This window comes from Conger conger, chromosome 13, assembly GCF_963514075.1.
Source record: "Conger conger chromosome 13, fConCon1.1, whole genome shotgun sequence".
In the NCBI taxonomy this organism is placed as follows: domain Eukaryota; kingdom Metazoa; phylum Chordata; class Actinopteri; order Anguilliformes; family Congridae; genus Conger; species Conger conger.
The window spans coordinates 22943855-23083903 of NC_083772.1; the positions used below are offsets into that span (position 1 = coordinate 22943855).

The 140049-nt window shown below is 41.0% G+C and overlaps 16 protein-coding genes and 1 pseudogene across 16 annotated transcripts; 16 read left to right on the plus strand and 1 right to left on the minus strand.

Moving 5' to 3' along the window:
- The first annotated feature begins 13675 nt into the window (after positions 1–13675).
- On the plus strand, positions 13676–26115 carry LOC133107440 (olfactory receptor 52D1-like). Its single transcript, XM_061216427.1, has 2 exons — positions 13676–14605; positions 25828–26115. The coding sequence occupies exons 1-2, from the start codon at positions 13676–13678 to the stop codon at positions 26113–26115; spliced, it is 1218 nt and encodes a 405-aa protein (XP_061072411.1).
- Positions 26116–37897: 11782 nt separating this feature from the next.
- On the plus strand, positions 37898–38836 carry LOC133107250 (olfactory receptor 8I2-like). The gene has a single exon (XM_061216210.1). The coding sequence runs from the start codon at positions 37898–37900 to the stop codon at positions 38834–38836; it is 939 nt and encodes a 312-aa protein (XP_061072194.1).
- Positions 38837–42225: 3389 nt separating this feature from the next.
- LOC133108740 (olfactory receptor 8I2-like) lies at positions 42226–43164 on the plus strand. The gene has a single exon (XM_061218447.1). It carries the CDS (start codon positions 42226–42228, stop codon positions 43162–43164), a length of 939 nt encoding a protein of 312 aa, XP_061074431.1.
- Positions 43165–46556: 3392 nt separating this feature from the next.
- On the plus strand, positions 46557–47495 carry LOC133107269 (putative gustatory receptor clone PTE03). Its single transcript, XM_061216238.1, has one exon. It carries the CDS (start codon positions 46557–46559, stop codon positions 47493–47495), a length of 939 nt encoding a protein of 312 aa, XP_061072222.1.
- Positions 47496–51853: 4358 nt separating this feature from the next.
- LOC133108647 (putative gustatory receptor clone PTE03) lies at positions 51854–52783 on the plus strand. The gene has a single exon (XM_061218273.1). It carries the CDS (start codon positions 51854–51856, stop codon positions 52781–52783), a length of 930 nt encoding a protein of 309 aa, XP_061074257.1.
- Positions 52784–63220: 10437 nt separating this feature from the next.
- On the plus strand, positions 63221–64147 carry LOC133107208 (olfactory receptor 8I2-like). Its single transcript, XM_061216154.1, has one exon. The coding sequence runs from the start codon at positions 63221–63223 to the stop codon at positions 64145–64147; it is 927 nt and encodes a 308-aa protein (XP_061072138.1).
- A 3575-nt stretch (positions 64148–67722) lies between these two features.
- LOC133107441 (olfactory receptor 8I2-like) lies at positions 67723–68652 on the plus strand. Its single transcript, XM_061216428.1, has one exon. It carries the CDS (start codon positions 67723–67725, stop codon positions 68650–68652), a length of 930 nt encoding a protein of 309 aa, XP_061072412.1.
- A 4778-nt stretch (positions 68653–73430) lies between these two features.
- LOC133108707 (olfactory receptor 4B13-like) lies at positions 73431–74360 on the minus strand. The gene has a single exon (XM_061218391.1). It carries the CDS (start codon positions 74358–74360, stop codon positions 73431–73433), a length of 930 nt encoding a protein of 309 aa, XP_061074375.1.
- A 9474-nt stretch (positions 74361–83834) lies between these two features.
- On the plus strand, positions 83835–84770 carry LOC133108699 (olfactory receptor 8I2-like). Its single transcript, XM_061218375.1, has one exon. It carries the CDS (start codon positions 83841–83843, stop codon positions 84768–84770), a length of 930 nt encoding a protein of 309 aa, XP_061074359.1. The 5' UTR covers positions 83835–83840.
- A 5748-nt stretch (positions 84771–90518) lies between these two features.
- Positions 90519–91448, plus strand: LOC133107442 (olfactory receptor 4S1-like). Its single transcript, XM_061216430.1, has one exon. It carries the CDS (start codon positions 90519–90521, stop codon positions 91446–91448), a length of 930 nt encoding a protein of 309 aa, XP_061072414.1.
- Positions 91449–94054: 2606 nt separating this feature from the next.
- Positions 94055–94990, plus strand: LOC133107443 (olfactory receptor 4S1-like). The gene has a single exon (XM_061216431.1). It carries the CDS (start codon positions 94055–94057, stop codon positions 94988–94990), a length of 936 nt encoding a protein of 311 aa, XP_061072415.1.
- Positions 94991–101889: 6899 nt separating this feature from the next.
- Positions 101890–102819, plus strand: LOC133107204 (olfactory receptor 8I2-like). The gene has a single exon (XM_061216145.1). The coding sequence runs from the start codon at positions 101890–101892 to the stop codon at positions 102817–102819; it is 930 nt and encodes a 309-aa protein (XP_061072129.1).
- An 8030-nt stretch (positions 102820–110849) lies between these two features.
- Positions 110850–111779, plus strand: LOC133107444 (olfactory receptor 4S1-like). Its single transcript, XM_061216432.1, has one exon. The coding sequence runs from the start codon at positions 110850–110852 to the stop codon at positions 111777–111779; it is 930 nt and encodes a 309-aa protein (XP_061072416.1).
- A 4182-nt stretch (positions 111780–115961) lies between these two features.
- On the plus strand, positions 115962–116894 carry LOC133108700 (olfactory receptor 2C1-like). The gene has a single exon (XM_061218376.1). The coding sequence runs from the start codon at positions 115965–115967 to the stop codon at positions 116892–116894; it is 930 nt and encodes a 309-aa protein (XP_061074360.1). The 5' UTR covers positions 115962–115964.
- Positions 116895–119886: 2992 nt separating this feature from the next.
- Positions 119887–121615, plus strand: LOC133107445 (olfactory receptor 4S1-like). Its single transcript, XM_061216433.1, has 2 exons — positions 119887–119892; positions 120662–121615. The coding sequence occupies exons 1-2, from the start codon at positions 119887–119889 to the stop codon at positions 121613–121615; spliced, it is 960 nt and encodes a 319-aa protein (XP_061072417.1).
- A 10018-nt stretch (positions 121616–131633) lies between these two features.
- On the plus strand, positions 131634–132512 carry LOC133107446 (olfactory receptor 10A6-like). The gene has a single exon (XM_061216434.1). The coding sequence runs from the start codon at positions 131634–131636 to the stop codon at positions 132510–132512; it is 879 nt and encodes a 292-aa protein (XP_061072418.1).
- Positions 132513–136762: 4250 nt separating this feature from the next.
- Positions 136763–137858, plus strand: LOC133107447 (olfactory receptor 1-like; annotated as a pseudogene).
- The last annotated feature ends 2191 nt before the right edge of the window (positions 137859–140049 follow it).

A 140049-nucleotide genomic window follows, 5' to 3' on the forward strand; every position in this document is an offset into this window, starting at 1 on the left:
ATATTATGGTGCCCTGAAATGGAGGGACAATTTATAAAAGGTTCTGTCATTTCTACATGGGGAAAACAAAATGTATGAAAATACTCTTTTATAAAGGCTGAGAATCTGCACATTAACCACTTGTAAAATACAGAGCCAAATCAAGAAAACATTTATTTGTCCCATGACTTATGGATACATAATCTTGATGGTATAGAAGTGTGAACCAAGTGGACATTTTTTTTACTTATTTATAATTTTTCCCTTTTTCTCAGAATTTGGTAGCCAATTATAGCCTATCTAATCCAATTTGTGCTAGCTGGGGATACACCACCTTATGGCCCCATCCCTCGGCGGCCCAGTAGGATCTTGCGACCCTGAGAGCAACACGCCTTCTCCAAGCCATCTCGTCTCAATTAGACCGTTACGCCAAGGCGCCCGGGGCACTTTGGGGCACTGTATGTGGCGATCCCTACTAACCCTGCCAAGTCCCTCCCCTGGAGCAGCGAGCCAATTATGCCGCTCCACGAGAGCCAGCCAAACTTGAATTATGATTACCTGTTTAATGCTTGGGGTTAAATGTTTTACTCTTCACACTGCTGCAAATAATTCAGAGCAGCCCCACTGGATGCACACAAGTGCTAGGATTTCTGAAAATATGTCAACACAGCCAACACAGTAAAATGTTTGGGGTGTGCTAGTATCTAATTGATCCCCTTCACAATCCAGCTCACCAAGAGGAGGTCATTACCTCTGACAGAATGTTTGATAGGGAAACTGAACAGGTGTTGTCCTGATGCATGTCAAAATTACCACTAATGATTCTAAGCTCATTTTCCTTTGGTGAGTAACAGACTTAATTAAGGTATTTATAGGTGTTTCCTGAGTGGTATAAAGTGTCACTTTCCCTGGAGAAACATCTTTGAAACATAAACCTAATTGTTCAAATTCCCAGTTATCCCAGTTTTCTTTATTCCATGTGCTGGCTGTAGATATAAAAAGTCAGATCCGATTTCAGATCGGTTGGCACATAAAAAAAATATGAGACTCAAACAAAACAAAAACAAAACAAAAAATGTGGGAATATGAGAATTAAGTATTTCTACAATTATATTACAACCAAGATCACAAAGAACACAACCCATGTCCCAACATTTTCCGGATTAGAAGATGAAACAAACAGAAGCATATCCTTTTTGTATTGTGTTCATTAATGTGACACTCATTTTCACCATCCTCCAAGATAAATCCCTACATGAGCCCATGTACATTTTGTACACTTGTTCACAGGACAATACATTCTTCACAGCTCATGTTCATTAACTGCTGTTGTTTTCCTTGGTTGAACGGTTCGATGTCTATTTCTCAGTATGCAAGCAGTTTCTTGTGAATGTATTGTGTTTCCATGGATTCCACCTATTTTGTGTGAGGGCATTTTGGGGTTTTTTAGTCAAAGATTAACGTTCAAAAGGAACAGCAAGCTCAATTCCTTTGTTTTTGGCTCTACACTGAAGACAATTGAGTTTGAGGTCAAAAGATGTACATGAGGTATATCAGACAAAAGTATTGGAACATGACTGACAGGTGTTTCTTGTTACCCAGACTAGATGTGTCCTGTTAGATTGTTTGGTTAAACAATAATTAATTCACAATATCTACTCTTGGTTTTAGCCTTGAAGACTGCATTTGTGTTAGAAGAGTCCTCATGCCATACATACAAAGAACACCTCAAACTCAGAAGGTGGGTAGAAACTACATTTTGAATAAATGTGGTAGTGTGTGAGATCCCAGGATGGCAGGAGAGAAGAGTGTCCCCATTGTAAAACCTGCGATCCTGCTGCCGGTGGTACGTACAGACGATTGTCTGGGCAGTTACTGGGGCCTGCCTCGCCGTTCTGGGAATTCCGGACGATGTCTTTGATTTCGAGCTGTACCGCATTGACGAAGCAGTTAGAAGGTAGAATGGTGTCCAGTCTCTCGTCCTTGCAGGAGGATTTGGATCGCCTGGATAGTACGTCAGGGTTTGACGTTCTTGGATCCCGGACGGTAGGCGAGTGTGAAATTGAACCGGGAGAAGAATAATGCCCACCGGGCTTGGCAAGAGTTGGGCCTCTTGGCAGTTTGTAGATACTCCAAGTTCTTATGGTCGGTCCACACCAGAAAGGGGACTTGAGCTCCCTCCAGCCAGTGCCTCCACTCTCCTAAGGCTGCCAGAAGTTTGACTGCCAGAAGTTTGACATGCCAGAAGTTCCCAGTTGCCAAAGTCGTAGTTCTCTTCTGTGGGTGACAGTCGGCGTGAGAAAAAGGCACAGGGATGAATTTTATTGTCCTTGCTGGACCGTTGTGATAGGGCCCCTACCCCGATGTTCGAGGCATCCACTTCGACTATGAACTGTCTGGTAGGGTACAGGTGGATCAGGATAGAGGCTGTGGTGGAATGATCCTTGAGATCTAGGAATGCCTGATTGGCCTTATCTTTCCATTTGTATCGTTTCTTGTTGGAGGTGAGTGCAGTGCGGGAGGCAGCAGTGGTACTGTAATTTCCGAAAGAATCGGCGGTAGAAGTTGGCAAACCCCAAGAATTGTTGCAGGTCCTTACGACTGGTGGGTTGTGGCCACTCGACCACAGCAGTAACCTTCTTGGGGTCCATACGGATGTCGCCAGAGTCTGAAAGTCGAAACACTGCATCCCTCCTGACTCATGCGCAGAATCTCACACAGAGCTGGGTGGGGAAAGATCGGCACTCTCCAGGTTCTCGGGAGTCAAGGTTCATACACCAGGGTGGGGGGTGCCATGGGAGCAGTCGGAGCGATGGGTGGTGGAGCGCCGGAGTTGCGGTTCATGGATTGGAGGGTCATGGGTTTCGCGGATTGGAGGGTCATGGTCAGGTTAGACAGACAGTTGGTGATGGATTGCAGCTGTTGGGAGAATGTGTCCAACCGCTGCTGTTGGCATCCCAATGCAGCTCCGTGGTTCCCCGACACGAAGTGCAGCAGGGACTGGTCTGCTGGGTCCATGGTGGTCAGAACATACTATTTTGTACAGCACTGAGGACCCAGACGCAGACCAAGGGATAATGCAAAAACGTTGTTCAATAGTCCAAGTTCAAGCCAAGAGATCCAAAGACAATGCCAAAAACAGAAAGCAAAAGAATGGTCAAAAAAACAAACAAAAGGTCAAAATCCAGGTGATCAGAAGTAGAAGGTACAAAAGGGCTAAGGCAAAAATCTAAGGCGAAAAACAAAGCAAATAATCAAAACCAAGAAAACAGATGGGCAAACAAAAAATCAAAGGGGTGTCGGTAGGAATCTCAATAACAGGCATACAAGGAACTTGGCACTGGTAAAGATCAACGTTCTGACAAAGAACAAAACGGAGACTGAGGTTTAAATACATGAGGGAAGGTGACAATCTAGACGGGGTTCGGGAGAAGGGTGGGCGGAACAAATAGACAACAGGTGGGAAATAAAACATGGACTGGATGCACGATAACACACATTTAAAACATACGGCTCCGGATTAGGGAGTAGACATTTGCATAGATTGAAGACGTAGTGATCGCAAGAGACATGTGTTGAAACTAAGCCAGCAAGGAGGGATTGCATAGTTATAGAACAGTGCAAAAAGAGATTGCGTGAGTGAGTAAGGTGCATTTGGGTGTCATCTCCTTTCTCCCGTTGTCAACCCCGTCAAATATTTACCTGTTCGCCAGGAAGTGATTGACATCCATCAGCACCACTGATAGAGTTAGGGAGGGTGCGCGGTCTAACAGGTGCTTAGAGCATTTAATATAGGACAGGTACACCCGCCTCTTTCTTGTCTCTTTCTTTGCATCCTCGCGGCTGGCTGCAGGAGATTGTTCGGCGTGTGTGATCCTCTAAAGGATTTAAAGCGGTATGCTAAATTAATTCACGTACTTCTATATTTTAAATTATACGCTGTTTTAATCTAAACACTTTTTGTCCCAGTGTGTGTTTATTGTTGGGCCGAAGTTAAGATTCTACTATCGGCAATAATCAAGTTCCGCTGCTGAATCAGGAAAGGTAGGTTTTACAATAGATTCTCTATTGTCTTTTGTAAACGTAGTTTTGTTAATCTTTTACTATGGTTTTCTCCAGTGCCTGAGTGTTATTTCTACATACTGACTGTATGATTAATTTATTGATCTACATTCGTAATGTCCTTCTTGGTATACGGACGGTACCATTCATTTAATGACGACGTACTCTTAAATTGTTTGGCATTTATTGTTATTTTGCTCCGTAGGCCATTCCGCTTGGAGTGGCTTTTTAGTTAAAGTATTATTAATCAACCTTTTCCTCATTGGCTCTTACATTACCCGGCCCCCAATTCGTTAGGCAGGAGGACTAAGCAATTGTCAAACTTAAACATTAAGAGCCAAACTACTTTTAATGTCCATGAACTATCAAAACTTATATTTGTTTCTTGTGATTCCTTGCTTTCATTTTTCTTCTGAAATCTTCTCACTCAATCTTCCCTCCTGGCATTGCTTCTTGCAACAAGCACAGTTTGTTTACAGGCCTTTCCAGAATTCTGGTCTTAGTTTTTATCTTCGCTCTTCGTACTGTTCCACTGGAATCTGGCAACATTTCAACTACTCTCCCCATGTGCCAGGAATTGCACGGGGAAGTACTGTCCACTAGTAGGACAACTTCTCCAGCTATGAAGTTTCTTCTTGGCCTTGACCATTTCTGGCGTTCCTGGAGGAGTGGAAGATACTCATTACATTACATTACGTGGCATTTAGCAGACGCTCTTATCCAGAGCGACGTACAACAAAGTGCAAATCAATCACAAGAACAAGTGCAAAAGTAGACCTGAGAGGACAGTACAGTTCCGAGTCCTAGTGTAAACATACAGAAAGTCAGAACCCTTGAAGAGTACAATCAACTTTCAAACTAGCATACCACAGTTGGCAGCTAGAATACAACAACAGCCAATAAAAACAACAGTACCTATACAAGTAACGATATCTATACATAAGTGCCATTACGGTCTAAGGCTAATCACAGTGATTGTGAGTTGGGGAGGGAAAGGTGTAGCCTGAAGAGATGGGTCTTCAGTCTGCGCTTGAAGGAGGTCAGAGACTCTGCCATTCTGACATTCACCGGGAGGTCATTCCACCACCGTGGGACCAGGGCAGACAGCAGTCGTGAGCGTGAAGTGCAGGTGTGGCGAGGGGGAGGCGCCAGACGGCACAAAGTGGCAGAACGGAGGGGTCTTGTTGGTGTATAGGTCTTGATAAGGGATTGAATATACACAGGGGCTGATCCTTTAACTGCCTGGTATGCGAGCACCAAAGTTTTCAATTTGATGCGAGCCATAACAGGCAGCCAGTGGAGGTTGCTGAGCAGGGGGGTGACATGTGAATGTCTGGGAACATTGGATACCAGACGGGCTGCAGCATTCTGGATGAGTTGTAGGGGTCTGATGGCAGATGCTGGAAGGCCAGCCAGCAGAGAATTGCAATAGTCCAAGCGGGACAGGACCATTGCGTGGAGTGGAGTAGGTGGTGAGAAAGGGTCGGATTCTCCGGATGTTGTACAGGAAGAACCTGCATGCCCGGGTCACCGTAGCGATGTTCTTAGAGAAGGATAGCCTGTTGTCCATCACCACTCCAAGATTTCTTGCACTAGGGGATGAGGTCACTGTGGTATCCCCTAGTGAGATGGAGAAATCAGAGAAGGGAGAGTTTAAAGCAGAGATGAAGATCACCTCGGTCTTATCTGGGTTGAACTTTAGATGGTGGTTGCCCATCCAGCTCTGGATGTCTCTCAGGCAGGCGGAGATACGGGTAGAGACCTGTGTGTCTGATGGGGGGAAGGAGAGAAAGAGTTAGGTGTCACCGGCATAACAATGATAGGAGATGTCATGAGCAGAGATAACGGGGCCAAGGGATCTCGTGTAGATGGAGAAGAGGAGGGGTCCGAGGACTGAGCTCTGGGGGACTCCTGTAACAAGGGGGCGAGGGGTTGACACACCTCCAGCCCAGGACACCTGGGAGGACCGGCCAGAGAGATGAGATTGGATCCACTCTAAGGCTGTGCCACAGATCCCTGTAGATGCCAGGGAGGCTAAGAGGATGGAGTGGTTGACCGCGTTGAACGCCGCAGAGAGGTCAAGAAGGATCAGGACAGAGGAGAGAGAGGTTGCTCATGCAGCCTGAAGGGACTCGTTGACAGAGAGGAGTGCAGTCTCCGAGTGGCCAGGTCTGAAGCCGGACTGGTGGGGGTCCAGCAGGTTATTCTGAGAGAAGAAGGAAGACAGTTGGTTGGAGGTGGCTCGTTCAATGGATTTGGATAGAAAAGGAAGGAGAGATACCGGACGGTAGTTTTGAATGCAGGAGGGGTCAAGAGTGGGTTTCTTTAGGAGCGGGGTGATGTAGGCCCTCTTGAATGATGAGGGAAAGCAGCCAGAGGACAGAGAGGAGTTAACAAGGGAGGTGACAAACGGGAGGATGTCAGGCGTGATTGCCTGAAAGAGGTTTGAGGGGATGGGGTCCAGGGCACAAGTAGGAGGGCGGTGGGAGAGCAGGAGGTGAGACACATCAGCATCTGTAAGGGGACAGAAAGAGGAGAAACGGGGCAGACACAGAAAGGGAGGCAGGCATAGAAGTGGTGGTGGTCGCGAAGGTGCTGCGGGTATCTGCAACCTTCTCCTCAAAAAATACCGCAAAGTCATCAGCAGTGAGCAAGGACTGAGATGGTGGGGGAGGTGTGCTGATGAGAGAGGAGAAAATGGAGAACAGTTGACGAGGGTTAGAAGTGGAGTTCTGGATTTTTGTTTGGTAGTAATTTCTTTTGGCAGTGGTGATAGCGGAGGAGAATTCTGCCAGGAGAGACTGGTAGGAAGACAGGTCCGACGGGTCTTTTGATTTCCTCCACTTCCTCTCAGCTGCACGTAGGCTTGGCCTGGAGGAACGTAGAAGGTCAGAAACCCATGGGCTGGGAGGGGAGGATCGAGCAGGCCGGGAGACAAGAGGACAGAGAGAGTCAAGGGCTGAGGAGAGAGAGGAAAGCAGCACGGAAGATGCGGAATCAGTGGGTAGTTTGGAGAAGGATACAAGTGGAGGGAGGGAAGCGGTGACTCTGGGGGCAAGGGAGGAGGGTGATAGAGAGCGGAGGTTACATCGAACAGAAGCAGTGGGGGTGAGAGAAGGGGAGGGAGGTAGAGCAGCTAGGGGGATGGAGAAGGAAATTAAGTGGTGATCGGACTTGTGTAAAGGGGTAACATTGGGGTTAGAAGAGGAGCAGTTCCTCAGAAAGATCAGGTCAAGAAGGTTTCCAGCCTTGTGAGTTGGGGGAGAGTGCTGCAGAGAGAGGTCAAAGGAGTGAAGTAGTGGTAAGAAGGCAGCAGACTGGGAGGCTTCCAGGTGGATGTTGAAATCTCCCAGGAGGATAAGTGGGGTGCCATCCTCAGGGAATGAGCTGAGTAGAGTGTCAAGCTCATCAAGGAAACTTCCCAGGGCACCTGGAGGATGATAAACAACGACAATATAAAGTTTAACAGGGTGAGTAATTGAGACAGCGTGGCATTCAAATGTGGATAGGGATAGGTCAGTGAGGGAAAACGCAGAGAAGAGAGAGCAGACCGTAATGGGGTGCTGACATACCATACCATTCCAAAATGGGAGGAGCGTCGCTCTGAGCACGCCTATATAAACTGCTAATTACTAATGCAAACAAGCGATCTAAAAACTATCCTAATAATCGCAGCGTCTGATTCTGATCACCTAATCAGAATAACAGAACCGAGCGAAACTGCCGGCGGCTGGTGAAAAACACACAAGATTTGCTAACTAATGACAGAAAATGCAACACACCTGGTCTAACTAACGCAGTAATTTGACAACAAATCTACAACTGCTGATATACTAACAAGGTTTCCTTATAACCTACTGCTCACACGCAAAAAACACAGAAAAAAGATTTAAGTTCCCTGGAGGTCTTCGAGTACACACGGCTAGTGGAAAAAATGCACTTTTCTGCCGAATTGCAAACAATTCCACTGTTCTATAGCGTCGCTCTGAGCACGCCTGTATAAACTGCTAATTACTAATGCAAACGAGCGACCTAAAAATTATCCTAACAATTGCAGCGTCCAAAGTATCTAACTGATTCTGATCACCTAATCAGAATAACAGAACCGAGCGAAACTGCCGGCGGCTGGTGAAAAACACACGAGATTTGCTAACTAATGACAGAAAATGCAACACTAACTAACTAACGCAGTAATTTGACAACAAATCTACAACTGCTGATAGACTAACAAGGTTTCCTTATACCCTACTGCTCACACGCAAAAAACACAGAAACAATACTCACGCGTCCATCTGGTCCAGAATAAGTCCGCAAGATATTGGACTTGCTTCCATCGCTTTCTTGTGTACGTGTCGTCTTTGCTGAATATGCCCGGGGGCATGCTGGGTTGAGACCTCAGCAGCAATAAATGATTAGGTGTTAGAGGCTCGAGGTCGTTCGGGTCATCCGAGACACTTGTGAGTGGCCTGTTGTCGACCTCACACATTATTGTCTGAATGCAATCATCATTCACGGCTTGCTCTTTCAATAGAGAATTCAGGATTCTTCTCACTGTTCTAATTTGTCTTTCCCAAACCCCGCCCTGGTGGGAAGCAGCTGGGCTGTAAAATATCCTCTTGATTCCTTTTGGTTGCAAGGCTCTTTCAATCTTGTCATTATTCAGGTGTTGAATTGCTTCTCTCAACTCCCTTTCAGTGCCCACAAAGTTTGTGCCGTTGTCAGAGCGCATGATGGTGACTTGACCTCTTCTGCATACAAAACGGCGAATTGCGTTGATGCAGGAGTCTGTGTCGAGGATGTCTGCAACTTTGATGTGCACGGCTCTGAGGGTGAGTCAGGTGAACAACACTCTGTTCCTTTTGACTGTGCTCCGGCCCCACTTTACGTCAAATGGCCCGAAATAGTCAACACCAGTATTCGTAAAAGGAGGTTTGTCGGGCAAGAGGTGATCTTCGGGTAGGTTCACCATCTCTTGCTCTCCAGCCTTTCCATTAATCCTATTAATCTCTGTTCTGTTTTGACCCTTTGCATGAATTATTGACTACTCTCTGGATTATCCTGGTTGTACCCGTTTGCCCGTTTTCTGAACCATTGGCTGGACTTTCGTTTTTGAACTACATTATCTCTGACATATCAGTTTGCTGGAAATCGACCCTTGCCTGTTTGATCTGCTGCAAAGTTAATAAAGACTCTGACCTTAACTTCTTGAGCATCGCTCTTGAGTTCAGTGTTCTGGTGCCTGACAGGGTTACTTCTGCTGTTACTACTACTAATACTACTAGTAGTGCTACTACTACTGCACTGAGTAGAACCCTCCCAAACCTGGAAAATGGAGAGCTGTTTACTCAGTTTATGCAGTTGATCAAGCTAACTCAATCATACACTGTGATGCAGGCATATCCACTGGACAAAACACTGATATTCCACTGGTATTCACTGAAAGCAACTGAGAACATCAGTTGTGCAGCAAGTCTACATGTTGTCTTATCCTTCATTTTGGCTAATGAATTTCAACTTTCACATTCGTTTTCACTACCACATAAAAGGTTTAGATAAACTGGACTTGTCTGAGGTAAATCGAACCTGTATCTTCATATGCCCCATAGCCGCCATTGAGAAGCTAGTGACATAGATTGGCCGTCTTAAAAAAAACACTACAAAGAAGTAGATGTCACATATCAGTACCAATGGAAATGGTAGAAAATAATTTTTTAAATAACACACTTCACTCTACTCAGGTTGAAACAGATCAGGATGATAACTTCATGTGTGTGGGCTTTATTTTGTTGAGATGATGATGTCTGCCCTGATTTTCATATTTCCATGATATAATTGCTACAGTAACATGCTGTGGTTCATCTAAACCTTGTACAACCTGACTGCCTCCAACAGGAAGCCCTGTAGATTAGCTACCCTCTCTCACCAACCAACCAACCATGTGTTTAGTGTGCTTGGATCTAATGGTAACGAAAAGAGTTTGATTGGATATGACTGAATCAAGGTGGTTAATTTTGTGAGTATAATCCAGCCAGGTTTGCTTTATATTGTCAAGTTGATAAATTCTGTGCCCTAATTTTCCATGGTGCAATTGTTAACATGCTGTGCCTCTCATAACTATGTTACAAACTGACTGCCTGCTATCGGAAAAGGCAATAGGAACCTAAGTACCATCTCACCAACCATGACCAAACCACACCCACAGCAGCAAAAATAAAAAGCTAAACAGAACTCACCTGCACTGCTAGTTACGTTTCTATCCGTATGTTTCGGAAATAAGGACACACTCATGACCCCAGCTCACAGGCCACACCCACCCCTCCGCAGACAGAAAAGAGCATCATGCCCTGGAACGTCCCAGACCACATCTTCGAAGACGTCCAGGGAGAGGAGCATGGGCTCTGCAAATGTGCGCTAAGACATAGATTGCCAGTACATCATAGATATGACTGGGCATGGTTATTTAGTAATAAATTCAGCATAGTATGCCTTATAATATACTGTATAATTCAGGTGTTTAGATTTGAAAACAATAGACGAATTATGAGACAGACAATGCAGTCTGTATTGTCCAATTATTTGGACAGTGGTACAATTTATCTTCTTTTGGCTCTGTAGGAGGAAGGCAATGTGTGACTCTGCCATTTGTGAAGTGGGGGTTCTGGTATGTGTCAAAAGGGACAAAGGACAATGCTGTTTGTAGTACCTTTTGACGAGTTCCAGACAAGGGACGCCAAGAAGATAAGGGATAGATATATGGTGGGTGGATGAGCGGTTCCCGGGCAATTAGGCCATGAGGGCCATTAAAACTCCCGGGAAAAGAATGTGCCTAAAATCTTATGACCCCACACCTGGTCACTTCCAGGGGTAAAGACTCTGGGCAGTACCACAGTGCCCTCCTTTGGGCACTGCTGTCATTACCCCAGGGACTACTCTCTTGGAGGAAAACCAAAAAACTGTTGTTGAGATGGTCAATAGACCCGGTAAAATATTGTAAACATTGCCCATGTGATCCTGGTTGTATTGCATTATGCCCATTGTTGTAATAACAGGAATTACATGTAACATGGATACACAGGAGGGAGGTTTCATGATAACTGCACCATAACAACACATTAGGATAATCTGTTTGGTATGGATGTGATCCAGTAAAATCAAGGAATCAGATGAGATACATTTCATACCAAATGGATTTTAATAAACCATAGTTTCAATAACTCAAGGGAAAACCTACACGTCCTCTCTTGGTAATCATCTCATTTTCCCTACGCAACAACCCCCATCGGTGGGGGTCTAAATTCCAGATTTGACAACCCACCAGGCTAATTTATGGCACTGCCGCCTGGATCAAACACATGATTTGGCATAAAAGCCAGGGAGACAAGCCTATCAAGGAAGATCGCACTCGACTTCCCACACTGTGCATACTTTGTATATGTGTGTAGCGAAAGCAGGCTGGGTAAGACTATTTCACTCTATTCTTTTTATTTTCAGTTTGTCTATTCGTAATTGACTGTGTGATTCTACGCTAACTGCCTACCCGTCTGCAAATAAATTATTTTGTTTGTAACTTGCGTGATCTCCATGACTCTAATTCATCTTGTACCTTTTCAGCCTAAATTACAACTGAATATTGAGGGGGACAATGGGGACCAAAGACTGACCGATCGGCAGTCCCTTGGTACAGGTGATAGTTCTAAGCTGTGAGGCCAGCAAGTTTCTGCCAACGTAAAGGGTCGGCTAGGCACGGCTCTTGTGGTTTGACGCAAAGGGAACCCCTGGCCGTTACGGCGCTGGTTCCTGTCAAATTAGCTCTAAGGAGCCCAGTTAATGCTACGCCGACCTGGGCTCGCAACTATCATGGCAGTTTTGCATGTATTGTGTTGACTGGACCCTCAGCCTCTGAGTTCTACACCGAACTGAGAGCTTGGTACCCGTGTGATAGTTCTAAGCTGTGAGGCCAGCAAGTTTCTGCCAACTTAAAGAGTCGGTTAGGCACGGCTCTTGTGATTTGACGCGAAGGGAACCCCTGGGCGTTACGGCGCTGGTTCCTATCAAATTAGCTCTAAGGAGCCCAGTTAATGCTAAGCCGACCTGGGCTCGCAACTATCATGGCAGTTTTGCATGTATTGTGTTGACTGGACCCTCAGCCTCTGAGTTCTATACCGAACTGAGATATTCAGCAATAATGTTAATCGCGAGAACATATATTGAGTAATAGTGGTGCAGGTACTAGTCGAGTGTAATCACTCCCGAGGTTCGCGTAAATTTCAAACCCAAATTTCAAAATTATATATCTTAAATGGAGTCAGATAAACGAGTGGAACGAGAGTAACCACTAAGCTTTCAATACGGCCCCGTTTACGAATGGAGAATATTAGGAATTTTACTGATCTGTTTCAGGCCAGCTGTAAGCAGGATATGGGGCAGGTCAATCCATATCCGACCCGTGGCAACAGACCCAGTATACTCCTAAACATAATTGTGCTCTGTCCGTGTGCGGAGGATGATAATTAAAATCTCTCATTCACTTCCAAACAGCCAGGAAAGAACACGTCGTCCCTGAACCTCCAGCTATTCCCTCATTGGTCTAGCTGTGCAGGTTCTACAGCTCTGTACTCCAGCAAATTGCATTTTAAATGAAAAAATAATTATATGAGGTTGAAGTGCAGAGACTCACAATTTCAGGGTATTTGCATCCATATCAGGTGATCTGTGTAGGAGTGACATCCCTTTTTACACAGTCCTTCCATTTTAGGGGAGGAAAGGTAATTTGACAGTTGACTGCTCAGCTGTACAGTCATGTGCAAAGATTAGGGCACCCCTGGTCAAAAACTAGCTGTGCCAATATTCACTATATAGCACAGGTTCTTGTTCCAAAATGATTCATTGTTCTCCCTGTTTGATAGGGTAGTGCACACTGGGGTGTGCACTGTAATACCTGAAGCAGATCCATTCAAACAACGCCACCTGACATATTATCTGAAATATGTATATATTGTCCTGACTGGGTTTAAGGGAGTAAAAGGTTTCACATTTTTTACTAAAAATCATTTTCACTCTTTACACTGTTGCAAAGAACCTTCGGGAATGGAGACCCCATTCTGACTTGACTGGTCAAAGAACAGTGCTTTTATACACTTCAGTCCAATAGCCCGAACATAGCCTGCCCTGGCCAGGTTAGCCATACGACGTAGCGATCTACCCCAAATAAAAGTGAGTGATACAGAAAACCCAGGCTTAAGTAAGTTGCCTCACTCAGCCCATAACTTCGTTTTGTAGTCTACCCCCCAGATCTCTGGTGGACTGTAGGTCATACTGCATTAGCAACATTAAGGCAAGAGTCAGAAGAGAATAACTGTTCCCAAAATAACTCTGGCAGTTATTTTAAGTGCAAGTTCACTCAATACTATAAGAAGATCTGCTTAGTTCTCGTAGAGTCAAAAGCCACATTATGGACGGCATTAACAGGCAAATTATAAATACTAACATTGAATTAAACACTTAGGGAATGCTGAGAAGCTAAAAGTTAGAAATAAGAAATTACAGTATGCTATGTGTGGAAGTGTGATGAATTATCAGCTTCAAAATTAAAATAATGGAAACATGGGACATTTATTTCCAATAATCACCAACAATGGCACTGAAGAATACAACACATTTCTCACTGTTCACTCTTTCTGGATTACAGGAAGAAACAAAGGAAAGTAGATATGTTCTTTTCTCTGTGACTTTGATTTGTTATTTTCTTATTGTGCTCATCAATGTGACACTAATTTTCACCATCCTTCAAGAGAAATCCTTACACGAGCCCATGTATATTTTCCTGTGCAATCTGTGTATTAATGGACTGTATGGAACAATAGGGTTCTACCCTAAATTCTTGTATGACCTACTAGCTGAAGACCATGTGATCTCATACAATGGATGCTATCTACAAGCATTTGTCATTTACTCCAATGTCCTGTGTGATTATTCGATTTTGACAGTTATGGCCTATGACAGATATGTTGCAATATGCAGACCACTGGAGTATCATTCTGTTATGACAAATCAAGCTGTTGTTAAATTCATTGTGTTTCCCTGGGTTCCTCCTCTGCTCTGTGAGAGTGTTTCAATTTTCTTGAATCACAGACTAACATTATGTGGAGCAAGCATAGAAAAAGTCTATTGTGCAAACTGGTCAATTGCTAAGCTTTCCTGTTCATCAAATGTAGCAAATAATGTAGTTGGTTACACTGTACTGCTTGTGTACTTTGTTCATGTGGTTTTCATTCTCTACTCTTATGTTAACCTTATCAAAACATGTCTAAAGTCCAGAGAAGACAGGCACAAATTCCTGCAGACGTGTTTGCCACATTTCTTTGCATTGACTAACATGTCAATTGCTTTACTCTTTGACTTACTGTACAGTCGTTATGGATCAAGCAGCATTCCACAAGGTCTACAGAATTTCCTTGCAGTGGAATTTCTGGTAATCCCCCCACTTCTCAATCCGGTAATTTATGGAATACAACTGACTAAACTTCGGTATTCACTGTTGAGAATGCATAGAAAAGTGAAAGAGGTACATTTTAAATAATGACTTAAAGTTATATACATGTTAGATATCTCCCTTTTTTATTATGCCAAATTGAAATGTATGTGATTTTCTTATTTCTATATTACAGAAAGCATTTTCGCAAGTCAAGTTCGCACATTTTTCCCATGCTTGACTGTGTGAAATTAGTGTGAAATTTGTAAGGTGGCCATTGGTATGCACTTTGTTGTATCGACTATTATTTTAAAGACACAAAACAGATCAATATATAAAATAAAATAAAAAACACTGGGAAGGAGAAAAACAAAAATCTAATATATTGTATTAATTATTTGTAAGCACATCATTGCAGTGCATTATTTAGTTTACAATGCTGTGGCCCTTGGCACCCTATTCCTCCTTGAGTTCCACATCTCAAGCTGCATAAAGATTGGACATTGGACAACACCGCAGTATTGCTAGCCATCTATTTGCTTCAGTTTACTCGCCTGCCTGCAGTTGTGGTTACCATACAGAAAGAGAAATATATTACATTAATGGCAGACGCTCTTATCCAGAGCAATGTACAGTTGATTAGGCTAAGCAGGTGGCAATCCTCCCCTGCTCAAGGGCCCAACGGCTATATGGGGGATCAAACCACCGACTTTGCGGGTCCCAGTCATGTACCTTAACCACTACGCTACAGGCCGCCTTGCAATGAAACACAGGTACAGTTTTAAAAATGTACTGGCTCACTCTAAAACAGTTAATTCTTCTGAGAAGATGAATGCACTGCAACCTTTTTCTAACTATGTATCCAGTGTTCTCAGAGAAACACAAATTACAGTCAAGAATTGTGCCCAGAAAGCTGAAAGCTTAAAAAAATGTGAATTGGTCTGTTAATAAATTAGTGTTTCAAAATATATGCTATTTAGATTTAGGAACCACCATTCTACATGCATTGCACAATTTTTCTTGGTGGAAAACTGGATAGAAGAAGTGTGGTCTTTCCTTCTAGAAAAAAAGCCTTTGCAGTAAATCATGAATATATTATCTTATAATATATGTTTTATTTGTCACCTAATGTAATGAAATGCATAAAATCATATCTCTCAGACGAAATGTGTCTCTATTGCCAACATAACATCATAAACCATTGCTAATTATATTGGTGTATATTGGGTCCTTTGGATATTTTATTATTCAGTTTGAATCGACCTGAAAGTAGCCCACCTGCTATAGATGCATGCTACACAGTCATATACATGCAAAAAATAAGAAACAAGCTGCACATGGTTACCGTTTCTAAATGTCTCATAAACCATTGTCTTTAATTGAATGTCAGCAAAACTGCTTTAATGTTTATTTTTCTCTCAGGAAAGGTTAACACCAGATGTTACTTACAAGGCTTGAAATAGTAGATAAAATATTTAGTATTTAAGTAGAATAATTTACTCAGTTTCACTTACAAACTCAGGTTTACGAAACAAGTTAACCATCTATGAATTTGTATAAATAATGCAAGGAAAAACAGTAGATCATAAAAGTTTTTAAATCTTTCTCAATGTATCACATTACTTGTCACTTTTCCAGTAAAGCTAAAATATTTGATCATATTATCAGACATTTGGGTATGCAGGGGAAGTAACAGAGATAGTGGCATGCTTTCAAGCAGATGGTTGAAGGGTATCATGGTAAGTGGCTAATTCACACAAATCTTATAAATATGCTGTGGTTCCTAAAGATGATTTTTTTTTTTTATATTCATGGATATAACAAGTCATTTTAAAAACCCTCCATAGGACTGAAAAACTTGTGTCATGTATAAATGTAACATTTAGGGGTAAATATTTACTTCATCATGGCTCTGCTATAGACTCATTCCATGGCAGCTTACCATCTCTTTAATCTCTTTATTTTTTGTGTGGTGGTAGGCAATGATGGGGAATAGAAATCTTGAAAATACACTGCTTTGTTTTTGTGCTAAATTATCCAATTTCTAATTTTCACAATATGCCATTTTCAAAGGGTCATACATTAAGCACATTTTCACTGTCCATTTTCTGTCCATTTTTTATGAGACCAAAAAAAAACAAAAAAAAAACACAATACATCAGGTAATTAACAAGGAAGATGCAATTCGGTTCATTTCAGCCACCAAAATGGGGTGTTAGAAATGTGCCACCATCCTCGCCTTTGGATATGTTGAAGATTGACTCGAGATCATGAAATAAATTGTTAGGTATAGGTATAAGACCTCAGTGGCTGAGACAAGCAAGGGACAAGTAATTTTAATGAGGCTTCAAAGTTATACATTAATGCCATGATTTTTTACGCATATTAATTACTGTCTTACCATGTGGGTACACTAAAACCAATTGAGAAACTTCATAAGCAGACAATGACAACAGACATTTTTTTAAATGTGATTGCATTTGCCAATATTATAATTGTATTTATACAATTTCCTGGCCTGGCCCCTCCTTCACTCATTAGGTTAATTAAGAAAAAATCGAAATATATCCACAGTGTATGTCATCCAAAGTTTTGGGAAAAAAAAAAAGCCATCATTCTGATTTTGTGTACCTCAGCTCTAGACTACCTGGTGCAGCAACGCTGATCGATATGTTGCGTGCGGCTTCTCAAGTAGAAGAAAAGATACGTAATGTTGCTTTGTTTTAAATTTAAAAAAATAACTGGACTTTTTGGAGTGCACAGCACATTAGTTCATAAAGTGCAATGGGATTAATGTATTGTGTGGATGGCTATTTTGATGAAAAATAGGTCACATCAACCTTTAAGCAGAGTAAAATGGGAGTAAGCAGTGGAATGTCCAGGTCGGGAAAGACTGAAGCCTGGGCAGATAGTGCTGTTGTTGTAAACTTTGTCTCTAGTTCCACGTACTATGGAACAGGTTTAAGAAAATGGTTTGACATTAAACTGGAAGCAAAGCTCAGGATGAAAAGCATCTGAACATGGTCTGGAATTAGACTGGAATGGCTTGTGGATCTTATGACTTCTGGCTCCAGTGTGTTGCACAAATTCAGTAGGAGGTGTCTGGGCAGCCGGAACCATTTTTAAACAGCTTATGGTCGGAAACGACTTGTGAGCCACACCAAGGAAATTGGCTTGGTCTAAGAAACAAAGGTCAAAGCTATGACTTGTGCGCCCTATTCATAGCAAACTTTCTTCACATGATTTATGGAATTTATATTCGACTCTACTTAAGTATTAATTAATCAGGATTACCGGAATGGAACATCATCAAACATAATTTAATGTTGAATCCTGTTGCCCTTTCCACTTTGCACCCCTAGAGAGCAATTTCCACCTATTTTGTACTAGTCCTATGAAAGTGTCAATATCTAAAAAGTTATTTTCTGCACACACATGGTTGAAGACTTAATTTAAAGAGGCTTGTCCATTCAGAAATTTGAGATGGAACAAATGTATGTCAGTGCATGTGCATGCAGTGTACACAAAAATACACTAAGAGAGAAATTTAGAAATTTTCTAAGAAATTACAAAATGCATCATGTTTTTATAGTTTAGTGCTGAATATCTCTATTTCTAAGTCAAGGATCAATCCAGAACTACTTTATATTTGTGCAGAAACTTGATGTCAACTTGTGTACAATACTTGGTAAAGATATCAACAAGTATTCAAATTCCACATGAGTTTTCTCAAAATGAAACAAACAAATTACAATATACACTTCAACGTTAGTCAGAAAAGATTAATAGCCAGGTGAGATATTTGGTTCCATGAAATACTTGTAATCTAATCATTTGCTAAACAAATTTACATTCCTACCAAACCGGAAATATGTCGGCCAGACGTGCAATAAAAGTGAGCTCAGAAAAAAAAAGCATTTATTCATGCATACAATTGTATATTGTTGTTCTTATATTGGATTTTTTGATGTAGAAAAATGGTATCGAGGATTGTTAGAATATGCCTTTTATTGTTTGAGTCTGTGGTGAGATGAGGGTCATAAACTGTGAGCTTGGCAAGGGGGAGGCTTGTAAAATATGTCACAATATTGTCTCGGTAGGCTACTACCTGTTAGACTTGCAGGATATAACCTATATAAGTTTTTAGGAAAGAGCTTCATTGAGTCCCATTAAATCTGTACACTTCGCCTGCACGATAGTGGTAGTATATTTTTTATATATTGCATTGCGATTGCCATTCATTGAGACAAAAAAGCTAATTGTTTGTGGATTCTAAATTTAATTTTTCTCATGTAGTCTGCTGCAGAGTAATTCTAGCCAAAACAAAAAGGTCCCCAATAAATTGTCATGGAAATAAGAAATGTACATGTGTGTGCATTTCATGATATTTATTACCATCATAGCCATCTGACCCATGTCTGTGCCCCAGTCTGCTCCCCAGAGCTCTTCCCATCTGTCGATTGCACTGTCCCAATAGTGAGGCATCTGCCAAAGCCACACATGAGGCAGCTGTCTGTCCCCAAGTTATATTGTGTAAAAGTGCCATAATAATACAAATCCACAAGAGTAGGCTATGTTTAAGGAGAGTGGTAATGATTTGATATATACGCCATTGAGAAGAGATGACTATGTGTGGCCTGTGTGGGTGGAAAATTCTGTCTGCAGCATTTCTTAATCTATTGTGTCTGTGGTAATAGTAATATGGTAATCTTAGAATTGTGGCCAGGCTAATTATTACTTTAAAAGTGTTGCTTTTAATTATCTAGGGCAGATGAGAGATCACTGTTGTTTGCATACTGCCAAGTGAGACAGATTTTTTGTTCCAGTATCCAGTACAGGATACTGCTGCACATCGGACCTGACTAGACGTTCTGGTGGTGTGGTGTGCTCCCTTTGAATTTGAAAGAAAATATTCAGCAGAAAGATATCACAGAACCTGAGGTTTTTATCATGAGGAAAAAAAACATATGCAACAAGCATGAATATGCAATAATTGACCCTTCAAATTACATAATTGTATTCAGTGTATGCGTTAATACTAACTTCACAATCTTGTATTTGTATTTGTTTATACTTCCTAGCAAACTAACTTGGCCATTTTGTTCTTGTGGCTTACCAGTAATTTGCATCTTGCAGTGAACCCTCTGCATTTGACAGTTTTCCAACTGAAATTATTCTTCAGTCATCCACTACAGCGGTCTTTTCTGGTCTATCATCGAAAGAAGAACCAGTCCCTGCAAAGATCATAGAGGGTGATGGGCCAGACTACTCTGTCGCTCGTGTGCAGTTGGAGAAAGACACAAGCTTACCTCCTGAGTGTGAGTGTGTGGTATGGGGAGAAGTCGACCGTCCTGAGCCAGGAATCTCTGCAGTACTGGAGCCTATGAGCATAAGAGAGGGTGTCTCCTCTGGAAGTGTCGTCACAACCATGGATCACCGTGTACCTGTCCGATTGTGCAATCTCCCTCTGACCTGGCTGTTTAGGTTCAATAACCCAGACGGTCAGTTAGCTTGCTGGCTGGAAGTGCTAAGCCAAAATGACTGAAATAAAGCACAGAGCTGGACACTCAAATGGTGATGCAATGTCATGCCAAGGTACAGATGCCATGGCTGTTCACACTGCCAACGGCTCCATCAACATTAGGCTAGGTTAGAGGGTGAAGTGGATGATGTGGTGCCCCAAAGACCAGGTCAGAGGCGACTTATGCAGAGCAACCACAAGCAGACAACAGTCACAAACTGGCTTTAGCCCTGGACTCACAAACTGGCCTTAGCCCTGGAGTCACAAACTGGCTTTCGCCCTGGACTCACAAACTGGCCTTAGCCTATGCCCTCAGGCTCAGCTGAGGCCGATCACAGGCCACGCCCTGCAGCCTGATTATCTAAAAAAAAAAAAGAAGGGGATGGGAGAGAATAGCACCTGAGACCCACACGACCGTGACACGTCTTATCGAAGCTGCACCAATGGAAGGAGTCAGGAGAACTTCCTATGCAAGATCAAGTGTCTCTGGAAAGCCCTAAACTTAAGAAGTATTGGCTTCGCTGGCCTCAGATTGAGCTGCACCATGGTGTTCTAGTCTATCGTTGGGAGAAGGCAGCTGGAGAAAAACCATGCTATTTCTAGTACCAACTTCATCAGTAACACTCTTCAACAAGTAGGCTTTGATGTATCATTGACTGCAAGGTGACACTGCAAGATGCAAACCACTAGTAAGCTGAAAAAAACAGGATTACAGCTTGCTAATAAATACCTAAAAGAGCCTGCAGAGTTCTGGAAAAAAAAGATATTGTGGAAGGATGAGACTAAGATATGATCACCTGCACACCATTTGTGCCAAACATGGACTAGGTCCAAAAAGTGCTGTGATTTCCACATGGTAAAACCAAAATGTATGAATATACCCTTAAATAAAAGCAGGCTTTTTTTTTGTTATCCATTTATTATTTAATTCCTGTTCCCAGGAAAGTCCCATTGAGATAAATATTTATTTTGCAAGGTGACCAAACTTACAGATCATTCAATTCAATTAAATTCAATTTTATTTGTATAGCGCTTTTTACAAAGGGCCTTTGTAGAGCTTTACAGAGAGACCGGGCTCCAAGAGTACGCCTAGGGCAACAGTGGCAAGGAAAAACTCCCTGGAAACAGGAAGAAACCTTGAGCAGAACCTGACTCAGTAGGGGAACCCATCTGCCGCTGGTTGACACCAGTTTGTAGAAACAATGGTTTTAAACAGAAAACCAGATTAAATAAAAGTACATAAATGTCCAATAACTTGAAGCACAGATGAGGTTGAGGGATGGCAGGAGCACCAATTGGTGGCACTGTCAGGCAAGGAGACAGGCTTGGTGCTACAGCTGAATCAGCAGTGGCAGGAGGGAGTTGTACGGCTGGTCTTGGGCTGGAGCTCCGGGCCTGGAGGGGGTGCGCAGGAAAAGTTGGGCTAGCACTCGGGGCAGGTGCCCAGAGCGGGGAGAAGAGGAAAGTAACATTGTTAGGGGGTTCAGATAGTAATTGTTCAATCACAGCAGGAGGGAGAGGTACCTGCATGCGATAAGGAGAACCCCAGCAGAATAAGGCTATGGCAGCGTAGCTAAGGGAAACAGAGGCAGTGGCCAACACAGCCATGAGGGCAGGCTTGAGACGGTCACCACCAGACCATGACTGGTTATGCTTAACACAGCACTACCAACTATGATCCACTGACAGCACTGACCGCCAAGTCCACAAGAAACTCTATAGCTTATGCCAGCCACCCACTCCTGCCCCTCAACTATAGGACAGACTAAAGAGATACGTTTTTAGCCTGGCTCTGCCACCTATGGAACTTTTAGTTATTCTAGGAATAACAAGGAGGCCTGCACCCTGCGAACGGAGTATTCTTGAGGGAGTATAAGCATGAAGTAAATTGTTTAAATACAGAGGGGCAAGTGCATGTAAGGCTTTAAAAGTCAGAAGTAGTATTTTGTCATCTATTTAACAGGCAGCCAGTGAAGTGAAGCTGACACTGGGCTGATGTGCTCAAATCTCCTTGTTCTAGTAAGAATACGAGCTGCTGCATTTTGAATTAGCTGGAGCCCTTTCAGAGAGGAATTTGCACATCCAGACAAAAGAGCATTGCAGTACTCTAATCTTGAGGTAACAAAAGCATGCACTAGCTTTTCTGCATTATTTAGGGACAGTATCTTCCGAATTTTGGAGATATTCCTCAAGTGATAAAAAGCAACCAGAGAGATGTTTTTAATATGTGCATCAAACGCAAGATCTGGATCAAAAGTAACACCAAGGTCTTTGATGACAGCACTTGAAGTGATGCAAATTCCATCAATGTTTGGCATATCATCAGATAATTTACATCTCAAGATCCTGACATATGATTGTTAGAACCATGTACATACATCTTTTTTTGCAACATGTTCCATGATCAGGGTGCATTCTAGTTAAACGCCATCTTTTCAAACTCGGAGAGGGGACGAGGTACTTTGAAACGCATCATTGAATTGGAACGCAGATTGTAATTGCTATTAGTTGTTGAGGAAGATAATCCACTCTGAGTTCGGACCGCTACGATAAGGCACTCTTTATTACATGCAGCATGGAGAGAAATCACAATACATCAGCACAGTTTATCTGACACAAAGTAGTAAGCTGATATATGGACTCTGCGTTTTACTTCACTATCTACGTTCCAGCCATGTGTATATTCGTCAATAAACTCTTCAGCAAGAACTATTTATCATATAGCACCGTAGAATAACTTTATCTAACTGCTGAGAAACATATACAAGCAGGCAGGTGATTACTTATAAGTCATCCCTTAAGTGTGCATGGTCTTCCACATAGTACAGGTTACATGGGCAGAGAGATAGAAGATGGAAGTTTACCTAAAATAGCCTTGTATATAAATAATTACCAATGACACAATCTATGATTTTTAGATAAGTTAATGAAGCACCCTTGGATAAAAGAGGCAGTGATGTGTAAGTGGCCTAGCATTTGTGATAAAGCATAGTGCACCATGCTACACTTGTAAGTCTAAAGCTTGTAAGACAGAGGATGTGCCATGCATATATGTGATGTATGACAGTAATCAATCATAGGTAAGAATGCAGCAAGGACAATTCTACATTTGGCTTCTTCATATTAGAAGCAAATATGACAATTTTGATTCAAAATCTAAACTTTTGGAGTAGTATGTAGTAGTATGACAAAAAATATGTCTGTCCCACAATTTATGTAGCATTCATACATGCACACATGCAAATATACATACTTAGAGGCTGATCCAGGTTTCTCTCCAGTTGGTAGGAAATCTCAGACCTGCTGTAATTAATGGCAAAGGATGAACTTAAATGCATTAAGGGGAAGGCTGCGCCATCATAAGGCCCTCTGTCCTGCAGTATGTAGTGTCTGCCACAGGGTGGCAGTAAGCCTCCACAGAAGCAAGTTCTGCCCCAAGAAAAAAACGAAAAAAGTATAATAAAAGTAATGAAATTACCCTTCAATGAACACACCAATACAGTATGCATACCCCCCCCCCCCCCCCCCCTTTACAATAAATAACGTGAAAAGTATTCCTCAGTCATACTGGGACCTCTGGTTTCCCCTTCACTGGGATAATAAAAATGTGTTCAGTTAGTGTTATTCACTTATACATAAGTAAAGCATACCATTGAATTTACTTACTTCGTTTAGATGTTGTGTATACTGAGATTTTGGAAAGAGCCCAGGTTGTATCTAAGAAATGTTCACGAATAACGCTCTTGGGAGAATTTATTTAATGCAGCCACCCTGTGAGTACCAATTACGTGCAATGTGTGTTTCGGTTGCTGGGGTTTTTTTCATGCACAGCGAAGGCTAATCTAGTTTTTCAACGCAGTTTACTTGGAAAATGAATCATGGAAAATTGTACAGTCACATTTTAACCCTCTAATGAAAACTTGAGGAATTGCAAGATTATGACATTGACAACACCAGGCTGACGCACAGGTGGGTTGGTGAAGGAACATTCCCGGATAATCATCTATATTTGTCATCTGCATGATTATTTATTATTTGTATAATTATACAGTACTGTGCAAGTTTTACGCAGATGTGAAAAAATGCTGCAAAATAAGAATGCTTTCAAAAATATAAATAGTTTTATCAATTAATAAAATGCATGTACAGAAGAAGTGAATGAACAGAAGAAAAATCAAAATCAAGTCAATATTTGGTGTGACCACCCTTTGCCTTCAAAACAGCATCAATTTTTTTAGGTATACTTGTACACAGTTTTTAAAGGAACTTGGCAGGTAGGTTGTTCCAAACATCTTGAAGAACTAGCCACAGTTCTTCTGTGGATTTAGGCAGCCTCAAATGCTTCTGTCTCTTCATGTAATCCCAGACTCGATGATGTTGAGATCAGGGCTCTGTGGGGGCTATACCATCACTTTCAGGACTCCTTGTTCTTCTTTACGCTGAAGATAGTTCTTAATGACATTGGCTGTATGTTTGGGGTCGTTGTCCTGCTGCAGGATAAATTTGGGGCTAATCAGATGATGATGGCATGATGGATAAGTATCTCCCTGTACGTCTCAGCATTGAGGAGACCATTAATTCTGATAAAATCCCCAACTCCATTTGCAGAAATGCAGCCCCAAACTTGCGAGGAACCTCCACCATGACTTCACTGTCATTCTTGCACTGCTCTCCAGTCCTTTGGCGAACAAACTGCCTTCTGCTACAGCCAAATATTTTCTGCACCCCAGTTCCTGTGTTTTCACGCATAGTTGAGTCACTTGGCCTTGTTTACACATCGGAGGTATGGCTTTTTGGCCGCAATACTTCCATGAAGACCACTTCTCCACACAGTAATGTAATGTAATGTAATGTAGATGGTTGTATCTGGGTCCCACTGGTTTCTGCCAATTCTGAGCTGATGGCACTGCTGGACATCTTCTGATTTCGAAGGGAAGTAAGCATGATGTTTCTTTCTGCACTAAGTTTCCTTGGCCGACCACTGCATCTACGGTCCTCAAGGTTGCCTGTTTCTTTGTGCTTCTTCAACAGAGCTTGGACAGCACATCTGGAAACCCCTGTCTGCCTGGAAATGTCTGCCTGGGAGAGACCTTGCTGATGCAGTATAACTATATTGTGTCTTGTTGCTGTGTTCAGTCTTGCCATGGTGTATGACTTCTGACATTAAACTGTCTTCGGCAACCTCAACTTGGAAGCAGAGTTTGGCTGTTCCTCACCCAGTTTTAACCCTCCTTCACAGCTGTTTCTGTTTCACTTAATGATTGTGTTTCAACCTACATATTAAATTGATGATCATTAGCTCCTGTTTGGTATAATTGGTTAATCACACACCTGACTATATGCCTACAAAATCCCTGACTTTGTGCAAGTGTACCTCCTCCCCGTGTCTCAGTTGAGTTGGCAAGATGGCGCCCGTGTTGGCTAGCCGTCCGCCTCATCTGCTAAACCTCTTGTTTGTGATTGCTCTGTTCTTATGTGTTTTCTGCCGGGAAACCTCTACTCTCTTGGTTTACGATCGCCAAGCTCTTCTAAACTTAAGGGCGTTTGGCGAAACGCTGTCAACACACTGTTTGGGTGAACAACCGACGAGTCTCCCCCCTGTTCTAGACATTCCTGCTCACCTATACCGTCCCCCCTGTGCCTTTTCGCGCAAAAAACGCTACAGAAGACGGGGAAAGCGAGGCGGAGTACTCGTAAAAATAAAGGCTTACCTGCTTGCTTCCTCGTCCGTGATCAACGATTGTCTCCTCTATGATGGATGCTACCTCCCCGCTGTCCGACGCTCACTACTCAGCAGAGCCCGCTGGCTTCGCTCCGCTGTTCCCGAGCCACTGCCGCCTGTCGCCACCTCCTCGCCCGACTCGATGCTATCACCTGGCCGGCCCACTACTGCCTCTTCACCGGATCCTCTGCCGCCTGTCGCCACCTCCTCGCCCGGCCCGATGCTATCACCTGGCCGGCCCACTACTGCCTCTTCACCGGATCCTCTGCCGCCTGTCGCCACCTCCTCGCCCGGCCCGATGCTATCACCTGGCCGGCCCACTACTGCCTCTTCACCGGATCCACTGTGCCACCACTGTAGACTACGGGCTCGCAGACTCAGTGGCGGTGTGAATCTTGATTTTCTTCGGCCACTGAGACGTGCTTCGCCCTCGGCTAGCGCAGTGCTCAGCCTCCACCTAGCCTTGCTAAATGCTAGGTCGCTAGCAAACAAAACATTTCTTCTGAACGACTTCTTCATCTCTCGTGGCTTGGACTTCATGTTTATAACCGAGACTTGGCTTCAGATGGGTGAGTTCTTGCCGTTCTCCGAACTTCTTCCTCCCGACTGTAACTTTTTTAGCTCCCCTCGCTCCTCTGGCAGAGGTGGAGGGTTAGCCTCGGTGTTCAAATCCACCTTTCACTGTCGCCTGTCACAGCCGACACCAAGCTACGCGAGCTTTGAACTGCAGTCCTTCGAACTGAATCTGTCGTCTGTTGTCTTCTGCGCCGTGATATACCGCCCGCCCAAATACAACAAGGATTTCATAAATGACTTTATGGACTTCCTCTCTGGATTAATGGTGCGATATGATTATATCCTTATATGCGGTGACTTTAATATCCACGTATGCTGCCAATCACACCCACTGTCTCGAGATTTCCTAAACCTCATTGAATCACTCAATTTCACCCAATCCGTTATGGCCCCGACGCACGAAAAAGGACACACTCTCGACCTCGTATTATCTTTTGGATTATCCGTCAATATAATCTGATATATAACTGATATATGTGCTGCTGGTATTTCTGATCATTCACCTATTGTGTTTTCAACTACAACTCCCTGCCCTGCTGTTTCCTCTCATGTACCCATGCAACGGTCACGCGTGATTACCCCCGACACTGCTGTCCAGTTCTCTGATGCTTTTGCCAGTTTCCCAATCTGTGCGATGGATGCAAACTGTATCACCAATGTAGACGATTTTCTCTCCAAGTTTAATGAGTCATGCACTGAAATTTTAAATACTATTGCACCTCTTAAGTCTACACGCAAGAAAAACCTCCCGACACCCTCCCTCTTCCTCCCCATCCTCCTCCCCCTCCTCCCACCCACACTTCCTCAGCCCGCCGTAACCTCCGCTCCCTCTCACCCTCTTCCTTTGCCAGCACCGTCACCGCCTCACTCCCCCCTCTCGAATCCTTCTCCAAACTCCCCGCTGACTCTGCATCTGCCACCCTCCTTTCATCTCTCTCCTCCGCCTTTGACTCTCTCTGTCCCCCTGTCTCAAAGCCACCTCGCACATCCCCTCCAAGTCCTTGGATATCTGACACCCTCCGTACCTCCAGGGCCAGCCTCCGCGCAGCGGAGAGGAAGTGGGGGAAATCCAGAGACGCTTCAGACCTCATGACTTACCAGTCTCTCCTGGCGGCATTCTCTACCGATGTCACTGCCGCCAAAGCAAAATACTATCAAACACAAATTCAGAACTCCGCTTCTAACCCCCGGAAACTTTTCTCCATTTTCTCCTCTCTCCTCAAAGCACCGCCTCCTCCTCCTCAGTCCTCCTTCGCTGCTGATGACTTTGCTGATTTCTTCGATGAGAAGGTCACAGTCATCCGCAGATCCTTTACAACCACCGCCCCCCTCACTGTGCCCTTCCCCCCCTCTAGGCCCATCCCTTCCTTTTCCACTTTCTCCCCCCTTACAGACTCTGATGTTTCTCAACTCCTGCTCTGCCACCGCCCTACAAACTGTGCCCGTGACCCTATCCCCTCTTCTCTTCTCCAAACTATCACACCTGACATTCTCCCATTTGTCACCTCCCTTGTCAACTCCTCCCTGTCTTCCGGCTGTTTTCCGGCATCCTCCAAGAGGGCCCACATCACTCCGCTGCTAAAAAAGCCTACCCTGGATCCCTCCATCATCCAGAACTACCGCCCGGTATCTCTTCTTCCTTTCCTTTCTAAAACTATAGAACGAGCCGCTTCTACTCAACTTTCTTCCTTCTTTTCTAACAACAACCTGCTAGACCCCCATCAGTCTGGCTTCAGATCGGGCCACTCGACAGAGACTGCGCTCCTCTCCGTCAGTGAGTCACTCCATGCCGCACGAGCAGCCTCCCTCTCCTCTGTTCTCATTCTTCTAGATCTCTCTGCTGCCTTCGACACTGTGGATCACTCCATCCTCCTGTCTGCCCTGTCAGCAACGGGCATCTGTGGCACAGCCCTGGACTGGATTGAGTCCTACCTCTCTGGTCGCTCCTTCCAGGTTGCCTGGGCTGGTTCGGTATCGACACCTCGGCCCCTCGCCACAGGAGTTCCCCAGGGCTCAGTCCTTGGCCCACTTCTTTTTTCTCTTTACACTCGCTGCCTTGGCCCTGTGATCACTGCACATGGGCTATCCTACCACTGCTACGCGGACGATACCCAACTCTTCATCTCGTTCCCGCGTCTGATACGCAGGTTTCAGCCCGTATCTCTGCTTGCCTGAGGGACATCCAGAGCTGGATGGACAACCACCATCTAAAGCTCAACCCAGGTAAAACTGAAATGATATTCATCCCTGCTAATACCTCTCCCCATCTGGATCTCTCCATTTCCCTCGGGGATACCACACTCACACCGTCACCCAGTGCAAGGAACCTCGGCGTGGTGATGGACAGCAGACTGTCCCTTTCCGAGAACATTGCGGCGGTGACCCGGTCTTGCAGGTTCTTCCTATACAACATTCGGAGAATCCGCCCCTTTCTCACCCCCTACTCGACCCAGCTCCTGGTCCAAGCGATGGTTCTGTCCCGCCTGGACTACTGCAATTCCCTCTTGGCTGGCCGCCCAGCGTCCGCCATCAGACCCCTCCAACTCATCCAGAATGCAGCAGCTCATCTGGTCTTCAACCTTCCCAAATACTCACACGTCACCCCCCTGCTTACTTCCCTCCACTGGCTGCCTGTCATGGCTCGCATCAAATTCAAAACATTGGTGCTAGCCTTCCAAGCAGTTAAAGGGTCTTCCCCAGCTTATCTGCAAAAAATCATCAGACCCTACACCCCTGCCAGACCTCTTCGTTCAGCCTCCACAGGCCGCTTGGCACCTCCCCCTCTCAGAACCTCCACCTCACGCTCACGACTAGAACTGTCTGTTCTGGCTCCACGGTGGTGGAACGAACTCCCCGTTGAGGTCAGAACTATAGAATCTCTTCCCACCTTCAAGCGCAAGCTGAAGACACACCTCTTCAAGCAGCACCTCTCCCCATCCCTCCCTACCTCCCTGTGAACCTTAATTGTTGTCTCTGTGACTTGCTTTGTGTATCGGTATTTTTAGTTGGCTAGGTAAGCAGTGTTTGGATAGTTTTGCTCTGTTTGTTTGTTTGTTCAAAAAAAAAAAAAAATGGCCCTTGTCCTTATCTTTGTTGTACAGGTAGCAGTTGAAATTGTACTTCCCTCTAGGGTCTTTCAGCGAACTTATCCCTGGTTATGAGTATGCACTTCGTTGTACGTCGCTCTGGATAAGAGCGTCTGCCAAATGCCAATAATGTAATGTAATGTAATTCCACGCACGCTCTTAGATGCGCATGCAGACGTGCTGAGAGAAAGTGGAGGAAGGATAGGCTGCACGTCTCCCTTCAAATTCTGCGCAACGCTCTGTCCACTGTCGAGGACCCGGCCCTAGGCCCCCTGATGAGAGATTGACGGGGGATGGGTTAGAAAGGAATGCATTGTTAACCCCTCGCACACGCCATCGAGGTGGTAGTAAGAACGCCCGTAAGAAGAAAAATATGTGGTTCACAGATAATGAGCAGCCATACTTGTCAGTAGAGGAGTCTGAAGTCGGGGGACTTAGATTTAGGGTTTTAAGGAGCAAGGTTAAAGTTCTGACTGAGAATACCCCAACCCTACAGGGGAGGGGCACAATGCCTGGCTAAAGAAAAACAAAAATAAGGAAAACGGAAGGGATGTCAATACCGAAAGAAGATTAAGAGGCTTCAAGGGCCTTCCTGATTATAACACAAATAATTTATCGGATAGATTCAAAGGACTGACTATAGAGGAGTTAAATGATGATTTACACTCAGCTATTGGCTGGATGTCCTTTGTAGATCCCTTAAGGCGCCACAAAAAGGGGCACCTGAAGAGGGTGTTGAGATGGTGGCAGGCTTTAACTTCTGGCTTGTATGAAGTCAAAGTTTGGAGAGAGTCCAAGGAGAGATTATGACAGGGAGACAAATACCAGTGATGAATAGGTTCATTAAAAAAATGACATAAGAGCTAGTGTTTTTCCACTCGTATATTAAGATGGTGGAAATTCCCAAACTGGAGGGGCACATGACATAAAATATTGGGGAAATTTCTTTTGAGGTATGAGAAAATGACAATTGGAAAAACAGAAATAATTAATATGATCATTAAAAAACAAGTTACATAAGAGATAAATGTCTTCCCGCTTGAAATATTGGGGACATCTCTTATCAAAAAGGTAAACTTTTGTATGCAAAAAAGATATATAAGGAATAAGCTTTTAGACCTTAGGGTGGGATCTTAGAATTTTGCTGTTGAAGATATCTACAGGCTGTTGAAGAGAGAGCAACGCAGGACAGCTGTAGTCAAGCTGGAGTGGCGCGCTCCCTCTGCGCGCCACTCCAGGATCTGGATATGGAGAACAGAGTGATGTACGCGGTGCGGACTCAGCCCAAGAGTTGTGGCAGCAGGACTGATGTCGAAGAGGTGTTCACGCGCATCCCTCATCATACAGAAAAGCTGGTGAAAGAGTTAAAGGGCTTTTACGACATGCTTGGAGCCGTGAACTGCACCTGGAGGCCAACAGACGGGACGCGGGGTTCCTCCACGCTACAGAACACCTTCCTGCTGGACCCACGCAAGAACCTGAAGCCTCCCCCCCTAACCTCAGTGTCAGTGAGGAGAGGCATATGCTGCGGCTGCACTGCAAAACCCCCCCGACGTGTTCGAAGACATACCAGTGCACATCCCATACAACAGGCAGGAGAAGAACGAAGTGCAAAGTCACATCTTTCAAAAGTCTGGGTCCTGATCCTGCCCCAGATTCCCAAACCAATGCAGCTGTTCAAAGAGCTCATCAACAGCAAGGAGGAGGGATCAAATCCCACAGAAAACGAGCTGGCTATATTTAAGGCATGGGTGGTAATTATAATCTATATTACTTGTAGAAGTAGGAAAAGTAATACATAGAAGTAATACATTATAAGTTTCCTTTTATTTTCATGTTTTTTATTTCTCATTAAGATACTATATACGATATAAATAAGTAGTAGACTTTAGGGGTGTTCGTACCCATTGTATTAATGGAAGTTCAGTAGCTTTTATCTCCGTGAAGGGGGAGCCATAAGATAAGGTAAAGGCCAAAGAGGAGGATGGATATTGGAGGGGTGTACCTTGATTTTTAAACATCATGGTGGAAAGGTAATTTAGAAAGAGCTAGAGGGGTATATGTAACTTGCATGTGATTAGCAAACTGCAAAAGATGATATGTACACTGTAATCTGTATAACTCTATTCTTTTGATTGATTATAATAAAGTATATCTTACTATAATCATATGTGATAAAGAGTCTTTAGAGGAATACATTGAATACAGGACATCGATTACCAGATTTGCATCACACCCTTCACTTCGAGACTGGGCTGGAAGTTCAGTAGAACTTACCAGGGCTCCAGGACGTTCGGAGTACTTGAGTTCGTCCCCGAGACACCTCATTGTGAGGTACTGCTCGTGGGAACGTGAGGTCTGAGCTCGGCAAGGGGTCCGTGGCTCACGACAATTTTGGCGCCCAACGTGGGGCACGAGTAGTTGAGAACTGCTCACGGCCTATTGAGGCACTGCCCGAGTAGATTCCTGCTCGAGGGGCTCGAGTCGATTACTGGCACTGACGAGAAAGGTGATAGGCACCTAAGTAGTGAAACCGTAATACTCGAACTCGAAAGGAATCGAGAAAATATAGAATAAGCTACAATATTAGAAGACTGTATAGGACAGTAAATTCTAATAAAGTAGGGACTAGACAAGTCGTGTCTCCGACAGAGGGAGAGGCGTTGGTTCAAAAAATACATGAAGAGAATGGACATTTCTCTTTTAATGTAATTAAGAAACAGAATAGGTTACATATACCCAAGATTCGTGCACTGGGTACACCCTTATCCATCCTCTGCGGCAAGGTATGGGAAGACAGGTTCTAGCCAGGCTAGAAAGATTGGCAGGCTCTCCTCGATGGAAGGAACAGTTTCCTGGTTACACGATGCATCCCTGAACCTGAAGGGGGTGAAGTTTCGAAGATGTAAGAGACATTGCCCATTTCACGCTGCGAGGAGGCATGCATGAATGACTGGAATGCGTCTGCTTCAACATGAAGACAACGGACTTTGGATACGAGGCTCCTATAGAGGAGTGGCTTTTGGGACTATTGGTTGCATCAGTGTTTTGTTACCACCTACCAAACAGCTGTCAAAAGTGCAAAAACAACTTACATCTCCAACTTAGTCACAACTAATTGCAATAAACCCCAGGTTCTGTTTAAAGTCCTTAACTCCCTTATCAACCCCTGTGATACCCCCTCTGTTGTGCCTTCACCTGCCCTATGTGAAAGCTTTCTCAACTTCTTTATTAGTAAAGTCTCTGCCCTCAGACCCCCCTCTCTCTCGCCCCCCCACCCCCTCCTCTCCCCCCTCACCCCCTGCCTGCTGTCTTTGATCAGTTTGTGCCGGTCTCCCTCTCCTCTCTCTCTGATGTCATTAAACACCTGCGACCCACTACCTGCCCCTCTGATGCTCTACCCTCACGCCTTCTCAAGGAAGTCCCTGACTCTGTTCTCCCTGTCATACTACTGCTGCTAAATGCCTGTCTCAACATTGGCTGTGTCCCAGCTACCTTCAAGCATGCTGTGGTCCAGCCCCGAATAAAAAAAGCCTAGTCTCGACCCCTCTGTCCTTGCAAATTTCAGACCCATCTCCCAACTACCATTTCTCTCAAAAGTCCTGGAGCGCATAGTTCACTCACAACTACAGTCTTTTCTTGAACAACAAAACCTACATGATAAATTCCAGTCTGGCTTTAAACCACGACATAGCACTGAAACAGCCCTTCTCCGTGTCTTCAATGACCTTATCCTGGCCGCCGATGCAGGCAACCCCTCTATCTTGCTGCTCCTTGACCTTACAGCAGCATTCGACACCGTAGACCACACGATTCTCCTAGCTCGGCTTGAGCATTATGTAGGCATCAGGGGTGTCGCCCTTGACTGGTTTCGGTCATACCTAAATGGCCGGTCTTTCTCCATTGAGATTGGTGACCTCTCCTCCTCTGTGGCCCCCCTCACCTGTGGGGTGCCCCAAGGATCAATTTTGGGCCCCGCTCTCTTCTTACTGTACATGTTGCCTCTAGGTCAGATCCTAGCAAAATACAACATCTCTTTTCATTGCTTCGCTGATGATGTGCAGGTCTACCTCCCACTAAAGAAACTCCAAGGGAAAACCTCAATACAGCTCTTACTAGACTGTCTGGCCGACATAAAGGGCTGGATGTCCAATAATTTCCTGACCCTAAATGAGGAAAAAACAGAGGTTATTGTTTTTAACAGTGTCCTCCCGGCCCCCCTCGTCGATGCTCTTGGCCCCCTGGGTTCTAATCTCTCGACCTCGGTCAGAAACCTTGGAGTCATTTTTGACAGTGCTTTTAAATTAGAAAAGCAGGTTAGCACTGTCGTAAAAAAACGTTTTTATCACCTCAGACTCCTGGCCAAGACTAAAGCCTACCTCTCCCAGAAAGACCTGGAGAGGGTGATACACGCTTTCATCACCACCCGCCTTGATTATTGTAATGCACTTTATGCAGGGATTGACCAGTCCCAGCTCCGCCGCTTACAACTGGTGCAAAATGCAGCTGCGCGCCTCCTTACGAGGACAAAGAAACATGACCACATCAGCCCAGTTCTGTCTGCATTACACTGGCTGCCCGTGCGTTTCCGCATTGATTTTAAATTAGCCTTGACCACTTTTAAAGCGCTGCATGGAACGGCCCCTCTCTATCTCTCTGAGATCCTGCACCGCCACACCCCCTCCAGATCCCTTAGATCATCAGACCAGCTACTGTTGGTGGTGCCCAGAACCAGGCTGAAAACTAGGGGAGACAGAGCTTTCGCGGCTGCTGCGCCAAAGTTGTGGAATAGCCTCCCCCTCCACGTACGGGCCGCTCAGACCCTAGAGGTTTTTAAATCCCTTTTGAAAACCCACCTGTTCTCCCTGGCCTTCCCCCCCACGTAGCCATCCTTCTTTATTACTTTGTCCTCGTTCGGTCCCTGGCTTCTGTTGTTTTATTGTTTATTGTTTTTAATTGCTTTTAGCCCTTTTATTTTCTCTCCTTTTTTAATTATTATCATATATTGTTTTATATTGTATTCTATTTGGCACTTTTATCTGCATCTATGCTCCTTATTTTTATTTTTTTTCCTCAATCTGTAAAGCACTTTGGTTTCAGCTGTTGCTGCATGTAAATGTGCTATACAAATAAAGCTGACTTGACTTGACTTGACTAGAAGAATTGATGCTGGTTTGAAGGCAAATTATACAAATATGTGCACACCTCACGAACTGACTAGCTATCTGTAGTCATTACAGAGGTTGCAGGAATAGCTACTCTCGGGTATATCTGTTTACAGCCTAGGGACCCAAGCAGACCAACATAGCAACGGCTGTGCTCGACATGAATGAACTACCATGTGGAGGCGAGGGATTTACCATCGTAGGTCTACGGGTGCTATACGCCGTGATACAGTAAGCGGAAATAATCATCTTCCCTAGACCAGTTTGAGGGGGTAAACCAAGCATTCCCTGTATAACATTAAGTGTCAGTAACGAAAACCAAACAGATCAAATTTGACAATTTATTTTACCAGGCATGTTACATACATAATTACACACAGTTCCAAATACAATATAAAAACATTAGAAGGAAACCTTAAAAGTCATACCTGGTAATAAAAGCTACATACGGGGGTCTGGCTACAGACACCCTGTACATAGAAATTACGTGCATGATGTGCACGGGAGAGACTGATTGCATCCTCCCAGATTGCTTAGTTTACTGTCCTTAAATCCAAAATCTTAGCCTTTGATGTTAACCCTAAAAATGGGTCACCCATCTGGAATTTGGAGCCACGCCTCCCCAGGAAACGAAGGGGGGTTGAGGCACATGGCTTTCACTGGGGCAGAGCTCCACACAGTTTCTCCCTGGTTCCTGGTTGGTTATGATGTCCAGGGTTTGCTGTTGCAGAAATAAAGCCATTGCACCAGTCGCACTGAAACAATCAGAATAATACCAAACATGAATATTATCTAAACTGACTTTGTAATGAAACATCCAGTGCTGTACACATCATTTAGTGACTGAGCAAGAGGGAGATCTGAGAGGGAGGGAGTAAGAAAGGGGGGTCGAAGGGAATAATGGGCCCAACAGGCCGTGCCCTCTGAAACCTTCCCGTGCCCTAAAGGATGTTGCCCCGTCGTAACGAGTTTTATGGCTGGAGGCCTGAGTCTTCCCCCACAGGCTCCTGCCCGTATGGGTGCGGAGATGGTGGGGGTTAATGGTGCATGCTCCTGGGGTAAAATTACTTTACAGGCACATATTGCCACAATACCAGAGGAAGCCAGCAAGCTGACCAGCGCCCTGAGTGACAATGCCAGATGTTAATCATTTCCGCCTTACAGAAGCATCCTTGGAAGAAAATACTATGGATTTAAGGGACCAGTGCCTGCATATATTCAATCACTTATCAGAACGTATACACCAGCAAGACCCCTCCCTTCCACTACTTTGGGATGCCTGGCTCCTCCCCCTTGCCGCACCTGCACTTCTCAGCCATGACTGCTGTCTGTTCTGGCCCCACAGAGGTGGGATGTGGATGTCAGAACAGCAGAGTCTCTGACCACTTTCAAGCGCAGACTGAAAACTCATCTCATCAGGCTGTACCTTTTCCTCCCTACCACCATGATTAGCCTTGTGCATGCCAAAGATTATAATGGCACTCATATATAGTTTGTATCATTGTATCTATATGTTCACACTAGGACTCGGAACCATACTGTCCTCTACGGTCCTCATCACACTTGTCCCTGTGTTCAATCTGCATGTCGATCTGGATAAGAGTGTCTACTAAATGTCAGTAATGTAATGGATTAGCCTACTGAACAGTCACAGAAAATATTGTCTGATGTGGCGGAAGAGTCAGCATGCAAAGTTTTTATGTTAATTTTTTATGTAAAAAAAAAAGTCAAACATAGAATGGTTGCGATTTTGCTAGAAGGAAGACACACTTTGCACTTTGTTCCCATGGACTGTGAGGAAGATGGCGAGGGAGGCCAAAAGTAACCCAAGGATTGAAAAATTGAGATTGGCTGTGTCTTGGGGTCACTGAGGCTTCAGTTTTGGTCATAAACTCCATCAACATGTTTGGCAGTAAGATAGGAATGTATACAAGGAGAAGCACCTGAAACTTACTGTCAAATATGAAGGTAGGTCATTCATGTTTTGGAGATGTTTTGAACTATTTTAAAACTGGCATAGACTCAACAACAAATGTATGCTAAACCTGATGATTCATGGTATCCCAGCATAATTTTGCAATGTTCCAAAGAGCACCTTGTGATGTTACTGAATGCTTGGCTTTGGTCAGTCTTCAAGTGTTCAAGTAAATGTTCAATGGGGTTGAGGTCAGGTGATTGTGGATTGTCCAGCACTTCTTGCTCTTCTTTGGTCTTTGAGTAGTCTTCGAGTTACTTTGAAGTAACCTTCATTTCATTTGTTTTATTTTTTACAAAATCCTAAAATGTTCTGTTTATTTTCAGGATTACATGAAAAATATATATATATTTCCAATGTGGTGTCAGACTTTTGGACACCACTGTACATCTAAATCCATACAGAAAAGATTAACTGAAAACAACATCACCATTCTGCAATGGCTTAGGGGGGTGCATAGGCACAAACCCAAGGATGTCATATGATTCTGAGAAATGATGGAGAAACAATCTCCATGTGTTCTTTAACCTTATTACAAATTATAGGAAAAACTCATTCCTGTCGTCTTTGCTAGGAGTGTTTGTACAAAGTATTATCCAGTTGTGCCAATAATTCTGAAACTTGTTTTTTGGAAAGACTTTGGTTGATTCCATTGAATCGTTAATAAATCGCACTACTTAACAAGTGTTGGAAAATAAAGCTAATTTCAATCATGCTATTATTTGTCTGGGGATATTTATCAAGGGTGCCAATTTTGGAGCCCACTGTATGTGTTTTCAAACCACTTTCATGCCTGCTACAAATACACATTTCATTCTCAAGGGCATATTTACTTGCCCATGTTATTTTTCTCTTTTTATGTCCCGTTGTTTACTTGATTTCATTCATTGGTGTATGTGAGGGTGATTCGTTTGCAAATCTCAAAGGCCATTTATACAATCCAGACAGCCTATATAAAGCCTGATACGGTGGGCATAGATAGGCATTACATATTTCTGCATGTTGCTTCCTTGTATCGCGTTAGACAGATAAACCGAATGAATGGTTTCTCTGTCTTAATGTTAACTCTGACGAAGTTTTTTAATGTTTTAATGTTAATTCTGATGAACTGTTTTATGATTGTTTCAGGATTTCAAACGTAAAGTTAGTTATATTATTCAAATGGCAATAATTTTGTAATCGGAGCTAGACTATTATAGATTACAATAATCAATAACCCCCTGCAGGCGGTTTGGTATTTTTTCTTTTTGCGGTACAGGAGAAACAAACACTGGGGAAAGTTACCCAAGAACATCTCAGAACCTCCCTTGTGTTTTATAAACAACTGTAATAAAACTGCCATGGACAATTCAACTGGAAAGGTTTTTGTTCTACAAGGACTGAATGAGACGACATCAAACAAACACGCATACTTTGTCGTCGCTCTCCTGGCTTACTTTTTTACTATTTTAGTGAACCTGACTTTGATCGTGACAATTATTTTGGAGAAAACGCTTCATGATCCCATGTTTATATTTCTGGGTAACTTGTGTGTAAATGGGATATTTGGTGCCTCTTCATTTTATCCGAAACTAATGGTGGACCTTTTATCTAACTCGAGTTTGGCTGGAGTTGTTTCGTATGAAGCTTGCCTGGTTCAGATTTTTATAATATACAACTACGTCTTCTGCGAAATCACTACGTTAGCTGTGATGGCTTATGACCGGTATGTCGCGATATGCAAGCCGCTCAGTTACCACTCTATCATCACGCCTCGGAAGGTAATGCAATTGCTGCTTTTTGCCTGGCTGTTATCCTTCTGTGAATCAGCTGTTGGGATGGGCCTGATAGCCAGACTACCTCTCTGTGGATTCAACATTGAAAAGATTTACTGCACAAACTGGGGAGTGGTAAAGCTGTCATGTGTAGATACCACTGTAAACAACATATATGGATACACGCTCATCTTTTCTCATATTTCACAAGCAGTGATGATCTTGGTGTCCTATGTTCATATCGTCAAAGCATCCGTGCGATCGCAGGAACAACGAAATAAATTCATGCAGTCTTGTTTGCCACATTTAATATCATTGACGAACTTCTTCATGGCACTCGTTTTTGATGTTATGTACGCTCGGTATGGTTCCTACAGTCGTCTGCACGCTCTCCGCAATTTCATGTCCTTGGAATACCTCGTAGTGCCCCCGCTCCTCAACCCCCTCATCTACGGCCTGAAATTGAACCAGATCCGCCGGAGAATTTTTCGAATTTGCAGCCGGAAAATACATGCTCTAAAGTGAATGTAATTTTTACCTTCCCCTCCAACGCTGGAAAATATTTTTACTATGTCCTTGAATCAATTGTACATTTGTATTTGAAATACTGGTGTTTGAATGATCAATCCGTCACGTTTCCTACCATAGTCCTTCGTAAGATAAATTCATTTATTGTGACGTGATTTTGCAAACCATGTGTAACCTAATTTAATTCTTTATACTTCCAGGTATGGGTCTGGCAGACAGTAGCCGACATTTGCCCTATGAAGCTGTTTCATGGTAAAAAGCATATTTCTCGTCATAAAGGCCTTTCGGGTTTTCCAGGCGCATATAAGCCAAATTGCTTGACCGCGCACGTTTGAAAAAAATACAGTGATATTTGTTAGCAAAATCTTATGTCAGGAAAAATAACAATATGAGACGTAATATTTCATATCAGAAATACAGCAGCATCAAAGTGAATAATATAGTTTCACATAGCCTATGCCAGGGAATACTACATCCCTGAAAATATCACTGTGAAATTGGACATGTCACCGTGAAGAAAAAAGGGCGAGATCAAAATGAAATGTATCAGAAAAAAAAACGTTCTAAGCGGTAAAGGACGCCACATATGATTCACCGTAGACTACGTGGGCCTATCGAAAACAACACTTTATTCTGACTCGGGGAGTTACGATTGAGTTAACCGATGAGCTAGGGACGCACTGGACGACGACTCTCAACCGAAATAAAAAGACGCAAAAAATATAAGTGCACTTTTTTCTTTTTCTTTTTTGACATTTAGAATTTGGTAAGAAAACGGAATCCAAAATGTTCCTTTTTTTCAATAGGCATATATTACTGTAGTTACTGACATAGAAAGTTTTGGTGTGGGATTCTTTAAAATGTTTAATATTTCAACCAAATCAGGCAACTAAATCATTACTAAAGGTAGTGCGGTCCTTTATCGCTCCGACTTTAGAGCCAATACTGTTTGTAGTAGAAGCACACGGGTAAGATACATTTGACACTTTGAGTTCAGGTCGTTTATTTTTGTAGTTTTTATGTGTACTTCAGGACTTGGTTTTGAGACTAAATTGTGTTATGCCTCTACATGCATATATACATGCGTCCGTATGTCCGCACACTGCTTTCACTGTAGGCTCAGATTTGTTTTATTTTTCATTGTTTACCATGTAAACAGTATTGATTCATCTTCACTGAGTATTTTATGGAATTGAGAATAGCTATCGTTCTTAAGTGTAATGACTGGATAGCTATCTGATGTTTACATATTAAATGCTTTAAAAAAATGCTTCTGAAATAAACATAGCTATATTTTCCTTCGCAAATTTCTTCGTGCAATTTCTCTTTCAGCGTTGCCCAGTTCTCAAAGCACACAATAGCCACACAAATGCTTAATTATTACAACAAAAAAAACCCTAGAAAAACATCCACAATCAAGTTTGAAAATGAAAGAATAATTGCATGAGAATTAGTATACACGTTTCCTATATGTTTGTGCATATCAGCATAATCTATTGGTTAATATCTGTGTCGTTTAATTTATACAGCCTTTTTTCATTTTCATCAAGGATGGCATTAAGTCTTAAGTCTGGTCCTGATATGTGTTTCTCTCTGCCTGTGTGCGCCCATGTGCCGGTGTGTGCATGTGTGTTTGCGTATAGGTGAGTGTGTGGCAGAGAAATAGACTTTTACTCTTCAAAAGCTAATGGATTCTCCAGCGTTCTCTCCAGTTGGTTGGAAAGATCTGCCTTACTGTAATTAATTCACATGAATAAAATAAACACATAAAGGGGTTTAACGCCATCTGGCCTGCAGTTTGTGGTCCAGACCACAGGGTGTCAATAAGAAACCACATAAACAAGTTCTGCTCCCAAGTGCCAAACTGATTTCAAAAGAAGAACTTTATTATGAAATGGATTGTAAGGTAACCCGAATCAGAATTTTAAAAAGAATTCCGCCATAGCTTATGTTGTTTTCGTGTTGAAGCGCTTTGCTTGTTGGTGCGCTTTTATTTAAAACCAAGAAATCAGAGAAAATAATGAATTACACCAGTAATGTGATGGTGCTTCTGGCAAATCAACCCTGACTGCAAAGTCATTTATGACACCATGACAATGATATTAAAATAATGTAAATAAAACATGACATGCAAGGCGTATTGCCTGGTGGTGAAGCGGGAAGAGGCCCGATACCACTATCTGAGGTACCGAGTTCTTGCACCAATTTGGCGAAAATTATATATATGGTTGGATAATTAAATTTGTTTTTTTTTAATTCTATGAATAAGTTCCCACTTGTCATGATGAATGCAATATTTTAAAGTATTCCTGCAGTGTTTTAATGATAAAGAACACTACTTTCTCTCATAACGCAGTCAAGCAGTCGTTGCATGGAGTGCATAATCAATCCTGGAGCTGTCGATGGGCGTAGTAATGTAGCTCGTATATCCCTTAAGCAACTTCCTCAGGGATAGTTTGGGAAACACGCCTAGACAAGTAACAACTTTAGTAAAGTATACCTTTCGAGTCTTCCTAAAATGCTAAGAGAATGCTATCGGGAAACACGGCCCAGGTGTGTAAATAATTATGATAATTTGTTTTTTGTGAAAACATTTTTTTATTTTGAAAATATAAGACTTTAGTTGATTCCATTGAATCATTATTAAATTACACTACTTTACAATTGTTGGAAAATCAAGCTTATTTCAATCATGGTATTATTTTTCTGTGCATATTTATCAAGGGTGCCAATCATTTTGGAGCCCACTGCGTGTTCTCAAACCTCTTTTCATGCCTGCTACAAACACACATTTCATTCCCAAGGGCATATTTACTTGCCCATGTTATCTTTCTCTTTTTTCGTCGCATTGTTGACTTGATTTAATTCATTGGTGTATGTGACGGTGATTCCTTTACAAGTCTCAAAGGCCATTTATACAATCCAGACAGCCTATATAAAGCCTGATACGGTGGGCATAGATAGGCATTACATCTTTCTGCGTGTTGCTTCCTTGCATCGCGTTAGACAGAGAAACCGAATGAATGGTTTCTCTGTCTTAATGTTAACTCTGACATTATTTTTAGATGCATTAAGGTTTTATTGTGAAGTCTGAAGTCTGAATTGTTCTGGGATTGTTTTACAGTTTCAAACGTAACTATATTATTCAAACTATATTATTCAACTATATTATTCACGCATTTTCTGAACATGTATAATCAGAGCTAGATTATTCATGCTGGAGTCGCAGATCTAGAAGCATTCGTACAAACGTGGTCTGATTCCTGCAGACGGTTTGGTGTTTTTTTTTCTTTTCGCGGTACAGGAGAAATAAACACTGGGAAAGGTAACCAAAGAACATCTCAGAACCCCCCCTGCGTTTCATAAACAACTGTAATACAACTACCATGGAGAATTCAACTGGAAGAGTGATTATTCTACAAGGACTGAATGAGACGACGTCAAACAAACACGCATACTTTGTCGTCGCTCTCCTGGGTTACTTTTTTACTATTTTAGTAAACCTGACTTTGATCGTGACAATTTATTTGGAGAAAACGCTCCATGAGCCCATGTTTCTATTTATCTGTAACTTGTGTGTAAATGGGATATATGGTGCCTCTTCATTTTATCCGAAACTAATGGTGGACCTTTTATCTGACTCGAGTTTGGCTCCAGTTATTTCGTATGAAGCTTGCCTGGCTCAGATTTTTGTAATATACAGCTACGTCTTCTGCGAAATCACTACGTTAGCTGTGATGGCTTATGACCGGTATGTTGCGATATGCAAGCCGCTCAGTTATCACTCTATCATCACGCCTCGGAAGGTAATGCAATTTTTGTTTTTTGCCTGGCTGTTTTCCATCTGTGAATCAGCTGTTGGGGTGGGCCTGGTAGCCAGACTGCCTCTCTGTGGATTCAACATTGAAAAGATTTACTGCACAAACTGGGGAGTGGCAAAGCTGTCATGTGTAGATACCACTGTAAACAACATATATGGATACATACTCACGTTTTCTCATATTTCACAAGCAGTGATGATCTTGGTGTCCTATGTTCATATCGTCAAAGCATCTGTGCGATCGCAGGAACAACGAAGTAAATTCATGCAGTCTTGTTTGCCACATTTAATATCATTGACGAATTTTTTCATTGCACTGGTTTTTGACATCATGTACGCTCGGTATGGTTCCCGCAACCGCTTGCACGCTCTCCGCAATTTCATGTCCCTGGAGTACCTCGTAGTTCCACCGCTCCTAAACCCCCTCATCTACGGCCTGAAACTGAATCAGATCCGCCGGAGAATCTTTCGAATTTGCAGCCGGAAAATACATGCTCTAAAGTGAATGTAGTTTTTACCTTCCCCTCCAACGCTGGGAAATATTTTTACTATGTCCTTGAATCAATTGTACATTTGTATTTGAAATACTGGTGTTTGAATGATCAATCAGTCACGTTTCCTACCATAGTCCTTCGTAAGATAAATTCATTTATTGTGACGTGATTTTGCAAACCATGTGTAACCTATTTTAATTCTTTATAATACTTCCAGGTATGGGTCTGGCAGACAGTAGCCGACATTTGCACTATGAAGCTGCTTCATGGTAAAAAGCATATTTCTCGTCATAAAGGCCTTTCGGGTTTTCCAGGCGCATATAAGCCAAATTGCTTGACCGCGCACGTTTGAAAAAAATACAGTGATATTTGTTAGCAAAATCTTATGTCAGGAAAAATAACAATATGAGACGTAATATTTCATATCAGAAATACAGCAGCATCAAAGTGAATAATATAGTTTCACATAGCCTATGCCAGGGAATACTACATCCCTGAAAATATCACTGTGAAATTGGACATGTCACCGTGAAGAAAAAAGGGCGAGATCAAAATGAAATGTATCAGAAAAAAAAACTTTCTAAGCGGTAAAGGACGCCACATATGATTAACCGTAGACTACGTGGGCCTATCGAAAACAACACTTTATTCTGACTCTGGGAGTTACGATTGAGTTAACCGATGAGCTAGGGACGCACTGGACGATGACTCTCAACCGAAATAAAAAGACGCAAAAAATATAAGTGCACTTTTTTCTTTTTCTTTTTTGACATTTAGAATTTGGTAAGAAAACGGAATCCAAAATGTTCCTTTTTTTCAATAGGCATATATTACTGTAGTTACTGACATAGAAAGTTTTGGTGTGGGATTCTTTAAAATGTTTAATATTTCAACCAAATCAGGCAACTAAATCATTACTAAAGGTAGTGCGGTCCTTTATCGCTCCGACTTTAGAGCCAATACTGTTTGTAGTAGAAGCACACGGGTAAGATACATTTGACACTTTGAGTTCAGGTCGTTTATTTTTGTAGTTTTTATGTGTACTTCAGGACTTGGTTTTGAGACTAAATTGTGTTATGCCTCTACATGCATATATACATGCGTCCGTATGTCCGCACACTGCTTTCACTGTAGGCTCAGATTTGTTTTATTTTTCATTGTTTACCATGTAAACAGTATTGATTCATCTTCACTGAGTATTTTATGGAATTGAGAATAGCTATCGTTTTTAAGTGTAATGACTGGATAGCTATCTGATGTTTACATATTAAATGCTTTAAAAAAATGCTTCTGAAATAAACATAGCTATATTTTCCTTCGCAAATTTCTTCGTGCAATTTCTCTTTCAGCGTTGCCCAGTTCTCAAAGCACACAATAGCCACACAAATGCTTAATTATTACAACAAAAAAAACCCTAGAAAAACATCCACAATCAAGTTTGAAAATGAAAGAATAATTGCATGAGAATTAGTATACACGTTTCCTATATGTTTGTGCATATCAGCATAATCTATTGGTTAATATCTGTGTCGTTTAATTTATACAGCCTTTTTTCATTTTCATCAAGGATGGCATTAAGTCTTAAGTCTGGTCCTGATATGTGTTTCTCTCTGCCTGTGTGCGCCCATGTGCCGGTGTGTGCATGTGTGTTTGCGTATAGGTGAGTGTGTGGCAGAGAAATAGACTTTTACTCTTCAAAAGCTAATGGATTCTCCAGCGTTCTCTCCAGTTGGTTGGAAAGATCTGCCTTACTGTAATTAATGCACATGAATAAAATAAACACATAAAGGGGTTTAACGCCATCTGGCCTGCAGTTTGTGGTCCAGACCACAGGGTGTCAATAAGAAACCACATAAAAAAGTTCTGCTCCCAAGTGCCAAACTGATTTCAAAAGAAGAACTTTATTATAAAACGGATTGTAAGGTAACCCGAATCAGAATTTTTTTTTAAATTCCGCCATAGCTTATGTTGTTTTCGTGTTGAAGCGCTTTGCTTGTTGGTGCGCTTTTATTTAAAACCAAGAAATCAGAGAAAATAATGAATTACACCAGTAATGTGATGGTGCTTCTGGCAAATCAACCCTGACTGCAAAGTCATTTATGACACCATGACAATTATATTAAAATAATGTAAATAAAACATGACATGCAAGGCGTATTGCCTGGTGGTGAAGCGGGAAGAGGCCCGATACCACTATCTGAGGTACCGAGTTCTTGCACCAATTTGGCGAAAATTATATATATGGTTGGATAATTAAATTTGTATGTTTTTAATTCTATGAATAAGTTCCCACTTGTCATGATGAATGCAATATTTTAAAGTATTCCTGCAGTGTTTTAATGATAAAGAACACTACTTTCTCTCATAACGCAGTCAAGCAGTCGTTGCATGGAGTGCATAATCAATCCTGGAGCTGTCGATGGGCGTAGTAATGTAGCTCGTATATCCCTTAAGCAACTTCCTCAGGGATAGTTTGGGAAACACGCCTAGACAAGTAACAACTTTAGTAAAGTATACCTTTCGAGTCTTCCTAAAATGCTAAGAGAATGCTATCGGGAAACACGGCCCAGGTGTGTAAATAATTATGATAATTTGTTTTTTGTGAAAACATTTTTTTATTTTGAAAATATAAGACTTTAGTTGATTCCATTGAATCATTATTAAATTACACTACTTTACAATTGTTGGAAAATCAAGCTTATTTCAATCATGGTATTATTTTTCTGTGCATATTTATCAAGGGTGCCAATCATTTTGGAGCCCACTGTGTGTTCTCAAACCTCTTTTCATGCCTGCCACAAACACACATTTCATTCCCAAGGGGATATTTACTTGCCCATGTTATCTTTCTCTTTTTTCGTCGCATTGTTGACTTGATTTAATTCATTGGTGTATGTGACGGTGATTCCTTTACAAGTCTCAAAGGCCATTTATACAATCCAGACAGCCTATATAAAGCCTGATACGGTGGGCATAGATAGGCATTACATCTTTCTGCGTGTTGCTTCCTTGCATCGCGTTAGACAGAGAAACCGAATGAATGGTTTCTCTGTCTTAATGTTAACTCTGACATTATTTTTAGATGCATTAAGGTTTTATTGTGAAGTCTGAAGTCTGAATTGTTCTGGGATTGTTTTACAGTTTCAAACGTAACTATATTATTCAAACTATATTATTCAACTATATCATTCACGCATTTTCTGAACATGTATAATCAGAGCTAGATTATTCATGCTGGAGTCGCAGATCTAGAAGCATTCGTACAAACGTGGTCTGATTCCTGCAGACGGTTTGATGTTTTTTTTTCTTTTTGCGGTACAGGAGAAATAAACACTGGGAAAGGTAACCAAAGAACATCTCAGAACCCCCCTTGCGTTTCATAAACAACTGTAATACAACTACCATGGAGAATTCAACTGGAAGAGTGATTATTCTACAAGGACTGAATGAGACGACGTCAAACAAACACGCATACTTTGTCGTCGCTCTCCTGGGTTACTTTTTTACTATTTTAGTAAACCTGACTTTGATCGTGACAATTATTTTGGAGAAAACGCTCCATGAGCCCATGTTTCTATTTATCTGTAACTTGTGTGTAAATGGGATATATGGTGCCTCTTCATTTTATCCGAAAATAATGGTGGACCTTTTATCTGACTCGAGTTTGGCTCCAGTTATTTCGTATGAAGCTTGCCTGGCTCAGATTTTTGTAATATACAGCTACGTCTTCTGCGAAATCGCTACGTTAGCTGTGATGGCTTATGACAGGTATGTCGCCATTTGCAAGCCGCTCAGTTACCACTCTATCGTCAAGCCTCGGAAGGTGATGCAATTGTTGATTTTTGCCTGGCTGTTTTCCATCTGTGAATCAGCTGTTGGGGTGGGCCTGATAGCCAGACTACCCCTCTGTGGATTCAAAATTGAAAAGCTTTACTGCACAAACTGGGGAGCGGTAAAGCTATCATGCATAGGAACCACTGTAAACAACATATACGGATACACACTCGTCTGCTGTAATATTTCACAAGCAGTGATGATCTTGGTGTCCTATGTTAATATCATCAAAGCATCTGTGCGATCACAGGAACAACGAAATAAATTCATGCAGACCTGTTTGCCCCATTTAATAACATTGACCAACTTCATAATTGCACTCGTTTTTGATGTAATGTACGCTCGCTACGGTTCCTACAGTCGTCTGCACGCTCTCCGCAATTTCATGTCCCTGGAGTACCTCGTAGTGCCCCCGCTCCTCAACCCCCTCATCTACGGCCTGAAACTGAACCAGATCCGCCGGAAAATCTTTCGAACTTGCAGCCGGAAAATAGATGCTTTAAAGTGAATGTCGTTTTTACCTTCCCCTCCAGGGCTGGAAAAGATTTTTACTATGTCATTGATTCAATTGTACATTTGTATTTGGCGTCTGAGTGATCAATCAGAAACGCCACGTTTACTACATTAGTCTTTAAATAAATAAATTCATCTTTCTTGTGACGTGATTTTGTTTGCAAACCATGTGTAGCCTATTTTAATTATCTCTAATACGTCCATAACCCTTATCATAAAAGCCTATCGGGTTTTCGAGGCGCATATAGGCCTGGCCGCGAAACATCCAGTGATATTTGATAGCAAAAGCTCATGTCAAGAAAAATATAATAACATGAGGCGTAATATTTCATATCAGAAATATAGCAGCATCAAAGTGAATAATATAGTATCACATAGCCTATACCAGGAATACTAAATCCCTGAAAATATCCTACTGTGACAATATCACTGTGAAATCATCGTGAAGAAAAATAATTATCAACGTTACATTGAATAGGACTAGATAAAAATGAAATATATCAGAAAAATACTTTCTAAGCGGTAAAGCACGCCGTATATGATTAAGCGTAGACTACGTAGGCCTATAAAAAACATCACGTTATTTTGACTCGAGGAGTTACGATTGAGTTAACCGATGAGCAAGGGACTGCACGTTGACTCTCAACCGAAGTAAAAAGACGCAGAAAATAAGTGTGCATTTTTTTATTTTGTCAAGAAAACGGAATCCAAAATGTTCCTCTTTTCAATCGGCATATATTACTGTAGTTGCTTATATAGAAAGTTTTGGTGTGGGATTGTAATTATTTTTTAAATATATTTCAACCAAATCAGGCAACCAAATCACTACTAAAGGTAGTGCGGTCCTTTATCGCACCGACTTTACAGCCTGCACTGTTTGTAGTAAAAGCACCCAGGTAAGATACATTTCACACTTTGAGTTCAGGTCGTTTCTTTTTGTAGTATTTGTGTGTACTTCAGGACCTGGTTTTGATACTAATTTGTGTTATGTCTCTACGTCCATAGATACATGCGTCCGTATGTATTATTATTCACTCACACCTACGGGCAATTTAGACTCTCTCTCCAATCAGCCTAACCTGCATATCTTCGGACTGTGGGAGTACCCGGAGGAAACCCACGCAGACACGGGGAGAACAGAGTTGGCCCCGGCCGACGGGGATTCGAACCCAGGACCTCCTTGCTGTGAGGCGGCAGTGCTACCCACTGCACCTACATATTAAATGCTTCAAGAAAATAAATCTGAAGTAAACGCTATATTTTTCTTCGCAAATTTCTTTTTCAGCCGTCGCCCAGTTCTGAAAGTACACAATAGGCATTGTAAATGCTTAATTATTACAAAAAACCCTCCAAAATATAACACAAATAGTATACACGTTTCCCATATGTTTGAGCATATCGACATGCTTTATTGGTTAATATCTGTGTCGTTTCATTTATTCAAGTCTGAGGACTGGTTCACTATGCACTGTGTGTGCATGTGTGTTTGCGTTCATGTGAGTGTGTGGCAGACAGAGAGACTTTGCAAAAAACATCAAAAAAGACTACTCTTCAAAGGACTATTGGATTCTCCAGATCTGCCGTTATGGCTCATGAATAAATTAAACACATAAATGGGTTTAACGCAGTTTGTGGTCTGCACCACAGGGTGTCAATAAGAAACCACAAGTTCTGCCAAGTTTATTTCAAGTACAAAACATAACTGTATTACACAATGCTTTGTATGGTAACCCGAATCAGAAAAGATTAATAATTTTTGTTAGCATAATCCCACCGTGACAAGAAAATAACGCGGAAAGTATTTTTTTTTACTAGGAACAATGCTTTCCCCTTCACTGGAACAGTGGTCTCGTGCTTTAAATATAATTAGCAGACTTAGTCTGCACACATTTTAATCCACAAGGTGGCAGCCTAGGCTATACTCATTTTTCAAAGCGCTTTAAATCGGAAATAATTATCTGTTTGTCGTTTGTGTTACAGTATTTACATTTCGCGTCTCTATCAGAAACGCGTGGAATTGCAGCACACATTTGCGCCGACTTACAAAATTTGGAGGACAGATTTTGCACGAGAACATGAAAACGTTCTTGTGAGAACGTTTCTCAAGTTCTTGTGTAGTAAACTATGTTGTCCAAAATGCTTTTGTCTTTGTCTTGTGCTGCTAGTAAGGCGCATTCCTTGCCTCGAGTGCGTAACAGGGCTTAAGGCCCGAAACATACGAAAGTATGCAAAGCCAAATGCCAACGTTATGCTCACGCACTGCAAACGCATGGCCCATACATAGATAACAAGCGGTCTTATGTCCTTGTGGAGGTAATAAACCAGAGTCCGCAAGGGGGCACTCTCGGACAGTAGCGAAAGACAAAGCCGCATAAGGTACAAATCAAAGAAGATGGCTTCACCCTGTTGTTGCCTCAGGCTGGAAACATACCTGGGTTTTCCGTTAATATATTCTGCTCCAAAATATTCTGGTGTACCCCTTTACAATGTGAAACCGGATGGCTGGATGTTGATGGTTTCCGTGCCACTTTGATGGCTCAGGGTCTGGACATTTAGTGAAGCAATGAGTACTCCATGCATTCCATACTGTACCAGAATGTATTCTAGAGCACAATCCCATAAAGAAGGGTAATATTGAGATTGGTGGAAAACACCATGTAGTTAACTTCATTAGCCTACTTTTAAGAACATGAAACATGTCCTGCACCATTGAGCATTGTGTTTCTTAACCCCATGCCACTCACCCATAGTTTAGAGCTACAAAAATGCCTTTCTGATTATGAAATTCCTTATGCTGAAATGGTTTAAAACATTGCAACCATAGTGCTGAATGGAACAAATGAATAATTAAGTATTCTGATAACGTTGAATGAGGCTCATCTACCTTGGGGAACATATTAATGTGGATACCAGTGCAAAAGACAAGCTTAAACGTTTGCAGGATCTTTAAGTTGGAGGGAATTTTCACTGTGCTATATATTCACAGAATAGTGTCATACTGAAACTGGCAGTTACGAAATGAATAGGATTCAGGTACACATGGGCTATTGTTATCTACATGCCTGTGTACATACAGGCACTTACATACATGTTGCACTGCAAAATTGGGACAATGACCGCTTTTATGTTTGTGGTCAAAATCACGCCAACAATTAAAATAAATGCAAAATTATTGCCATAGAAAAATGTTGACACTTTGTGTGTTGCCTTCTTATTATCTTCAAAATTACGAGCCTTTTATCTATAAATATAAAAAATCTGTGAGAAGCATTTTAGAGCACGACCTACTGGAAGTACCATAAAGTGCCACCAGAATCATCCACAACGAGATCTGAGATGGTTGTATATTTTCTGACATACAGTTACAGTGGGGCAAAATAAGGCCATACAACACATGCACGTATTGGTACAGGAGTTCTGAAAACAACACATTATGTTTTACTATTTAATCCCACCGTTTCCCGATAACGGTGTCTCTTAGCGTTTTAATAAGTTTAATATTTTTGAGTATTCTTGCAGTGTTTTATTCATGAAGAACACTACTTTATCTCATAACGCAGTCAAGCAGTCGCTGCATGGAGTGAATAATCGTTCCCGGATTAGCAACCTTCTAAGGGATAATTCGGTAAACACGCCTAGATAAACAACTTTAGTAAGGTATACCTTTCGAATCTTCGTAAAACACTAAGAGACACCGTTTTCGGGAAACGCGGCCCAGGAGGCTTAAGTACTTCAAATACTTTCGGATGTTTGTTTTGTCTGTTTCATGTAAGCGAATAAGAGTAATATATGTTAAAAGTCAGGTACCGTAGTCCCCGCGGACTCGTGCATACTACATACACACATTCCATGGTCGTATTTAACGGTTTCCTGTGTTCTCTTTCTCTTATTTACGGTGATTAGCTTGCAAATCTCAAAGGCAATTTATACAACACAGACAGCCTATATATACGGTGGGTATAGATAGGCATTCAATCTTCCTGCATATGACTTCCTCGTGTACAGTAAGACGGAGAAACCGAATGAAGACTTTAGCCCTTGGGCGTAACTTCACCAAATGATTTTATTATTTTGGACGTATGAAGGTTTTAATGTTACATCTGAAGAATGATTAGAGGTTTCAACCGTTCAGTTATTTGCACTTTATTCAAATGGTAAGCATTATGTAAAATCAGAGCTAGATGATTTAGAGGAAGGAAGTCTTGAAGCCTTCGTACAAACAGGCAGTCTGATCTCTGCAGACGGCCTATGTTTTTTCCCCTTTGCGGTATAGGAGAAATTAACACTGGGAAATCTGGCGCAAGTACATCTCCGTTTCCTCGGTGTTTTATACACAACTGTTATAAATCCATCATGGAGAATTCAACTGAAATAGTGTTTGTCCTCCAAGGACTGAATGGGACGATGACAAACAAACGCGCCTACTTTGCCCTTACTCTTCTCGCTTACATCTGTACTATTTTGGTGAACTTGACTTTGATTGTGACAGTTACTTTGGAGAAAACGCTGCATGAGCCCATGTTTATATTTCTGTGTAACTTGTGTGTAAATGGGATATTTGGGGCCTCTACGTTTTATCCGAAAATATTAGTGGACCTTTCATCTGATTGGAGTGTTATTTCGTACGAAGCTTGTCTTGCTCAAATGTTTGTAATATACAGCTATACCTTCTGCGAAATGACTACGCTAACAGTGATGGCTTACGACAGGTATGTCGCGATTTGCAAGCCGCTCAATTATCACTCCATCATGACGCCCCGGAAGGTGATGAAATTGCTGCTTTTTACCTGGCTATTATCCATCTGTGAATCAGTTATTGGGATGGCTCTGGTAGCCAGACTACCTCTGTGTGGATTCAACATTGAAAAGCTTTACTGCACTAACTGGGCAGTGATAAAGTTGTCATGTGTAGACACCACAATCAACAACATATACGGATACACTCTCACGTTTTCTCATATTTCACAAGCAGTACTGATCTTGATTTCCTATGTTAATATCATCAAAGCATCTGTGCGCTCGCAGGAACAACGAAATAAGTTCATGCAGACATGTTTGCCACATTTAATCACATTGATCAACTTTTTCATTGCACTCGTTTTTGACATCATGTACGCTCGGTATGGTTCCCGCAACCGCCTGCACGCTCTCCGCAATTTCATGTCCCTGGAGTACCTCGTAGTTCCACCGCTCCTAAACCCCCTCATCTACGGCCTGAAACTGAAACAGATCCGCAGGAGAATCTTTAGAATTTGCAGCCGGAAAATAGATGCTCTAAAGTGAATGTCGTTTTCACCTTCCTGTCCAAGGCTGGGGGGGAAAAAAAGATAAATATTATAAATAATATAAATATTATTATTATTATTATTATTATTATTTTTTAATATGTGCTTGAATTAATTTGCGTGTGAAGTATTGGTGTTTGAATAGTGATGAGTCTTCGAATCTGTCACGTTTACCACCTAGATTTTAACCTCGATGTTTGCATAATGAAGTTGCTTCATGGTTAAAACTATAACTCTTCTCATCATGGTTTCCAAGCGCAGATAATTGCTTGGGCGCGCAGTTTGCATTTGAAAAAAAATCACTTATCTTAAGAAAGTCATGTCTCATTTAATTGCTTATGTAAGAAAAAATATATAACGATATAAAATGCCAAAGGCAACATATCGTGTCAGAGATATAGCAGCATCAGAGTTAAATATTTCGGAAACATTCTCTTGTCAAGATAGAAGAGATAAAAAAACGTTGAATTGAATAGGCCTATATGAACATGTATGAAAACATCAGTTCCTTTTCACTCGGGGAGTTATCATTTAAACAAAATGGTCAGAAAATGAAATTATATTACTGCATACTGCGATTATTTCCAAACGCTGCTATAATATTCCACCTAGATCAGACCAGATGTACCCTACTTCACGGCCCGGTTTTACAAGTGACAGAAATTGATTCATAGAGAAGATGTAATATATAGGCTGGTGCATACATATGTCCGCATACGCACCTTGGTTCTGTGATTCGTTCATTGTTTACCATAAAACAGTATTGATTAATCTTCATGGAGTATGGGTTTTCGTAATTATGTTTCACAAATTATGTGTTACGCTGGGATATATGATGTTTGTACATTAAAGGCTTTAAAATACTGAAAGTAAACATAGCATTGTTTTTATTTTGTTGTATTCCAACCGTTGAGTAATTTCCTTAGCTCAGTTCTCAAAGCACATCCTAGGCTTTGTATATCCCTAACAAAAAATATCCTTAGCCCTCAACCGACCAACACTTTTATTGGTATCTTAATGGTAATATACACTCAATTATATTTAATGTTGTTAATGAGAGAGATTAGAGGAGAAGGACCAGAGTGGTCAAAGCTGATAGGAAGGTGACAGTAACGCAAATTACGACACAATACAATAGTGGTATGCAGAAGAGCATCGCTGAGCACACAACGTGTTAAACCTCTAAGGGGACTGGCTACAGCAGCAGAAGACCAATAAGTTCCAAAATGTTTTCACTTTGTCAAGCCACATGTCCTAAATATTTTTCTGGTTTCCACCTTAATTTGGAGTGCTGTGATGATTAGGTGATGATATATAAGACCCGAGTCAACAGCAACACAGTCCGGCAACGCAACTTAACAAAGGAATCAATCAGAATCCAGATTTATGTGGGGACAAGATATCAAATGATACATACACACAGATTTTTTGGCAGGTAAAATTATGTTCCAAATTAAAATTATTCTTCATTATAGGTCACAGAGGGTATATTTTAAATGCTTCTGTTATAAACATTGACTGTAATGTTAGAAATATGGTATTTTGGCTCATGGCACAGTAAAATGTGGGGAAAAGGTTTAAATTGTGCGATGTTGGGCTGTAACATGAAATAGGTGATGTCTGTGGGTCAGTGGCTGTACAACAGTTTAGCAGCAGCAAATACAGAGCTTGTGCATAGTATCACTGACTCCCCTGATTGAGTTCACAAATAAATATCAATATTGAGAATGAAGTTTATTGATACTGTAACACAGTACAATGCAGTAAACAGTAAACACAACAACACAAAGAGTGACATTGCACTGTATAGTTGAAATGTGACAGTACAACTAAATAAAAATGTGGGAACCAATTAACTATAAGGCTAAAGTAACGATAAAGATAAGTGCTTTAATGACGATTTACATGGAAACTGTAAACTGTAAATGGGAATGGCTGGGCAATTATAATGCCCTCTCTCCTGCAGTTTGCGATCTACACCACGTGGTGTCAGTAAGAAACCACAGAAACACATTCTGCCCCCAAGTGCCAAACCGATTGAATCAGGGGACAAGGGATTGCCATTATATGAGTTAACTGTAATTCACTGCTTTAATGTATCAATTAAGTACCAAGTAACAGGAGAAACCTGCAGACCCAGGGGTCCTCCAGAACCAGGAATGATGATCGCTGGTCTAGAGAGAATCCAGTGCTGTCTTATGGCTATACTTGGTTGTGACAATTGAACAAACATGCATTGTCAACTCTAAGCGGGAAAAAGAACAATTTATGTAATCCATGCAGAATTTAATATGGCTGATATCCACATCTAGATAGAAGGGGAGAGTTATCTTGGAGGTACACCACCACTGAAGCACCCTATGGGAGCGATTGTTTCCAAACCGGGTCGTGAAGTAGGGTGCATCTGGTCTGATCTAGGTGGAATATTATAGCAGCGTTTGGAAACAATCGCAGTATGAAATTGTACTTCCCTCTAGGGTCTTTCAGCGCACTTATCTCTGGTTATGGGTATGCACTTTGTTGTACGTCGCTCTGGATAAGAGTGTCTGCCAAATGCCATTAATGTAATGTAATGGGAGCCCCGTGGTGGTGAAATGGCCTTTCTGTGGACGTCAGAACGCACTTGTCCCTGGTTCTGATTTGAACTTGATTGTACGTCGCTCTGGATAAGAGCGTCTGCTAAATGACGAAATGTAATGTAATTAAACAAGATTGCTGGATGGCGATGGTGTCCAGGCTGCTTTTTATGCATGGACATTGAATCAATCAATTAGTCCTCCAATAATTGGATTTTAAAGAGTCATTTTTATCTACATCCCGAAATCATTACCGATCTTGCATTGAAAAGTTTGAACAATGCAAGAGGTTGTGTATGGTGCACCTTTAACGCATTTAAATACTACTAAAAATTGAATTTTATAAGTAAGTTTTTCTGTATGCAAATAAGATGAATTTTAAAGAAGGATACTTTAACAGTGGACATACGTGTGTCATACGAACCACTTTTCATGCAAGATAAATACACACATTCTATTAATCGGGACAGATTTAACAATTGCCAGTGGCATCTCGCTTTTGTAGTCTCTCCCAATTGATTTAATTAAACAGACTCTATGTAGAGAACGTTAATTCGTTGGGAAGTCTCAAAGGCCGTTACAGAATCCAGGTATATATAAAAAGTGTTACGGGCATAGCCATTATATATTTATTTGTCATGTTGAGTTAGAAACAGAAACAGTTCGACGTTCAACAGTTCAAACTGGATTTCAACCATAGACAGTTCTTTGCATTTTATTCGTATGGCAAGCATTGTTAATAGATAATAATTTCGGAGTAGGAAGTTTACGAGCATTTGTACAAATAAGCATAAGCTTTTTGCTTGCCGTCTACGCCTGTTTGCGGTACAGGAGAAATTATCGCCGGAAAAGCTACCACGGGAGAAGCATAGAACCTCCCTGGTGGTGTTTTCACATCTGAACTACCATGAAGAATTCAACTAAATTTGTGTTTGTTGAATGAGAATGAGTCAAACAAACGAACATACTTTGTCAGGCACTACGTTAGCTGTGATGGCATATGACAAGTATGTCGCGATATGCAAGCCGCTCAATTACCACTCCATCATCACGCCCCGGAAGGTGGGGAAATTTCGCCTGGCTGTTATCCCTCTGTGAATCAGGTATTGCGATGGAATGGAATTTAGACATTTTTACTTCTCATACGCAGGGCCGCATTAAGGGGTTTTGAGGCCCTGGGCTGACACACACGGGTAGCCCCAAGACAGCGACACACTCTACCGATTCTGAATATGAGCTTTACAAAGTCACATTCCGATTTGGCAGTCGGCGATGTTAGCAATCATTAGCCTCTTTCAAAGCCAAAATACACCTATTGGATGCTGCCTTAGTGGGATATATGCTACTCTAACATATATCAGTGAACACACAATTGTAACAATTTATTAACATTAACATCATGTATGGTTTTTTCTGATAATGGCAAATTACTCATTAATGTCCATAAAGTCCAGCAGCCTGTTGCACCAATATAAGTTCCAGTATAAGTTCAAACGTAGGCTAAACCGGTTGCACTAAGTAATTTAGTTCCGACGTAGAATTAAAACGTACAATTATGTGTAAAGTAATTCCAAAAACAGCCCTTGACATAGCGCATCGATTCTAAAGATTAGGGCATTTGTTGGATGCGAAATTTAGCGCAATATAAATTAGAAGCGCATTCTACACGATAGATTAACAATTTCCTTCATATGAGATTGACTTGCACTCGTTTCGTTTTGCAAACTGAGATAGGCTACAGAAAATAACCGAACTCCTCTCTGAGACACAGATGCTAACTTTTTTATGACATATTTATTTTTTAGTAACATCTGCAAATTAATAAATCATAAAATTTTATTGAATTGTTTTAAAAACAATATAGGCCTATAAAATTCAGATTTTTTTTTTGTTCCCATTTTTCACTCAGAAAATATCCCATAACATAGGAATGACAAAATATATATATTTTAAAGCTAAATCACAAGCTATTTTGGTTTAGGAACACCAAGTAAAATCATATCGCTATTCTGTATCTGTAAGTTAAGTTGTAATAATAATAAAAATAATAATAATTATAATAATTATAATAATTATAATAATACAGAAAATATGTAAATAAATGGCCTTTAAATTTTGTTTTTGGTGCTTGGTATAATTGGCACAACTGGAATAAAAATATTTAAGTGAACTACTTAAATTTGTTGCATTTGGACATGTATTGAGATGTATTGATTCATTCTAATGTGTACAGAAGGATCTCATCTGCTCAAGTTCAAGCAAATGCCTCCAAACTCATTGGACAGCACTTCATCCTACAGTAAGACTATGATCCAAAACACACTGCTAAAGAGGTTTTCAAAGGCAAAAATGGGAAAAAACTTGATTGGCCAAGTCATTCACCCAATCGGATTCTAATTGAATTTGCCTTTCATATGCTGAAGAGAAAACATAAGGTACAGTGGGGCAAAAAAGTATTTAGTCAGCCACCAATTGTGCAAGTTCTCCCACTTAAAAAGATGAGAGAGGCCTGTAATTTTCATCATAGGTACACTTCAACTATGAGAGACAGAATGGGGGGAAAGAATCCAGGAAATCACATTGTAGGATTTTTAATGAATTAATTGGTAAATTCCTCGGTAAAATAAGTATTTGGTCACCTACAAACAAGCAAGATTTCTGGCTCTCACAGACCTGTAACTTCTTCTTGAAGAGGCTCCTCTGTCCTCCACTCGTTACCTGTATTAATGGCACCTGTTTGAACTCGTTATCAGTATAAAAGACACCTGTCCACAACCTCAAACAGTCGCACTCCAAACTCCACTATGGCCAAGACCAAAGAGCTGTCAAAGGACACCAGAAACAAAATTGTAGACCTGCACCAGGCTGGGAAGCCTGAATCTGCAATAGGTAAGCAGCTTGGTGTGAAGAAATCAACTGTGGGAGCAATTATTAGAAAATGGAAGACATACAAGACCACTGATAATCTCCCTCGATCTGGGGCTCCACGCAAGATCTCACCCCGTGGGGTCAAAATGATCACAAGAATGGTGAGCAAAAATCCCAGAACCACACGGGGGGACCTAGTGAATGACTTGCAGAGAGCTGGGACCAAAGTAACAAAGGCTACCATCAGTAACACACTACGCCGCCAGGGACTCAAATCCTGCAGTGCCAGACGTGTCCCTCTGCTTAAGCCAGTACATGTCCAGGCCCGTCTGAAGTTTGCTAGAGAGCATTTGGATGATCCAGAAGAGGATTGGGAGAATGTCATATGGTCAAATGAAACCAAAATTGAACTTTTTGGTAAAAACTCAACTTGTCGTGTTTGGAGGAGAAAGAATGCTGAGTTGCATCCAAAGAACACCATACCTACTGTGAAGCATGGGGGTGGAAACATGCTTTGGGGCTGTTTTTCTGCAAAGGGACCAGGACGACTGATCCGTGTAAAGGAAAGAATGAATGGGGCCATGTATCGTGAGATTTTGAGTGAAAACCTCCTTCCATCAGCAAGGGCATTGAAGATGAAACGTGGCTGGGTCTTTCAGCATGACAATGATCCCAAACACACCGCCCGAGCAACGAAGGAGTGGCTTCGTAAGAAGCATTTCAAGGTCCTGGAGTGGCCTAGCCAGTCTCCAGATCTCAACCCCATAGAAAATCTTTGGAGGGAGTTGAAAGTCCGTGTTGCCCAGCGACAGTCCCAAAACATCACTGCTCTAGAGGAGATCTGCATGGAGGAATGGGCCAAAATACCAGCAGCACAGTGTGAAAACCTTGTGAAGACTTACAGAAAACGTTTGACCTCTGTCATTGCCAACAAAGGGTATATAACAAAGTATTGAGATTAACTTTTGTTATTGACCAAATACTTATTTTCCACCATAATTTGCAAATAAATTCTTTAAAAATCAGACAATGTGATTTTCTGGATTTTTTTTTCTTCTCATTTTTCTCTCATAGTTGAGGTATACTTTTATAAAATTACAGGCCTCTCATCTTTTTAAGTGGGAGAACTTGCACAATTGGTGGCTGACTAAATACTTTTTTGCCCCACTGTAGCTAGCCCTAAAAACAAGCAGGAGCTGAAGATGGCTGCAGTACAGGCCTGATAGTGCTTCACCAGAGAAGATGCTCAGCACCTGGTGATGTTTATGGGTCACAGACTTCAAGTGATCATTGCATGCAAAGGATGCAATAACACCAATGGAATCATAGTTTTCAAGCAAAAGCAGTGTAATTTACAAGTTTTCAAAATGCAGTGGAAGTTTTTTTTTTGATGGTAGCAGCGATTATGATATGTTATACTTTGATTTCCAAAAAGCATTTGATAAGGTACCACATGACAAACTTATTATCAAAATGAAGATGGTAAGAATTGCAGGAGGCATTTCAGAGTGGGTTCGGAAACAGTAAAGAAAGAGAAATAGGATGGATCTTATCTGAGCATGGTATTGTGGGAAGTGAAGTCCCACAAGGATCAGAGCTGGGACCACTGCTCTGCCTTTATATAGCACTTTTATCCAAAGCGCTTTTAAATGAACGTCTCTCATTCACCCATTCACACACACTCACACACCAACGGCAATGGACATACACATTAGTTATAAGGCTGCCAACCCCACGACCATGACGTGGGGTTGGCAGCGGCTAGGCACCGGAGCGTGTTCTCCAGCGTCTGGTTTGTGCATTCCGTCTGCCCATTGGTCTCTGGGTGAAAGCCAGATGAGAGACTCACAGAGGCCCCTAACAGGGAGCAGAAACGAGAAGCGAACTGGGGTCCCCGGTCAGACAAAGTTGAATGTCATGGGGCAGACCGTGTAATCTAAAAACGTGGTCTACCACCAACTGCGCGGTTCCGCTGCCGACGGTAATTTTGGTAGCGCCACGAAATGAGCCGCCTTGGAAAACCGGTCTACCGCCACCAAAATAACTGTGTTGCCTTCAGATGACGGCAACCCCGTAATAAAATCTAGGGCCACCGCCAGCCTAGAGTGGCTAACCCTTCGGGTGGCCAACGGGCTGGATATCCCTTTTGTGGGCTATGCCCTCATGGATTTTGTGGTAGGGGGCGTGAAGATCCCGGGGAAGGGGGTGATCGTGACCATAACTGGGATAATGCGGATAATGCGATCCTAGGCATGAACGTGACCGCCCACTGTTGGGAGGAGGTCGTTAGGGGTGTGCAGCCCGGCTCTCTGACCTTTTCTGCCTCTCATCAGGGTCAGGCACGCCGGGCGTGGGGTCAAGCCTTCGATGCCTGTCGCCGGGTGCGGTCCCCGGCGGCGGCCCCGCTGGAGGGTGTGGTCCGTCTGACCCGGGGGGCGGATACGGAGGTCCCGGCATGCACCGAGGTGGTGCAGTGGCTACCCGTGGAGGGGTGGGAAAAGGTGGATGGGGAGGTGTGTTTGTTGGAGGGGGTGGTGGATGGAGGTGAGTGGTAGGTGGGCCAGGCTGTGGTCTGTGTGTGCAGGGGGGGAAGGTCCCCCTCCGCGTGGTTAACGTGCACCCCTACCCTCTTTCCTGACCCCGGGGGCGCCCCCTAGCCACGGTGTCCTGCATCGCCCCCTCGCAGGTACAGGGTGAGCGTGACCTGGGGAGGTGGAGGTGGACATGCGGACTGCGCAGGCCCCCCTAGGGGTGGGGAGCCCTCTGCCTTCTCCCGAGTTGGAGGGCCTCACCCCAGAGCAGCAACAGCAGGCCCGGGGCCTACTGGAGTGGTGGTGTTCGCGGCACATGAGGAGGACTTTGGCCGGACCGAGGTAGTATACCATCCGATACCGACCGGGAATGCTCCCCCTTGTCGTGAGTGCTATCGCCCTCTGCCCCCATGTCTGTACCCGGAGCTGTGGTCCTTGGTGCAGGGGATGCTGGAGAGCAGGGTGATTGTGGAGAGTTCCAGTCCCTGGGCCGCACCGGTGGTCCTGGTCCGGAAGAAGGATGGGGCCTGGCGGTTCTGTGTGGATTACCATAAAAGCAACCTGAGAATCCTCAGTAGAAAAACGTGAAAAAAATGAGACACTGGGAGAGGAACCCCCTACATTTGCCCGCCTCTCCACCATACCGTAACGGAAGCTGTAGCTTGGGCTTCCTGACCACAGGTGTAATGGGTTGGTAAGTGGGAAAGACTGGTTGGGGAGGATTGGATGGTTGAGGGGTATCAGGGGCTGGTGCTTGTGCCTGGGATAAACGGAACTCGCTCGCTAATTGCCAGAAGGTTTCAGCAAGTCCTAGTAGCACATCCTGCTGCTGACCTAACCTGGCCAATATTTCATCCTGGCGTCGAAACACCATAGTCTGCTGCTCGGCAGTAGCAGTCTGTTGCGCACGCAACACCTGTAACCCCTGTTCCTGCCTAATCTGGCTACAACCACCTCCAGCGGAGAATCCCCCACCTCAATCACTGCACTCGTCGCTGGTCTCTCCATGTTGGCTTTTGGTGTTCTATAAGGTCGGGGACTGGCGGAGAGCCCAGAACGACTAAGGGTATCCCTTATAAGCGGACACGCGAACGTGTTCGCCACAAAACCCCGGAAGATCCTTGGAGATAACTCCGGCCAAAATAAAAGGAACAGCCCACAAAACGGCCACCGGAAAATAAAACGAAGGGCGAACAACCCAACAAAAATGAGTGCTGAAAACGAGCACTGTAACCCCAGACCGGGGACAAAATAAAATAACAACCTGGTGTAAAACATTAGGCACGAAAACAAAGAACCTTGAGGCGCAGCTCAGGAAAAAAACACAAACCAAAATACATGTACCGGGGACAACGTCCCTCACCCGAAAGCTCACACGAGCCGAAAATGAAATCAAAGAAAAACAAAGAACCTTATGGAAGGCATCAGCCGTGCAGACAGCACCAACAGGCTGAGCGTCTTCCTTACCTTTTCTTTTTGTTTTGTTTTTTAAATGAGACAGAAACCCAAACCTGCACGATACCTGACTCAATACGGCTCAGAGTCTTACCGCGTGCATACCGGCTTGGTGTCAGAGCGAACAGTAACACCAAAGCGTAGACCGATAGTCAGAGAGGGCTTTAAATACTTTTCAGGAGGTAGGCTCCCTTGGCACTAATGAGGGCCAGGTGAAAATAATAAACCCCTGGTGGTCCCGACCGGTACTACATCCCAACCCTGACATTAGTTAAATCTGCAGAGGTTACAAAACTTGATATAGACACAATCTAGCTTTTAAATAAACGAATCATTCGGTACACATTAGAGGTAGGAACATGTGAGCATTGATAGGCTGAATGGCCTGTTATGTCATTATGCTATGTTACTTTGAAGGCAGATAATGTAACTGTGGACAAACCACTTTCCATGCAAGCTAGACACATGCTCTATTCTCAGGGGCACACACCTGCGGTATCTCTCTTTTTAGTCTCTCCCTATTGGCTTGCTATAATTCAGTATACGAGGTGTGAAGGATGCTGATTGGCTGGCAAATCTCAGAGGCCGTTAAAGAATCTAGATATATAAAATGTGATACAGCGACGTAGGCATTAAGTCTTTCTGCATGCTGCTTTCTCTCGCACAGTTAGAAATAGAAACCAAGCGAAGACCTCAGCACTTCAGCTAGAACATCAGCAAAAAAAATATTTTTTTTGATGAATGAAAGGTTTTTATGTCAAATTTGAGGGTTTAATATTTACTTTTTTGCATTTTATTCAAATGACAAGCATTAACAGGTAATGATGATTTCGGATTAGGAAGTCAACAAGCATTTGTACAAACAGTCAAAGAAGCAACCTACTTATTGCTTACCGTCTGTACTTTTCCTGTTTGTGGTGCAGGAGAAATTATCACCGGAAAAGCTGCCGCAAGAACAGCTCAGAACCACCCAGGTGTTTTACACCCACCTGGTATAAAAATAACATGGAGAATTCAACTGAAATAGTATTTGTTCTACAAGGACTGAATGAGACGATATCAACGAAACGCACATACTTTGTCGTCACTCTTCTCGCTTACCTTTTTACTATTTCAGTGAACCTGACTTTGATTGTGACAATTATTTTGGAGAAAACGCTCCATGAGCCGATGCTTATATTTCTGTGTAACTTGTGTGTGAATGGAATATTTGGTGCGTCTACATTTTATCCGAAAATATTGGTGGACCTTTTATCTGAATTGAGTGTTATTTCATATATAGCTTGCATGGCTCAAATGTTTGTAATATACAGCTATGTGTTCTGTGAATTGACTACGTTAGCTGTGATGGCTTATGACAGATATGTCGCAATATGCAAGCCGCTGAATTACCACTCCATCATCACGCCTTGGAAAGTGATGAAATTGTTACTTTTTACCTGGCTGTTATCCCTCTGTGAATCAGGTATTGCGATGGGCCTGGTCACCAGACTACCTCTATGTGGATTCAACGTCGAAAAGCTTTACTGCACTAACTGGGCGGTGGTAAAGTTGTCGTGTGTAGATTCAACTATTAATAACATATACGGATACATTCTCGTGTTGTCTCACATTTCACAATCAGTACTGATCTTGATTTCCTATGTTAATATCATCAAAGCATCTGTGCGATCACAGGAAGAACGGAATAAGTTCATGCAGACATGTTTGCCCCATTTAATCGCATTGACAAACTTCTTGATGGCAAGCGTTTTTGACATCATGTACGCTCGCTATGGTTCCCGCCGCCTGCAGGCTCTCCACAATTTCACGGCCTTGGAGTTCCTCGTAGTGCCCCCGCTCCTAAACCCCCTCATCTACGGCCTGAAACTGAACCAGATCCGCCGGAGAATCTTCAGAACTTGCAGCCGAAAAACAGATGCTCTTAAGTGAATGTAGTTTTTACCTTCGACTCCAGGCTGCTAAATATTCATCTGTAGGTACTTGATTACATTTTAAACTTGTCGCTAATCTATTGGAGCTCGAAATTTTATCCGTGGCGTTCACTACATTGCTCGGATTATTTTTTTCTGGTTTTACCCTGGTATAGCCAACTTTAACTACGCACATGTAGCCTACAGGTTACAAGTAGCCTACTGTATGTGCATGGCATAGACTAGGCGGCACAGTTTTAGCCTGTGTTTGCACAATGAAACTGCTTCATGTTTAAAACCATAACCCTCGTGTGTCTGGTCGAAGATAATATGCTTCGTAAAGAAATGTCAAATGCAATATACCGTATTCAATGTAGGCTGTAAGAGAAGGTTAATATATCCCATATCATACTGTGATCTTATCGCCTGTAAAATGTAGGCCTATACGCATATCAACGTTAAATTACGCTCTATCAAAATCAAATTAGTCAGAAAACATTACTTCCTATCCAGTAAAATACGACGCATAGCATACACGTTAGATAGCCTATACGGATGGAACACGTTTATTTTCACCCAGGGAGGTAAGATTTCGTAAGTTTATGAATAATGGTCACAGCATACTTGGCAATACTGGAACCTCAGAAGTTGGGAGATGTTGTACCTGCTGGCGAGGGTGTCGGGGTCCTCCCACAGAAAAAGAAAGAGTTTCAGAGACTTTCTTTCCTGCATTCTGGTGACTTTTATCGTATAAAAACAGAAAATCAGAATCTGGTTTCCACTATGTCGCTTTTCTATGGGTGTACTGTCATTACTCGGTCTAAGAAACAAACATATAAGACCAGTACTCTGCAGTTATACCATTATAGTGTCGTGTCATTGCAGGTAGTGCAAATTGTTTCTGTGAATTCGTTCAGCTGTTAACAGAAAATTGCTCTGCGTTTTATACGTCGAGATCGTTATCCGCTGCATAAAAAACTGTTTGTTAAAGAAGTGTGCTGAAGGCATATTTAAACCATTTGTGGGTGTCAGGACTATGAGTGTAATTAGTTGTTTCTGTGGCTTTGGTGATGATGGAATGAAGTCATGAATCATTGAAAATAAATGAAAATCATTTCAATGTATAATTTCCTGATTAAAGTAAAATCCCTGTGTAACTGTTACTGTTTAATAGACATGGACAGTTTTGTATGTCTTTCTCGTTTCATACAAATCTACAAATCATCAGATGATTAATTATACAATATTCTCTTACTGATAAACATGAAAGTATTATTGACAAATATTTCCAAACACTGCTGGATACAGAGGGTTACTATGTACTGTGAACCATGGGGATTCCTCTGTCAGTTAACCTGGCTAAAGCTGCTTGAATTGTTTTCTCTGAAAGTCATATTTGAAATCAATCCAAAAAGACAGTTGCATGATTTTTTGTGCTGATTTTTGCTTCAGCGTAGAAATAAGACGGAAGCCTCTGATCCTTGCTTTCGATCAAATTATTTTTTATATTATGACTTGTATTTATTTTTAAGGAACATATGCAAAGGAAAAAAGCACAATTGTGTATATTCACATTTTGTCTCAGTGGATCATTTTTCAATTTCAATGTGATGAATGACTCAGTAGCTGCGTGGGGAGTTACAGAAGTGTTTTTCACATTTTTGTTTTATTGAATCATGAAAAAAAATATGTAGGCCTGATTATTCCCTTTTTTCCCTCAGAAAATATCCCATAACATAAAAATGACAAAATATACAGTACTGTACAAAAGTCTTGGACACCTGTATAACATTCTGTACAGATAAGATTCTTTAAAAAAAATACAATGAAAGGTCCTAAATAAACATACGATACATTTTACATTACATTTCAGTAATTTGGCAGAATAGTTAAAAACTGAATCAAATCAATATTTTTTGTGATCACCCTTCGGCATTAAAACTGCATCAGTTCTCTGAGATAGCCAACGCTGTCCTGCAGTTCTATAAGACAATCAGCAGGGAGGTTGTTCCAAGTTCCATGTTGGAGAACTTGCCACAGTTCTTCTGAAGTCTTTGGTTGGCTCCTTGCTTCTGATCTCAGACAGCCTTGATCAAGTTTTTATGTAAAAAGTAGTCAATTGCTTCCAGTATTATGTTGTTTTTTTAGTTAAATACAAAAATGTCTCTGTAAAATTAAATCTTTTGGAAAATTAACATTTGGAAATCTTTTATACTAACACACACAAAAAAAAAACTAACAAATATATAATGAAGTCTTTGGTGCCTAAGTCTTCTGCACAGTACTGTATTTTTTTAATAAAAAGCTTCTGAAAATCAGTAGATATTTTGGGTACGGAATAACAAGTACAATTTGGTAGCTATATCTGTAAGATAAGTTGGAAAAACTAAAGGAGGTACAAAAGGCTAAATTATGGGTGGTAAAAATTGGAATGTGCTCAAGTTAAAAAGACTAATAGAGTAATAGTTGATGAAAGCTTTTCAGGTTCTTGTCTATGTGCTGTAGCAGTAATAAATTCCAACAAGATGCTGGGATACATAGCCAATAGTATTGAGTATATTACATTATTGGCATTTGGCAGGCGCTCTTATGAATCTAAAGAAGTTATACATGCCTTATCCAATGCTGTTGTTAGTCCACACTATTGTGCACAGTTCTGGGGACCAGACAACAAGAAAGATATCGAGGTACTGGAAAAGGTTCAAAGGAGGGAAACCAGATTGATTCCTCACATAAAACAAACAAAGTTCTGAGGATAGACTTAAGGGCGTTCCACACAGGAATAGCTTGCCAAGACATGTAGCATAGGGGGGCGCCCTGTAGCGTAGTGGTTAACATCAGTGGTTCGATGTGTAGCCACAATAAGATCCACACAAACATTGGGCCCTTTAGCAAGGCCCTTAACCCTCCCCTGCTCCCGGTTTGTTAAGGTATTAGACACAATCTAGATTTTAAATAAACAAATCATTAGGTACACTTTAGTCATAGGAATATATGAGCATTGCTGGGCTAAACTGCCTGTTCTTGTCAATATGTTATGTTACTTTGAAGGCAGATACTGTTACTGTGGACATGTGTTACACAAACCACTTTCCATGCAAGCTAGACACATGCTCTATTCTCAGGGGTATCTATTGCCTGTGGTATCTCTCTTTTTCATCTCTCTTTTTACTGTAGAGGACGCTGATTAGCTGGCAAATCTCAAAGGCCATTACAGAATCCAGATATATAAAGTGTGATACAGTGGACATAGGCATTAAATCTTTCTGCATGCTGCTTTCTCTCATACAGTTAGAAACAGAAACCAAGTGAAGACCTTTAGCTTAAACATCAGCAAAAGATTTCTTGGAATAGGATTTAAGATAGACTTTTTTTTTGCATTTTATTCAAATGACAAGCATTAACAGGTAATGATGATTTCGGATTAGGAAGTCAACAAGCATTTGTACAAACAGTCAAAGAAGCAACCTACTTATTGCTTACCGTCTGTACTGTTCCTGTTTGTGGTATAGGATAAATAATCACCGGAAAAGCTGCCGCAAGAACAGCTCAGAACTACCCAGGTGTTTTACACCCACCTGGTATAAAACTACCATGGATAATTCAACTGAAATAGTATTTGTTCTACAAGGACTGAATGAGACGATGTCAACGAAACGCGCATATTTTGTCGTCACTCTTCTCGTTTACCTTTTTACTATTTCAGTGAACCTGACTTTGATTGTGACAATTATTTTGGAGAAAACGCTCCATGAGCCGATGCTTCTGTTTCTGTGTAACTTGTGTGTGAATGGAATATTTGGTGCGTCTACATTTTATCCGAAAATATTGGTAGACCTTTTAGCTGACTTGAGAGTTATTTCATATATAGCTTGCCTGGTTCAAATGTTTGTAATATACAGCTATGTGTTCTGTGAATTGACCACGTTGGCTGTGATGGCTTATGACAGGTATGTCGCAATATGCAAGCCGCTGAATTACCACTCCATCATCACGCCTTGGAAAGTGATGAAATTGTTACTTTTCACCTGGCTGTTATCCCTCTGTGAATCAGGTATTGCGATGGGCCTGGTCACCAGACTACCTCTATGTGGATTCAAAATCGCAAAGATGTACTGCACAAATTGGGCGGTGGTAAAGTTGTCGTGTATAGATCCCACTGTCAACAACATATATGGATACATTCTCATGCTTTCTCACATTTTACAATCGGCGCTGATCTTGATTTCCTATGTAAATATAATCAAAGCATCTGTTCGCTCGCAGGAAGAACGGAGTAAATTCATGCAGACTTGTTTGCCCCATTTAATCTCATTGACGAACTTCTTGATGGCAATTGTTTTTGACATTATGTACGCTCGCTATGGTTCCCACAGCCGTCTGCAGCCTCTCCGCAATTTCCTGGCCTTGGAGTACCTCGTTGTTCCACCGATCCTAAACCCTCTCATCTATGGCCTGAAACTGAACCAGATCCGCAGGATAATCTTTAGAACTTGCAGCCGTAAATCAGATGCTCTTGAGTGAATGTCGTTTTTACTGTCATCTCCACTGGAAAAGATTGCTTTTTGTCATGTTATTTTAAACGTATTGCTGATATATTGGTGTTTGAACTATTTTTCTCTCACGTTTACTACATTGTTCAGATTTTTTTTTTCTTGTGTTATTTTGTTCGAAGACCCTGGTAAAGCCAACTTGAATTATTTCGCGCACGTACCCTACACGCTATAAGTATCATACGTGCAGTACTTGAAGCATGTGCATGGCAGACAGTAGGCGGAAATTTTAGCCTCGGTAATAGAAATAGTAATTTGTTATTTCGCCGACGCTTTAATCCGAAGCGATTTACACTTGATTGATTCATCTCTCCAGTGGATACACCGGTCACTGAACCGCCAATATTCCGTCCCTGTCCTTTACCTTAGCCACAAGGCTACAGGCTACCCCACAATGGAGGCAGTGTTTGCATCATGAAACTGCTTCATGGTTAAAACCATCATCCTAGTCGCGTGGCAGGTCCAAGCGAAGATAATTGCTTTGGCGCGGGGAGGCCCTGAATATTAAGGTGTCTTATGTCATTATGTGTATCTTATGTAAGGACACAATATATAGCAATGTCAATGCAATATATAGTGTCAAATGTATAGGAGTAAGTGACTATTTCCCATATTATTCTGTGACCGGCTCCTGAGCTCAGAATCGAGGAATCAATTTTGAATAACGTCGATTGAAATGTGTGCAAATAAAGAGTTGTATTTCTGTTTTTGCCAAATTGAGTAAAGTGGCTACATCTGATTGAGCTTAATCACACTGTTAATCAAGGAAAATGATTGAAACTAGGTCAAGACCAATAATTCGTTTAATGGGATATTTTCTGGGCGGCACGGATGGTGCAGTGGGTAGCACTGCCGCCTCAAGGAGGTCTGGGTTCGAATCCCCGTCGGCCGGGGCCTCTCTGTGTGGAGTTTGCATGTTCTTCCCGTGTCTGCGTGGGTTTCCTCCGGGTACTCCGGTTTCCTCCCACAGTCCAAAGACATGCAGGTTAGGCTGATTGGAGAGTCTAAATTGCCCATAGGTATGAGTGTGTGAGTGAATGGTGTGTGAGCCCTGCGATGGACTGGCGACCTGCCCAGGGTGTATTCCTGCCTTTCGCCCAATGTATGCTGGGATAGGCTCCAGCCCCCCTGCGACCTTGTTCAGGATAAGCGGGTTAAGATAATGGATGGATGGATGGATGGATGGATGGATGGGATATTTTCTGCCTGCTCGATTTTGAACTCAGCGGCCGCCAGTAACAATGTCGCCAGTAAAATATATGCCTATGGGCCTATCATTTTATAGAGAAATCGCCTTTGAAGTCGCTATATCAAAATGAAATGGGTAAAAAAAAAAAAAATGTATTCAATTGAAGGATGTCGTATATCATACATGTTAGATACGTATGGAACCAATGTTTTTTTCACACATGGTTGACGACTGAAATTAAAGAAGAGGCTTGTACGATCCAGGATTTTGAATAAATTTATGTCAGATCATGTACATACAATGTACCCAAAAGGTAAACTAAAATACAAATAAATACTGAAGCCTTTTGTTTTTATAGTTTAGCACTGAATATCTAAATTCTTAAATCAAGAAACATTCCATAACTACTTTATATTTGAGCACAAACTGGGAAAAAAATGTGTAAAGATGTCAACAGGCATTTTCCCAAAACTGCACCCAGATGTCCTCAAGTGTCCCCAAATCTTTCCAAATACAAAACATCAGCATATCTTTTTATCCAGACACATGCATGATTAGAAGAGCTTATGTCTCTATTAAAACAGGTTTTTGGTACAAAATGTAAAGAAAATTGACCTTCACATGAGTTTTATTCATCAAACACTTTATTAGGTATTTATTGGACTTATTTTTTTAGACTTTTTAGACTACTGCTGTAGCCTATCCATGATGCATTGTGTGTTCAGAGATGCTCTTCTGCATAAGAATGTTGTAATGTGTGGTTATTTGCATTACTGTTACCTTCCTGTCAGCTTTGACCAGTCTTGCCATTCTCCTCTGACGTCTGTCACTAACAATGCATTTCTGTCTGGAAAAGTGTAGCTCACTAGATTTTTTTTTGTTTGTTTTTTGCACCATTCTTTGCAAACTCTAGAGACTAGTGTGCATCAAAATCCCAGGAGATCAGCAGTTTCTGAGACACTCAAACCACCCTGTCTGCCACACTTCGATCACATTTTTTCTGGATTATGATGGTTGATGTGAACATTAACTGAAGCTCCTGACCCATATCTACCTGATTGTATGCATTGTACTGCTGCCACACAACTGGCTGATTAGATAATCGCATGAATAAGTAGGTGTAATAAAGTAGAAATGTTCCGAATAATGTGCTATGTTTAATCCAGAAAGAAGATACATGTCTTTGCTATGACTATAGACCGCTGATACAGTTATAGGACATTCCTAATCTTGACTGATTACAGTTCAGTCAAAAGTAGCGGGAGTGAAAATGTTACAACATGGCCCAACTATGCGGCAAGTTTAAACAGCGTCCGAAATATCGGAAAACGGACTTGACAACGCGTTGTTTTAATATAATTCAAAGGCTGGTGAATCCAGCATTCTTACCGTTTACATTTATACATCTGATAATTGTCCTGTAGAAATTGTCTATATTTTCGGTAGACTAACCGCATATGGCAACATTAAGATGAATGCCTGTGAAGAAATGGATAAGAGCGAGTGCTAGGTAGGACTAAATAGGTGCATGGTACACATGGAATATACAGCGTTATATTAAAAGTTATTGTGGCTTATGCATTTATAATAGGCGCGGCCATTTTAAAACACAGCGTTCCATCATGTCCCGGCTCTGCTGCATGGCTCACAGTCTTCGCTTGCGAGTGAAATGCGCCAAAACTATACTACTTTCATCGAAAAAAACTTTGGTGAAAAAAACATTACTTTCAGTATGCTAAAACAGATAATTACAACTGAGTTGAAGTTTTCAAATCGTCCTGCCACTCGCACACGAGAAGCGGGTTGCTGTAATGCATAAGTGAAAACAAACCCGTAATTCTTACGCAAATGCAGCCATGCAAAATCCCCACGTTTAAACATGCACTATGTTGGTCTCCCCTACCATAGTTTGTTAGCTAAACGTATGAGCGCCAGGTTATCTTAAAAGTATGTTAATTTTCAGGTGATATTACACAACTACAGAATAAAGATATTAGACAGTTAAACTGCTTCATTAAAGGAAAAATACACCACTTGACTGATGGAGCTGATGGCTACAGAGACATTTCCACCCACTAACGAATTAACCGAAGGAACCTCTTCGGTCTCAGGGGTAGCGCTGCCCTGAACATGACGGATTCTGTTATGCGGAAGGACCCCGAGCAGATCGATTAAACACAGAGAGACTAGGATCTAGGCAAACACAGAGACACTAGGTTATAGGCAAACAGCGAGAGACTAGGCTATAGGCAAACACAGAGAGACTAGGGTATAGGCAAACACAGATAGACTAGGCTATAGTCAACATAAAGACCAAGCAATGTGACAAGTAACAGAATGAACGTGAATACAAAAGCTAACAGGTAAATCAAAGTATGTAAAATAGGGATGAGTGCTATTATTTTACCATCCATTTTTACCAGATTTAACAGAAATATCTCTTTTTTCTCACATTTAGCAAAAAATGTCCATGTACATTTTCAATAAATAGGCGATACGATCTTTAAAATGACAGCTGTAAATGTGAAATATGCCATTCAAAACATATTTTTATATTGGCTAAATGTTAGATCATTTAATGGTTTTTAATGTATGAAATATAACGAAATATACAAAATATTTAGCTCAGTATTCTCTAGTTATAGAGAATATTGAGCTATATTTGTCATATTTAAAGGTTTCAGGCAGAATGCAATATTAGACAAATCGAACTCAAATCGAGTAAACACAAAAAACATTTTAAAATGACTATTTCATTTATTTAATGAAAAAAGTTAGCAAACACCCAAATCACTTGCCCTCTTAAACTTAATAACTGATTGGACCACCTTTAGCATCAATAAATTCCCACAATTCTATTTAAGTTTCACATCGCTGTGAGGTCTTTGGTTGGTTTTCAAGTATGAACTCCTCATACCACAATTTCATTTCACTTTCAGCTCACAGGCAGATGACCGGATATTCTCATTAAAACTTTCTGGTACAGAGTAGAATTAATGGTTCCTTGGCAAGTAATTACAAATATGCAATAGTACAAAAAAAAAGAAAGAAAAGAAAATCAGGACGGAGGCAAATTATTTTTCGTGGCACTGCATTCACTTTGATTCTTCTGTATTTACGATAGATTGCATTTGACGTTGTATTTTTTTCTGACAGCTACTGAATGTGAACAAGTCGTTTCCTTAAGCATTTACTAACATTTACAAAACCTAGCTGTTTTTTTTTCAGCAGGGAATTCAAACATGTTTAATATTAAAAGCGCTCGGAAGGTACGGCCCAAAGCAATCGATACGATCGATCGGTTACGGTTGCTTGCTGCAGTTTCGTTGTGCAAACATCGAGGCAAAAATTGGGGTAGGCTGCTGTCGGCCTGGTACATACCTGCACATACCTGAACGTATTCGATAAGTTTATAGTAGACCTATGCTAAACGGGGTTTGCAAACAAGAATCACACCACAAGAACAAAAACTTGATAAAAAATGAAAAAAACTATTCATGCACATATCTTTCAAATAATATCTATCTTTTTCTTCCTGGGCAGGAAAGCAGACACAACATTCACTTTAGATTTTGTATTTTCTGGCTGCAAACTCTAAAGACTCTCCGGCGGATCTGGTTCAGATTCAGACCATAGATGAGGGGGTTCAGAAGCGGTGGCACAACGAGATATTCCAGGGACATGAAATTGCGGAGAGCCTGTAAACGGCTGCGGGAGCCATAGCGAGCGTACATGATGTCAAAAACGAGTGCGATCGTGAAATTAGTCAATGATATTAAATGGGGCAAACAGGTCTGCATGAACTTATTCCGTCCTTCCTGTGATCTCATTGATATTCTGACGATATTAATATAGGAAACCAAGATCACCACTGCTTGTGCAACGTGAAAAAGCATAAGAATGTACCCGTATATGTTGTTGATAGTGGTATCTACACATGACAGCTTTACCACTGCCCAGTTTATGCAATAAAGCTTGTCGATATTAAATCCACAGAGGGGTAGTCTGACTGTCAAGCCCACTAAAATAACTGTTTCAGAAATGGAAAACAGCCACGTGAAAAACAACAAATTCCCGACCTTCCGATGCGTGATGATGGAGTGGTAATTGAGCGGCTTGCATATCGCGACATACCTGTCATAAGCCATCACAGCTAACGTAGTATATTCGCAAAATACATAGCTGTATATTACAAAAATTTGAGCTAGGCAAGCTTTATACGCAGTAACATTCAAGACGGATAAAAGGTCCACCAATATTTTTGGATAAAATGTAGACGCACCAAATATCCCATTTACACACAAGTTACACAGAAAAAAAAACATGGGCTCATGGAGCGTCTTCTCCAAAATAATTGTCGCAATCAAAGTCAGATTCACTAGAATTGTAAAAAGGTAAACGAGAAGAGTGACGACAAAGTATGTGCGTTTGTTTGACATCGTCTCGTTCAGTCCGTGTAGAACAAATACTATTTCAGTTGAATTGTCCATGGTAGTTTTATAACTGTTGTGTATAAATGAGTGCGTAGGTTTTGAGATGTCCAGCGGCAGCTTTTCTGGTGATTGTTTCTCCTGCACCGCAAACGGGAAAAGTAAAGACGATCAACAATAAGCAAATAAGCTTTTTTTTTTTTTTTTTTTTTTTACAAAGGCTTGCAGCCTACTTTGAATTCATCGCATAATATTAGCTACCTGATTACAATGCGAACCCTTCACCTACAACAATTCTTAAAATGTAAGATAAAACCTTCCCCTATCGAAAAATGATTAAATCATATTCTGACGTTCAAGCGAAATGACTAAAGACTTCGTTAGGTTTCTAACTGTACCCGATAAAGAAGCACGCAGAAAAAAATGTATGTCTATGATCACCGTATCAGGGTTTTATATGTGGATTTGTAAGGGCCTTTGAGATTTGCCAGCCAATCACGGTCTACTTCATCGAATTTACTTGGCCTAATTAAACAAAGTCAACAATGAGAGATGAAAAAGTTAACGCAGGCAAGTGTAAAATGCGCAATAATAGAATGTGTGTATTTAGCAGGTTTGTTTTTCGGATATACACTTTATTAGGTACAATTATCCAGAACCGGGTACTGGACCCCGGCTTTTGCCTGCTGTTCATGGAATTGATTGATGAAGGTGCTAGAAACATTTGTTTGGGGTTTTCGTTTGACAGCATTGCACAGTTCCCGCAGATTTTCCACCGCATGCTGCAAACTACTTAAACTAATCATTCAACTGGGGTGTCTCGGTGGCGCAGCCTGTAGAGCACTAACCGCATGCTCATTGCGAGCCGCAACGTCGGCGGTTTGAATCCGACCATCTGAAATTTGTCGCATGTCTTCCCCCTCTCATCTCGCTCCTATTCTTCCTGTCTCTCTATACTATATACTGTCCAATAAAGCTGAAAAAGGCCTAAAAAATATCTTTAAAAAAAAACGAATCATTCAATTGATGCCCACCTGGTATTTAGGAGGCAAATGTGCGTCAAGAAAACATTCCCCACACCATTACACTAGCTTGTAGCTTTCACCCAAGGCAGGATTAAACGAAAACTTCCATGCTGTTTACATCAAAAATTCTGTCCCTACCATCTGCATGTTACAGCTGAAATTGAGAGTTGTCAGAGAAGGAAACCTTTTTCCTGGCAGTCAATCAGTTGGGCAATAATGTGCCAACTGTAGCCTCATCTTCCTGTTGTAGGACAGGATTGGAACGTGGTCTGGTTATCTGTTGCTGTAGCCCATCCGCTTAAAGGTTTGACATGTTGTCCATTCAGGGATGCCCTTCTGCTCATCACTATACACCGCTGTTATTTGAACATTTATAGCCTTTTCTATTTAGTCACTTAGCCTGCTATTTGCTTGAATGAGTCTGCCTATTCAGCTCTTAGACTATTCAGACATGACTGACTCATAAACAAGGAGTTTTCAGCCACAGAACTGCTGCTCACTGGATGTTTTTTTTTTTCTAATTTAACTCGGTGGAGTCTGAAGTGTGTGAGAGACCCAGGAGGACAGCTGGATCTGGGATGCTGCAACATGATGTCTGGCACCAGCAATGATGCCATGGTAAAAGTCACTTAGATTGTGCAATTTTCCAACATCACGATATGTCACAACACAACAAAGATATACAAGGACCCCAAGCAGTTGTTGAGGTGAGCAGATCGGCGATCAAAACTGGCATTTTCCAAATTTTATGTCTACACTCTAGTATTCTCTTATGGGGTGTCAAAAATGACAAAAAAATGATGTTATTCACTCATTATTCAAAATGTGTTTTTTTCCCTACACTTATGATCTTTAAAAAGACAGGTGTAAATTTGTGATCGCAAAACAGAAGTGACTGGCATTATACCTATGGGCAGCCTGGAGCGTGCTCAAGGTGCATGACTGGGAGACGCAAGGTCGGCAGTTCGATCCCCAGTGTAGGCATAATATGATCCGCACGCCCTTGAGCAAGACCCTTAACCCTGCATTGCTCCAGGGGAGGATTGTCTCCTGCTTAGTCTAATCAACTGTATGTTTCTCTGGATAAGAGTGTCTGCTAAATTACATTAATGTAATGTATAGTCACTAATAGTAAATATTTTATATGTTTTATAATATTTTATTGTTTTCAGGCTTGTGTCAAGTGGAAACAATGAGACAGGGGCAGTAGCGATGAGTGGTGGGCTCCCTCTGGTGGTTCGTTGAGGGCACCACAACATTGAGCTGCTTTAATAATGACAGTATACACTCAGTGAGCACTTTATTAGGTATTTATTAGACTTATTTTTTAGACTTCTACTGCTGTAGCCTATCAACTTAGAATTACGATGTGTTCTGTGTTCAGAGATGCTCTTCTGTATACCGCTGTTGTAATGTGTGGTTATTTGTGTTACTGTCACCTTCCTGCCAGCTTTGATCAGTTTGGCCAATCTCCTCTGACGTCTCTCATTAACAAGGTGTTTCTGTCTGCAGAACTGCTGCTCACTAGATTTGAATTTGTTTTTGCACCATTCTTTGCAAACTCTAGAGACTAGAGTGCGTGAAAATCCCAGGAGATCGGCAGTTTCTGAGATACTGAAACAACCGTGTATGACACCAACAATCATTCCAGGGTCAAAGTCACTTAGATCACATTTTTCCCCATTCTGATGGTTGACATGAAAATTAACTGAAGCTCCTGACCCTTATCTAAATGATATTATTCATTGCACTGCTGCCACACAATTGGCTGATTAGATAATCGTTGGAAATAATTGTTGGAGAGCTTTTTCAATCATTAAACTAGCATGATATAATGATGTACATCATCAGTTTTCATCTGTCACATAGTAGATGGTGACCAATGTTGTATTTATCCCATGAAAATAGCAGGTACTGTATGTCAAAGGGGCTGAAGTTTCTAAAATAAAGGCCTTGAGAACAATACAGTCAGGTCCAGAATTATTGGCACCCTTGATGAAGATGAGCAAAAAAAAAAAATGTTTTTAATGAAAAATGTAGGTGTCAAAATTATTGGCACACTTAAAGATTATTTGAAATAAAACCAGCAGTAAAATTCTACATATTTAAGTTAACTTAATGAACTGTATTGTGACCATCCATACTTCCTGTTTCCCAAGGGCATAAAAATGTAAAATCCATCCAATCCATTTCCATCACCATGGGGAAAGTCAATGAACTGTCAAATCAAAAGAGACAGATGGTTGTCGATCTACACAAGTCAGGTAATGGGTACAAAAAAATACATAAGCGGTTAAACATACCACTAACCACTCTTAGGGCAATAATCAAAAAGTTTCAAACATCTGGAACAGTTGCCAACTTGCCAGGAAGAGGATGCAAGTGCATGTCGCCCCCACGCACAGTGAGGAAGATGGTGAGGGAGCCAAAGAAGAACCCAAGGACCACAGTTCAAGAACTGCAGACTTTAGTTGCGTCTTGGGGTCACAAAGTCTCAAAATCAACTATAAGACGCCACCTCTATACCAACAGGCTCTTTGGAAGGGTTGCACGAAGAAAGCCCTTACTGAGAGCAACCAACAAATTCAAGAGTCTGGAGTTTGCAAAACGTTATTGGAACTATGACTGGAACAGGGTGCTATGGTCAGATGAGACTAAAATTGAACTTTTTGGCCATGTACACCGTCGGCATGTTTGGTGTCAAAAAAGGGATGCATACAAGGAAAAGCACCTCATACCTACTGTCAAATATGGTGGTGGATCATTGATGCTTTGGGGCTGTTTTGCTGCCAGTGGTCCAGGGGCTCTTGTTAAGATCAATGGCATTATGAATTCCATCAAGTACCAGTACATTTTAGCCAGAAACCTGGTTGACTCTGCCAGGAAGCTGAGACTTGGCTGTAGGTGGACCTTCCAACAAGACAATGACCCAAAACACACTTCAAAATCAACACGGAAATGGTTCTGTGAAAACAAAATCAATGTTTTGCAATGGCCATCTCAGTCTCCGGACTTAAACCCTAACGAAAATATGTGGTCTGAATTGAAGAGGGCAGTTCATAAGCGAAAACCTAAGGATATAAAGGATCTTGAAAAGTTCTGCATGGAGGAATAGTCCAAATGTGTTCTCTAACCTTATTAAACATTATAGAAATAGGCTCAGTGCCGTTATCCTTGCCAGGGGAGGCTGCACCAAGTACTAAAAACAGGGCTGCCAGTAATTGTGAAACCTTTTTTTTTTTTTGGAAAACATTTGAAAAATCTGTCATTTTGGTCGATTCCATTGAATTATTAATAAAGTAAAATATTTTCCACATGTTGGAAAATTACAATATATCTGAGTAATGGCATTATTTGTTTTCTACAGTCTTTTTTGTTAATTGTCATCAATAATTCTGGACCTGACTGTATGTGCAGTTTACATGGCCAAGCAATGACTTAAATCAACCTTTGGTGCTGAGAACACCCCAAAAACCTGCATACACTACATCATCCAGGACTGAGACAACTGTGGTGAACAGGAACTTCTGGGACATCACCCAGATTTAAGTCTCACCTCCTGCACGGCCACAAATTACATAAAATCTCAAAGCAAATACCTACAACCTAAAAGATGTTGTTTTACAACAGGAAATCATATATTTTATTTTATTTTAAATAGTTCATTATCACAAAGACATCTGCTTTATTTAAACCTGTTGTAAGACTGACAGTTTGATGAACATACGTTTTAAATTATAATATCCAGAAAGATTCCACGCAACCCCTCAAAACCACCTCACTGGAACCTGATTGTGTTCCGCTCTGCTGTTTCTTCACCCTTCCTTCAGACAGGTACCCTTCTTCTCTGTCTGATTGGGAACTGCCAATAACACCACCTCCACCTATAACTGCCACACCTGGGGCCTCATTTATAAACGTTGCGTATGCACAAAAGAATGCGTACGCCACTTTCTAAGCAAACTTTGGCATTTATAAAAAACTAACTTGACGGGAAAATGTGCGGTCCTCCAGGGAAACTCTGACCAATGCGTACGCACATTAACTGGAGAAATGAGAAACTGCGACTCCGATGGCAATGGGATGAAACGCGAGAAATGGTGTGAAATTGATACCACTGTGTAAGATAAATCGAAATATTACCTCTCACGTATCATATATGAAGAGTTAATTTGCAAAAACGGATAAAAGCCTCTCTTACAACGAATAAACAAACAGCTGTTTGATTGATGCTCCCTGGAGTGCCCAAAAATATGATTTAGGATGATAAATATAAACGGAGATGTTGTTGTAAAATAATCCCTCAAATACGTAGACGAATTGTTAAACAATACTTCATGTTACTAAATGTATTCTCATAAATAATATGGTGAACAGTCGGACAAATTACGCTGCACTTATGCCGTTTACAATGCGTCAGTGCATAGTTTCATATATTGTTATCATATTCATATATTATATTTTATAATATGTTTATTGTTATGGATTTTTGTTCGTTTTATCTCTTAATTTTGTAACTCTGTTTTCAATGGTGCTAGACAAATTATGTGTATTATGTGTATTATTATTATTATTATTATTATTATTATTATTATTATTATTATTATTATTATCATCGTCATCATCACATTTGTTGTGCAGAACTGTTCGTCATTTACAATCAATCAGGATAATTCCCCCACCTGTAGCTTTTCAGAGGCAATCAAATGGCTGAAATCACTTTTCTTGGCCTTCTTTTCAGCGTTTGCCATTGTTGTCTTCGTGAAATGCATATTCATTAGGGGTGTTTCACTGCCTGTTTATAGGCAACTGTGGGCGGGACATGAACCTGGCAAAGGTGCGCCACATTTAGAGTTGATTGTGATTTATAAAGGAAAACTGGCATGGGACGTGCGTGTGCACTGTTTTATAAATCAGAATATTTTTGTGCATACGTCCTGGGTTTCATGCGTACGCAACCTTTTGATGTGAATCCTACCCACAGTTTTATAAATGAGGCCCCTGGTCTTTAGTGAACACCTGCTCCACCTGCAGCTGTTGGAGCTCCAGTGCCTTTGGAATTTCATTTGAAAAGTTCACATTGAAAAGTTCTTCTGTGACAACTGGTCAATTGTTAAGCTGTCCTGCATGCCAATGACACTAAGTAATGCTTGCGGATATCATGGTTATTGAGCTCCTGGTCATTCCACCGCTGATCAACCTGATTATATATGGATTTAGTCTGTGTGAGATTAAGAGAAGAGTATTCAAAGTTTGTGACAGATGCAACAAAATCTCATGGAAATCTTAAACCGTCTTTACACCGTGATACTGGGTAAGAATGCCAGATCAGAATCAGAAAAATGACACTGATCTTTTAATGACTTTGACACGGTATTTCTGCTCTGTGCAAAGACAGTTATAGATTCTTAAGAAACAGGTTATACAACAGGAGATGAGTGTGCATGATGTATGTGAGTGCATTAAGTATTTACAGAAAAAGAGAGAACATGATGAATATAGAAAGTCTGCTGTTTTTATTTAACTCACAGGATTATAATAGCACGATAGTTATTTATTTCTTAGACATCTAAAATATAGACCCATGTGTTACTATTAAATGTATTCAATTTTAATTTTTTATATCTTGGCATGGACAGCTCTTGCATACTGCCCTGTCACATTAAACAATTTAGGCAGCAGTGTTATGTTTCTGAGTCTGTCTGTTAATTTATGATTGTTATTCTTGTAATTCATTATTTTTCATGATCATATCTGGTTTTCTGTTTACCATCCATTACTGTTTATCACATTTCGTAATCCCCTGTTATGTCTGTGTCAAGATGTTTTCGAGCCATCGTCACTCCCCTGTCTGCGTGCTGCACTATTCGGGTGGTTTCGGTAGTTTCTGGATTTCCAACATTTCTTCCAGCCTCGCATTCCTTACTTCTGTCTTCTTTCGCTAGTTAATGTTGTAAAGCACTTTTCTTACTAACAACTACGAATTTAGATATTGTACAGTACTAATCATTAATACACTTACTGTCTGTCTAACTAATAAACTAACAGTCACTTAATTTGGGTAGTTTGGATATTGTTGAATTCAGGGTGGATTTTTACCTGAGTGACTGCAGTAAATAGTAGAGTATCAATCCTTATTAATCCCAGGACTGTGTTCAAGGACATGTAGCTACAAGCGGTAATGCACTGGGGTTGAGCAGGAAACACTGAAGATATTTCTGAATGAAACTTTTAAACTGTCTAAATTATCTATATGCTGTAGCCAAATTTATAAAAAATGAAGGAACTGTCAAATAAGTAATCTGTACCCTGGTTGATAACCACACATTTTAGAAGGGTTACATACTCCATACAGTTCATACTTTGTGCAAAACTACACAATTTATGCAAGTGTCAATTTTTTCTTTGCAATTTAGGAGGAGGAAAATGATATTTTAAACCTTTAAATCATACATTTTCCCTTCTTATATTATATCAATCAATTTATTCTGGAAAATATCGAAGCAATTGTTCCCTATTGCTGTGTGGTCCATTAGTATTTCGACAGTGATGCATTTATTGTTGTTTCCGCTCTGAACTTCAGCAAACAAATAGTTGAAATAACACAATCACAATGTGGCTAAAGGGCAGACTTTTAGCTTTAAGTTTCTACATCAATTTGGTGAACAGTGTAGATAAGAATTGTAGCTATTTTTATACCTGGTCCCCCCAATTTTAGGTGAGCAAAAGTAATTGTAAAAAAGTAAGCCTTCGCTCCAGAGGCGGCACCTTAAGGCTTGACTGAAGTTTGCTGATGATCACACGGACAAAAGGCCTTCTGGAGGAACGTTTTGTGGTCAGATGAAACAAATATGTAGCTATTTGGCCACAATGACCAGAAATATGTTTGGAGGACACAAAGTGAAGCCTGCGACCCTAAGAAGACCCTACCTACCGTCAAGCATGGTAGTGGTAGTATCATTATGCTCTGGGCCTGTTTTACCGCCAGTGGAACTGGTGCTTTAAAGAAAGTAAATGGAATAATGAAGAAGGAGGATAACCTCCAAATTCTTCAGGAAAACCTCAAATCAGTTGGGTCCTGGAGTTGAATGTTCCAACAGGACAATGACCCCAAACACACATCAATAATGGTAAGGGAATAGCTAAATCAGGCTAGAATTCAGGTTTTAGAATGGCCTTACAAAAGTCCTGACTTTAAACCCCATCAGGAACATATGGACTGTGCTGAAGAAACAAGTCCCTATCAGAAAGCCAACAAATTTAGTTGAACTGCACCAATTCTGCCAAGAGGAGTGGTCAAAGATTCAACCAGAAGCTTACCAGATGGCTTGTGGATGGCTACGAGAAGCATCTACTTGAGGTGAAAAGGGACATTTAACAAAATATTAGAATTGATTGCTGTATGTATATTTTTGACCCAGCAGATTTGGTCACATTTTCTGAAGACCCATAATAAATTAATAAAAGAACCAAAATTCATGAATGTTTTTTGTGACAAAGAAGTATGTGCTCCAATCATTTCCTCACAGTAAAATAAGAGTTGTATAAACTCTTAAACAACTCCTGTAAACTCAAGACTGCCATGACATACATGTGTATGTAAACATTTGACCACAACTGTAGATGTAAAAGCCCTGAAATTCAAGCTTAAAGTCTACACTTTAACTACACAGTGAATGTTTTATTTCAACTGTCTGTTTGCTGGAGTACAGAGTGACAACAACAAAGAATGAGTCACTGTCCAAAAACGTACAGACTGCACTGTATTTTACCCAAATGCTGTTGTGTTGTAAAATTGGGACAATGCAACTGATAGTGCAAGTTGCACATTAAGTACTTTAAATACTTTGGAAATGACTTTGTCTCCTAATATTGTACATTAGTATTTCTGTAGGCTATGCTTATAAGAGACATATTTTTAAAAAGACATGTACTGTAACTGTGGATATCCAGTATAAGTGTTATAAAAATCACTTTCCACGGATGCTGAATCCTATTCTGAAGTGCACACTTGTCTAGTTGCCTGTGTTTTGTTTCTCCTCTTTCCTCTCATTATTTACTTGATTTCATTGGGCTAAGCAGATTCTGTGTAGAGTACAATGATTAGCTGGCAAATCTCAAAGGCCCTTCACACAAAGGATATAAAGCCGGATACGGTGGGCATTGACATAAGAGCTGTTTTCTACAGTTAGAGACCGAATTAAGACTTTAGCCGTTTAGCTTGAAAATGTTCGATATGGGAAGTCTTTTATGTTTAAGTTGAAGAATTGTTCTAGGATTTCAATGGTTTAGATAAATAGTAAGATACATTTTATTCAAATGAGAAGTATTGTGAACAGGCAATATCACAGCATAATGATTTGAGGAAGTCTAAAAACCGTTGTCCAAACAAGCTGCTTATTGCTGATTGTCTGCTTGCGTTACACATTAAATTATCACCGGGGAAGCTGTCGCAAGGACCGCTCAGAACGTCCGCAGTGTAGACACTTGTCACTCACCTGGTCTGGAAACTACCATGGAGAATTCAACTAAAATAGTGTTTGTTCTACAAGGAATTAATGAGACGACGTCAAACAAACGCACATACTTTGTCGTCACTCTGCTCGTTTACTTTTTTACTATTATAGTGAACCTGACCGTGATTTTTACAATTATTTTGGAGAAAACGCTCCATGAGCCCATGCTCATGTTTCTGTGTAACTTGTGTGTAAATGGGTTATTTGGTGCCTCTACGTTTTATCCGAAAATATTGATGGACCTTTTATCTGAATTGAGTGTTATTTCTTATACAGCGTGTCTGGGTCAAATGTTTGTAATTTACAGTTATGTCTTCTGCGAATACACAACGTTATCAATGATGGCTTATGACAGGTATGTAGCGATATGCAAGCCGCTCAATTACCACTCCATCATCACGCCTCGGAAGGTGATGAAATTGCTGCTTTTTTCCTGGTTATTTTCCATTTCTGAAACAGTTGTTGTGGTGTTAATGACAGCCAGACTACCCCTCTGTGGATTCAAGATGGAAAAGCTTTACTGCACAAACTGGGCGATAGTAAGGCTGTCGTGTGTGGATACCACTATCAACAACATATACGGTTACATTCTCATGTTATTTCACCTTTCAGAATCAATGCTGATCTTGGTTTCTTATGTTAACATCGTCAGAGCTTCTGTGCGATCGCAGGAAGATCGGAGTAAGTTCATGCAGACATGTTTGCCCCATTTAATCGCACTGACCAACTTCACAATCGCACTCGTTTTTGACATAATGTACGCTCGCTATGGTTCCACCAACAGTCTGAAGGCTCTCCGCAATTTCATGTCCCTGGAGTACCTCGTTGTTCCACCGCTTCTGAATCCTCTAATATATGGCCTTAGACTGAACCAGATTCGCCGGAGAATCTTTAGAATTTGCAGCCAGAAAATACATGCTCAAAAGTAAGTGTTACTTTACTGTCGAGGCTGGAAAGGATTGATTTTGTGCAATATTTAATTTTAGCTATAGTTTTCAACCTGGTATTTTGGCGCTTGAATTGTTAACAGCCGAGTCTTTATTTACTAGGCCTACCTATAGTAAATCTTTAGTCAGGTGGTTAATGGTTAAAATAACCACCTGCCGCGCGCCAGGCCTTCCAAGTGCAGGTAATTGCTTTGGATAATTAAACATGTTTTATTTAGAAAATATTTGACCCATCAGAATAAAAAATTTTTTCTATTTGAACTGAGACGCTGCTATTTTTACTGCAATCTGAATGAGACGATACATTGTCGCTACACTTCTTGTTAACGTTTTTACGATATTAGCTAACGTGCCTTTGATTGTGACAATTATTCTGGAGAGAACGCTCCATGAGCGCATGCTTATATTAGCGTGTAACCTGTATATAAATGGGATATATGGTGCCTCTTCATTTTATCCTAAATTATTGGCGGACCTTTCATCTGACTTGGGTGTTCCTTCATATGACGGTTGTCTCAAATGTTTGAAATTCACAGTAACATTTGTTACGGTGGGCCCACTAACACATCCTACAAGAATGAAGCACAATTGATGGTGCTTGGAGAAAAATGTACTGAAACTCCAACATTAACTTGTAACAATGGAGTAAATAGTCATAGACTCCTGACAAAGTACTTGAAGAAGAGACCAGATACTTTCAGCAAATCTATGCCTTCCAGTCACCTCCGAATAATTTGTGTGAGGATCACTGTAAAAGATTCAATTCGGCTGCAATTAAAAGCCTGGGAAAGCATCACAAAAAAAAAACAGTTTGGTGACGTCAATGGGTCTCAGGCTTGATGCAGTTATTGCCGGCAAGGGATATGTTACCAAATGTTTTATTTACTTTAATTGACTTAAATTCTCTGTTCCAATACTTTAGCTCACCTAGAAATTGGGTGGTCTGATACCAAAGGTGCAATGTTCTAAGCAGTTTAACATATGTAGTACCAGGAAATAAAAGCTGAAATTCTGAACTGTTGTCTCGCGTCCATCTTTTTATCTCAACCCAAAATTACATTACATTGCATTACATTAATGGCATTTGGCAGACGCTCTTATCCAGAGCGCCGTACAACAAAGTGCATACCCATAACCAGGGATAAGTGCGCTGAAAGACCCTAGAGGGAAGTACAATTTCAACTGCTACCTGTACAACAAAGATAAGGACCAGGGCCTATTTGAATATTTTAAATATATATTTTTTAAACAAACAAATAAACAAACAACAAAGCAAAAGTGACCATGTTAAATGTATTCAGCATATTGCAAAAATAAAGGAATTGGCCTTGCTGTTCCAATACTTTTGGAGGGGACTGTATCTATGTCAGGGGTTGGGAGCAGCTCAAGCTGACTCCCTCCATCCAACAATCAGGAACCCATCCACCACAAGGAAGCTAGAACAAGACAGGTAAAAGGCAATGATCTTTATTGTAATTTCATAAAAGACTAACAGAACGCCACAATCTTGCACCAACCCCACCCCTCTCCGACTTCCCCACTGCTCCTACAACACCAAACCCCCTCCCGTACCCAGAGCCCGGCGCAGGTAGAGCGCAAACCCGTCACACCACACATAAAAAAAGAAAATCACTGCAGGACTCCCCGGTGATTTTATAACACTCTAGTGTTTCCCACTCAGGCCCCCCCTGCTACCTAGCCCAGCCCCAGGAGGGGGGAAACCCCACTTGAATTGGAAGTCAACTAACATGGGCGGGGTCTCACACACACTCACACCTTTCACTCGCACGCACAACACCAACAAAATAAAAAAATTTTTTTAAGGAGGGGATCTAGTTGGCCCCCACCGTCGTACTGGGCCTCTACATCCCAAAACAAAAAACCAAAAAAAGAAAACTCAAACCCCAAAAAAATGTCTCCCGCTGTCCAATATAGTTTCTGGGCAGCTGAGCTGCACCCCAGACCACTCTGCCATACTCTGCACATTGAGTCTGCTGCATTGTCTGCCCTCAGAGTCCTCGCTGTGCCACCGATGGGAAGTGAGCCGGCACTGGCTCCGGTACTGGTCCGTCCGTTGTGGTGCAGCCGTGTGTGGTGCAGAGACTCACAGTTCCCTACGCCCTCGTCAGGGCGTGTGTAGTCTCCCCACGCTGCATTGCTTCTTACAAAAGTTGCGCAGTCGTTGCCACGGCACCGGTCCGGCTGCGCACACCACCGCTCCTCTAGAAATGCCCAGTGTTGGTCTCACTCAGCCAGGCGCTGCTTACTAGCGGTATCTCCCGGGTAGCGTCCTAAACTAAAATTCCATTCACGGAACACAACATTCAACCCCCAGCGTCTCTCCTGATCTGCCCTTTACCTGCCCTTTACCTGCCAATTCCCGCAGCTGGCAAGAGCCCACACCCCGATCCACCTGTGCACTTGGGTTACAATTAGCCAACTTCCCCAGCGAATCTGGCCCAGCTGTCAGGTTACCTCCTGACATATACTCTCAGTGCGCACTTCATGTGGCAACTAAATGCATAAAGGTATGCAGACATAGTCAAAAAGTATGCAGACATAGCCAGCTGTCTTCTGGCTGTTTTCCATCATCCTCCAAGAGGGCCCACATCATCCCGCTGCTAAAAAAGCCTACTCTGGATCCCTCCATCATCCAGAAGTACCGCCCAGTATCTCTTCCTCCCTTTCTATCTAAAACCATAGAACGAGCCGCTTCTAGTCAACTTTCTTCTTTCTTTTCTAACAACAACCAGCTAGACCCCCATCAGTCTGGCTTCAGATCTGGCCACTCGACAGAGACTGCGCTCGTCTCTGTCAGTGAATCACTCCATGCCGCACAAGCAGCCTCCCTCTCCTCTGTCCTCATTCTTCTAGATCTCTCTGCTGCCTTCGACACTGTGGATCACTCCATCCTCCTGTCCTCCCTGTCAGCAACGGGGATCTGTGGCACAGCCCTGGATTGGATTGAGTCCTACCTCTCTGGTTGCTCCTTCCAGGTTGCCTGGGCTGGTACGGTATCAAAACCTTGGCCCCTCGCCACAGGAGTTCCCCAGGGCTCAGTCCTAGGCCCGCTTCTTTTTTCTCTTTACACTCGTTCCCTTGGCCCTGTTATCACTGCACATGGTCTATCCTACCACTGCTATGCGGACGATACCCAATTCTTCATCTCATTCCCGCCATCTGATACACAGGTTTCAGCCCTATCTCTGCTTGCCTGACTGACATCCAGAGCTGGATGGACAACCACCATCTAAAGCTCAACCATGGTAAGACTGAAATGATATTCATCCCTGCTAGTACTTCTCCCCATCTGGATCTCTCCATTTCCCTCGGGGATACCACACTTACGCCATCACCCTGTGCAAGGAACCTCGGTGTGGTGATGGACAGCAGACTGTCCCTCTCCGAGAACATTGCTGTGGTGACCCAGTCATGCAGGTTCTTCCTATACAACATACTGGGAATCCACCCATTTCTCACCCCCTACTCGACCCAGCTCCTGGTCCAAGTGATGGTTTTGTCCCGCCTGGACTACTGCAATTCCCTCTTGGCTGGCCTCCCAGTGTCCGCCATCAGACCCCTCCAACTTATCCAGAATTCAGCAGCTCGTCTGGTCTTCAACCTTCCCAAATACTCACATGTCACCCCCTTGCTTACTTCCCTCCACTGGCTGCATGTCATGGCTCGCATCAAATTCAAAACATTGGTGCTAGCCTTCCAAGCAGTTAAGGGGTCTTCCCCAGCTTACCTACAAAAAATCATCAGACCCTACACCCCTGCCTGACCTCTTCGTTCAGCCTCCACATGCCGCTTGGCACCTCCCCCTCTCCAAACCTCCACCTCACGCTCATGACTACTGTCTGTTCTGGCTCCATGGTGGTGGAACGAACTCCCCGTTGAGGTCAGAACTGTAGAATCTCTCCCCGCCTTCAAGTGCAAACTGAAGATGCACCTCTTCAAGCAGCACCTCTCCCCATCCCTCCCTACCTCCCTGTGAACCTTAATTGTTTTGGTATTTTTAGTTGGCTAGGTAAGCAGTATTTGGATAGTTAAGTTTGGTCACTTTTGCTTTGTTTGTTTATGTGTTGATAAAAAAAAAAAATACTAATAATAATAATAAAAAAAATAGGCCCTGGTCCTTATCTTTGTTGTACGGGTAGCAATTGAAATTGTACTTCCCTCTAGGGTCATTCAGCGCACTTACCCCTGGTTATGGGTATGCACTTTGTTGTACGTCGCTCTGGATAAGAGCATCTGCCAAATGCCAATAATGTAATGTAATGTAAAGTAATATTTTTAGTTTTTTCCCACCATTCTCTGCAAACTCGAGAGACTGTTGTACATGAAAATCCCAGAAGATCAGCAGTTTTTGAGATACTCAACCCATCCTGTCTGGCATTAACAATCTTTCCACAGTCAAAGTCACTTAGATCGCATTTCTTTCCCATCCTTATATTTGGTCTGAAAAACAATGGAAGCTCTTGACCATGTCTCCATGCTTTTATGCATTTAGTTACTGCCACATGATTGGCTGATTAATTATTTGCATTAACAAGCTGGTGTACAGGTGTAATGTGCCCAGTGAGTGTATATGAAGGTCAATGTGATGGATTTATATGAATACAGACTTGAGCTATACCAGAGGACCAGGAATTGACATTGCCAGGAATCTTGCAAAATCCAGTGGTTTCTGGAGGAATTGCAGTTTATGAATCTTCTGATGCCAAAATGCTCATTTCCCCATTGAAGTCTATTCTAGAATATGAATTTACACTGGTGAAATTATTGTTATGCCGGGGGGAACAGAGGAACCAGAAGCAGACGGGGGGTGCAGAAAAATGGCGATTTAATATCAAAAGGGGCAGACAGAGCAGAGTCGAAAAACATGCCAGGGTCGCAGGGGGGCTGGAGCCTATCCCAGCATACATTGGGCGAAAGGCAGGAATACACCCTGGAGGGGTCACCAGTCCATCACAGGGCACACACACCATTCACTCACACACTCATACCTACGGGCAATTTAGACTCTCCAATCAGCCTAACATGCATGTCTTTGGACTGTGGGAGGAAACCCACGCAGACACTGGGAGAACATGCAAACTCCGCACAGAGAGGCCCCGGCCGACAGGGATTCGAACCCAGGACCTCCTTGCTGTGAGGCAGCAGTGCTACCCACTGCACCATCCGTGCCGCCAGACATGAACATGAAAAATAATAAATGACAAGAATGATGATAATAAACAATGATAAACTAACACACAGAACACAGGAACATAACAATTATACTTAAATGTACTTCTTTTTTGTCTCATTGTCTCATTGTCATATTCACATGAGCAAATTCAGCAGATTCAGCTCAGACGCTGATTAGCTGGCAAGTCTCAAGGGCCTTTTAACACAATACATATATAAAGCCTGTTATTGTGGGTACAGACATTAAATCTTTCTGCTTTCTCGTGTAAACTTAGAAACATTTTCGAAATATGAAGGATTTATGCTAAATTTGAACACTTTTCAACCTTCTTTTCATATTAAAATAATGCCAAGAGTTGTAAACAAGGAATATCACAGCGAGATGTCTACAAGTATTTCCACAAACAAGCAGTCTCAATATTTCTTATCTTCATACCTTTCCTATTTGCTGTAAAGGAGAAATTATCGCCGGAAAAGCTGCAGAAAAACAATTCAGAATCTCACCGGCATTTTAAACACACCTGTTATAAACCTACCATGGACAATTCAACTAAAACAGTATTTGTTCTACAAGGATTGAATGAGACGGTGTCAAACAAACACACATACTTCGTTGTCACTCTTCTCGTTTACCTTTTTACTATTCTAGTGAACCTGACTTTGATCGTGACAATTATTTTGGAGAAAACTCTCCATGAGCCGATGTTTCTTTTTCTGTGTAGTTTGTGTGTAAATGGGATATTTGGTGCCTTTACATTGTATCCAAAAACATTGGTGGACCTTTCATCTGACTTCAGTGTTACTTCGTATGAAGCCTGTCTGAGTCAAATTCTTGCATTATACATCTACGCCAGCTGCGAATTTAATACGTTAGCAATAATGGCTTATGACAGGTATATCGCGATATGCAAGCCGCTCAATTACCACTCCATCATCACCCCTCAGAAAGTGATGAAATTGGTGCTTTTAACCTGGCTTTTATCCCTCTGCGAATCCAGCGGTGCGATGGCCCTTTTAGCCAGACTACCTCTCTGTGGATTCAGCATCGATAAGATTTACTGCACAGGCTGGGCAGTGGCAAAGCTGTCGTGTGTTGATACCACTATCAACAACATATACGGGTCTGCTCTCTCGGTTTTTCACATTTTACAGGTGGTACTGATTTTTATTTCCTATGTTAATATTGTGAAAGCATCTATGCGATCACAAGAAGATCGGAAGAAGTTCATGCAAACCTGCTTGCCACATTTAATCTCATTAACCAACTGCACAGTCGCAGTCGTATTTGACCTCATGTACGCTCGCTATGGTTCTAGCACTCGTCTGCAGGCTCTCCGTAACTTCATGTCCTTGGAGTATCTTGTTGTTCCCCCGATCCTAAACCCCCTCATCTACGGTCTGAAAATGAACCAGATCCGCCGGAGAATCTTCAGAATTTGGAGGCAGAAAACAGATGTTCTGAAGTGAACATCGTTTTTATCTTCCTGTCCAGGCTCGAAATTAATTTTTATTTTATTTTTTTATCGGTGCTTGATTGAACTTTACATGTGTATAATTGATATAGTGATGTATGAATTATCAGTTAAATTGTCTCTTTTTCTACCTTGTCTTCAGTAAGTTTTTTTTTTCTTGTGATGTGATTTTATTTGAAAACCCTGGCACTGTATACAATTTTTACTTTCAAATGATCACATTTTACAATACGAATGAATTGCCATTAACTACTTGTTCGCATAAATTAATGAACGTACACATGCATTAATTAACCATTAAATTAACTACTCTTTAGTTAATGTGTTTGTTAACTACCGGCTAACTAACAAACAATGAGCACCATAATTCATTGGACAGCGACACTGATTTTCGTTCTGTATTCTAGCACTTTGATTTTGAAAGGATACAGTCACAATGAAGTGCAGACTGTCACCTTTAATTTGAAATTGTTTTCATCCATGTCAGATGAACCGTTTACAAATGACATCAGCTTTTGTATATGGTCCCCCCATTTTAAGGTATGACGAGTATTTATTGAATTGGCTTCACAGATATGGCCCGCGTTTCCCGATAACGGTGTCTCTTAGCGTTTTACGAAGACTCCAAAGGTATACCTTTCTAAAGTTGTTTACTTTTCTACTTGTGTTCCCCCAACTCTTAGTTAGGCGGTTGCTTAAGGTTAAGCTTCTACGTGCGACTTTACTTGGCCCATCGACTCGCTCTAAGATCGATTATTCACTCCATGCAGCGACTGCGTTATGAGAGAAAGTATGTTCATTATGAATAAAACACTGCGGAATACTAAAATTTTGCATTTATCACGACTGGTGGGAACATATTAATATAATTAAAAACGTACAAACTAAATTAACCAACCGTATATAATATAATTTTCGCCAAATTCGAATTCATTTAATGTTATACGGTTTGCGGCTACGCCACCTAGCAATAGGGGAGATGTGTGACACTTTTTGTATTTTAGCTGATTGCTAAGAGACCGCTTGCATAACAGTGACAATATGTTGCAGGGAATATCTTCAGTCTGTCTATCAGCTATTTATGATGTTGATTAAACTCGATCAGAAACGTGAAAGGTACATTTTGACTTAAGATAACTCGTTAATTGCAACAATGGACCCTACCCGTAGCGTTAAGAAAACTTTTGGAAACGCAGCCCAGGATTATACCTGTGGTCAAAATGGTTCAAGAATAGTAACCATTTTATTGTGGGTATGTTATTTTCAAGCTTTCTAGAAAAGGGGCGATACTAAACCGGTTAAAAAGAAGAGTGGTGTATGCATTATCAGTCAAAATGTCACTTTTGCTTATATTCTGTAAGATGGATATGTTTTTCTTGTGATGTGATTTTATTTGAAAACCCTGGCACTGTATACTTCCACATCTACAATGCGTGGGTATATGCTTTACGGACAGTAGCCTACACAATTGTAGCTTCGATTTTGGCACAATTGAACCGCTTATGGTTCCGTAACCCCTGTCCTGTGTCAGGTCTTCCAAGCGAAGATAATTGGTTAGGCACACATATTGAGCGCATGCATATTAAACACGTTTGAATTCAAAATCATTTGACGTACGAGAAAATACATAAATAAAAATACAAAATGAATGGAATACGTTTCGCCAGTAATTCTCCAAAAGATCAAAACCAAAGAAAGACATTTTGGTTTCTTGAGGAATATGGTCACATATTATAAAAAGAATGGATTTGCATTAACTAATGTAATTTTTCACATCAATAAACAGACAAATGCATTAATTAACGATGAAATAAACTTTTATTTTGTGAAAGTATTTGATGACTACAAACTAATATATTGATACAGAAATATTTATACATTAGCAAATCAGAGGATTAACTAACAATTAGTTAACCATTACACATATCATATAATGAAATATTAAGTGTTTGTAAACACGTTTATACAGTTGAAAGCATTTATAATCATGAAAAACTGGTTTCAGCAGTTGGTGTTTATGTTGCGGTTGATTGGTGTATGGTACTGATGTCGAATGAAAATATTTGAAGCTCAATGTCATGAATTTGCAGTATATGAAGCATCTGGTGTTAAATTTTCCCATTGAAGTCTATACTACAACATGAATTTCCCCTGGTGAAAGTACACGTATATGCGCTTCTTTTTTGTGTCTCATTATTGACTTGGGTCCGTTCAACTGATTCTGCGAGGAAGTGGATTAGCTGCCAAGTCTCAAAGGCCTTTTACACAATCCATATATAAAGCCTGATACGGTGGGCACAGACATTACATCCTTCTGCCTGTTGCTTTCTCATGTTCAGTCAGAAACGTATACGATATGAAGGTTTTATGTTCAATTTGGACACTTCTTTTCCGATTTCAACCAACCGCAATTCGCAGTTCATTCAAATGACAAGCATTGTAAACGAAGACAAGGAATAGAACGTCCTAACAAGCAGTCTGCTTATTGCTGATCTTCTGTACTTTCCCCTTTTGCGGTGCAGGCGAAATGATCACAGGAAAAGCTACAGAAAGAACAGCTCAGAATCTCACCGGCTTTTTATACACAACTGTTATAAAACTATGGACAATTCAACTGAAACACTGTTTTTTCTGCAAGGACTGAATGAGACGATGTCAACCAAACACGCATACTTTGCCGTCACTCTTCTCGCTTACCTTTTTACTATTCTAGTGAACCTGACTTTGATCGTGACAATTATTTTGGAGAAAACGCTCCAGGATCCCATGTTCATTTTTTTGTGTAGCTTGTGTGTAAATGGGATATTTGGGGCCTGTACATTGTATCCAAAAATATTGGTGGACCTTTTATCTGACTTCAGTGTTACTTCGTATGCAGCTTGTCTGAGTCAAATGCTTGCAGTATACACCTACGTCATCTGCGAAGTCAATACATTGGCGGTGATGGCTTACGACAGGTATATCGCGATATGCAAGCCGCTCAATTACCACTCCATCATCACCCCTCAGAAAGTGATGAAATTGGTGCTTATAACTTGGCTTTTATCCGCCTGTGAATCAGCTTTTGCGATGGGCCTGGTGGCCAGACTACCTCTCTGCGGATTCAGCATCGAGAAGATTTACTGCACAGTCTGGGCAGTGGTAAAGCTGTCATGTGCTGATGTTGATACCATTATCAACAACATATACGGGACTGCTTTCTCGGTTTTTCACTTTTTACAGATAATACTAATTTTGATTTCCTATGTTAATATCGTCAAAGCATCTATGCGATCACAGGAAGATCGGAATAAGTTCATGCAGACCTGTTTGCCACATTTAATATCATTGACAAATTTCACAGTCGCAGTCTTATTTGACCTCATGTACGCTCGCTATGGTTCTAGCACTCGTCTGCAGGCTCTCAGCAATTTCATGTCCCTGGAGTATCTAGTTATTCCGCCGATCCTAAACCCCCTCATCTACGGCCTGAAAATGAACCAGATCCGCCGGAGAATCTTTAGAATTTGTAACCAGAAAACAGATGTTCTGAAGTGAATATAGTTTTTCCCCTCCTGTCCAGGCTGAAATATTTTTTTTAAAATCTGTGCTTGATTTAAATTTACATTTGCATGACTCAATCAATCAAACTTTATTTGTATTACACTTTTCATGCACGTTCCTTGCAGGGAAAGTTCAAAATGTTTTCACTGCAAGGGACAAGGTAGATATAAACAATAAAACAATTACTAATAAAACAAATTCACAATTTGTTTATTAAAACTTTATTAAAAAATAAAGAATTGTAAAATAAATAAAAATGGATTAAATTAATGAATAAATAAGTTCACAATTAAAACCAGGGGGGAAAAAAAACAAACTGGTAGAACAATAAGAAAAAGAAATAAATGAAATGAAATAATAATAAAACAAGACCACCCTCTTTAAAAACCAGACTAAAACCGTATATTTTGAGCTTACGTTTAAAAGTGTCAAAAGTTTTGGTTGCCCTCCGATTCTCAGGGACGGTGTTCCAGCGGCGATGCGCATAACTGCTAAATGCTGCTTCGCCGAAGGTTTCTGTTCTACTTTTCGGGACCATTAAGAGGTTGCTCAGAGACTATCTCAGTGCCCTTCCTGGTTACTGTGCTGTACTGTAAAAGCATTTCAGACATGTAGCCTGGTGTAAAGCCATGCAGCTCTTTAAAAACTAGTAAAATAATTTTTAAATCAGTACGAAAACTAACTGGTAACCAGGGTATGTAATCGGTGTAATCGGTGTAATGTGCGCTCTCCTTCTGGTCCTTGTAACCACTTGGGCAGTTCTGAAATAGTTGGAATTGGTTTCTCGCTTTTTTGAGAAGGCCAGATAGGAGAGCATTGCTGTAGTCCAGTCTGGTTATAAAAGCTGCATTAGTTACTCTGTACTTATCAGAGAGAGAAAAGACAACACTCAAGTTATGTTCTTCAGGAAGCATTTTGTGACATTTCTGATATGAAAGTCAAAGTTCAGATCACATTCAAACATAACACCTACATTTTCCGCTGGGTGGCTGGGGGTAAGTCCCTTTATATGTCATTTTGCAGCCAATTTCTCTCTCTGGGCCTTTACTATACTTCTATAACTAGTACTTCTGTTTTATCCTTGTTGATTTTTAAAACGTTGTATGCCATCCATACATTAATATCTAAAATACAATTAACCCCTTAAGGGCGGGGCCAGGGTATTTTTTGTTTTTTTGCATTCATTCCTTTTTTAACAGCACAATTTTCAATCACTAGGTAACAGGATAAACCGTTTGCTAACGGTTTAATCTGTGTAACCGATATTAAGATGCCATTGTTTTAGCGACAATGGTACCTTCTTTTGTAACACGTGGGTGGCAAAACAAACGTGCCTTCTTTGCAATTTGGAAATCCACCTACTACAATAAATACAGTAAAGTGAGTGTCATTTTCATGACACAGGGCCAGGGAAACAAATGCAAAATAGTTTATAATTCTAAAAACGTACTAACTCAGAGAAACGTTGTTGTCTTTTGTCTACTTCGGATTTCTCTGTATGAATTATCATTGTTGTCCGTTTCTGTTGCATACTTCTACAAAAGTATGTGTACATAGAAATTATATTACCTACATTTTGTATAGGCACTCTGGAACACCGTGAGCTCATGTACGAGCTTCACTGACCAGTAACCATAATGCAGTTGCTAAGTATAGGTGTTCTCCCCATCCGTGTGCAAAACAAAAGTATAGCCAGCAAAGAACCGACAATGTGCATGTTATTGAAGTGATGACTGAAAAGCATTTTAGCTAATGACATTACACTTCCAACAGTGTATAGCTTGTTAGGCTTCCAGAAAACAACACGGCATAGAAAAAAACCATAGAATTTTCAATACAAGCTTTGGCAAAAACAGTTCTTGAGATTTTATGCCAGGAAAGGTTGACGTTTTACAACAAAAAAATTATTTTGTGATGCCTATGTCTAAATAGAGGACTTCCAAGGAATCTCTAGTCTGAGCCAATATTTCTGAGGAAGACTGTGAAAACACCTTATCAATACATTCTCAAAATACTATTATTCAGTAAGCTTATAGATAAGGAACCAGCCTATTTTTGAATAATGAATAGCATGTGGAATTAGAATTGTGGCATGTATTTAACTTGTTGATGGGTGTTGAGTAATTGACAAAAGCTTCAAACAATGGGCCATAATGAATATATTAGTATACAAGTGTTATTATTGTCATTATTGTTCTTCATTTTTATGATCTTCTCAACCTGTTGCTATCTGAGGAGAGTGCAAGGAGGGGGAGGTTGAGACAGAGAGATAGGGGGAGGGTGACAGTCAGGGGGATATAAAGTGTTTTATAGTTTAGTAAGCAAAATGCAGTATTTTACATCTCATAATATCATTTATTATCCATGTGTCGTTTTGGAGTCTCCAAATGTGACATAACTCGGAAAAAACAAAGCAGAATGCTCAGTTTTGGCAATATTGTCATTAAATCTGAAAGGTGGTTTGTGTTGTGGATGTGGCTCCACTGTGTTTCTAACCACATCAGCCACAGCCACAATAGTCTGTATCCATTTAAAAATAGAAAATATTTTCATTGATAATAAAAGCTTTCACTTTCATTGTGTTTGGGCTTCTGTAACTTTGCTTGAGTGATATTTAGAATAATTCTGACTCTTGGAAAACAAAGATCCATATGACATCCAAATGATTATATGGATGTAAATAGCTTCAAATTAAAGGTGTCAGTCTGCTCACGTCTGCACAGTTCCATTTAAAATCCAATGTGATGGAGCCCAGGGCCAAAAACAAAAAACTAAGATATTGTACCACCGCCAAAATACTTACAGACTGCACTGTATATCACTATTTATGTAACTGACATGTTGAGCTTCATGTCTATGATTGTGATGTATTTATTTTTATACAAGAGCTATCATATAGGATTTTTAAAAATACTTTATTTCAACTTGATAGGATCATAGGTCAAGACATTAAAATAAAAAGAGAACATTAAAATGACAAACCTCTTTTTCTGATAGTCGAGTGGAACATTTGAGTGTCATCAATTGGGTCCATAAGCAATGGCTTCCATGTTTGATGATACAGCTTTTTTGGCATCAGAACATGCACACTGAGTCCCAAAAGCTGAAAGTACTGTTCAAAATGTTTTGCTTTTTGGCAACCACTGCAGTTTGCGGAGGTAAGGAAAATTCCTGGTTGTTCAACGAAGCAAATTTGTTTACTCTCTATGGCCCCAGACAGACTGCAGACAGTGCATTGGATTCAGGGAAATTAAGTCCCTTAAAGATGTCAAGACACCGCTTTTCTCCTTAAAATAGACATATCAGCGCAGTTCTCTCGTGATATACTTTTCAAAAGAACCGAAAACAACACATGCTGATGGCTAGCACACAAGATAAATGCATTATTAATGAGAATACTGCAGCCTCAGTTATCTAAGTGCACCTAGCTGCCTTGCCGGCTAGCTTCGTAGCTAGCTTTAAACCGCTGGTTTAAATTAATACAAACAAACTGGGATATATGTCACAATAAATGCGATGATAAAGCTAGAGAGTGATTCATCATATAGTATTAAAATACAATTCCGAAATGAGAGAGCTTATATACAAATGTACGTTCGAAATTAAATATCGACCTTGGCTTACCTGTATTGATTCACTGGTGAAAAATGGCAGCAGTCTCGTATTATTTTGACACCACTCGTGGAGTCTTGTAAAGTCACGTGATTTGTAATGACGTTACGAATTTTGAGGGTATGCAAATTCATACCATAGTTCCAAATGGGTTGTGAGACCAGGTTGCAAATACAGATACGCTACAATTCATAAAACTACATTAAATAAAAGTTGCTCGCGAAGTAATAATATGTAGCTACACATAATCTGGTTGGCGGAGCTGAAACCGCCACCTTGCAGGCTTCACTGTTGAAAGGAAAGTGCCAAATGTGAAACCAATTTATTTTTACCTGTTGCATAGTGCCTGTTACTTGACAAAGAGTTTACAACAGCTAGGCTATATTGCCCGCCTTTAGTTTTCCACAGCTCGACAATTCACTGCTTACACGAAGTGACAGGTCGGTTCTCGGGAAAAGAGTCAAAGTCCAGGTTGGTGAATATGTTTTTATTTACAATTATATTCCGGTCCGGAAGAGTAATGCACAAGACAAAGTTTAACACATTGCTAAACATCTATTGGTCAATTCAATCTTTATCCATTTTTTACAGGAAGGGGGCTTGTTCTGTCGAAGTTGACACAATGCCAGTGGCTCCTCAAAAGGTCACCAGATGCTGGCTCGGCCCCCTCCCAACTTTCTTTACTTAATTCTTGTTCACATTAGCCAATACATACTTATCATTCATTAGTACAATAAACCATAATATAAATCTTTGTTAATATAAAACATTATTGTTGATACATTATTATTATTTGGTATATAGTACTGTGCAAGTCTTAGGCACCCTAGACTTTATAACATATATATATATATATATGTATGTATTGTGTTTCTGTGTTAGTATAAAATAAAACATTTTCCAAAATGAACACATTCATTTTCCGAAAGATTTTTATTTATTTATTTAATTAAAAAAATTACATATTACTGTAAGCAATTGATTACATAAAAACTTGATCAAGGCTGTGTGAGATCAGAAGCATGGAGCCAACCAAAGTCTGCAGAAGAACAGTACATAGTACATTTATTTTGGACCTTTCATTGTATTATTTTTGAAAGAATCTTATCTGTACAGAATGTTAAACAGGTGCTGTTGAAGTTTGATCAAAATGCCCTTATTGAAAATCAGGAATGATGAAGTTTGATTTAAATACTTTCAGAATCATGTGCAAAAATACCCTTTCCTAAATGTTACTATATATCTCTATACTATATTTCAAATGCTGTTTAGTACTACAATGATAAGCCATACTGTTTGAAGAATTATTATTAATCATGTTAAAATGAATAAGTCTTGAGCAATTAGAACTGTGTGTCTGTTAAAACACATTGAGCTGCAAAGTACAGTCTGTTTAATGAAAGTGCAGAGAACACTTAATCAGGTGTTTACAAACCATGGCATTGGATGCGGCCTGTTTTGACTCTGTGATGCAGAGATGTGGGTCTTTGCAAAGAGATGTTTTGAGTTAGTGATCACCAGCTCAATTTGCCTGCATCATTATATAGGCGAAAGGTTAAGACAGCTCAGCTTTCATAGAGTGACAGAAAATATTAAGGCGGGTTAAGAGAGACAATGTGATGATTTATGACAAATGATTGGTTAGCTATAATGTATAAAGACTAGGATACTTCCTACTGTTACTTTGGAATTCTCTGATCTCTGGAAGTATTCTGGAGCGCACAGACTCCCCGGATTAATCTGTTTTATTTTTAACTAAAGATTTATAATGAGCAACTACTGAGTCTGAATATTTTTTCAACATCATTGCTGCCAAAACAACTTCACCTACGTAAAAGGGTCGAGGAGGAAAAGAGACAAAAAATATTTCCTCAACAGTGCCTAAGACTTTTGCACAGTACTGTACATGTTACATTTTAACATAAGTTTTAATAATAGGACAATCTCTTCATTTGATGTATGTATGCTTCACATTTGACGACAATGGTTCCAGTTCACACAGTACTTCTTCCAACAATCTTCTTTACCAGGGCCTATCAAAGCAGAATTTGCAAAAGCATAAATACAGACGGAGGCCTGTCTCTATATTCCCCCTCCTTGTCTGCTTGGATCACTATCACCTCCCTCCTCCATCTTAGATGTAGGCGATACATCCCTGCTCTATGTATCTGCACTTCAAAAGGGGTCATACAAAGGAGGAGGTCAAAAGGTTATCTTGTTCAACCTGAGCATGCAGGTTAGAAGTAATTTCTGTGAAGTAATATACATCTTAAAGGAAGAATAAACAAACTTTCAAATCATTCAGCCTTCTCCACACTCAAAATATATATGTTGTTAGTTCAAAAGATGCATATGTTTTAGCTGAAAAATAAATATATGTTCTACTTATAGCGCTCAGCTCAGCGCTTTTTTAATAAGTCCTTTATTCACGGTCCCTCAATTACATTTGATTTACAGCTTTATTAAAAGATTTGGCGCAAGGCCACTCTTTCTTTGAAGCTTGTGACACCTCCTTCTGGCTCTGTGCGAGGACAGGGAAAACGTATAGGCCATTGCTGTCACCTGCCGGAGGGATTGCGTCTTTATTTCCTCTAGTATTGCATATGTAGGCTATCACACTGAATGATTTCAGATCTTTATACAAAATGTAATATTTGACAAAAGGAACCGGAGTGAACATAAAACAAGTTTTTAAATAACTTATTTCATTAAATAAATTAAATCATAATCAAACACCCAAATCTCACAGTTTTGTATGTCACAGGCACTGTAACTATGAACATATACTGTGTTATAAACCATTTTTCTTGCATGGTAAATACACGCTTTGTGTTGTCCAGGGGAAATGTAACACTTGCCTGTGTTATCTTTCTCTTTTTTTCTCTCAATATTGAATTTATCTCATGAAGCAGACTGTTTGAGGCTGGTGATTGACAAGAAAATCTTTAAGGCCCTTCCCACAATCCAGATAAAAAGGCGGTGACTCATTCTGCATGTTGCTTTCTCATGAACAGTTAGTTAGAAACAAACTAATGAAGGCTATAGCCTTTTGGCTTCAACATAAACAGATGATTTCATTATAACATTCACAATTCTGAAAACATTGTGAACACGTAATACTAAATATAGACTATATAAACACTGAGTTGGAAATCTGCAAAGCTTACAAACAATCTGATCATTGCTCTGTTTTTTATGTTTGCGGTACAGGTAAGCTTAACGCGGGAAAGGCTGACGCAAGAGCACCTCGGAACCTCCCCGGTGTTTTACACACACCTGCCATGGAGAATGCAACAAAAATAATGTTTGTTCTCCAAGGACTGCATGAGACTGTGTTAAGCAAACACTCATACTTTGCTGTAACTCTTCTTGTCTACCTTTTTACTATTTTAGCTAACGTGACATTGATTGTGACAATCATTTTGGAGAAAACGCTCCATGAGCCCATGCTTATATTTGTGTGTAACTTGTGTTTAAATGGGTTATTTGGTGCTTCTACGTTTTATCCAAAAATATTGGTCGACCTTTTATCTCATTTGGGTGTTACTTCGTATGAAGCTTGTCTGGCTCAAATATTTGTAATATACAGCTATGTATTCTGCGAATTCACAACGTTAACAGTGATGGCTTATGACAGGTATGTCGCGATATGCAAGCCGCTCAATTACCACTCCATCATCACGCCTCAGAAGGTAGCGAAATTGCTGCTTTTTACCTGGCTGTTTTCCATCTGTGAATCAGTTATTGTGGTGGGCCTGGTAGCCAGACTGCCTCTCTGTGGATTCAACATCGATAAGATTTACTGCACAGCCTGGGCAGTAGTAAAGCTGTCATGTGTGGATACCACTATCAACAACATTTACGGGTCCATTCTTATGTGTTTTCATATTTCACAATCCCTGCTGATCTTGATTTCTTATGTGAATATCGTCAAGGCATCTGTGCGATCACAGGAAGATCGGAGCAAGTTCATGCAGACATGTTTGCCCCATTTAATCGCATTGACAAACTTCCTGATCGCACTCGTTTTTGATATCATGTACGCTCGCTATGGTCCGAGCGGCGGCCTGCAGGCTCTCCGCAATTTTATGTCCCTGGAATACCTCGTTGTTCCACCGCTTCTGAATCCTCTAATATATGGCCTTAGACTGAACCAGATTCGCCGGAGAATCTTTAGAATTTGCAGTCAGAAAATACATGCTCAAAAGTAAGTGATTGATTTTGTGCAATATTTAATTTTAGCTATAGATTTCAACCTGGTATTTTGGCGTTTGAATTGTTAACAGCCGAGTCTTCATTTACTAGGCCTACCTATAGTAAATCTTTAGTCAGGTTAATGGTTAAAATAACCCCCTGCCGCGCGCAAGTGCAGGTAATTGCTTTGGATAATTAAACATGTTTTATTTAGAAAATATTTGACCCATCAGAATAAAATAAAAAAACCGTGCTGTTCAAATTAAAATGTTAAAATGAGACGCTGTTATTTTTACTGCAATCTGAATGAGACGATGATACATTGTCGTTACACTTCTTGTTTACCTTTTTACTATATTAGCTGCCTTTGATTGTGACAATTATTCTGGAGAGAACGCTCCATGAGCGCATGTTTATATTAGCGTATAACCTGTATATAAATGGGATATATGGTGCCTCTTCATTTTATCCTAAATTATTGGCGCACCTTTCATCTGACTTGGGTGTTACTTCGTATGACGGTGGTTTCAAATGTTCGTAATTCACGGTAACATTTGTTACTGTCGGCCCACTAACACATCCTACAAGAATAAAGCACAATGGATGGTGCTTGGAGAAAAATGTACTGAAACTCCAACATCAAAATTCTACTAAGAAGAATGTACAAAAACTTGTGACAATGCAGTAAATAGTCATAGACGTCTGACAAATACTTGAAGAAGAGATCAGATACTTTCAGTAAATCTATTCCTTCCAGTCAACTCCGAGTAATTTGTGTGAGGATCAGTGTGAAAGATGCAATTCGGCTGCAATTAAAAGCCTGGAAAAGCATCACAAAAAAAGAATACAACAGTTTGGTGACGTTAATGGGTCGCAGGCTTGATGCAGTTATTGCCGGCAAGGGATATCAAATGTTTTATTTACTTTAATTAAATTCTCTGTTCCAATACTTTTGCTGACCTAGAACTTGGTTGGTCTGATACCAAAGGTGAAATGTTCTAAGCAGTTTAACACATGTAGGTGTAAATACCAGGAAATAAAATCTGAAATTCTGAACTTTTTATCTTTACCCAAAATGTATTCAGCATATTGCAAAAATAAAGGAATTTGCCTTGCTGTTCCAATACATTTTGAGGGGACTGTATATACACTCAGTGAGCATATGAGGTCTTCTTCTGCAATGTATTCTTCTCAGCCTTTTTTAATATACTAAAAATTATATCACAAAAACACCGCACTTGAAAAGTCAACATATTATTTTCGAATTATTAACTGCTGCAGTCATTGTGGTAGGCAATTCTGATTTGACATTGTAACATTGTGAATATATTAGCAATACACATCCCAAGCTTTCAAATAAAAGCTAATAAGGAAGTTTGCCTCTCATCAGTCTGATGGAAAGTCGCCATATGACAAGTATCCTGTGCAATCTCTTTGAAAAGGTGACAGATAATTAAACAGTTCCTCCATCACTAGACCCAACATAATTCAGCCAAACTTTCATCTGGGTGCTGGACCAAGATGAATGATAAATGAAGAATGGAATTTTCAGCATGACAGAAGTATCAGGAGTGAGTGAAGTAAAGTGGTCACTCCCTTAAGACTAATTGTAGACTTAAGTGAAATAAAACAAGTGTAAGAGATTCGGAATTTTAAATGTTAACTGAATTATTGTCGCTTAGAGCACTTGTTGCCTTCAGAACTGCAGCAGAACTCCCTAACCCAGGAATAGGAACTCCCTAACCCAGGAACAGGAACTCCCTAAACCAGGAACAGGAAATCCTGGCAAATGATCATTATTAAGAGGTACATTTCACACACAAACAGTGCCCCCTATTTGCCTCCTGACTGATTTCTGTTATTATTATATGCTATAATTTCTCACACTGAATAGTTTCAGCTCTTGTCATATTTGGCAAGTACACATTTTTTATAAATTTATTTAATGAAAAAATAACCCCAGTAAAAAAGAAATTGCACCCCAATTACCCATAGTAATACTTGCAATGAAACATTCCCTATGATTTTCCTACAATTTCCTTTTTCACAGCACTGCATGTCAGATTCCCGAGGGTAAGGTAATTAAAAAGGCCCATATAAATGCTGCAATTTGTTCTGATGAAGACCTGAGACTCGGAGACTAAACTGCCATGGTTGAATAAATTATGACTCATGTTTTAGTGCATAAGGATTTTTCATTCTGGATTAGTTCATCTGACATTTTGTACCTTACAACAGGTAAGGTCTTGGACCGTTTATTTTTTATTTTTTTGCAATACTAATACAGTACAGTCCAGAATTATAGGCACCCATGACAAACATTAAAGACAAACTGTAGTCACTTTTATTTCCAGACTTTCAGACATGGCGTGAGAGAATGCAATATCTAAGGCTGTATTGGTGAGGACAGAACACCCAGGTTTCTGGCATAGGATTTAACAAATGGAAAGAGTTAATCTACATTTTTATGGATGTAGCAGGGCCAAACAAAATAAACTCAGGTTTTGAGTCATTTAATTGGATTAATTTAATATTGGCCAACCAGTACTTAACAGATTTTTACCTGCAGAACTGCTGCTCACTGGATGTTTTTAGTTTTTCTCACCATTCTCTGCAAATCCGACAGACTGTGGTACATGAAAATCCCAGGAGATCAGCAGTTTTTGAGATACTCAAACCATCCTATCAGGCACTGACAATCTTACGAGCTTCAGCAACCGTAATGCAGTTGCTAAGTTCTACCCATTCATGCACAATCAACTACAGTATAAATTCTGTCCAGTAAAGAACTGACTATGTGCATGTTATTGAATGATGACTGAAAAGTATTTTAGCTAATGACATTACACTTCCAAAGGTGTATAGTCTGTTAGGCTTGCAGAAAACAACACAGCATATATTTTCACCTGTGTAACGAAACCGTAGCATTTTCAATTCACACTTCACAGTTCTTGAGATTTTATGCCAGAAAAGTTCAATGTTTTACACTCATCTGAGTGAATATTTCTGAGGAAGACCATGAAAACACCTTTTACTCCACAACAGAGAGCATTTTCAATGATGTGACCCCATTTTATATTTTGTGAGAATCTAAATAGATTCTCAAAATATGTAATTATTATTCAGTAAGCTTATAAATAAGGAACCACCCTGCTTTTGAATTATAAATAACATGTGAAATTGTGGAATGTGTGTGACTTGCTGACGGGTATTGGATATTTGACAAAAACTTGACCTCAATGAATATATTAATCTACAAGATCTTTATGATCTACTTGACCTTTTGATATCTGAGGAGAGTGTAAGGAGCAAGAGGTTGAGAAAGAGAGGTAGGGGGAGGGTGACAGGCAGAGGGAGGTGCAAACAGGATAAAAACATAGTTTAGTAAGCAAAATGCAGTATTTTACACCTTATAGGACCCATCAAATCATTTAGTTTCTATGTGTCATTTTGGAGTCTCCAAATGTCCTTTTTGGAAAACTGCCAAGACATAACATAACATAGCTTTCCTTTTCACTGTTTTGGGCTTCTGTAACTTTGTTTTTAGTAATATTTAAAGTAATTCTGACTCTTCAAAAACAAATCCCAAGGGGTTACCTTTCAGAGGAGAGCACTGCATTTCCCGATAACGGTGTCTCTTAGTGTTTCATGAAGAGGTTTCACGAAAGGTATACCTTACCAAAGTTGTTTACATTTTTAGGTTTGTCCCCCGAGCTATCACTCAGGCAGTTGCTTAAGGGATAGCTTCTACGTGCGACGTTACTAGGCCCATCGATGGCTCTAAAATTGATTATTCACTCCAGGCAGAGACTGCTTGACTGCCTTATGAGAGAAAATTGTGTTCTTCATGAATAAAACACTGCAGGAATACTTACAAATATTGCATTCATCACGACCGATGGGAACATCACCGCCCTGTGGGCTCACCACCTGCAGGGGTCGACATCGGAGTTGGGCGCTTTGCCCAACGGGCAATAGGCAAAGGCAGGGATTCGGGCGTGCTGGTCCTCGGCGTCGCAGACTGGTTCTGGGGGCGTGGAACGTCACCTCTCTGGTGGGGAAGGAACCGGAGCTAGTGTGGTAGGCGGAGCGGTACCAACTAGATATAGTTGGGCTCACCTCCACGCACAGCACTGGTTCAGGAACCAAACTCCTGGAGAGAGGCTGGACTGTTTTCTTTTCTGGAGTTGCACAGGGTGAGAGGTGGGTGTGGGGATACTCACAAGCCACCGGCTGAGCGTCACTGTGTTGGAGTTCCACCCGGGGAATGAGAGGGTCGCCTCTCTGCAACTACGTGTCGCTGGGAGGAAAGCTCTGACTGTCGTTTGTGCTTATGCACCAAACGGCAGTTCAGAGTATCCAGCCTTCTTGGAGTCACTGGGCGGCATCCTGGAAAGGGTGCCACCCGGAGACTCCATAGTTCTGCTGGGCGACTTCAACGATCACGTGGGCAATGACGGACAAACCTGGAAGGTGGTGATTGGGAGGAATGGCCTGCCTGATCTTAACCCAAGCGGTGTCTTGTTATTGGACTTCTGTGCTGGTCATGGATTGTCGATAACAAACACCATGTTCGAGCATAACAGCATAAGCTCATGAGTGTAATTGATACCACAGTACCTTAGGCCAAAGATCGATGATCGACTTTGTGGTCGTATCATCAGACCTGCGGCGGTATGTCTTGGACACTCGGGTGAAGAGAGGAGCAGAGCTGTCAACTGATCACCACCTGGGGAGGCTGCCGGACAGACCCGGTAAACCCAAACGTGTAGTGAGGGTGATCGGGAAACGTCTGGCGGAGGACCCTGTCCGTGAGGCCTTCAACTCCCACCTCCGGAGGAACTTCTCATGCATCCCGGGGGAGGCTGGGGACATGGAGTCTGAGTGGGCCATGTTCAAAGCCTCCATTGCAGAGGCAGCAAGCAGGAGCTGTGGCCAGAAGGTCATCGGAGCCTGTTGGGGCGGCAACCCAAGGGAAGGGAGGGAAGCCGTCAAACTGAAGAAGGAGGCCTTTCGGGTTTGGCTGGCCCGGGGGTCCCCTGAAGCAGCAGACAGGTGCCGGGTGGCCAGAAGGGCTGCGGCGTCGGCAGTTGCTGAAGCAAAAACCCGGGTATGGGAGGAATTCGGGGAGGCTATGGAGATGGACCTTCGGTTGGCCTCGAGGAAGTTCTGACAAACCATCCGACGACTCAGAAAGGAAAAGCAGGGCTTGTCTCAGGCTGACCCGGACTAGAGATGTTGTCGGGCGGTGGAAAGAGCACTTCGAGGAGCTCCTGAACCCGAACAACACATCCTCTGTGTCACCGGTCCTGTTTGTGATATTCATGGACAGGATCTCAAGGCGCAGCCGAGGTGAGGTGAGGAGAGTGTCCGGTTTGGTGACCTCAGAATTGCGGATGACGTGGTTCTGCTGGCTTCATCGGACCGTGACCTTCAGTATGCACTGGAGCAGTTTGCAGCCTAGTGTGAAGCGGCCGGGATGAGAGTCAGCACCTCCAAGTCCGAGACCATGGTTCTCTGCCGGAAAACGGTGGATTGCTCCCTCCGGATTGGGAACGAGTCATTGCCCCAAGTGAAGTTCAAGTATCTCGGGGTCTTGTTCACAAGTGAGGGTAGAAGGGAGCGTGAGATGGACAGGCAGATCGGTGCAGCATCAGCAGTAATGCTGGCGTTACACCAGACCGTCATGGTGAAGAGGGAGCTGAGCCGGAAGACGAAGCTCTCGATTTACCAGTCGATCTACGTCCCAACCCTCACCTATGGTCACGAGCTTTGGGTAGTGACCAAAAGAACGAGATCACGTAAACAAGCGGCCGAAATGAGCTTCCTCGGTAGCCCTAAAGATAGGGTGAGGAGCTCGGACATCCGGAGGGAGCTCGGAGTAGAGCCGCTGCTCCTTCTCGTCGAAAGGAGCCAACTGAGGTGGTTCGGGCATCTGATCAGGATGCCTCCCAAGCACCTCCCTTTGGAAATTTTCCTGGCTCGTCCAACTGGGCGGAGACCCCGAGGTAGACCCAGAACCCGCTGGAGAGATTATATATCTCTCCTGGCCTGGGAACGGCTTGGGATCCCCCAGGAGGAGCTGGAATGCGTTGCTGGGGAGAGGGATGCCTAGAATACCCAGCTTAGCCTACTGCCACCGTGACCCGGCTCCGGATCAGTGGGTGAAAATGGATGGATGGATGGACAACCGATGGGAATGTATTCATAGAATTTAAAACTAAATTATCCAACCGTATATTTAATTTTCGCCAAATTATATATACGGTTTATAATATCAGATTGTAGTTTCACACCTTGTCCAGAGGACTTGGCGCTGAATAAAGAAACATTATTTTCAGTTTTAGGACTATGGTGTCCAACAAAACAAATAAAGAACTATGGTTAAACATCGCTCCAGCCCAGAGAGAGTGGGAAATCGTCAGTTTATGAATATCAATTAAAAGGCAAAATGTTAAAAGTGCAACATGCATCCTTCGTAATGTACAATTTGGTATTTTAGTGATAATATTAGCCAACTACAGCTGTAGAATTATTTGTGTACATATTGCTTAATCGATTGAGATGTAACTAAGAGCAACAGCTGATTTCAGAGGCCTGCAGTGGTAACAGTGGTGGCCAGTAGCAGAGTGAGCTTAGCTAAGAACGTTTCGGGAAACGCTGAAACGCTAAGGTATGAATTACGAACCACATAGCGTTAAGAAGGCTTCGGGAAATGCAGCCCATGATTATACCTGTGGACCAAATGGTTCAAGAATAGTAACCATTTTATTTTGGGTTGGTTATTTTCAAGCTTTCTAGAAACGGGGTGATACTTAAGGGGTTAAACAGAAGAGTGGTGTATGCATTATCAGTGAAAATGCCTCTTTTGCTGTCTTCAGTAAGATGGATATATTTTTCTTGTGATGTGGTTTTATTTGAAAACCCTGGCACTGTATACTTCCACACCTACAATACAGATATGCGTAGGTATGTGCTTTACGGACAGTAGCCTACAAATTGTAGCTTCGATTTTGGCACAACCGCTTATGGTTCCTTAACCCCTGTCCTGTGTCAGGTCTTCCAAGCGAAGATAATTGGTTAGGCACAAACATTGAGCGCATGCATATTAAACACGTTTGAATTCAAAATCATTTGGTGTATGAGAAAATAAATAAATAAAAATACAAAATGAATGGAATAAGTTTCGCCAGCAATTCTCCAAAAGATCAAAACCAAAGAAAGACATTTTGGTTTCTTGAGGAAAATGGTCACACTTCATAAAAAGAATGAATTTGCATTAACTAATGTAATTTTTCACATTAATTAACAAACAAATGCATTAATTAACAATTAAATAAACATTTCTTCAGTTAATGTATTTGATGACTACAAACTAATATATTGATATATGAATATTGATACATTCGCAAACCAGAGGATTAACTAATAATTAGTTAACCATTAACCATCCTACATCCTAGTGTATGTTACTGATGTCGAATGAATATATTTGAAGCTCAATGCCATGAATTTGCAGTATATGAAGCATCTGGTGTCAAAAAGCAAATTTCCCCATTGAAGTCTATTCTACAATATGAATTTCCCCTCCTGAAAGTATACGTATATGTGCTTCTTTTTTTGTGTCTCATTATTGACTTGGGTCCATTCAGCTGATTCGGCGAGGATGTTGATTAGCTGGCAAGTCTCAAAGGCCTTTTACACAATCCATATATAAAGCCTGATACGGTGGGCACAGACATTATATCTTTCTGCCTGTTGCTTTCTCATGTTCAGTTAGAAACATGTTTGATATGAAGGTTTTATGTTCAATTTGAACACTTCTTTTCGGATTTCAACCAACCGCAATTTGCAGTTTATTCAAATGACAAGCATTGCAAACGGCAAATATCACAACAAGGAATAGAACGTCCTAACAAGCAGTCTGCTTATTGCTGATCTTCTGTACTTTCCCCTTTTGCGGTGCAGGCGAAATGATCACAGGAAAAGCTACAGAAAGAACAGCTCAGAATCTCACCGGCTTTTTATACACAACTGTTATAAAACTATGGACAATTCAACTGAAACACTGTTTTTTCTGCAAGGACTGAATGAGACGATGTCAACCAAACACGCATACTTTGCCGTCACTCTTCTCGCTTACCTTTTTACTATTCTAGTGAACCTGACTTTGATCGTGACAATTATTTTGGAGAAAACGCTCCAGGATCCCATGTTCATTTTTTTGTGTAGCTTGTGTGTAAATGGGCTATTTGGTGCCTGTACATTGTATCCAAAAATATTGGTGGACCTTTTATCTGACTTCAGTGTTACTTCGTATGCAGCTTGTCTGAGTCAAATGCTTGCAGTATACACCTACATCATCTGCGAAGTTAATACATTGACGGTGATGGCTTACGACAGGTACATCGCGATATGTAAGCCGCTCAATTACCACTCCATCATCACCCCCCAGAAAGTGATGAAATTGGTGCTTATAACTTGGCTTTTATCCGCCTGTGAATCAGCTTTTGCGATGGGCCTGGTGGCCAGACTACCTCTCTGTGGATTCAGCATCGATAAGATTTATTGCACAGTCTGGGCAGTGGTAAAGCTGTCATGTGTTGATACCATTATCAACAACATATACGGGACTGCTTTCTCGGTTTTTCACTTTTTACAGATAATACTAATTTTGATTTCCTATGTTAATATCGTCAAAGCATCTATGCGATCACAGGAAGATCGGAATAAGTTCATGCAGACCTGTTTGCCACATTTAATATCATTGACAAATTTCACAGTCGCAGTCTTATTTGACCTCATGTACGCTCGCTATGGTTCTAGCACTCGTCTGCAGGCTCTCAGCAATTTCATGTCCCTGGAGTATCTAGTTATTCCACCGATCCTAAACCCCCTCATCTACGGCCTGAAAATGAACCAGATCCGCCGGAGAATCTTTAGAAGTTGTAGCCAGAAAACAGATGTTCTGAAGTGAATATCGTTTTTACCTTCCTGTCCAGTCTGATGATTTTTTAAAAACCTGTGCTTGATTGAAATATACATTTGCATGACTCGATCAATCAAACTTTATTTGTATCACCCTTTTCATGCACGTTCCTGGCAGGGAAAGTTCAAAATGCTTTCCCTGCAAGGGATAAGGTAGATAAAAACAATTTAAAAAAGAAAAGACTAATAAAACTAATTCACAAATTTTTTAAATTAACAGATAAACAAGTCTACAATTAAAACCAGAGAATAAAACCCCAAATGGTAAAACAATAATACAAATAAAATGAATAAATAAAAATGAAATGATAATAATAAAACAATACCAGCCTAAATAAAAGCCAGACTGAACTGGTAGGTTTTGTGTAGGTAGGTTTAGGTAAAAGTTTTGGTTGCCCTCCAATTCTCAGGGAAGGTGTTCCAGCGGCGAGGCGTTAACTGCTAAATGCCTCGCCGAAGGTTTCTGTTCTACTTTTCAGGACCATTAAGAGGTTGCTCTGAGAGGATTTCAGGGCCCTTCCTGGTTACATTACATTACATTAATGGCATTTGGCAGACGCTTTTATCCAGAGCAACGTACAGTTGATTACACTAAGCAGGAGAGTTTAAGGGCCTTGCTCAAGGATCCAACGGCTGTGCGGATGTTATTGCAGCTACAACATGGATCGAACCACCAATCTTGCGGGTCCCAGTCATGAACCTTAATGACTACACTACAGGCTGGTTACTGTACTATACCGTTTCAGACATGTAGCCTGGTGTGAAGCCATGAAAAACTTTAAAAACTAGTAAATAACATAAAAATCAATACGAAAACTGACTGGTAGCCAGTGTATGTAATCGGTGTCTTGTGCACTCTCTTTCCGGTCATTGGGCAGTTGGACTTGGTTTATCGCTTTTTTGGGAAGACCAGATAGGAGAGCATTGCCGTAGTCCAGTCTGGTTATAAAAGCTGCATTAGTTACTCTGTATTTATAAAAGAGAGAAAAGACAAGACTCAAGTTATGTTCTTCAGAAAGCAGATTTTGTGACATTCCTGATATGAGAGTCAAAGTTCAGATCACATTCAACACTTACATTTTCAGCTTGGTGGCTGGGGTTTTATCCTGGTTGGGTTTTATGCCAATATGTAAAATAAATTTAACTCCTTAAGGGCTGGGCCAGGGTGTTTTTTTTATTTTTGCATTCCTTTTTTAACAGTACAATTTTTGACAATGGTACCTTATTTTGTAACACGTGGGTGGCAAAACAAACATGGGGGACCTTGCCTTCTTTGTACTTTGGAAATCCACATAACACAATAAATACAGTAAAGTGAGTGTCCTTTTGGTGACAAGGGGCTAGTGAACCAAATGCATAATAGTTTATAATTCTAAAAACGTGCTAACTCTGAGAATGTCTATTGTTTACTCAGGATTTCTCTGTATGAATTATCATTGTTGTCGATTTTGTTGTTACATACTTCAACAAAAGTATGTGTACATAGAAATGATATTACCCAATTTTGTATAGGCACTCTGGAACATCGTGAGCTCATGTACGAGCTTCTCTGACCAGTAACCATAATGCAGTTGCTAAGTATAGGCATTCTCCCCATCCGTGTGCAAAACAACAGTATAGCTTCTCTCCAGCAAAGAACTGACAATGTGCATGTTACTTAAGTGATGACTGAAAAGCATTTTAGCTAATGACATTACACTTCCAACAGTATATAACTTGTTAGACTTACAGAAAACAACTCATCATATTTTTGCCTGTGTAACAAAACCATAACATTTTCAATACACGCTCCGGCAAAAACAGTTGAGATTTTATGCCAGAAAAGGTTAATGTTTTACAAAAAGCTTCCACTTTCATTGTGTTTGGGCTTCTGTAACTTTACTTGAGTAATATTTAGAATAATTCTGACTCTTGGAGAACAAAGATCCATATGATATCCATATGATCATATGGATGTAAATAGCTTCAAATTAAAGGTGAGTCTGCTCACATCTTCACGGTTTCATTTCAAATCCAATGTGCTGGACCCCAGGGCCAAAAACAAAAAAAAGTAATATTTTGTACCACTGCCCAAATACTTACAGACTGCATTGTATATCACTATATATGTAACTGTCCTGTTGAGGTTCATGTCTTTGAATGTGATGTATTTATTTTTATACAAAGCTATAGTAAAGGGCCAAGGTTTGACATTCCCCAGGAAGCTTGCAAAGTCCAGTGGTAACTAGAGATATTGCAGTTTACGAAGCCTCTGGTGCCAAAAAGCCCTGGTTGAAATTCCTATTTTTTTATTTCATTGCTCTTGTAATTTTTTCAGTTTTTTTCCCCCTAGCACACAAGCAGAGATCTAGATGTCTTTATTTCCCCCCCCCTCCCAAAAAAAAGCTCTGATGTACTGTAACATCTTTGCATCCTCGACTATTTAGCAAACGACATGTGACCAACATTAAAAAAGTGAAAAGCATTGGCACATTACTTGGCACATTATCAGCATCAGTCCATCATCAGTTATATAACAGAATATAATGGTGAGAACAAGCAGTCTGCTTGTTGCTGATTTTGTGTACTTTTCCTCATTTATCAAACCTGAGCAGAACGAAATTCACCGCAAATCCATCGGAAATGCATTTCCAGAAATAATGTGGGATTTATCAATGCTTTCGAATGTCAGTTTTTTCGTAGGAGCCGAACAAACTTCTCGAGTGGTCTCAGCTGGTCTCAGCGGAAATGAAAGAGCACGGTTGTAAAGCGTGTTTTATTTTTTTATTATTCCATTAATTAATATTATATATATTGGCAAAATTGGTTTAATATGCCAATTGGATTATAATAATTATTCTTTATATCATATAAAAATGCAACAGGATTCGACAACAAAATGGGTGATGTTTCATTCCGGTAATCCTGATTAATTCAGTCTTCTGTGGAGTTGAACATAAATTCCATAAAACAAGAATGGGGCATGTCGTAGCCTACTACGCCTACGAAACAACGAACTATAACGGTGAGTTCAGGGTTCAAGTTCAAGGTACACTGCAAACATCATGGTAGGCTATAGAAGTGGCATGACTGATGCGCTTGTTTACGAGTTTTGTTTTTTGCCTCTCGCTCCATGTCAGAGGTTGACGTGAACTGAACTGTTTCATAGTCGGAAAGTGCTAATTCGTTAATTCTGTTATGACGTGAATGCAGCACCAGGCATCGTTGCTATGGCTTTACATGACATTTAAAGCTTTATTAGAAGTTTGAACCATGGCCACATAATCACTTCCTCCTTCTGGTTCTCTGCAAGGACAGGGAAAACGTAGTTTTAGGCTATTGCTGTCGCCCTGCGGTGTGATTCCAGATACCGACTCCTACGATTTGCCAATCCGTTCCTCCAGCCCAATGTATACTCCCTCAATTAAGCCTGGAAGGCACTACCTTGTCGAAGATAGTAAACTAATCGTGACAGGTTTAGCAAACTAGCTAGCTCAGATCACACATACATTTGCACACGGATTTCCGAAAATATTGATAAATAGAGCCCGATGGGATCGGTGCGGCCATTGTACCAGCATAGCCTTTTAGTTCTGAGACCATTGTTTCTGTGTGTTTTCGAATTGTGTAGCAAAGCCATGTAGTTTAGCCATGCTAAACAGTAATTTCAAGTAAAGGTAACATATTACGAGCACCAGGCTAGAATATATATATATATATATATATATATATATATATATATATATATATATATATATATATATATATATATATATATACTGTATTCCTCTTAGGGGCTTAGCCTCCCCAACTCTCAATTCCTAGCTACACCCCAGGGCAAATTTAACCTTTGCCTGTTATCGTTCTCTTTTCTCTCTCGTTATTGGAATGATCTCATTAAGCAGTAGGATGCTGATAGCTAATCTCAAAGGCCCTTTACACAATCCAGATATAAAGCCCAATACGGAGGGCATGGACATCAAATCGTTCTGGGTGTTGCTTTCTCTTGTACAGTTGGAAACCTGATTCAATCCTTAGCCCTTTGAGTTGATCATCAGCAAATGGGGTCTTTATGTTAAATCGGAAGAAATGTGAATACCAAAGCTTGATGCTTTCGATTTAGGAAGCTATTTTTCAAGCAAGCCTTCTGTACCTCAGAGTCTGGTGCTTTGTACGCATCTGTTATAAAACTACCATGGAGAATTCAACTGGAATAATGTTTGTTCTTCAAGGGCTGAATGAGACAATGTCAAGAAAGCACACATACTTTGCCGTCACTCTTCTCGCTTACCTTTTTACTATTTCAGTGAATCTGACTTTGATCGCGACAATTATTTTGGAGAAAACGTTCCATGAGCCAATGTTTATTTTTCTGTGCAGCTTGTGTGTAAATGGGCTATTTGGTGCCTCTTCATTTTATCCTAAAATATTGGTGGACCTTTCATCCAACTTGAGTGTTACTTCGTATGAAGGTTGTCTGAGTCAAATGTTTGTAATATACAACTACGTCTTCTGTGAAGTAACTACATTGACAGTGATGGCTTACGATAGGTATATCGCGATATGCAAACCGCTCAATTACCACTCAATCATCACGCCTCGGAAAGTGCTGAATTTGTTGCTTTTTACTTGGCTGTTATCCATCTGTGAATCGGCTCTTGAGATGGCCCTGATAGCCAGACTCCCTCTCTGTGGATTCAACATCGAAAAGATTTATTGCACAGCCTGGTCAGTGATAAAACTGTCGTGTGTGGATACCACACTGAACAATGTATTCGGGTACATTATTGTGATTTTTCACTATTTACAAGCAGTGCTGGTCATGATTTCCTATGTCAATATCATCAAGGCATCAGTGCGATCACAGGAACAACGGAATAAGTTCATGCAGACCTGTTTGCCCCATTTAATCGCATTGACCAACTTCGTCGTCGCATGCGTTTTTGACGCCATGTACGCTCGCTATGGTTCTAGCACTACTCTGCAGGCTCTCCGCAATTTCATGTCCGTGGAGTACCTCGTTGTTCCCCCGCTCCTAAACCCTCTAATCTATGGCCTGAATCTGAAGCAGATCCGCCGGAGAATCTTTCGAGTTTTCAGCCAGGAAAGACACGCTCTCAAATGAATGTTTAAAAAAAAAAAAAATCTACGATTGGCTTTTTCATGTAGAGCATGTATATGTACACTCAATGATCATTTTATTAGGTAGACCTGTACCCCAGCTTGATAATGCAAATATTTAATCAGGCAATCATGTGCCAGCAAGTAAACAGTATGTACATGTCTACCTAATAAAGTGTTCAGTGAGTATATATGAATGAGAAATTATGTAATATAAATGTATTATATTAATAATAATTTAGCTTAATATAAACAAGATCAATTGTTTCCAGGAATTTGTTGAAAGTTCAACACCGTAGATAGAAATTTCAGAATGACTTGTGTCTGTTATGGATGAACATACACATTTCCTTGCGGAAACAGGAATTAATTATGCCTTAATTATAAACTTACACATTTTTGAGACTCATTGCAAAATAATTCTTCCTGAGAATAAAATGAGCCCTGATATAGACATTGGTCACACATTACAGCACACGATTGAAGAGTAAGAGAAAGTACAGCAAAACCACAGCAGCCCATGTCACAGAACAGGAACAATTCTCCCAGGAACACTGATGCAGCTTGTCCCAGTATGACAAACACACACAGACACACACAGATATTTGTAGTGTAAATAAATATAACTGCACTGATGTATTTGAAATATGTATAGGCCTACTGACAGACCTGGCGATGCAAACGTGCCGGGCTCTGAAAACACATAAAGAAAAAAAGACCTTGCAGAGCATCAAATACAATATCCCACCAACATGTTCTCACTGAAATGACAACACTGCAAAAATCTCTGAACAGCAGAAAACAAGGAAAAAGATGATTTGTGAACTGGAAGCAGCCTGCTCAAGCAAACGTAATGTTGCACCACTGGAAAACAAATTGACATTCGCAAGGCAAAACAAAAAAGAATGAAACTTGATGTGTGCATTGACAGTGAGATCTAGACTCCATCCCAAAAGTCACAAAAGCCTGGCACCCCATTTCCTCATACCCCATACTTTAAATGCTCTATGTTTGCATAAAAATGGTATTGTGACTCAGCATACACATCTTTATACAGCTATTCAGTTTTTTTAAATATGGCAGAATAATGAGCCAATGGACCTGGCTTTTCAGAAAAATGCTAATACCTACAAAAGCGTTTAACATAAACTTATGATACTGGATATGTACAGTACTGAGTCTTAGGCACATGTAAAAAAAGAAGTGAAGCAAAAATGCTTTCAAATATAAAATAATTACTATAAAGAGCAATGGACAGTTACAAATTAAATTGATATTTGTTGTGACCACTTTAACACTTTGCCTTTAAAACTTTATCAATTGCCTTAGGTAAAGTACACTGTCCTGCAGTTTTATAAGAAAATCAGCTGGTAGGTTCTATCAGAAGATCTTTTATAGTCTGTAGCTGTCTTGCTTGCTTCTGGCTCTCCATGTAGGCTAATCTCTGACAGCCTTGATCATGTTTTTGTCTGCAAAGTGGTCTGTTGCTTAATATGTTACTGTATTTAATGAAATGAAAACATTTTACTGTAACATTTTTCTTTTTTTGGATATGTCAAGTTTGTTCTTTTGTACTGACACACTAATGCAGAATTTAAAAAAATAAAGCTAAGAACAAATTAATATATTTTTTTAAATCGAGAGTGCATAATACTTTTGCATAGTAATGTATATCGGCAATTCAATCAAGACGCAAGCCCTTGATTGATGTGATGTCAAAATATGGAAGAAAGAAAAGTCAATGAATTCGTAGTGGATATGGTTTAAGAAAAATGCTAATGATTCCAAAAACCATCAGACCCTAAAGTCTTAGCCCAATCCAAGGCCAAATTTTATTTTTTAATCCCTAAAAATCACTGTTGGGTCAGACAGTTCCCAAGGTTTCTGACATGGTCTACCATCTCAGTTAGAACAGCTCAGTCTCTATGCTTGCCAACGGTTGTTGTGCTGCTTGGACCCCAGGAATCACTGCTTGTGGCTATATTTATTATTCTAAATATATTCTTTATCTTAACTATAAATAACCATAATGACCAAGAATCAACAAACTTGGCAGTCTTTTAAGAGAACTAAACTCCTGGATATAGAATTATGGCACATATTGAACAATTCGAGCTGTTGTGCACATGACAAAATCTTGACAGTTACAAGCCCAGTTCCCATGCCCTGTTTGTCCTATAGTCACAAAACCTGGAGTACAGGACCTTCTCCTCATAAGAAACGAATCTGCCTCAAAGACCCATATTGGCTTTTTTGTTAATTTGTATTATATAATAGTCTAAAATAGTCAGCTGAAATTTTAATTATTAAACAATCACAACTCCTACACTGTTTGATCAAGAGAGTTAAAAACAATGTCAGTATGTGTCAGTCCTCACCAAAAACACATTTTCCACACAGAACCATAAGAGCACCCTATTGTTATTGAATTTCAAGAAAAAGGTTAAAATGCATACACTTATCAAACAAGAATTGACAAATTTGGCACAGTATTTGGTATTTTGCCTCATCAGACACTTTATATAGTAATTAATGTTCTTGTTGGGTATGTTACAATGTGGCTGAATGACAAGCCTATGAAAAATGGGCTTTTTACAAAAAAAACCGAATAATTCCAAAACCGTTTGACATAAAATAATGAAACTTATATATCCATTCACATATCAAGACTTGAGCCATGATGTTTTAGCGCAATCCAACCACATGGTAGTTCTATAGAGATCCAATTATGAAAGAAAATATTATAGGTACAATACGTAATTTCGTGGAATTTCCGCAACAAATACACTCAAACCACAATACTGTTTATCCCACCCCTTCTCTGTGAACGCGCTGAAGTTGAAACGCCATTGCTTGTGGCAATTAGAACCAATTTTCAACCAATGAGCTTGAATTATTGCACAGCTATAGATTATTTGGTACAGAGTGGCGGCCGGTCAACTGCATATTTTGAAATCCTAATTTAAGAACTATAAACACTGGCAGAGGGTGTCAACATGTCCGTGGGGCTTTTTCAATGATAGGAAGAGATTTACTATGGTCTTGTAACAATATTTTAACACAAAAATCCTACCTATTGTACCTTTAAAAATTCATTATAAATCGCCGTTCCTTTGCAGAAATGTATAACGTATTACAGTGGCAAAAGAACGACTCCCCACTTCAATTCAATTCCTTCTTTCTAATTATAAAATATAAAATCATTATTTCTAAAAAGGTATCTGTATTTCTAGATTGAAATCTGTGTTTCCTAATAAATGAATCCTAGTTTCTAAAAAGGAATCCTTATTTCTAAATTTAAAAAAACATATTTAAACTGTTTTCCTCTTAAGGGGTTTAGCCTCCCTAGCCGTCAATTCCTAGTTATACTCCAGGGCATATTTTACCCTGGCCTCGGTTATCTTTATCTTTTTTCTCTCATCATTGAAATGATCTCATTAAGTAGACTCACGATAGGACGCTGATTTGCTGGCAAATCTCAAAGGCCCTTCACACAATCCAGATATAAAGCCCGATACGGTGGGCATGTACATCAAATCGTTCTGCGTGTTGTTTTCTCTTGTACAGTTGGAAACCTGATTCAGTCTTTAGCCCTTTGAGTACATCTGCAAATGTTTTCATTTTTTCAACATATGAGAGTTTTTATGTTAGATCGGATCAAATGTTCTGCAGTACTGAGATCAGATAAGAACAAAGCTTGATAATTTCGATGTAGGAAGTCTAAGCTTTTGTAAAAGCAAGCAGTCTTATTGCTGATATTCTGTACCTCAGAGCCCGGTGTGTTACAAAATTACCACGGAGAATTCAACTGGAATAATGTTTGTTCTACAAGGGCTGAATGAGACAATGTCAAACAAACGCACATACTTTGTCGTCACTCTTCTCGTTTACATTTTTACTATTTTAGCGAATCTGACTTTGATCGTGACAATTATTTTCGAGAAAACGTTCCATGAGCCCATGTTTATTTTTTTGTGCGGCTTGTGTGTAAATGGGATATTTGGTGCCTCTTCATTTTCTCCTAAAATATTGATGGACCTTTCATCCAAATTGAGTGTTACTTCGTATGAAGGTTGTCTGACTCAAATGTTTGTTATATACAACTACGTCTTTTGCGAAGTCACGATATTGACAGTGATGGCTTATGACAGGTATATCGCGATATGCAAGCCGCTTAGTTACCACTCGATCATCACGCCTAGGAAGGTGGTGAATTTGTTGCTTATTACTTGCCTGTTATCCATCTGTGAATCAGGTATTGCGATGTGCCTGGTAGGCAGACTACCTCTCTGTGGATTCAGCATTGATAAGATTTACTGCACAGTCTGGGCAGTGGTAAAGCTGTCATGTGTTGATACCACTATCAACAACATATACGGGTCTGCTTTCATGGGTCTTCACTTTTTACAGATATTACTGATTTTGATTTCCTATGTTAATATCGTCAAAGCATCAATGCGATCACAGGAAGATAGGAATAAATTCATGCAGACCTGTTTGCCCCATTTAATCTCATTGACCAACTTCACAATCGCAGTCATATTTGACATGATGTACGCTCGCTATGGACCCACCAGTCGTCTGCTCGGTCTGCGTAATTTCATGTCCCTGGCTCACCTCGCTGTCCCACCGCTCCTAAACCCCCTCATCTACGGCCTGAAACTGAAACAGATCCGCCGGAGAATCTTTAGAATTTTCATCCAGGAAAAACACGCTCTGAAATGAATGCTTTTGGGGGTTTTTTTTTAATCTTCCTGTCCACGCTAGAAAATAGTTTTCTTTGGGTTTTTTTTTTTTTTTTTAAATCGGCGATTAAATCATTTAGATTTCAATATGTCGAGCTGATATATTGGATACTTAATTGTAACGAGCGATTCCTCTCGTTTGCTACCTTAGTCTTCGGTAATGGCATGTGCAGGTGCGTGCCAGGCAGACAGTATAGCCTACAGAAGCTTAGCGTCGTGTGTGTGTGTGTGTGTGTGTGTGTGTGCGTGTGTGTGTGTGTGTGTGTGTGTGTGAATTAGAAAATATTGAATATATAAACATATAAACAATGGATGAAAATAATTAACAAGATAAATTGTTTCCAGGAGTTTCTATTACCACAGAAAGTCATTTCAGAGTGACTTGTGCGTGTTGTGGATCAACACATCGATACACATGGCAAACAGGAAATGGTTAAAATGGGAGAAAGTACAACAAAACCACAGCAGACTATGTCACAGAACAGGAACAATTTGTAGTGTAAATAAATTACTGCACTGATGTGATCTGGATAGTGAATTGGAAGCAGCCTGCACACGCAAACCTGGAAATCAAACGAAATTTTGCACATTTTGACATTCACAAGCCAAAACTAAAATGAATTAATCTTGATGTGTGCATTGACAGTGAGATCTAGACTCCAGCCCAAAAGTTACAGAAGTCCCATACCCCCTTTTCTCCAGAGCTGGAAAGATTTGTGTAAAGGTGCCTCTCCTCATAAGGAATACATTTGCCTCAAGGACCCATCTGCCATGTGGGATTTTTAGCTGATTTTTTGCCAAGTTGCATTTTTTAAATACATTTAATAAAAATTTCTAAGACCAAATTTATATATTTTTAAAAATCTCGGGTACCTAGGACTTTTGCACAGTATTTATAGATCCCAAATCCGGTCATGATTGGCTCCTTGGTGGCACTATATTAGTCAGCTGAAATTTTTATCACATTTCCCTCACAAAACCATTGAATTTCAAGAAAACACTTAAAATGCTTCTGCTCCAACACAAATTGAGCAATCGAGACAGAACTTAGTATTTTGGCTGATCTTTAATTTACTTTACTGGATATAGCAGTTACTCTAGTGGTTATGGCTGAATGACAAGCCAATCAAAATTTCAGTGGGCTTAGCTTTTTACAAAAAAACTAATAATTGCTCATCTTGGAGATCACATGTCAGAGAAATATGATGTATCTTTTGGTCTTGCACAAGGGAGCTGCCTTGGTCCCCTTCTTTTTTCATTATAGATGCTTCCCTTAGGTCATGTCATCAGAGAAAACAATGTTCATTTCCAAAGCTATGCTGATGATGCACAACTATACATTGCAGTTGAGTCAAATTGTATTCCCTGACTACCTGTCTGTCTACAATTAATCAATGGATGAGCAACAATTTAAAGCAAAATGAAGATAAGACAGAAATACTTTTAGTTGGCCCCAAAGCCAAAAGGGATGCACTAAATAGAAGTAACTGATAAAGTCTAGGTGACTCTGACTTAACGTTTTAACCACACATCAACAAGGTGACCAAGACAGATTTCTTCCACCTGAGAAATATTACCCAGGTATGGCCATTTTTATCAATACAGGCATGGACTAAGTTCTGAGAACTAAGTTCCTTTAGTGCAAGTAGGCTGGACAATGTATTGCAATGCACTTTTTACGGGACTTCCAAAAATGTCTATTTAAAGATTACAATTAATTCAGAACTCTGCTGTGAGACTTTTAACAAAAACAAGGAAGCGAGAGCATATTACCCCTGTTTTAGCTGCACTGCATCTTTTAGAATTGATCTTAAGATTATTTTACTTGTCCACAAAGCTCTGAATGGCTTAGCTCCTCCTTACATTTCAGACGCGCTGTTGTTTTATGTCCCTTCACGAGCCCTCAGGTCATCTGCAGCTGGTTTATTCATTGCTCTCTGTGGTTCACAAAATAACATTTAAATCATTATGCCACTAAATTATGGAACACCCTGCTCATTAATATCAGAACCGCTAGTTCAGTGGACATTTTTAAACAGCAACTGAAAACCTACTTTTTAAATCTAGCTTTTATCGAGCAGCATTGCTTTTATTATTCTCTCCATTTATTTTTCTGTTTTTATTTCTATAATAGTGCTTAAATCTAACTTATGTCTGGCAGCACTATTTTAGATCTATTTTATCTATTGTTTTCGCCTCGCTTTTATTTTATTTATTTTTATTTATTGCCTTGCATTGCTGCCAATCACTTTTGGTGGGTGAGTGTGTGTATGAATGGGTGAATGAGAGCATCAATTTTACAGCACTTTGGATAAAGGTGCTATATAAATGCCAACAATTTACTATTTACCATTCATTTATTATATTTTGTATCACTTTGAGCCATATCTAGCAGATTATTTTTATTTCTTGGTTTTAACTTTGTGTTATGTCTAGCAGCACTGTTTTTTTCGCACTTTTAGTATTCTTTTCTTGCATGCAGTGTTCTGTTAGTTGTTGACTGGCTGTTGTTGGGAATGACATATTCCCACAATCAGTGTCATCCCACTCGAGGGAGGCACAGGGGAAAGGCCCCAAAGTGTTTGTTTTGTTATTTGTTTGTTGTGCGGATATATTTCCAGAATCATAGTTTATTATTTTATTTCTGTATTCTTTTATCTGCAATGTGTTGTCTTTATAATTCTTGTGGAATGTAAAGCACTTTGAGTAACATTTTATGTATGAAAGGTGCTCTATTAATAAAACTTATTATTATTATATTATTATTTGTCTCATATTTACGGAAGATAGAGGCCTATATGCGGGGCCGCTCAGGCGGTAAGAGCAGTTGTCTGGCAGTTGGAGGGTTGCTGGTTCGATCCTGCCCTGGGTGTGTTAAAGTATCTCTGAGCAAGACCTAACCTAACCCCCAATTGCTCCTGATGAGCTGGTTGGTGTGGCAGCCAATCGTTGTTGTGTGCATGAATGGGTGAATTGGAATAAAGGCACTATATAAATGGCAAGCATTTTACCATATATCTAGTTTACCGGCTAGTTTCATACATTAAGCTTATAGGCCATTAAACTTATAGTTAAATAAAAATTACTGTAAAATGTGTTTTTATATATTCATATCTTGCATTTATATTTAATAAAATGGCTTCCTTGACTGCCATTGGCAGAACTCTGGTCCTCATGTTGACAAATGCAATCAGTCCTAGATTCAAGACTAAATACTGAAAGCTCTCTTATCCCTGCACTCAGGAAGCAATTTAATACACCTGACTATTCAGAAGCAGCTGTGAAGCCAACCGTCCAAGTACTTTTGGTCCCCTAAAATGGAGGGACTGTATAAAAATGGATGTAAATGATCGGATAACCACATATAACATATGACAACAATGGGGGAGCTAGAAAAGTAAAAAATATAGTTCAATGCAGTCATTTCTATGGGAAGCTAGAATGCCAGTTTCCAGCATATAGAGATTAATTACAGGACCAGTCTGTGTTTAGCCTAGGCAAATTCTGAAACAAATTGATTAATGTCCAGATTTTTTGCAATGGTTTTCTTGTGTGCCAAATTGACTAAATCTCTTTTGCTTGAATGCAGCATTGATCTGCGGAGAGGGGCAAGAATGCGGGACATGCATCTGATGCAGCTGATGACACCAATGATGAGTGCTGTAATGTACAGCCTATGCAACATGGGGAAGGCCTCTTTGTACACCTGAATTCATTTGCATACTCCCACTCATAATCAGTGGGCAGTTTATTGAGCAACATTACATTACTTTTGGGGTGTAGTCGTGAAGAAGGTCAGAGAGATGGGAGGGTGCAAGGGTGTTCAAAGCCTTGTATGTGAGTAGGAGGATCTTGAAATCAATGCTCTGTTGAACTGGCAACCAGTGTAGCTGAGTGAGGATGGGTGTTGATGTGGTCATGAGATTTTGTGCGGGTGAGGATTCGGACAGCAGAATTTTGTATAATTTGAAGTTTGTTGGTGAGTTTGGTGGGGAGTCCTGAGAGGATGCTGTTGCAGTAATCCAGCCAGGAGGTGACAAAGGCATGGACTAGAGTTTCAGCACTGGTGTGGGAAAGTGAGGGGTGGAGTCGGGAGATATTGCGTAGGTGAAAAAAGGCAGTCCTTGAGATGTTTTTTATGTGGGGACCAAAGGATAAAGTATTGTCCAGGATTATGCCAAGGCTTTTGCCTTGTGTTGACAGGGGGGCAGGGAAACCATCAATGGTTTCAGGAAGCTGAGTGTTTTGGACAATGTGGATTTTGAACCAATGAGCATGATTTCAGTTTTATTGCCGTTGAGTTGAAGGAGGTTTGTAGTCATCCAGGTTTTAATGTCATGAAGACAGCTGAGGACAGACGGGGGGGGGGGGGGGGGCAAGGGGACAGAGGGCCTGGTTGAGATATAGAGTTGCGTATCATCTGCATAACAGTGGAAGTTGATGTGATGATAATGCATGATATGGCCAAGGGGGAGGAGGTAAATGATGAACAATAATGGACCAAGCACTGACCCCTGAGGGACACCATGGGTAACTGCAGCTGACCTGGACCAATGATGTTTTAGCTTGACAAACTGTTGTCTCCCCGTCTGGTAGGATGTTAGCCAGGCTAGCACAGTACCGGTGACCCCCAGGGTTACTAGGCGCTCCAGAAGGAGTGGGTGGGGGTGTCAAAAGCAGCGCTGAGGTCAAGGAGGATGAGGATTGTGAGAAGTCCAGAGTCTGCAGCACAGAGGAGGTTGTTTGTGATCTTGACAAGGGCGGTCTCTGTACTATGTTTTGGTCGGAAGCCAGATTGGAAGGGTTCAAGGAGGTTATTTGAATCCAGGTGAGTTTGAAGTTGGCCTGCCACAACACGTTCAAGTACTTTTGACACAAATGGGAGGTTGGAAATGGGACGGAAATTGTTTAGATTGTTATAATCTACACCAGATTTTTTGGGTATTGGGGTAATGGCAGCCAATTTTAGTGAGGGAGGAACAGAGCCAGAAACCAGGGATGAGTTTATAATCTGGGTGAGCAGTGGGGAGAGGGCAGGGAGTGCAGCTTTAACCAGAGTGGTAGGTAAAGGGTCCAACTGGCAGGTGGAGGACTTGGCTGTGGTAATCATTTTGGTTATAGTCTCCTCAGTGACTGGAGTGAAGGTGGAGAGACAGTTTTGATATGGGGGGTCCATGGGGGTGGACATCCAGGAGGGCAGGGCAGTGGGTCACAGCTGTTTATGGATGTCATCAATTTTAGTTTGAAAGAAGCTCAGGAATTTATTGCACAGGTCAGTGGAGGTGCTGTCATGGGAGTTATCAAGTGGTTGAAGTAGGTGTTGCACTGTAGAGATGAGGGTTTTGGAATTGGCTCTCTCACTGTTGCTGAAATTGGAGTAGTAGGAGCTTTTGGCCGCCGTGAGGGCATTTCTGTAGAAGTTAATATGGTCAGAGTAGGCTTGGGAGTGGACGGTTAAACCAGTTCTCTTGGCTAGTCTCACTAGACGGCACCCTGCAGCTTTTAGAAGGTGCAGTTGAGGGGTAAACCAGGGCGCAGAGTGGTTAAAAGAGACAGTACGTGCCTTAAGAGGGGCTAAAGTGTCCAGTGAGGAGAGACAGGCATTGTAATGGGTGACCAGTTCATCAGTAGATGAGAGTGGGTCAGGGGTGGGGTGCGAGGTGATCAGACTGATGAGATCAGCATTGTTAATGTTTTTAATATTTTGAAATGTGATGGTGCGTTGAGGTTTTTTCCTCTATAGCTGAGCAGGGACCTCAAACATGACAGCTTTATGATCAGAGATGGGGAGCAGTAGGTCAGTGAGATTGATGGCCGGTGGAACAGACTAGGTTGAGTGTGTTGCCTTTGTTATGGGTGGGGAAGGTAACGTGTTGCTTAATGTCTAGACAGTCCAGTAGAGATAGGAAATCAGTGGCGAAGGTGGATCGGGCGTGGTTAATAGGAATGTTAAAATCACCTATGACAAGCATGTTGGGAGACATGGTGCAGACTGTGGACAGGAGTTCAGAAAGCTCACGGAGAAATACAGGAGAAGGTTTGGGTGGGCGATAGATAGACACAATGATTAATGGACAAGAACTAGGCAGTTTAACATCAAGGTGTTCAAATGATGTGTGCTGAGGTAGAGTTACAATTGTGAACTTGAGAGTGGAACGGTAAAGTACAGCACCTTAGGCCAAAGATCGATGATCGACTTTGTGGTCGTATCATCAGACCTGCGACGGTATGTCTTGGACACTCGGGTGAAGAGAGGAGCAGAGCTGTCAACTGATCACCACCTGGGGAGGCTGCCGGACAGACCCGGTAAACCCAAACGTGTAGTGAGGGTGATCTGGGAACGTCTGGCGGAGGACCCTGTCCGTGAGGCCTTCAACTCCCACCTCCGGAGGAACTTCTCATGCATCCCGGGGGAGGCTGGGGACATGGTGTCTGAGTGGGCCATGTTCAAAGCCTCCATTGCAGAGGCAGCAAGCAGGATCTGTGGCCAGAAGGTCATCGGTGCCTGTTGGGGCGACAACCCAAGAACCCGCTGGTGGACACCAGCGGTGAGGGAAGCCGTCAAACTGAAGAAGGAGGCCTTTCGGGTTTGGCTGGCCCGGGGGTCCCCTGAAGCAGCAGACAGGTGCCGGGTGGCCAGAAGGGCTGCGGCGTCGGCAGTTGCTGAAGCAAAAACCCGGGTATGGGAGGAATTCGGGGAGGCTATGGAGACGGACCTTCGGTTGGCCTCGAGGAAGTTCTGACAAACCATCCGACGACTCAGAAAGGAAAAGCAGGGCTTGTCTCAGGCTGTTTTAAGCAGGGGAGGAGAACTGCTGACCTGGACTAGAGATGTTGTCGGGCGGTGGAAAGAGCACTTCGAGGAGCTCCTGAACCCGAACAACATGTCCTCTGTGGAAGAGGCAGAGCCCGAAGACTCAGGGGAATCTGCACCTATATCATTGCCAGAAATTGCTGAGGTAGTCAAAAAGCTCCTCAGTGGCAAGTCGCCGGGTGTGGATGAGATTCGCCCTGAGATGCTGAAGGCTCTGGATATTGTTGGGCTGTCTTGGCTGACACGCCTCTTCAGTGTCGCATGGTCAAGGTCGGGGACAGTACCTGCAGAGTGGCAGACCGGGGTGGTGGTCCCCATTTTCAAGAAGGGGGACCGGAGGGTGCGCTCCAATTATCAGGGTATCACACTCCTCAGCCTCCCCGGGAAAGCTTACTCTAGGGTGCTGGAAAGGAGGCTCCGACTGATGGTCAAACCTCGGATTCAGGAGGAGCAATGTGGCTTCCGTCCTGGTTGTGGAACAGTGGACCAGCTCTTTACCTTGGTGGGGTTGCTGGCGGGGTCATGGGAGTTTGCCCATCCAGTCCACATGTGCTTTCGACTGTGTCCCCCGGGGAACACTGTGGGGGGTACTGCGGGAGTATGGGGTATCGGGGCCGTTGTTACGAGCCATCCGGTCCCTGTATAACCAAAGTGAGAGCTGTGTCCACATCCTCGGCACAAAGTCAAGCACATTTCCAGTGGGTGTTGGACTCCGCCAAGGTTGCCCCTTGTCACCGGTCCTGTTTGTGATATTCATGGACAGGATCTCAAGGCGCAGCCGAGGTGAGGAGAGTGTCCGGTTTGGTGACCTCAGAATTGCGGATGACGTGGTTCTGCTGGCTTCATCGGACCGTGACCTTCAGTATGCACTGGAGCAGTTTGCAGCCTAGTGTGAAGCGGCCGGGATGAGAGTCAGCACCTCCAAGTCCGAGGCCATGGTTCTCTGCCGGAAAACGGTGGATTGCTCCCTGCGGATTGGGAACGAGTCATTGCCCCAGGTGAAGGAGTGCAAGTATCTCGGGGTCTTGTTCACAAGTGAGGGTAGAAGGGAGCGTGAGATGGACAGGCAGATCGGTGCAGCATCAGCAGTAATGCTGGTGTTACACCGGACCGTCATGGTGAAGAGGGAGCTGAGCCGGAAGGCGAAGCTCTCGATTTACCAGTCGATCTACGTCCCAACCCTCACCTATGGTCACGAGCTTTGGGTAGTGACCAAAAGAACGAGATCGCGTAAACAAGCGGCCGAAATGAGCTTCCTCAGTAGGGTGGCCGGGCTCAGCCCTAGAGATAGGGTGAGGAGCTCGGACATCAGGAGGGAGCTCGGAGTAGAGCCGCTGCTCCTTCGCGTCGAAAGGAGCCAATTGAGGTGGTTCGGGCATCTGATCAGGATGTCTCCCGGGCGCCTCCCTTTGGAAGTTTTCCAGCTCGTCCAACTGGGCGGAGACCCCGAGGTAGACCCAGAACCCGCTGGAGAGATTATATATCTCTCCTGGCCTGGGAACGACTTGGGATCCCCCAGGAGGAGCTGGAATGCGTTGCTGGGGAGAGGGACGCCTAGAATACCCAGCTTAGCCTACTGCCACCGTGACCCGGCTCCGGATAAGCAGGTGAAAATGGATGGATTGATGGACGACCGATGGGAATGTATTCATAGAATTTAAAACTAAATTATCCAACCGTATATTTAATTTTCGCCAAATTATATATACGGTTTATAATATCAGATTGTAGTTTCACACCTTGTCCAGAGGACTTGGCGCTGAATAAAGAAACCTTATTTTCAGTTTTAGGACTATGGTGTCCAACAAAACAAATAAAGAACTATGGTTAAACATCGCTCCAGCCCAGAGAGAGTGGGAAATCGTCAGTTTATGAATATCAATTAAAAGGCAAAATGTTAAAAGTGCAACATGCATCCTTCGTAATGTACAATTTGGTATTTTAGTGATAATATTAGCCAACTACAGCTGTAGAATTATTTGTGTACATATTGCTTAATCGATTGAGATGTAACTAAGAGCAACAGCTGATTTCAGAGGCCTGCGGTGGTAACAGTGGTGGCCAGTAGCAGAGTGAGCTTAGCTAAGAACGTTTCGGGAAACGCTGAAACGCTAAGGTATAAATTACGAACCACGTAGCGTTAAGAAGGCTTCGGGAAACGCAGCCCATGATTATACCTGTGGACCAAATGGTTCAAGAATAGTAACCATTTTATTTTCGGTTGGTTATTTTCAAGCTTTCTAGAAACGGGGTGATACTTAATGGGTTAAACAGAAGAGTGGTGTACGCATTATCAGTGAAAATGCCTCTTTTGCTGTCTTCAGTAAGATGGATATATTTGATGTGGTTTTATTTGAAAACACTGGCATTTTATACTTCCACACCTACAATACAGATATGCGTAGGTATGTGCTTTACGGACAGTAGCCTACAAATTCTAGCTTCGATTTTGTCACAACCGCTTATGGTTCCTTAACCCCTGTCCTGTGTCAGGTCTTCCAAGCGAAGATAATTGGTTAGGCACAAACATTGAGCGCATGCATATTGAACAAGTTTGAATTCAAAATCATTTGGTGTATGAGAAAATAAATAAATTAAAATACAAAATGAATGGAATAAGTTTCGCCAGCAATTCTCCAAAAGATCAAAACCAAAGAAAGACATTTCGGTTTCTTGAGGAAAGTGTACGTATATGTGCTTCTTTTTTTGTGTCTCATTATTGACTTGGGTCCATTCAGCTGATTCGGCGAGGATGTGGATTAGCTGGCAAGTCTCAAAGGCCTTTTACACAATCCATATATAAAGCCTGATACGGTGGGCACAGACATTATATCTTTCTGCCTGTTGCTTTCTCATGTTCAGTTCGAAACATGTTCGATATGAAGGTTTTATGTTCAATTTGAACACTTCTTTTCGGATTTCAACCAACTGCAATTTGCAGTTTATTCAAATGACAAGCATTGTAAGCGGCAAATATCACAACAAGGAATAGAACGTCCTAACAAGCAGTCTGCTTATTGCTGATCTTCTGTACTTTCCCCTTTTGCGGTGCAGGCGAAATGATCGCAGGAAAAGCTACAGAAAGAACAGCTCAGAATCTCACCGGCTTTTTATACACAACTGTTATAAAACTATGGACAATTCAACTGAAACACTGTTTTTTCTGCAAGGACTGAATGAGACGATGTCAACCAAACACGCATACTTTGCCATCACTCTTCTCGCTTACCTTTTTACTATTCTAGTGAACCTGACATTGATCGTGACAATTATTTGGGAGAAAACGCTCCAGGATCCCATGTTCATTTTTTTGTGTAGCTTGTGTGTAAATGGGCTATTTGGTGCCTGTACATTGTATCCAAAAATATTGGTGGGCCTTTTATCTGACTTCAGTGTTACTTCGTATGCAGCTTGTCTGAGTCAAATGCTGGCAGTATACACCTACGTCACCTGCGAAGTCAATACATTGGCGGTGATGGCTTACGACCGGTATATCGCGATATGTAAGCCGCTCAATTACCACTTCATCATCACCCCTCAGAAAGTGATGAAATTGGTGCTTTTTACTTGGTTGTTATCCTTCTGTGAATCAGTTTTTGCGATGGGCCTGGTGGCCAGACTACCTCTCTGTGGATTCAGCATCGATAAGATTTATTGCACAGGCTGGGCAGTGATAAAGCTGTCATGTGTTGATACCACTATCAACAACATATACGGGTCTGCTTTCATGGGTCTTCACTTTTTACAGATAATACTAATTTTAATTTCCTATGTTAATATCGTCAAAGCATCTATGCGATCACAGGAAGATATGAATAAGTTCATGCAGACCTGTTTGCCACATTTAATATCATTGACAAATTTCACATTCGCAGTCTTATTTGACCTCACGTACGCTCGCTATGGTTCTAGCACTCGTCTGCAGGCTCTCAGCAATTTCATGTCCCTGGAGTATCTAGTTATTCCACCGATCCTAAACCCCCTCATCTACGGCCTGAAAATGAACCAGATCCGCCGGAGAATCTTTAGAAGTTGTAGCCAGAAAACAGATGTTCTGAAGTGAATATCGTTTTTACCTTCCTGTCCAGTCTGATGATTTTTTAAAAACCTGTGCTTGATTGAAATTTACATTTGCATGACTCGATCAATAAAACTTTATTTGTATCACCCTTTTCATGCACGTTCCTGGCAGGGAAAGTTCAAAATGCTTTCCCTGCAAGGGATAAGGTAGATAAAAACAATTTAAAAAAGAAAAGACTAATAAAACTAATTCACAAATTTTAGATTAAAACTTTGTGAAAATAAAGAATGCTAAAAGAAATAAAAATTGATTAAATTAACAGATAAACAAGTCTACAATTAAAACCAGGGAATAAAACCCCAAATGGTAAAACAATAATACAAATAAAATGAATAAATAAAAATGAAATGATAATAATAAAACAATACCAGCCTAAATAAAAGCCAGACTGAACTGGTAGGTTTTATGTAGGTAGGTTTAGGTAAAAGTGTCAAAAGTTTCGGTTGCCCTCCAATTCTCAGGGAAGGTGTTCCAGCGGCGAGGCGTTAACTGCTAAATGCCTCGCCGAAGGTTTCTGTTCTACTTTTCAGGACCATTAAGAGGTTGCTCTGAGAGGATTTCAGGGCCCTTCCTGGTTACATTACATTACATTAATGGCATTTGGCAGACCCTTTATTCCAGATCAACGTACAGTTGATTACACTAAGCAGGAGAGGTTAAGGGCCTTGCTCAAGGATCCAACGGCTGTGCGGATCTTATTGTAGCTACAACATGGATCGAACCACCAACCTTGCGGGTCCCAGTCATGTACCTTAATGACTGCGCTACAGGCTGGTTACTGTACTATACCGTAAAAGCATTTCAGACATGTAGCCTGGTGTGAAGCCATGAAAAACTAGTAAGTAACATAAAAATCAATACGAAAACTAACTGGTAGCCAGTGTATGTAATCGGTGTCTTGTGCACTCTCTTTCCGGTCATTGGGCAGTTGGACTTGGTTTATCGCTTTTTTGGGAAGACCAGATAGGAGAGCATTGCCGTAGTCCAGTCTGGTTATAAAAGCTGCATTAGTTACTCTGTATTTATAAAAGAGAGAAAAGACAAGACTCAAGTTATGTTCTTCAGAAAGCAGATTTTGTGACATTCCTGATATGAGAGTCAAAGTTCAGATCACATTCAACACTTACATTTTCAGCTTGGTGGCTGGGGTTTTATCCTGGTTGGGTTTTATGCCAATATGTAAAATAAATTTAACTCCTTAAGGGCTGGGCCAGGGTGTATTTTTATTTTTGCATTCCTTTTTTAACAGTACAATTTTTGACAATGGTACCTTATTTTGTAACACGTGGGTGGCAAAACAAACATGGGGGACCTTGCCTTCTTTGTACTTTGGAAATCCACATAACACAATAAATACAGTAAAGTGAGTGTCCTTTTGGTGAAAAGGGGCTAGTAAACCAAATGCATAATAGTTTATAATTCTAAAAACGTGCTAATTCTGAGACACGTCGATAGAATGTCTATTGTTTACTCAGGATTTCTCTGTATGAATTATCATTGTTGTCGATTTTGTTGTTACATACTTCAACAAAAGTATGTGTACATAGAAATGATATTACCCAATTTTGTATAGGCACTCTGGAACATCGTGAGCTCATGTACGAGCTTCTCTGACCAGTAACCATAATGCAGTTGCTAAGTATAGGCATTCTCCCCATCCGTGTGCAAAACAACAGTATAGCTTCTCTCCAGCAAAGAACTGACAATGTGCATGTTACTTAAGTGATGACTGAAAAGCATTTTAGCTAATGACATTACACTTCCAACAGTATATAACTTGTTAGACTTACAGAAAACAACTCATCATATTTTTGCCTGTGTAACAAAACCATAACATTTTCAATACACGCTCCGGCAAAAACAGTTGAGATTTTATGCCAGAAAAGGTTAATGTTTTACAAAAAGCTTCCACTTTCATTGTGTTTGGGCTTCTGTAACTTTACTTGAGTAATATTTAGAATAATTCTGACTCTTGGAGAACAAAGATCCATATGATATCCATATGATCATATGGATGTAAATAGCTTCAAATTAAAGGTGAGTCTGCTCACATCTTCACGGTTTCATTTCAAATCCAATGTGCTGGACCCCAGGGCCAAAAACAAAAAAAAGTAATATTTTGTACCACTGCCCAAATACTTACAGACTGCATTGTATATCACTATATATGTAACTGTCCTGTTGAGGTTCATGTCTTTGAATGTGATGTATTTATTTTTATACAAAGCTATAGTAAAGGGCCAAGGTTTGACATTCCCCAGGAAGCTTGCAAAGTCCAGTGGTAACTAGAGATATTGCAGTTTACGAAGCCTCTGGTGCCAAAAAGCCCTGGTTGAAATTCCTATTTTTTTATTTCATTGCTCTTGTAATTTTTTCAGTTTTTTTCCCCCTAGCACACAAGCAGAGATCTAGATGTCTTTATTTCCCCCCCCCCCCCCCCAAAAAAAAAAGCTCTGATGTACTGTAACATCTTTGCATCCTCGACTATTTAGCAAACGACATGTGACCAACATTAAAAAAGTGAAAAGCATTGGCACATTACTTGGCACATTATCAGCATCAGTCCATCATCAGTTATATAACAGAATATAATGGTGAGAACAAGCAGTCTGCTTGTTGCTGATTTTGTGTACTTTTCCTCATTTATCAAACCTGAGCAGAACGAAATTCACCGCAAATCCATCGGAAATGCATTTCCAGAAATAATGTGGGATTTATCAATGCTTTCGAATGTCAGTTTTTTCGTAGGAGCCGAACAAACTTCTCGAGTGGTCTCAGCTGGTCTCAGCGGAAATGAAAGAGCACGGTTGTAAAGCGTGTTTTATTTTTTTATTATTCCATTAATTAATATTATATATATTGGCAAAATTGGTTTAATATGCCAATTGGATTATAATAATTATTCTTTATATCATATAAAAATGCAACAGGATTCGACAACAAAATGGGTGATGTTTCATTCCGGTAATCCTGATTAATTCAGTCTTCTGTGGAGTTGAACATAAATTCCATAAAACAAGAATGGGGCATGTCGTAGCCTACTACGCCTACGAAACAACGAACTATAACGGTGAGTTCAGGGTTCAAGTTCAAGGTACACTGCAAACATCATGGTAGGCTATAGAAGTGGCATGACTGATGCGCTTGTTTACGAGTTTTGTTTTTTGCCTCTCGCTCCATGTCAGAGGTTGACGTGAACTGAACTGTTTCATAGTCGGAAAGTGCTAATTCGTTAATTCTGTTATGACGTGAATGCAGCACCAGGCATCGTTGCTATGGCTTTACATGACATTTAAAGCTTTATTAGAAGTTTGAACCATGGCCACATAATCACTTCCTCCTTCTGGTTCTCTGCAAGGACAGGGAAAACGTAGTTTTAGGCTATTGCTGTCGCCCTGCGGTGTGATTCCAGATACCGACTCCTACGATTTGCCAATCCGTTCCTCCAGCCCAATGTATACTCCCTCAATTAAGCCTTGAAGGCACTACCTTGTCGAAGATAGTAAACTAATCGTGACAGGTTTAGCAAACTAGCTAGCTCAGATCACACATACATTTGCACACGGATTTCCGAAAATATTGATAAATAGAGCCCGATGGGATCGGTGCGGCCATTGTACCAGCATAGCCTTTTAGTTCTGAGACCATTGTTTCTGTGTGTTTTCGAATTGTGTAGCAAAGCCATGTAGTTTAGCCATGCTAAACAGTAATTTCAAGTAAAGGTAACATATTACGAGCACCAGGCTAGAATATATATATATATATATATATATATATATATATATATATATATATATATATATATATATATATATACTGTATTCCTCTTAGGGGCTTAGCCTCCCCAACTCTCAATTCCTAGCTACACCCAAGGGCAAATTTAACCTTTGCCTGTTATCGTTCTCTTTTCTCTCTCGTTATTGGAATGATCTCATTAAGCAGTAGGATGCTGATAGCTAATCTCAAAGGCCCTTTACACAATACAGATATAAAGCCCAATACGGAGGGCATGGACATCAAATAGTTCTGGGTGTTGCTTTCTCTTGTACAGTTGGAAACCTGATTCAATCCTTAGCCCTTTGAGTTGATCATCAGCAAATGGGGTCTTTATGTTAAATCGGAAGAAATGTGAATACCAAAGCTTGATGCTTTCGATTTAGGAAGCTATTTTTCAAGCAAGCCTTCTGTACCTCAGAGTCTGGTGCTTTGTACGCATCTGTTATAAAACTACCATGGAGAATTCAACTGGAATAATGTTTGTTCTTCAAGGGCTGAATGAGACAATGTCAAGAAAGCACACATACCTTGCCGTCACTCTTCTCGCGTACCTTTTTACTATTTCAGTGAATCTGACTTTGATCGTGACAATTATTTTGGAGAAAACGTTCCATGAGCCAATGTTTATTTTTCTGTGCAGCTTGTGTGTAAATGGGCTATTTGGTGACTCTTCATTTTATCCTAAAATATTGGTGGACCTTTCATCCAACTTGAGTGTTACTTCGTATGAAGGTTGTCTGAGTCAAATGTTTGTAATATACAACTACGTCTTCTGTGAAGTAACTACATTGACAGTGATGGCTTACGATAGGTATATCGCGATATGCAAACCGCTCAATTACCACTCAATCATCACGCCTCGGAAAGTGCTGAATTTGTTGCTTTTTACTTGGCTGTTATCCATCTGTGAATCGGCTCTTGAGATGGCCCTGATAGTCAGACTCCAACATCGAAAAGATTCATAGCACAGCCTGGTCAGTGATAAAACTGTCGTGTGTGGATACCACACTGAACAATGTATTCGGGTACATTATTGTGATTTTTCACTATTTACAAGCAGTGCTGGTCATGATTTCCTATGTCAATATCATCAAGGCATCTGTGCGATCACAGGAACAACGGAATAAGTTCATGCAGACCTGTTTGCCCCATTTAGTCGCATTGACCAACTTCGTCGTCGCATGCGTTTTTGACGCCATGTACGCTCGCTATGGTTCTAGCACTACTCTGCAGGCTCTCCGCAATTTCATGTCCGTGGAGTACCTCGTTGTTCCCCCGCTCCTAAACCCTCTAATCGATGGCTCTAAATTCATGCAGACCTGTTTGCCCCATTTAATCTCATTGACCAACTTCACAGTCGCAGTCATATTTGACATGATGTACGCTCGCTATGGACCCACCAGTCGTCTGCTCGGTCTGCGTAATTTCATGTCGCTGGCTCACCTCGCTGTCCCACCGCTCCTAAACCCCCTCATCTACGGCCTGAAACTGAAACAGATCCGCCGGAGAATCTTTAGAATTTGCAGCCAGGAAAAACACGCTCTGAACTGAATGCTTTTGGGGTTTTTTTTAAATCTTCCTGTCCACGCTAGAAAATAGTTTTCTTTGGGTTTTTTTTTATTTTTAAATCGGCGATTAAATCATTTAGATTTCAATATGTCGAGCTGATATATTGGATACTTAATTGTAACGAGCGATTCCTCTCGTTTGCTACCTTAGTCTTCGGTAATGGCATGTGCAGGTGCGTGCCAGGCAGACAGTACAGCCTACAGAAGTTTAGCGTCGTGTGTGTGTGTGTGTGTGTGTGTGTGTGTGTGTGTGTGTGTGTGTGTGTGAATTAGAAAATATTGAATATATAAACATTGGATGAAAATAATTAACAAGATAAATTGTTTCCAGTTTCTATTACCGTAGAAAGTCATTTCAGAGTGACTTGTGCCTGTTGTGGATCAACACATCGATACACATGACAAACAGGAAATGGTTAAAATGGGAGAAAGTACAACAAAACCACAGCAGACTATGTCACAGAACAGGAACAATTTGTAGTGTAAATAAATTACTGCACTGATGTGATCTGGATAGTGAATTGGAAGCAGCCTGCACACGCAAACCTGGAAATCAAACGAAATTTTGCACATTTTGACAAGCCAAAACTAAAATGAATTAATCTTGATGTGTGCATTGACAGTGAGATCTAGACTCCAGCCCAAAAGTTACAAAAGTCCCATACCCCCTTTTCTCCAGAGCTGGAAAGATTTGTGTAAAGGTGCCTCTCCTCATAAGGAATACATTTGCCTCAAGGACCCATCTGCCGTGTAGGATTTTTAGCTGATTTTTTGCCAAGTAGCATTTTTTAAATACATTTAATAAAAATTTCTAAGACCAAATTTATATATTTTTAAAAATCTCGGGTACCTAGGACTTTTGCACAGTATTTATAGATCCCAAATCCGGTCATGATTGGCTCCTTGGTGGCACTATAATAGTCAGCTGAAATTTTTATCACATTTCCCTCACAAAACCATTGAATTTCAAGAAAACACTTAAAATGCTTCTGCTCCAACACAAATTGAGCAATCGAGACAGAACTTAGTATTTTGGCTGATCTTTAATTCACTTTACTGGATATAGCAGTTACTCTAGTGGTTATGGCTGAATGACAAGCCAATCAAAATTTCAGTGGGCTTAGCTTTTTACAAAAAAACTAATAATTGCTCATCTTGGAGATCACATGTCAGAGAAATATGATGTATCTTTTGGTCTTGCACAAGGGAGCTGCCTTGTTCCCCTTTTTTTTGTCATTATAGATGCTTCCCTTAGGTCATGTCATCAGAGAAAACAATGTTCATTTCCAAAGCTATGCTGATGATGCACAACTATACATTGCAGTTGAGTCAAATTGTATTCCCTGACTACCTGTCTGTCTACAATTAATCAATGGATGAGCAACAATTTAAAGCAAAATGAAGATAAGACAGAAATACTTTTAGTTGGCCCCAAAGCCAAAAGGGATGCACTAAATAGAAGTAACTGATAAAGTCTAGGTGACTCTGACTTAATGTTTTAACCACACATCAACAAGGTGACCAAGACAGATTTCTTCCACCTGAGAAATATTACCCAGGTATGGCCATTTTTATCAATACAGGCATGGACTAAGTTCTGAGAACTAAGTTCCTTTAGTGCAAGTAGGCTGGACAATGTATTGCAATGCACTTTTTACGGGACTTCCAAAAATGTCTATTTAAAGATTACAATTAATTCAGAACTCTGCTGTGAGACTTTTAACAAAAACAAGGAAGCGAGAGCATATTACCCCTGTTTTAGCTGCACTGCATTGGCTCCCTGCATCTTTTAGAATTGATCTTAAGATTATTTTACTTGTCCACAAAGCTCTGAATGGTTTAGCTCCTCCTTACATTTCAGACGCGCTGTTGTTTTATGTCCCTTCACGAGCCCTCAGGTCATCTGCAACTGGTTTATTCATTGCTCTCTGTGGTTCACAAAATAACATTTAAATAATTAAGCCACTAAATTATGGAACACCCTGCTCATTAATATCAGAACCGCTAGTTCAGTGGACATTTTTAAACAGCAACTGAAAACCTACTTTTTAAATCTAGCTTTTATCGAGCAGCATTGCTTTTATTATTCTCTCCATTTATTTTTCTGTTTTTATTTCTATAATAGTGCTTAAATCTAACTTATGTCTGGCAGCACTATTTTAGATCTATTTTAT

Excerpts from the sequence above, each read along its gene's own strand:
- LOC133107269 (XM_061216238.1), top strand. The coding sequence starts at position 46,557 with ATGGAGAATTCAACTGGAAGAGTGATTATTCTACAAGGACTGAATGAG.
- LOC133107442 (XM_061216430.1), top strand. The coding sequence starts at position 90,519 with ATGGACAATTCAACTAAAACAGTATTTGTTCTACAAGGATTGAATGAG.
- LOC133108707 (XM_061218391.1), bottom strand. The coding sequence starts at position 74,360 with ATGGACAATTCAACTGAAATAGTATTTGTTCTACACGGACTGAACGAG.
- LOC133107441 (XM_061216428.1), top strand. The coding sequence starts at position 67,723 with ATGGATAATTCAACTGAAATAGTATTTGTTCTACAAGGACTGAATGAG.
- LOC133107443 (XM_061216431.1), top strand. The coding sequence starts at position 94,055 with ATGGACAATTCAACTGAAACACTGTTTTTTCTGCAAGGACTGAATGAG.
- LOC133108647 (XM_061218273.1), top strand. The coding sequence starts at position 51,854 with ATGGAGAATTCAACTGAAATAGTGTTTGTCCTCCAAGGACTGAATGGG.
- LOC133107204 (XM_061216145.1), top strand. The coding sequence starts at position 101,890 with ATGGAGAATGCAACAAAAATAATGTTTGTTCTCCAAGGACTGCATGAG.
- LOC133107250 (XM_061216210.1), top strand. The coding sequence starts at position 37,898 with ATGGACAATTCAACTGGAAAGGTTTTTGTTCTACAAGGACTGAATGAG.
- LOC133108700 (XM_061218376.1), top strand. The coding sequence starts at position 115,965 with ATGGAGAATTCAACTGGAATAATGTTTGTTCTTCAAGGGCTGAATGAG.
- LOC133107446 (XM_061216434.1), top strand. The coding sequence starts at position 131,634 with ATGTCAACCAAACACGCATACTTTGCCATCACTCTTCTCGCTTACCTT.
- LOC133108740 (XM_061218447.1), top strand. The coding sequence starts at position 42,226 with ATGGAGAATTCAACTGGAAGAGTGATTATTCTACAAGGACTGAATGAG.
- LOC133107440 (XM_061216427.1), top strand. The coding sequence starts at position 13,676 with ATGGCACTGAAGAATACAACACATTTCTCACTGTTCACTCTTTCTGGA. Across the intron at positions 14,606-25,827 it reads TGCATAGAAAAGTGAAAGAG|CAGAGCCCGCTGGCTTCGCT; the intron begins GTACATTTTAAA and ends CTCACTACTCAG.
- LOC133108699 (XM_061218375.1), top strand. The coding sequence starts at position 83,841 with ATGGAGAATTCAACTAAAATAGTGTTTGTTCTACAAGGAATTAATGAG.
- LOC133107208 (XM_061216154.1), top strand. The coding sequence starts at position 63,221 with ATGGAGAATTCAACTGAAATAGTATTTGTTCTACAAGGACTGAATGAG.
- LOC133107444 (XM_061216432.1), top strand. The coding sequence starts at position 110,850 with ATGGACAATTCAACTGAAACACTGTTTTTTCTGCAAGGACTGAATGAG.